The sequence below is a fragment of the Pogonomyrmex barbatus genome, unplaced genomic scaffold, assembly GCF_055798465.1.
Source record: "Pogonomyrmex barbatus isolate J1 unplaced genomic scaffold, ASM5579846v1 scaffold6, whole genome shotgun sequence".
NCBI classification, from domain to species: Eukaryota; Metazoa; Arthropoda; class Insecta; order Hymenoptera; family Formicidae; genus Pogonomyrmex; species Pogonomyrmex barbatus.
The window spans coordinates 6,664,881-6,772,464 of record NW_028297160.1 but is presented as its reverse complement, the minus strand read 5'-3'; the positions used below and the strand labels follow the sequence as shown (position 1 = coordinate 6,772,464).

Here is a 107,584-nt window from a genome sequence, read left to right as displayed (position 1 = left end):
CTCTCTCTCTCACACGGCCCACCTTACGGGATAACGCGGGTGCTCGCGTTCGAGGAACCGATGCATTCTTCGGGAATGCTTCGTCGCCTGGTACGCAGCGGAGCTCCCAGGTAGGAGCGAGGGAATGGGCTCTTTCATGCTCCTTCGGTTACTCAATCCTTTGTTTGCGATTGCATTAAAGCGGAAAAATACGCTTCGCCGTATCCTGTGCTCGCGACGTGCCACTTTATCGTTGTCCCGTCGCTGTTGTGTAGACGATACGTCTCAAGAATATGCGTAACAAAGATCTGACGGGACTTTGATGACTGAACTCTTCGCGTAAGGTTTGCATCGATACTGGTAAACAGACGAGCGAATCATTATTAAAAAAAAAAAAAATAGGAATGCTACAAGAGACCAAACTGAAAGATACCCTGTGTAGGAGATTTCTCTTTCTTTCCCTTTTATCATTTTATTTACTCGCTTACCACTCAACTAAATTAACATTAACGTGGCAGCTCTGGTATTTATAAATTTCACGCTTCGTCGTCGCAAATGGCCGAGTCGTTCGTTATAAAGCGCTTCTGGAAGTATTGTAACGGTACACGTCAGCCATGTGCCTCAGAAATGGCCGAGATATTTGTGTGAGTCTTTCTTTTTCACATTTTTATAGAGGGTAAAATTTAAAATGCGAAACGGATTCCCGCCGTGAAGGCAATTAAATTAAAAGTCCAACGTATCAAGAGAAGTAATTTCTGCTTTTACGACACATTCAGGCGGACCCGCGTATCAGTTTACGGAACAATGCAGTCGCGGAAGGGATAAAAGTACCCTCTACTTTGAAATTTCGGCATTAACAAAGTTATTTATCGTGTCAGGCGCAAATGCCAATTTAAGACGTAACCGCTATAATGATGCTAAAGTCAAACCGGTGAGCTGATAAGATTTAACTTGTTGAGCTCGGCGACAGACATTGGGCATACCTTGCTAGCGAGAAAATACATCTCCGCGCAACAAGAAACTTTAACTCTGGAAACGATTCAAAGCATTTCTAGATGTCAGCGAGAGACGTTAATTCCGACATTTATATTTACGCTATTTTCAATCGGTGAGAGAAATGACCATTTTCTGACAATGACAAATTTAATAATAAAAATACATCTTTTTGCACGATATAAATTTTAATCTCGTAGATTAAAAAAAAATTGCAAAGTAATGAAAATTAAACTACTTGAATTCAATATCATAACGTTCCAGTTAAGAATTGTTAATTCTTTAAATAGTTTTCTGGTTTGCAATTAAATATACAACATATTGATGATTGTAATAGTATGCGATAATAAAGATTTAAATAATTCAAATGCACAAACGAATGAAAATAGCATTATTATGCGATCATTAAGCTTTTATTATTATATCTATATTTCAAACTTTCTCTATTGTTATTTATTTAATAAAATTTTTCTATTTTTCATAAAAAGTATCAATAATGTTTAATACAAATACAGAAGAAGAATTGAAATATCATGTAAATTAATTTAAATACATATTTTTTTAAGAAGAATAAAGTTGAATTTTCTTTATCAAAATGTTATAATTGTTGAATTTCTTTAAATTTTAACGTTTCAATGTGACGAATGAACAACAATATATGATAACTGATGTTACATTACACTGTCTTTTACGACGAGACATATACTTGTACGACACGTGTTGTCGCTCTGGAAGATTGCGATCCTGAGTAAAGTCGACACGCATCGCAGTAGAATACCCATAAAACCCTTATCTACTTAATACGTAGAAGATGAAGATAAGTGTTATACTATGTTAAAAGTAACACAAAGTGTTCTTTGCAACATACATTCATTTAGATAATGTATTATATTACTTAGCCGTAGACAAATATTTTGAATTGATGTATTCGTTGAAAATAAATTGATTACTATTTACCTTAAAAATAGAATTCTATTGTTAATCTACATTTTTTATGGATACTACCTGTATCTATCATTCTGACACGAACGTATTTTCGACCGTCGGCATCATTAATTTATCCATCGTAGGGACATGCGGTATATCCAAGCTCATTAGGGAGAAAAAACTAAGGGTCAGAGCTCAAAGAAGTATTTCTTTCGAGGGTTAGGCTTTTTCGTTTGTGACATGACCCTAACTATGTCTGTCAAGCGACCAATTGGTTATCCAGTTACGCTTCAGCCTAGACATCTTCGTCACGCTTTCTTCTAATGAAATGTGACGAATTAATTTAATGCAAAAGCTTTGAGCAAAGAAGAGAGATGTTATATTAAGATTACATTTTAATGACATAATAATTAGAACGTTAAACTCGTAATTTCGGAAAAAATGTGTAAAAAGAAGACTTACAAAATATAAAATGTTCACACAAAGAATTCTCTTTAATAATTCTTTAATGCGTTCTAACTTGTAATATCATAAAACAATATTTGCCGAAAGCTCCACTTAGTGGAGATGACTCGCCTAATACTTTGTCCAATCCTGTTTCCAAGGATTTAGCGAGGATCTTATTTTTGGATGGAACGTATACGAGGTGATATGTATACCAAGGAAAAATAAACCCCAACATATGTTTCCGCCTCATTGGTGAGGAAAAAGATCGTGCAAGGTTGAACCCTTAAAAAGCTGTCTTTTCGACGATCCATGAGACAGCCCTTCAGTTTCCAGCTGAAAGGATAATATCCGAGCCTGTGACCATTTCTAAGGATGTGGAGCGAAATTCAACAACACTAATACGAAATATCTTGTTTATTCGCCAACAGTTTCGCCTTCTCCGGCGTGGAAGTTATTGTACAAAAATTATTAAGTTTTGTTATACACGTGACACAACATTGGTAACTATTTACAGCTTTCTCGAATATATATTAGAATTCTTATAAAACATCAGTAAATTTAAACAATCCGCGAATAACCATAGAATGATTCTATAATCAGTCGAAGCGCGATATTTATACAACGCAAAGTTTAGCATTTAAGGCACATTTATATTATTGAATTTGTAGGTGGACGTCACACAGTTGAACGACAAGACGATAACTCGAAAAATTTCTTCACGCTCGCAAATATAAGCCGGAAGTTACGTGAATTCGCGATCGATAAAAACAACGATTTCGCGGAAAAACCGATAAACCGATCGCGAGTTTCTCCTCGAGGAAATTCCTCCACTTTTGCATTTTCATTCTTTTTAGCTTTTTTAGACTACGGAATAGTCCTCGATCAGAGTCTCGCCAAAATGAGTTACAACGTAATCGTGATAATACATCATTATACAAAGTGGTTGCCCGATGATGAGACTCGCCCATACAACGATGTTGCCCCATCTGGCGCCAGCGTATCGTTCCACCATCTTGCTCAGCACCGACAGTGGTATCTAGAATGAACAATTAGCGTTTCACGACCGGAATTTCTGTACTTAGAAACAGGGGATAGGGCATATCTTGTATGCGCGTATAAGATGTAGTGCACCACATAATTTCATGTAAAGCATAGCAAATAATGCAACATCTGAAATTCCAGAATATAATAATTTCTTTACCGAATACATTAATTGATATCTATTAAAAATAGTTAAACATCGCGCTTTATTCTTTCTTCGATTATTTAGATTTGTAAATCTGGATTAAATCCTTTGTTTTATTTCACGGGATTCACTGCAATCTTGAGCAATCTAGAATATTATTGGACTGTCTAAAGCCGTATAGTCTTTGAGAGATCAACAGGAATTTCCTGATACTAGAATCAATATTTGTACAGTCAACATTATATACGAAGCAAACGCGAGAAACTCTTACCTGTCCCATCATACCCATAAACGCCCATATCTTGAATGTCTTCAAAGGTACACTGACGAGATATTCATGGAAGAAAGCGCTAATAAAGAAGACGGTCACGGACGCTGTGTTTTTACTATAACCCATCTCTACTATCGGAATATAGAGATGTCTGCAACATAAACATATCGTATCGTTATAATAATAAAATTCTGTGTACACATATAATTAAACTTTAATTTCAGGAAAAAAAATATTTTTTCTTTTTATTTTTTAAATAAAATCCAGAAATTAAAATTGAATTATATATGTATGCAGAATTTTATTAATTAGTTTAGTTAGTTTATTGAGTATTTGTTCATATTAAAACAATATTTGGTTTCCCTCTATTTTATAATATTTTTATACAAAAAAATCGGTCACGTAGTATTCTGATAAAATTGCATATTTAATCTAATAGAAAACGCTGTAAAACGGCTCAATCTGATTTTAAACATGACGAGTCTGAAAGGAGTATATTTAGATCACATTCGCCTATTATGCCGACAATGTCATTATCGGACAACACAAAGGAACAGGCGTTTCTGTAGTACTCCGTGTTCTTACACGGTGGTTATCCCGAGGAATACACGCCAAAGCTGTTAGGCCGATAAAACGTAAAAACTACGATGGCACGAAGTCGCTCCAAAAAATTAAAGCAATATTCAGGAAAGTTTCGCAACATTCCGGTTTGGCAACACTTCGCCATTACTGTTTTTGTTTGTATGGCTGAACAAGCAGAGCCGGGCAACTCGGGAAAGAATCGTTAGTCGCTTGGCTATCGGAGGAGATGCATCGGAAAGAGAGAAAGATGTGGAAGAACGTTCCACCGAGAGAGCGAACGGAAAAAGGAATGCGAGAGAAGAAAGCGGTTGTGGAAGAAGAGAAAATTCAAAGGTAGAACGACGACAGTTTCTAAGGATTTCGGGCCGTGCACGTTTCGCCGCGTCCTCGGGACTCCTGCTCTTGCCAGATCCTTCCTCCGCATCCCACCGTGTGTTTCTTTTCCCTCGACCGAAGCGAGGAAGGCGCTCGGAGGAATATCTCCAGTTATAAGGATATTATAAGTGCCGCGGGGAATAAACAGCCTTAAGTGCGTCATCGCGATGCGTATCGGCTTTTCCCATTACAAACCTGAAAAGCCGTCGATGGTGGCCTCGAACGTTCTCGTCAACAACGACACAACTCTATGCGCCTATGTCGTACCTTCGCGTAGTCTGGGGAGCATTTCCATTTTCACCTCGACCGCGCCCCACGTATCCCCGCGCGTACTATGGCCGCATGCCAGTCGCAGCTTGCAAATGCAGCTGCGTATCTCGGTCGTGGCGAGAAAAAAAAGGAACCGGCGACCGTAAGCGGGCAGGTGCGTCGCCGAGGTAAAAAGAAGCGCGAGCGCCAGGGTGAGACTTTGAAATTCGCGTCGTGAAAACTCGCGCGACATCTCTTTAGCGAACCTCTTATTTTCCTCCATTTTTGTGTCATTTAAAAAGAGGACATGGCCAGTCATTCTCACGGTACGTGTCGCGTTTTATAAGGGTACGTTATAAGACAATCCCGCACCGGTTATGCAACTGTGACTACTGTTCTATATTACGTCACGTCTGTTGGAATTAATTCGAGTAACGCGGTTTTTTTTTAGCGCGATAAAATTAAATTTCTTCACATCTCTTATTACACAAGTAATATTACTCGTATTTAATAACGATAAAGATAACGAGATATCGAAAAGAAAAATGTAAAGGACTCTGATAGACATCTCAAAATGGTCCATGTCGCGAAGTATCTAAAATTCGACACGGAAAGCGGTAAACTGAACTCTTTATACGATATTCATGGTAAACCTCGCGCAGTTTGTACGTGGCAATTCCGGTTCTCTTTTTTTCTCGGTCACATAATAAGAACTTCCTACGGCCACTTTTACAGGGATTTAAACTTTCTTTTGGGCTACTTTCGAAGTACAAAGAACCGGCGCGGGCTCTTGAAAAGGAGGTCGTCACTATGGGCTCGAATTGTTAGGTGCACGTGCGATGGGTAACCGTGGAAGATGGAAGGCCCGCCGGAAAAGTCTTTCGGAAGTTCGCTGATTGTATTGAGCGGAGGATGTATAATCTAATGTGGCGGCGACAGCCGAGATGTATGAGTTGAAGGAGACATTTTAGGCGGAATAAAAGGTTTTTACAAGAAAACTCATTTTTATAAGACGGAATGTTGTCTCTTGTAACGTCTTACATAATGATCCGCCTCTCTATACATGTACATATAATTTTTCAAAATTTTATATACACATAAAAGTTCGACTGGTCTCTTTTAGCATATTATAATTCGAATAAATATAATAAAAAATAAATACAATAACATATACATTAATTAACATGAAACATTTTCATTTAATATAATTTAATTAAGCTTACTAGGTTAAAAGAGTTGTTTTAATTGTATAAAGTTGATCGTACGCTAAAATGTTAGAGACAACTAGCATTGTGATATCATTTTCGTTGTCTGTTTGTACGTAATTGGCAAGGCGTGTCAGCGTTACTGAGGTGATATATGAGCGTTCCACGTCGAAATGGCGGTCATAGTTGCGAAATAATCTCAGCGAGACGCATATTGCATTATTATATTAATCGTGTTATCCATATAGCCGAGTCAAAGGTGCAAAGTAAAGCACCGGAAGAGTTTTTCCTTCTATAGCGCGGAAGGTACACCGAGTATTACGGAAGAAAGAGATGACGGGGGTAAATAGCATAAGAGAACGGTGTGTGAGAGGAAAAGAGAGAAAGAGACAAAAACGTGGAAGAGACAGAAAAGTGGAAGAAACGAGGCTATCACTACAAGCTGGACCTTCGATCGACTTTCTCTGTTCAATCTAACCAAGGTTAAACTTCGTTAACAAGTATGCGCCTCTTTAAGAAGATTCAATTACATTTTTCGCAAATAACGATAATGTCATCTAACGTTTAATCCAGAAAGAAAGGAGAATTTTCTTGCATAAAAAATATCTAGTTTTCTTTTATTTTCTGCGCATCTGATTACTTTGCGACTAAAACTTAATTTGATAATAAACATAATAAATCATGATCTATGTATTGCTCATAATAGTTATTATTTCATAATATCCCTTTTTAATGAGCTTTTTAATGATTTATATCAAATTACTTTATTACAAATTGCTAACAACAATTTGCTTAATGTATCATATGTATCATATGTAATATCATAAAAGTATAATTATGTTATCGTGCCAAAAAACAGGATGCTAATGAATGCTTCCCAGATAACTAATGATAATAAATAATTCGAATAAGAAACATAAATTATTTGTCATTTAATCATAAATATTTTAAAGATAATCATTATTATCAACTTATAAAATATTATAAAATATTATAAAATATATATCAGCTATTAAAATATAATCAAAACTTAAAAATTTTATATTTGTCACTCGACATTCTCGATTATTTAAATATGTGACAATTTTAGCGTAATCGGAGAATTATTTTAAACTGCTCTTATAAAAGTGTGTGGAGAAGTTCTTGAGATCAAATATTGCTATGAATGGAAATCGATTTACTCACCGCACAGCCCAGCGATGCACCAGCATGTTCCAAGTTCTCCAGAACGTATCAATGTTGTTGGCGTTCCACCAGTCGCAATAAAAATTCCGGTCTGCAAAGTGTAGCAACTCGCCTAACAGATTGAGGAAAGAGTGAAATATCAAATAGAAGAAGCAAAGCCATATCAGATGATTTGGTATCTGAAACAAAAATTCAAGATGTTAGTGTAAGCGGTTACAAGAATCGTCAAAGTGTCGCATAATAATAATAATATTATTTGTAATATATAAAAAGAAAGAGTTCGCTGCAAAGTCAATCCACGTGTCAAGAATAAGACTATTAATTAAACAAAAATTACTCCATCTAATTAGACATTGTAAAATAAAATTTTTTTTTTTAAGAAATATTTAAATCTTGAGAATTACTCAAAAATAGATGATATATTAGTTGAGAAAAAAAGGTACAAAAGATTTCTTTATATGTATATTACTGTTGTGAGAAATTTGTGCGTTATTTTTCATAAAATTCATGAATGAAAAACACGTGTAAAAGTGGTAAAGTACGTCCGAAACAACAAGAAAAAGCAAACAGCAAGGAAAAGAGTCACAATTATAAAAACATAAAAAAACTCATCAAAGCTCACGCACACATGTGATATATCATGTTTTTAATGGACTAAATAAAATACAACGCTTCATAATGATGCCAGAAAAAGTTAACGAAAATGAGGATAATCAGGGCGTAGAGACGGGCATATTACAGTATTATTTACGCACCTGCAGATGAAAGTGAAGCGACTTTATAACGAACTTATAAATTATCCCGTCTGTTCCTTTAATTATGCTTTAATGGAAGTAACTTAGACAGAGCCTTTGATCATTTATCGCGTACATAACACGATGCCACGCTAAAAGTTCTTATTTACTTTCTTATTTACTGCAACTATATTTCCTTTTTTAACACTGTCAAAAAATTAGAGGAAAAATGATATGTCGTGATCATATTATGATTTTTATCATTATATTCTCATATATTATTATCAATTCATTCTTTACATTTTTCTATTTTTTTATCTCAACTTTAAGACCGATTGTTTTTCTTCTATGTTGCAAGGTTCATGTCCCTCGTGGCGCAATGACAACCAAAATAAATGTTTCCGCATCAAAGGAGTAACGCCGAAAGGAAAAAGGAAAGGGAAAAACCGGGTATGGGCTCGTCCCTAGCTTCAGACAAATACTTTCGCGAAAATTTCTCGACGAACCGCTCGCTTTTATGGCGAAGAATTTCGAAGTTATTTCGTTTCGGATGCCATTTCGGGACCGTCGAGTCGCGGTATCATCCGCGTGCTTCCACCGAGCTCTCTCACGCGAGGCAAAGGACTTAATAATGTTGCCAGGCACAAAGGTCAAGTCTCTTGCCGCCAGGCATTCGTAGCACTTTCGCGAAAAAAGGACAGAGAGCCCTTCAGCACTTCCTCTCGGTTCCGAGCAGCCTCTTCCGGCATCCACATAGTCCGGGAAAACTTACCTCGGCGTTTTAATTTCGTTTACTCGGGGATACTACCGAGGGAGGAAGAAAAAGACAGAGAATTGAGATCTACGATGAGGGGAGAGTAGATGATGGGATGGGGTCCTGTGCTGGAGCAGAAGCCAGTGAATCGTTTGAGACACTTCGACGATACCACAAAGGGAAAAGCGGTAAACTTTAAGCTTTTTTGACCAGAGGCTATCTCGAAAGAAACCGCTTTCTCTCCAAGTAGTTATATGAGAAATGTAAAATCTTGTCGATCAAGTTCGCTCAAAGGATACATATGTACATATGGCGTTTTGCCAATGGTGAGAATTTTTAAAGACGGAAAAATATTGATTTTTCAGACGAAGATGTTCTTTAAAATCGCGTTTGTACACATTATCTGTATATCTTTAAATTATACGAATTTTATCTTTTGATAATTTGTAAATATTTATATATCTTGATAAATATTTGGACATATATTCACGTGGAATCTTGAAATGTTATATTATCATAAATGCAAATGTACGTAATTGCTGTAATCAATCTCTTTTTCGTTTAAAATATTTCCCATTATTTTGAAGAATCCCAAAGGATCATTTCATTTCTCTTGAGTTAACTGTATACAGATTATTGGTTACATATGCAAAGAAGAAATATAATACTGGATCTAGCAGAGTCCTATAAAACATCATTTACGAGTCGCAACAGTCGAACAGGAGAGCGTTCATTCATATTGATGCGTAGCTCAAACATCGATTCCCGTGCAAGAAAGCACTAATACTGTTCGATTCGTGCTTGATCCCATCGGCGGCCGCATAACATTAATGCGTGCTTGGCTTACGTGCACCATCCGGCAGTCGATTTTCATCGATAATGCAGGAATATCGGATTACGAGGCGCGGCACGGCGCAGCGGATGATCCGCGAGATTTTCTACATGCGCGTAGTACAGATCGACGTATCCGCGTCATTAGTAATCGTTGTGGAAAAAAAAATAAGTCGATCTGCCTAAGCGCGTGCATCGCATTACCGTTAGCAATCGATATTTTCCATTTTCTTCCCGATCGCTGACGGTACCCTTCCTCTCGACTGCCATTCTCTCTCTCTCTCTCTGTGTCCCGAGGGTGCACCACGTGTACCTGTCTATCGGAGACGTTTACGCTTACTAGGTCTAGAAGGACATTAACATGTGAAAGGTATAGGCCAGTAATAACGGTCGGGATAGGGAATGCAAATAAGGGCGGATTGAATTTTTTAACTTTATCGAGAGTCAGCTATTGGCTTGCTAGGAGAAGAGTGGGGCTATATTCTACAAAGTATGCAAATGTTGCTCATAATCCGGAGTTATCGTTCAAGACTGTTCGGAAAGAATCGTCTATCGAAGATAGATACTGATTATCTGTAAATATTTGATTACTCCTATTCTATCGCCTAAAAATATTTTAGGAATAACAGTATTAATAATTCGATAAATTTGTGCCGCTGTCTAGCGATCGACAGAAATCAGCACATACTATATTTACCGAGACGTGAACATATTTTATATCGTCGGGATTTTACACGTCAAAAATTAGATTCTCCGTCCATCACCGCGTTGCAATCCTGATGATCGATAGATAAAAGCGGCGACGACGGCGCCATTATAATCGCCGTTTTACACTTTGGATGATTTTCAAAGTCAAAGGGATTTCGGAATGAGGCACCGACACGCGCGGGGGTGTGCAAAAGGCGAGTTCGAGCCGAGAGAGGGCGAAAGAGAGAAAGAAGGGCCTCATTGGCGAAGCGGACTGTGGGAAAATTGCGTTTCCCCATTACGACGAGATTAAAGTCCCGTCCCGGATTGCAGTTCCGCCCTGTTTCTTCCGGTGCCATCCTCGTACATAAGAACCGCAATTAACCCACGACGGTCACACTGATCCCAGGGTCCACGGTTCCCCGCGGCTATTTGCGGTGTAAACGAAAAATAAGGGTGCACGAAAGATCGAGGGATGGAGTCGGTCCGACGATCGGCAAACAATTATTTTTCCTCCGCGCACGCAAGGACAAACAAAATGTCGCGGCTGGCGTAAATGAGCAACCCTTTGCCCAGCCCCGACGGAAAGAAATCTTTCTTCGACACGACCAAATTTATTTTGCCCCCAGGTTGGTGTTTCCCCTCTCCCCAACGTACGTTATTAAAGAAAGCGCCGTGGGACTCTTTTTTCCGTTTCAATAGCCCTTTATTGCCTTGTCTTTGGTCTGAGCCAAAAAGAATTCTGGAATTGAAGCGTAATCTTCTTTTAGACACAACTTTTTTTCCCTTACGCTTAAATTTATTTTGGTGTCGTATCTGACCTAGTATCTAAATTCGTCGTATTTTATTGATTCGCTTCTGATTCGTTGAAATATCACAGATCACACTGGATAAAATGGATGAATCAACAAACAGAATCAGACTTTTACTACATGTTAAAATAATGTTGTTTATATATTGTATTTTTTTTCTATATTGGATGTGTATGTAAAAAAATATAAAAAATATATATATATATATATATGTTCAAATTTAAAACTTTTATAGGTACAACGCGTTTATTTCGCATCGCGATAATCCGTGACGCGCGTCGAGACACCTCCGCGAAAAATGTCGGTGGCGCGAGTCGACGAGCGGACCGATAATTAATAGTAGAGCACAGTCATGTCAATTAACGCGGAGTAAACGAAAGTTCCATAACAAAACTCGGTCATGCACGACCGTTGGTCTGCTATTTTAATCGCGAATAATCGACGTCTGCCGAACGGCCGGACGGGTTAGTTCACCGCGCGCCGTTATACACGCTCCCGAGGACAGTCGCTTTGGGACGAATTTATATAATTGAATTCGGTTCACTAGACTCCGCCCAGCACTCGAAACACTACGGCCGGCTAGTTCTGATCCGGAGCAGCCGAATGGGCTAACGAGAGAATAACAAGCAACGGCGAGCGAACGGACGCGGAATCGCCCGAATCGGCCTGAATGTCGAAGAGTAGCGGAGCGTGTTGGCGGCCAGCAATGCAAGAAGAACAAAAATTAAAAATAAAAGGACACGATGAGCGCCTATGACGCTCGCATGAACAAACTATCGCATCGCACATATCGGTTCAGAGTTTTTCCTTCTTTTCTTTTTTCCCCCTTTCTCTTTTTTGCTTACTTCGCCGATATTCAGAGACACAGGAAGCAATCATATATTTCTTCGATCGCCGATATAAGATACTAGATATTAAAATAGTAAGAATAACTACGTAACTTAAATATCTGAAGAAATTAATCTTTCGTGATGTCGAGTTAATTTCGGATAAGATTTATTTCTGAGACATTCGTAAAAACTCATTACTGAAAAATTTCTTTTCAAGATTTTCAGTATTTTAAAGATTAAAGCTGCTGTCAAAATAGTGACCTGTCAAAATCCAACAAAAAAATTTTTTTTTAAATTTTTCAAAAAAAGCTTCCTTATTGATTTTGCGCATGATTGGTTACTCCAAAAAGATTATGTTCTTTTAAATAAATTTACTGCTTCGATATTCACTTTTCCGAGCGCTTTTATAGCGGAAGAAAAAACAGACGAATCGGAAATCAAAACAACATCTTCGGCATATCGCTGTGCATCGATCTCCCTGCGGACTTGGCAACAAACGACCTTTTTCCATCGTCGAGCGTGCATATTTCACTCGGAAGCGTCACGGGAATACGGCCGACGCACGACGAAACTTAAATCAGGAATTCATAGATTCCGGCGTACTTTCTGCGAGAGCCCCGAAGCTCTTACAGAATCCTCTCTGTACCCCTTCCAAGAGTCGTTCTTCCTTGAAGAAACACAACATTTCTATTTCACGTTCCCGCGGATAGCTTATTTTATTTTCCGACGTGCAACAGATCCAACTTATCGTAAAGTAAAGATCTCTAACTGGGAACATTGAAGTTAACCGTCTCTCGTGCATTCTATTCTTTCAGATGAAAAGAAAATGGCACGAAAAGTAAGTGAATAAGTTAAGCGGAATAAAGCGGAATCAGCGCGATACGAATAGCTTAAGATTGTGCTAAATAGTCTTGATTAAGGATTCTAAAGATTATACATTACTGTCGTGAAAATTCTATCTCAGATATCCCGGATTATGTTCCTGAACGTTCGCACAAGAAAGTTGGCGCCAGCTTGCGGACTTATGCGCGGAATGGATTTACAACGCATTGAATTAAGCCCAGCATTTATCGACGACACGTAGTTCGATACTGAGTTTTCTCTGTCCCGCGTTCTGTCGAACGAGCTCGTACTCGTGGCAAAACTCAGACGGAAATTGCGTTTTATTGCGGGAGGGGAGAGATTGAATTCGCAAATATTGCCTCGAGACTTTCCTCGTAAGAGGTGTGCCCGGGAAAAAGGGAGAAAATCTAACACGGAAAAGTTGGAGGTGTCTACGTATGTTGTTTTTCTTGTTTTCTTCACGAATAAAAGATATAAACGCAATCAATATAACGCGATAAATCTAAATTATTAGCTAAGATTTCAGTTACGAAAATTAGAAAAACTTTTATACATCTCACATCACTTATATACATATCTCATTTAAGAAAATACGTATTAAAATAATATAAATAATTTTACGTGATGTATTATATATATTGATGGACAATAATTCTCAATGATATTTATATTATTAAAGAAATATTTAATACTTGTGAGGATACTTTTATAAGCTCATCTCGCGATAAAGCTTTGAAAAATATTGACAGCGTATTTCGGACACACTCGGTACACGCTAAATTTACACGCGAATACATAGATACATGTGCATACTCACCGCCAGCTTAAGAAGACGCTCGGAGGCCTTGGCTACGTCCATATTCTGCAACGCAAACGAGAGAGGTACGAGATTATTAATGTAGAAGGTAAATACGTGGGGAACGTGTACGGGGAAGGAGTGCGTTAAGAGAAAGAGGGACAGGAATGAAGCAGATATGCCCTAAAGCAAAGCTGAACGCAAAACAAATGTAAGTTAGGACGGCAGGTGTGAGAGGGCGAAACATGTTACCAACTATAAAATGTAACTTTCTAATTGGATTTAAGATCGTAAATATAATAAACCATAAGATCGTAGGGAGCTGAATTAGTTCGCGCGTCGCACTCGGCTTGTACAACTCAAAATTTGCAAAAAAACATTGCGATCAAACATTGCGTCACGATAGAAATTTTGAGCTATGCGTTACGGTTAAATCGAATCAATAAATCGTCAATTCTTCTAAATTGAAAGGCTGCAGCATTTATACGCATCTCTATACAAAACGTGCTATGCTCTGCTGCAACACAATTAAAGGTTTACTTACGGATGAACGCCCACGCGAAATTAGATTAACGTCACTATCGAGGAAGCAAACCGCAAAATTTAATCCGCGTGTCGAAATGCGGTTATATGATATCGTTTGCATTGTTATTATTTGAGAAATATCGTTTTATAAAGCGGATTGATATCTCCAAGAATTGCATCAATCATGACCTAGGACGTGATGCATATTAACAGCGGATGTTACACTAATATAGATAAAATGTATAAAAATTATATAAAACTTTACAAAGATAATTGGATAATTTTATTACAATATTCTAAATGCTAGATCTAATTAATGTAATATTTGATTATATCTCAAAAATTAATCCTTACTCTTTGAAATATCATACATTATCATTTTAAATCATTTTAATTCAATTGCATTGACTTTTTAAATGTACAGAAACATATTTCTGTACATTTAAAAAGTCAATGCAATTGAATTAAAATATATCTTTATATGTATACATATAAAGATTTAAAGTGATATATCACTTAAAATATATCATTTATCTTTTTATACATTTGTCATCTGTAACATAGAAAATTGCACATAATGTCATTAATTATTTGTGCCTCCCCCCCCCCCCACTATTTGTATTATATTAAATTCTGGAATTATAATACTTTAAAGAGAATTATTAACGAAAAATTCTTCGAATTCATTTACGTCGTAATATATAAATGATGAATAATAATATCTACCTATTCTATTTAAGCATTGGTATCCCAATTGGGATGACATACATTTACCGGAAACAGAATTTCATATATCGGACATAATTAAATTTAATATGCGGATTCAATTGAATAATAGAATTAATCAGTAAAATTCAACACCCACCACACATCATACTTATGGCACATTATTAGATTAAATAACGAACTTTTAACTCAATTTAACAATAGCTTCTCCATTAGGCGAGGATACCAAGAAGCATCCTTTCCTTAATATAGATTTACACTCGGTCTATGTCGAATGAGGAGCTTTCCGCCGATGGAATTGATATTTCGTGCACAGCGCTAATTGAACACGGGGGAAGGAAGCCGTCCCTCCGGCGTTTCGCTTAAGTGGCGGTTGTTGAGAGGTCCCTCCGAATGCTACAACAGCCAGCCACTCGCGCTTATATACCAGGTTTGCAAATAAATACCTTTAGAGCTTCCCTGCAACTTCAACACGTCATTACTATGTGTGTACGCGCGTGCCAAATTCCTCTTTAAATAGCAATATCTTTTTATAACAGAAAGTAACGGAAAGTCGTGAGTCTTCAAACACTTGTTTAAACAAACTGTATATCTTAACGTTTAATGAAAATTCCTTTTGATACATCTAAATTTAAATAAAATTATTTCCCAATAGGATTTTTTAAAGAATAACGCTAATTAATATTTGTTAAAATAAATATATTTAGCATTGTCATCTAGCTTTGGCACGAACAGTTCTTTTTTCACTTTTTTGACTAATTAATGTTTTTTTATTTACTTTTCTAAATAGAATTTCGTTTCAACTTTTCAAATTAATATAATATAATATGCAAAAGTAATTATTTGAAAGTTAATTAAATATTTAATAAATTAAAAGTCGAGACAAATGTATTTCATTTCCTAATTTAGCAGCAAATAACACATTTAATACGACAATGGAATATACGCAACTGGATCACACTAATTGCAATTATCGTGACGTATTGCCGTTATTACAGTTAATATTCTGCAGCACACGTCCCGTGACAATATCACGATGTTAATTAAATTACTCGCGTTTATCGCTGTTGCGAAGAATTGTTTAATAGAAAAATGACAAAAGCAAAATAGAGAATGATTACTATTATCTAGTAATCCACGCAAGTTAATATGTACCATATCAAACGATGAACATATTCGCACATTCTATCTGCTTGTACACTACACGTTGATGAGATACGTTCAACAGTGTCGTGTGATGGTTTTATTGTCATAACTACAAATTAATTATGGCGAATTACCGACTTAAAAAGACGAAGTTCCAGCGAGAGGTATTAAAGTTTTTAAAGACTATATCGTAAACAAACGCTTAAGTCTCAAAGAAAATGATTTTTTTACGACGGCAACAAGTTGTCCCAACGAGGATTTCATGTTTCCTTAGCGCCAACTTTACAGCTCGGTTTAATGAGGCACGATACGTTACGCGGCCTGATAATTACGACCTGGGGCAAGTGGCGAGCTCGGCTTGCCTTGTGCATCTGCTGTAAAACGCTACCTTCCTACGTGTAATTGAACGATTAAAAGTAGCTCTTTATAAAAATAGCGAAAAAGTTCTAGTGGACGTAAAAATAAAAAAAGCAATCGTTCAAAAAAAAAATCTAAGGACACCGTGTTATTCGTCATATTAATCGCTTACGTAAGCGCACTTTGACAAGAGGAGCAAACTAGTTGAATTTGTATACTCATGAAATCACGACATCCTGAATGATTGCATTCCGACCGAAGTTGCGAGGATGCTTGGTGGTTCGTGAGAGCCTTCACGAATGAATAGCAGCACTCGAGATGCAGACGAAAGAAGGGGAAAGTGAAGGGTATCCAAAGGATCGAAAATAAAAGCAGAATGGATTTCCCTCCGGACGATCACGTCCGAAACGTCTCTCGTAGATAGCCTCGGGCCATTTCTCTCTTTTCTTTCTCTTATTTCTACTCCGCCCGCTCTATCTGTCCTATTTCCGTTGCGTTTGTGGAACGCGAATGATTGAATCACGCATTGATTTTTGAATGAAGAGTAAAATATATGAAAAGAGAGCAAAATATTTCTTAACTGTCGTAAGAAATAAGAAAAATACCTTTGTCAAGATATTCGTGTAAATATATAATATAGTTGAATATATAATAATTACAAAAATAAATTAAAATTAATAAAATACACGGTTAAATATCGCTATGAGGAGATGTCTGCTGATATATTTGTACAGAATTGCATGCGAAATTGAACAGCTACAGTGCGGTTTAATGCAGTTTAAAAATTTCTTCTTTCGCAACCTCTCCCTTCCGTCATCTTTATTCGACGGTGATACAGTCGAGCGTTGTCATCCTTTTCGCGGCGGTATAAAAGCGCGAATGCTGTTCGTGGCACTTGAACGAATATATACGTTGCAAAACTCCGAATGCGAGAGAAGATGAGAAAAAGGAGAAATAAATGTGGGAATAGAAGGGAGAAGTAAGAAAAAAATTTCCTTGCCATCGTACCGTTGAGGAAACGCAGCGACCCTATCTGATCCCCTCGTCGCCGCCGGTCGTTTCCTTCGCGCGCCGTCGTTTCAATTAGCGCCGAGAGATTTACGGCTTTGCATCCGCGAACATCTTGTCCTGCCGCCAGGAAGAGTCCTCGAGATACCAGGAATTCGCTCCAGTCGGATTGAATCTCGGCCGGCCGACAATGGCGCGGCGAACGAGAGGTACTTATGTAGACATCGCACCAACCCTTTCGTCCTTCGACCGAAGGACCGATCTTTCATCGCGCATGCACGTCGGTAGATGCTTAAGGGAGATTTTACGAGCGAAGCAGATGCGATCCTATCTGTCGATAGGAGGATTCGTGGAAGTTTTTCTAAACCAACGAGTTCTCCGAGTGAAGCTTTTATAGAAGCTTGGTAAAAATCGTGACGATCAAAATGACGTAAGGGATGATCCAATTATTACATGAGCTACATTTCGCGATCGTAAAAATAAAATATGATAATTATAAAAATAATAATTAAATCAGGTATGATTAAAGTAAAGCGCTTATTTGTAGAGACATTAATATTTTTTCTCTTCAAGAAATAAAATTTTCTATGTTTGCCATGATTATATTTAACATCAAATACACATCCAGAGTGTCTACTAAAGACATAAAGAATAGTTTAAATGATCCTTTTAGTACTGTTAAACAAATTTTCGCCAAGTTCCTGCGCCCATTACGCGAGAAGCCTGTTTTTCGGCGAATTAACGTTATGCCCAGAATTCAACTCAACTCCTTTCCCGAGGCAACCAAAATATTTACTTCGATCTGACAACTTCCAGAATCGCACTTTCAGACTACGCTACTGGAGCGCAGCGGAAGACAAATAGGATTAAAAGGCACTCGACGTGGTCTTAAGTGTTTCGTGCCGGAGCGCCAGCAAAAAGGGGGTTCCGCGCGCGGACAACTACCCTCGCTGTTCTCTACTCACCAACGTCTTCTAGTACCAGTTAGCAATCGAATAAATACTGCCTCTCTTCTCTGTGTCCTCTTTTTCTTCTTCTCTCTCCCTCTCTCTCTCTCTCTCTCTCTCTCTCTCTCTTTCTCTCTTTCTCTGACGCGACAAACAGACCGAGAAAAAATGGAACAATAACTCGCTCATGGGGCCGCGAATGATTCTCGCAAAAGTCCAAGACGATTGAGTCTCTTCCTTACAAAGATTTTATCTCAGTTCTTCCGTACTCTTTTTGATATCACGAATGCTGCAAGATTGAAATGTTTCTGCAAGATATTCGCAGTCCGCTTTCCGCCGTCGGTTAAAAGTCGAAGAAATACCGCTCGAAATTCTTCGTCTCGACAAAGATACGCTGCCAATAAAACTTCACCTCGCCTTTCGGTTCTTTAGCGAGCACGTTCTGCCGCTCGTCGTTATACATTAAGCGGCCGATTGTAATAACGTCCAGCGAGCGGATTTCCAAACTACTTTGGAACAACATTGAAGTCTCTAACATTGTAGTTAGTCGAAAATGGATTTTACAGCATCAAAATTCAGAAGTTTCTATGTAGATATAAATTTTAAGGGAGATGCAAGAAAAATATTAGTCGAAGAGATATAAAATTCATATAGAATTTGATATAGCAAAATATTATAAGACAAAAAAGATCAAAAACAAAACGCGCTCGCACAAATTTATCTCTTCGAATCTTAATTGAAAGAAGATTGGAAAAATATACGTGTTCTCAAAAAAATGATTTCTTGAGTCACGTATAGTTTTATCCTCAATTTTACCTGTTAGCTGTAGCTTTTTCCTTTTACTCCGCCTATCGTGGCGTGTCGGAAGAATTTTTGCAGCGTCATAACTCAGGACGGAACTTCCGTCCGGCCGACAGCATATCGACGACTTCGATACAAGAAAGTGCGACCGGCTTCTGATATTCCTCGAATTCTATCTCGACAACGTTGGTCAAGTATCTGGAATTTTGCCGACGGGAGGAAAAACGAGCAATAGATGAATATCATGCGTACTATGCAACTTTTTCCGAATCGTCGTTCCTTAACTTTCGCATCTTTGAGAGGTACGCGAAGAAAATAGAAAGATAAAAAAACATTAAATCGGCATAAATATTATTTTTTTTAAATTAACGGTCTATTAAACATTGTCTTTAAAAATATTTTTGATAAAAAATTTTTTTTTATAAATTAAATTCCTTGAGGAATCTTTCTTCTTTTTATATATATATATATATATATATATATATATAAAGAAGAAAGATTTCTCAAGGAACGTAATTTATAAAAAAAAATTATATATATATATATATATATATATGTTACAAAAATAATAAATGAAAATAATAATAATTTTAAAAAATAATTATCATATGATTATACGCGTATATAAAAGAACATGTTGCGTGCTGGAAAATCGATACGACATTTCGTACGTTCCATATGTTCCGCTGTAACCATTATAAAGCCGCATGCTTCTCGAGGCAGTAACCACTTGCGACGCACTCCCGAAAATCCTTTAAACGTTCATCCCTTTAAGCTGCAGTATGCTGTGAGCCGATAAGCTAAAGCACGATGCACCTTCTCTACGACTCCTCTATTGCTCGATTGATCTGCAAGCCGCATAATTCTGTGAGACGAAATTCACAAAGAAACCACTTTATTTGTACTTTCGTGACATGAAAATCATTCATGACGTTTAGCACCGTCGTTGAATTACACGACAGATTGCATTTACAGTACTAAAAAAAATTTACAAGACAAAATAAGAGAATAAAGAAACTTAGGGAAACGGAGTTAAGTAAAACTAAATAAAAGAGGCAGACAGTTACATCTAGCACGATTGAAACGAACGATATTATTCGCGCGTGAAAAATTGTTCCGTGTAGAAGCACGAACTGTCACTAGGCAAGCGCGGCACGATGGATTTCTCAACGCTGGAGGAGTTAATCGCTCACTTGCCAGAGGAAATCGCGAGGATTTCCGGTCGCGCGCGGTCGGTCTGTGCCGACCTTTTTATCCATTCATTCCGCCCTGTAAGAATAACGAGGCCTGGAGCACGCCAGTAAAAAGTGATTACCCTCCGAGCAAGCATCATCCGCAGTTATCAATTTTCTTTCCCCTCGCGACTCGCGATCCGACGGAAGCAATATCCTCGTAGATTTCTTAATCTCACGACCTCTCTCCCGTCTCGTTCTTCGCCTCTGCCAACATCCGGGCGTCGGGCGACAGTGATAGACCACGTCGAGTTAAATCGAGGAAGGCGAAAGTCGTCTCTCAGCGCCAGCTGGACGCTCGATCGACGTGACTGTCGTAATCGCGACTCGCAATTATCAGATCCAATTTGTCGTCGAACGGAGAAAGAATAGCGCGCCGAAGGCGATCGAAGTGAAAGAGGATCGAAACGGTCGAAGAAATAGTTTGCCGTCCAACCCCCATTCCGAGTATTAACTTCTCTGCAACTAGCAGTGGCAATTACTTTGCGTTCGGTCGATACCGCGATCTCGAATGCCACCATTTCGCGGGGGAGAGGGTAGGGGGACGAGGAGATGGAGAAACGCGGCCGTCGCCTCGGTATTTCCACGCGGTATTTCCAGCATGCGTCCGGGCGAAACGTTTCCTTCGAGTCTCTTTGGGAAATGGAAGGAGGATGAGGGTGAACGGGAATGGCAGAGGGGGTGCCGAACGATTTGCAGACGCAATTTGTCCGCAGCGCGAAATCATGCGGCCGGGTTCCCAGGCTCAGGTTCCCTGCCGAGTAGTTCGCGTCGATCCCGATTCTCGAGGCGATGGAAACGCTTAATAATCCTGCGCAAGATAGCCCCCGAACACGATGAAGGGACGTCAAGGAGGAAACGTACGTCGGACTGCCTAATCGTGAATACGGAGATACCGACTAGCATCGTTGTGAAAGAAAGGTGCAGCTATCATTCTTGCAAAATTTCGCAATGTATTCGATTGTGAACAATATACGTGAATATGTCAACCGATAGTAAACCCTTCAAAGAGAATATCCCGAATATTCGGTAATCACACGAACGTGTTACTTAAAAAAAAAAATATATAATAATGTTTAATTATTAATTACACATGTACGAACTTAACAAACGGAAACATTATTGATGCATTACTGGCGTATGTTTATTTTATTATAATTATTTTAATTATACGAAATGTACGTAAAACATCTTAATTAATTTTTAATCACGCTGAAAGCTGAAATTGAAATTTTTGATCGGAATACGCTTTAAACATTATATTTGCGATGCGTACTTTGTTAATTTGTTTTGTTGTATTTGCACAAATGATTGCAAATCAGAAAGAGCCCTGGATTGATTAAATTTAATCAAAAATTAATTGTCTTTTCATTTGTGCTTTCAATTTCTACATATCAAATGAATCAACTCCCGATAAAAGAAATGTAGTGAATATACAGCAAACATCTCATTTCATTGAACAGGCCGTGTTTGCACGCGTAGGGAAGAATTTTTACCAAAATCTACTGCAGTTGGCATTAGCACAAGTGGCTGAATTATTAGCAGCTCTAGCGGATCAATGGCAAGATCTGGATTGCCGATAGCATTATGTACGAAATATAGGCGTAGCTGGTGAACCGCGGATCAGTTGCGGTTAAGTCTGCATCAGCCGCGCAAAAGATCCCATTTAAATCCATGAAACTTTCACACAATACAAATTTCCCGTCATTCGATAAGTATTGGCGCCACCTCTCGTTAGCGTGCGATCAAACGAAATAAACGAGATTAAAAAGTACCATATAACAAATATCAAATCACGAGCTCTTCGTACTCCACTAATTAAGCGCTTTAATTTGCCTCTTTCCTGTAATTCTCATTCTACCAACAGTGCAGCTTATTTAATTAAGCGGTTCGTTTATTACACCTCATTGGCAACGATTGATAATTGGCTAATTAACTGCATTTCATGCGCGTGAATTTTTTTAAAATTAATTTGATACATGGTCACATGTTTCTTCTGTCTCTCTCATTACGTGATTTTATAGAAAAATATAATAAAAATCATATCAAAAAGAAGAAAAAAGAGAGAGAGAACGAAAGAGATTTCCTTTCAATGTGATGTGACATATATTAAAGCATTCACTGTAACGTATTATAAAATATATAGAAAAAGAAATAGGGTACACATTTACCCGTGATTTCTTCTTCGATCTGTATTGAGATGAAAATAATTACTAAGCTCGCGGATGTAGTCAATTTCACGCACAAATATTGGAGAGTTAAAGATATTTGAGGAATAATCTCAGATATTTGAGGAAAATTAGGACGTCGTTGAAAAGTGACGAAAATCGCAATAAATAAACCGGTGATAATTGTAGATTCAGTGAACGTATTTAACCTTTATCACACCGACGGGACATGGCTGTAGGAGAATGCGCAGGATATTTGCAGCGAAAATATCGCTTCCACGTCATCCTCTCGGGGCATTAAATATAACTGCCAAATCAAGGCGGCGGGTTTTAACTCCATGTGAGATAAAAACTGATGGCATGCCTCGAGCATTATTGCGACGCAAACGGGTAAAACGACATGCTGCTGACGCGTTCTTCGTTTCTTCTCACTTTTGCTTATTTTTATCGAGACTACCATCGTATCGTCGCGAAAATAAATTGGCTATATACTGTTTCCGCTGTAAATGTTTCGTTGCCACGACGAATGGAGGCACCGCGAGTTCTCGCGACGAAGTTATTAGCATCGTGAAATATATAACCTGCGCGACACCTTTCGAGCGAATATAAGCGATAAAAAAATACACTTTGTACGTGTCGCTGAAACCCTTAGTTTCCCTCTTTTCGCATCTGTTTAGCATTTTAAGAAATACAATTTACATCGTACTCGTGATATTATGCAACGTTATGTCACAGACGGATATATCGCCTACAGGTGTAACTTGCAACAATATTACTGCAACTGCGGCGCATGCAGCAGCTTCCTTTTTCCTACTGTATTTTATAGTTATACAGTATTTTAGTGAGAGAATTCGGTAGCGCGGGGAATACCGGTTTGTTCGGGATAGTGCAGAATTTGCCATATATTTGTGTGTATCGAATTTCCAGGCGGGAGCATTACTCGAAAGATTGATTGTACCTATTTGGCGAAACCAAATTACACTTCTGCTCGTCTCCCGGCTCCTATCTTACCAGCTGTTCCGCTCTCGTGGTTAGCCCGACTTATTTATGATCGGCATGATAAATAATTAGCTTTCATAATAAAGCAAGGAGTATCGTCTGAGACATCAATAGATCATATTATTCATATTGTTCAAGAATAAAGAAGATTGGGAATAAGGCAAGCGTTGGAAAGCTTGGGGCAAAATTGATTTATCGCAAAAATTTTCTAAATATGTTATGTTATGTTCATTTTGCAGCTCTAAGCGGTTATCTTTGAAATTTAGGAATTGAAATATTCCTTTAAAATATCGCGATGGTACAATACTCACGCTAAAAGGGATTAATGAATTTTTCACGGAAGGTATCATCCATTGTTGGAAAAGTGACATCACAACTTGGCATCCTACGACGACTTCCAATATTCGTTTTATTAGGAACCTGTAAATTATATATTAAATAAATTAAACAAGCGAATAGATATATAATGTAAATCCTATTGTAATATTAAAAAAAATTTTTTAAATCGTGAATAATGTCATTTAATTTTAGTGTCGTTTAAAATTCAAGCAAAAATCATATATAAAATTCTAAACTGTATTTTAACAATGATATATATATATGGCTTTAATTAAAAAACGGAGTAACATTTTTGTCCCTTGACATCTAAATGTATATTCCTGCCATGTATATTACGGACGCATAGATTTATCTTTTATCGGATTTATCGGCCGTCCAACCTAATTCACTTCCACGTGATTCTATTACATTGATCATTACATTGGTACACATCTATTTGCTCTCAGAGATTTTATCGATGGCGCAAACCGATTTCCGACTAGCCCCATGAATTTCCATCCCCGTTCTCGTTATCCTCCCACAGCCGCTCTCTCCGACCATAAACCGCTTCTCGAAAAATCGGAAATACGACTTTTGAGTGCTATCGCGTGAAACGACGTTCCTATTCGACGGTACGTCGTCCGCGCGAGTTTCGTTTTCGGCAAACTGCCGGCGACAAGTAAAGTCTTTTCGACGAAAGTAGAAGCCGCACGAAAGACGATGCAGAAAAGGAGAAAGCGTGCGATGAAGACGATAAAAATGCGGCGATATAACTAAAGAAACGAACTTGGAGAAAGATACATCAAGTGTAATGACTCAGTTTGTTAAGTTTGATTCAATTACATATCACATATAGTCTTTTAGAATATTTAGAATGAGTAATCAATATTAAATTTAATATGCATTAAACCGTTATTTGTAAAAATATTTATAAATAATAATTTAATGTTAAATTTCTTAAAATATACTATAATAATTCTTTTTGTTAATTTCCATCTATATTACTTGTAATAATGTACATTATTGTTCAATTTATGCATTAAGACTAGATGTTAGCAAAGCGTCCTTCTAAGAAAATTTATTATCTGCATTTCTGTAATAAAATTATAATTATTCATGAATGTGTCACGTCAATAAATAAATTCGAATTCAGACTTGTCAAACGAGTAGTTCTGAAATAGAATTCCAAGAAAGCTTTGTCTAATTTCAACTCGCACGAATAATTCACGTTGTCGATAAAATCGGACACAGAGCAAGAGTTCGCTTCCTCCTCAAAATTTTTCTTCTTAGAACAGAATTCATTCGCTCGGATCCGAGTTTCGTAAACCGGCGACTTCGACATTTGTTGACATTCTTTACAAAAAGAAAATAAGTCGTGAGAGGGAATTGCGGGGATATGCCATGGCGAAATCTATACGAGAAATCTAAGAGCAAACACGGATTTATACATCTCACGCAATGTATGCGCTCGCGCGATCAAACTCAGACAATATCAAGTTTCCACTTGACTCGTTTTCCGATCGAAGTAAACTTGGTGGTAGTCTTGACATGTGTAAACCGAAACAAAGCTATATTACGCTTCGAAGAAGTATCATATGTAATAAATTTTAAATTTAAGAATACCGAAAAAGATTTTTGCATAATTACTACAAACAACGTCCGTTCAAAATGGATATCAATTTTCAATCGAAATTGATAAGTTTTCGACATATCGCAGTCAATTTCGATATTGCGGTCAACCAGAATGAAGTAATGATTAAAGAAGATATTTCCGTTTCTGGTTCATGATACCAGTACCAATTCCAAAATACATTCATTATTGACAATCTTGTCGCGAAAAGCATGCCAGTTTCCAATAAGAATTGCAAATGTTTCCGTAAATTAAAATATAAAAATCGCGTCTCTCATTCACTCACCTCTTTCGAATCCGTTGCGTTCGAGGAAAATTCAATTCGTAGCATAAAGTAGGCGCCAATATATAGTAATAAAGATCGGCAACATTTAAATTGTCAGGATATTGTACCAACGCGCTCCCGCGATCATTTATGTCGTGTTCCATATCGGTGACATCACTCGCACTCTGTTGAGTGCCGGAAGCTGTAACAGAATGATTACATTTTATTAGGTCGCGTCAATTATATATTATTATTATAATCCTTTCAATAAAAAATTACATAATTTAGAATGTCGAAAATAAAAATATTTTTCAATGTAATATTTTTTACTTTTATTTATTAAGAGAAAATTGCCTTCCATAAATAAATATTCCACAGTTAGCAAAATATAGATGTAGCAAACAGGTGACATAAAAATTTATTTAGAGAAGCTTCTGCTTCCATAAAAATCGCGACATAAGACATAGTATTTTACAAAAATAAATGTTCGCCATATTTGATGAAAACGTCTACTTGACACACAATCTGTAAAATTAAAGTAAGAATTTTTAGAAAATTTCTAAGAGTTTTATAATTATATTTTTCTCTTCGTACAATCGGCCTTTTCAAGTCTCTCAAGCTTACTCCTTGAGCAACGAAACTGATTCGCTCGCGCGATCCGCGTTCGGCCGGAACCTCGGAATTTCTCAGCGTTGCGCTAGGCACGCGGATTCTCATCTGCGCGTCTAATCCCACCCCGACGCGAACCAGTAACTGATAGAATCCCCTCAATTATCCAAATCCGATGAATAATCCAATCTGGAATTCAAATAAGCCCCGGTTGCGCCGGGTGCCGCGTTGCATTGCTGCTCGAACTCGATAGCGCCCTGGACTGGCGTCGCGACGTCCAAGGATTGTGCCGCTAGTCGCAGCCCGCTCTTGTGACGCCGATCGACGTTCATGTCGACGAGCGATCTTTGGCGTCCTTCTGCGAGTCTCGTAATAAATGTAGAAGAATTCGACCAAATTAAATTCCTCGCGCCCTTTTTTACTTTGTCGCGTCTTCCTCTTTCCTCTTTTTCTGAATAGTGAAATAAAGCGTAGATTATTCTTTTTATCCCCCTTTTTTTTATCTTTTGGATCGTTCGGGATCCGTCATCACGCGGAAAGACCGAGTTTCTGTTACGGCAAAATCGTCCGTAAGACATCCGTGATGCACGTCAATTTACGCAATTGTTTACAGAAAACGATAAATTCTTCTCGGGCAATATGAAAGCTCCAAGACGGAGAAGAATTGTAATCGCCGAACAATATATTTCTATATTTCTATATTTATATTATTTGATAATAATTATATATTTATATTTTTACATAAAAATAATTATGAAGCGAGAAAATTACAAGCAACTGTTGAGTGGAGAAAAAAAGCATCTTGAACAAAATATATTGCGAATCGCGTACATTTTAAAAATAACGAAATTGCGATGTAATTTTGATGAACCGTCAAATACGTAAAATTAACGAGTGCTCGATCACACGAAAGCACTCGGAAACGCTTTAATGATTCGTTAATATTCCATGTAAATTCGTTTGATCGAGCTTGTGATCTTTAGACCCTCCGCCGGCGGATTATTAATTAAAAACTATTCCCTGCAGCTCGGTTTGCACGAACTGCTTGTATTTATTCGGAGCATTTCCAGTTGATCAATTACTCAGACAATCTGCAATCTGTAATACTCCCGAATCTTTTATCAATTTTCGCATACCCGAAATTACAAATTCTATTAATATTGATTTCTAATTGTGCTAAGTAACAATTATTTAAAAAAAAAAACTGTACGTTTGAAATCGTTGGAAATAAAAAAATTACAGTTTAAAGTTAAATTTGATTAAATGTTCAATCAATTAAATTCTAGTTTATGTTTTAACCGTATTTTCAAAGTAAATAATCGAGTTTATCTCATTCTTCTCTAGCACCATCTGATTCGTTTGGTTCAGTAATTATGTTAAGAATAGTCAGAATAGTCGACGGGATATTCCAGTCTTGAGAAAATGTTCCTTTGTTTATGTCGAAGCAGATTTCGTCTCGACGTTCGTTGACATATTCTTGACGGAGCATGACATTCTCTTACAATGCGACTGGCAGGTGACTCAGCTGCATCATAAGGTAACGTCCTTATATTATACGTCCTTATATATTAGAGCCATACCATTAGTAACAATATATAATACATAGCAGTAATTATACATACATATATAAATTAGAATATGAATTGAATAATCGAACATCTTCAATTACTAATCGGATGACTATCCTCTCTTTCATTTACATTTATTCTTTCGCTACTATAAATATCTTTCATTGCAAGTATAAACATAATAAATAATAAAATATCATATCTGTATTTTTAAATCTCGTTTTAAATTTCTTTTCGATATTTCTCCTCATTTTCTCGTCATTTCTCGTCATTAAAGCTATAAAAGATAATATCAATCAAGAAAGATAAAGAATGTGCAGGAATTTTTTACGTTAACCGAGGGTCAACCTCGCGTTCCGCGATTACCTAAGATTCGTCTATCTACGCTCTCGGGAGCTCCTTAGTGGCTCCTATCACGTTCGTGGATGGCCACAAAGGGATGGAAAGATCTTAGCCGTCGGAGGGGGTTAAATCTCATGGGGACGCAGCAGGATCGAGCGGGCTTTCGTTCGCGACGGGTGTAATTTCTATTTTTTTCAATCTCGACCCGAGGGCGTCTCGAGGGCCGACGTAATTTCGTCTTTGTGCCAAGGGATGCCTTGCGCTTAAGCCCACTCTCGTTCATATATCTCGAAACTGGCGCGGTGAGCGAAAAAAGGGATCGATATCGAACGGCAGAGAAGTAGTACAAGGACGAAAGAGGCAGCATCCTTACGAGAATGCCGTTCGAACGAGAAGTCTCACAAATTAAGCACCGACACCAAAGAAGAAGAAGAAGAAGAAGAAGAAGCTTTCGCCAATCGATGCGATTGCCTGCGATCTTTGGTCACGCAATCCTACAGACTCGTAAATTGTCTCGTACCCTCGACATACGTTGATCTAAATCGACATCGCGACACTTATCTTTACTTCCAATTAAGTACACACTTAAATTAACTATCGATTTTTTTCATTTACTTCAGCTTAAACATTTTCCAAAGATAATACTTACTTAATCAGCCATCATATTAAATATGAAAGTTTAATCATTTAATTATTAAAAGTTTCTACTCAATATATTACTATCAAAACACAAAGATACATTAAAAAAAAATTATTCGTTATTGTAAATGAGCTGTATTTATAACAGTGTGATATGTGTTAAGTAAGATTTAAAGAGAGAGCTCAATCTTTATATAGATGTTACTAAAAAAGGTGTTCTTTGGGGGCAGGCGACAGCCCATGAAAAGCTCCATTTCTTGCATGATCGATCGAGCCGTGATGAACAAAAACGCGAGGGGTGCTCCACCTTCGCGATACATATACGAGGCTACGTTACAGGCTCCGCGATTGGTTCTACGTCGTCATTACGGGACGTAATAATACGACGTGCCATAGGAGTCCGGGTTAGGTGGAGAGGGCGAAAATTACACGGCGTCCGTGCGCGCTAGATTACACGAGCTCGTGGTCGTAATAACGAAGTCCCGAGGCGGGCTTTTGTCGATTGCATTTGTCTATCGATCGATCGGCAGGTCGCCGTCACGTCGCTTCGCGATGAACCTACGAGCGAGTCCGAAGTGTCGCGCGCGAACACGGGCTCTCGATAATTATATCAAACTACATCTACTTTTTATACCGTAATTAGGACGCCCTCTCCCCGGCGAAAGGATGGGGCGGGTCGGTCGGGTGGATAACGGGCTAATTAGCTACGAACGAAACGCTGAACGTGAATACACCGATGTCCACATCGGAAAATATCCATCTTAATTTTCGGTACGAAACGTAGCGTGAGGTATCCCTGGACGCGCCGGCGAGAATCAAATTTAGAGAGAAGTTGAAAATTGCTCGCAGAAAATTCTCGCTTCGATGAAGCGTGAATACCTTGCTTATCGCATACTCGTACTTTTGTAATTGGTAGCATGAGCACATGCACACGCGAGGCCATCCAGAATCGCCCTTTCTCACGTTCAAAAAAGTCTAGTAAACCAATTTTTATTTTTTAAAATGGCTTATAATGAAGTAAGTAAAGAAACAAGAAACACATTTCAAATAATTCCTATGTTAATAATTTAATTATGTTTGATGATTCCCTTTCAGAGAGATATGTTCGTGCAAAACAAATTTAATTGTATAAATCACCGTGCATTCGTATTCTTGAATGCGATCGGAATCCATAGCGATCGGCGTACGTACCAATCAACTCCGTCACGTCACGGCGCGTAGAACGATTGCGCAATCACGATTAAAAGTGCAAACGCACCGGGCTCGACGCTTTACCCGTCGCTATAGCTGCAGAGGGAGAACGGGAAAAAGGGTTAATATTCCGCATGGTGAGTGAGTTTATTGGGAGAAAGACCGCGCTCTCGTGTAATTTGACTTTGCCGGTCAGGTCTGAATAATCGATATACCACGGCGCGTCCGACACCGGAAACATAGGCACGCCCGATCGGTGGAGTTTAAATTGGGTGAAAATTATTTTCCCCTCTCCTCCATCATGTGCGTACATACTATTATATATACGTATATAGGTACATGCATGCTTTTACAATGAGACACACACACACACGCGGAAACGGATCGCACACACGGTATGCGGTACGCCACGACGCTATGTACGCGCCTTCAGGAGCGGGCAAATACCGCGAGTGCAGGATTACCGATTCGTAGGACGTGTTTGCACTATTTGGATGTGTGCATTACCCGCGCGCATATGCACATCGACGCACGCAACGATGAAGATTTACACCGGTCGGCTTTCCATCCGAAGCGGAAATCCATTTGGTATGACTTCGGCGGCGTCGATGAGACGTATTATAGCGTCGTAAAAAAAAATAAAAAGGGAACAATGGCACGCGGCGCGCTACGTAAAAGATCGTCATTCTCGTATACGTCGGAAATGATATATTTTCGTACTCGGTATTTTTAGTTTTAATAGAGTCATTGCGCGTGCGGATGGTACACATAAAGCAAATCATAAACTGTGAAAATAAACGATGAAAATATCATTCCGTTTATTTCTTCTTCGGGTTTAATATAAAAATAGAATCGCGTATGGCACGTCACGTCGCGTGTGTGCTGCATATTAAATATTGTATTGGTTATTATTTATTACGTGAGACGGATACAGGCAGAAAGTTAAGGTGGAACGTTAATATCGTGCTAATAATAAAACATTATTATAAAGAGGATACACGTGTGCATTGTTTTATACTTACATTGAAGATTATTATAAGACAGCTGACGTCTCATTCTGCCTTGCGTGGTCTTCTTTCGACTGCTCAAACGGCACCACATGTTCACTTGTACGTACGACCATAACTTCAAGAAGAGTATGGCGTACAGCATACACACATACATTGCGCCAACTGAAACAACATAACATAAAATAGTTAGTATTAAAAGTAAAATATTTTTGGGATCTCGTAAAGTTAATATTTTTTTATATCTTTTCCTGTTTATATCTTTTCTTGTTTCACGCGTGTATGCGCATTTGTTACAAATCTCGCTTAAATTTCAGCGTAATGGTCTCCTTTTTTTTTTTCTTGCGGAGATACATGCGGTACCATATAGTCGTCACGATCGATCGCCGACGAGATTTCACACTTCCGCATGCACACGACTGCGTGTATAGTAATCGTAGGTTTCTTCCGCAAAGTCTGCACAAACGGCAGGCGGCGACTTAATTATCGACGAATGTTCTCGCTGCGATCCTGGGAATGCCCGTATTATTATGCGATGCCAGTAACCGCGCCGTTGGAAAACTGCAGACGCCGTGACGAAGGCAACGCCGGCACGATCCTCATATTTTCCGATATTTCCATCGAGAGTGCCGGCGGCCTCCTTCGCGTTCCGGATTGTTCGTATCTTAATTAAATCGCGCCTGCTACCAAGCTATCCCCCGATCCCGCCGACAAGGCGGCGAGATTCCGCACCGGCAAAAGGATATAATTTTAACGGAACGAAACCGTTTCCATCTACCCCTTTCTTGCTCTCTTGCGGCGCGCCCGCGTCCTACCTGCGTCCTAACTTTTACCTGCGCCAACGCGCACCGGGATGTCATGGAAAATTTATTATCCGTACTCGCGCTATTAATTCCTTGGGACGCCGGCAGGAAGGTAGATTCGATAAATACACCGCGAGAGAAAATAAAACGTCACGATGACAGATCGACGAGGAGAGAAGTGCACCGTTTCCATTCATTCTGCTGGAATTAGTTTGCGGACTATCGAGCAGGAAAATAACAGATAAACAGCTCGTTGGTTACGTGCACATAACAGTCAGCGGCGATAATGGCGGTGGCGGTGGCAGCGATGGCGCAAATCACAATCGTTGAAGCCATCGAAAGCGACAGACCCCCGCCACAATGTCGACGGCGATAATGGGGAAACGAGAAAGCTCGAAGCAAATATTACATGGCGATGGTATCGTACGTTAATGTATACATGCTCGTCGGCAACGCACGAAAGCGCCAAAGCGTTTCCGCGAAATATGCGCCGATGCGTGTATTTGCCGTCCCCGCAGGGCCATGTGCAGTAACATGCTAGCTAAACAGCTCAGGCATACCGTAAGGCGGTGAAAAGGGGGGTTGAAATTATCCTCCGGGTATATTCTGACAACGCGAGCGGGTCCTCGCCATTTATAGTTCTTTCCGCTTTTCTCTTTGACGCTTCCCATTGCCCGTCAAAGCTAACATGTCCTCGTAAAGCTTCCGAAAAAAAAAAAAATGAAAAACTAAAAACGATAATATAGCAAGTATCCGATTATTATCCGAGTAAAATTATAGGCATCGATATCCGTAAAGTGGGAAACCTTCTAATATGTTAAAGTGTACGCGAACCCTCCGGAGTCCGCCTCGATACTGCTCGACAACTCCTGATGCATTAGATGTTCAACAGTCGAAACGCGTCCCAGGACGCGTTTTAGTGCGCCGCTCGTTGCCGCTTATACCGTTTATGGCTTGTCCTCGCACGAGTATTCGCCCGGGCAAACCGGCGACATCATACACCGCGTATCGATGCTCATACATGCCGAGGTAATTGCCAAATGTCGTGACGTGCATATTCCTCGCATATACGCTCTCTTGCAAAATGACACGAGAGTTTCATCGCATGAGAGACTACAAGCTGACTTAAATAATTCGTAAGAAAATGGTCCATTATTTATAACCGCACGAAAGGTTAGCGATCGATAAATTTATTCAAGTTTGAAGAGAAATGCTTCCTGAATTTTTAAAAATTATGAATCTTCCTAACAAGAATACAAAAGTTAAAAAAAAAAATTAAATCGCTAGATTAATTTTTTAAAGTAAAATTGCTCTATTTAATTTAAAAGGCGATGGACAGTCAGATTGAAGTTGTTCAAAGATTCACCGCTATTCGTTCTGTTTTCGACAGGAGGACATGCTTCTTCGTCCAAAGTGCCGGAATTAAAGTCAGACTCATACAACGGGCCGTTCCACAAAGTTATTTAGTGCAAACGCGACAGATATCCTTCGAGTGTCTCCCGAAAGTTCGATGGAAACGGCAAAAAATTACTTCTCACTCTCCGCGAGGTTATTAAATTCACGTATGTTCCACAAAGTATCGAGGCTGTATTTCACTGGGTGCAAAAAAAATCGACAAAATGTCCTGCCTCGATAACGGCGGACGAAGCTATCGCACCGATACATCCTGCACGGTCGAGGGCGAACCGACGTAGTCGACGTGTATTGTGCTACCATCGGTGCGCGATAGGGGTGGCGGTACCACGCGTGAAAATAGTTCCTCAATTTTCTGCGACAGTTCGTCGAACTGAGAAATTGCCAGTTCTCACCGATGGACCACTGCTGTACTTGGAAACTTACAACTTTCGATCCTGCTCCATCTCATTTTCAATCTTTTTATTCTTCATGAGTATCGTCTCGAGAAGACGTGAAGTAGAAAATTTCAAATTTGACAATTATAAGAATTACAAGAATATATCTAATATGTATACAAGATCCAGAAAAACTTTATTGAAAAAACTTTAATGTATATTCCGGAGAGACAGTTTTGAAACTCGAAAATATTAAAATTTTAAAGAATAAAATAAAAACGTATGCTTATACTCATTTCATTATTTTGTATTTCATTATTTTTGACGTTTAAGTTAATATAACAAGATTTATAAAATTATTTTACAAGAATTTTATATTCGATATTCGTTCGTCATGCAAATTTTTAACATTTTTATTTGACACTTGTATTATTTCTCTCTCAACGTACCCCCGCACGTTATGAAATGTTATAGTGAGGTAAGAATTCAGTTCTACAAACGTCATCTGTCTTTGTTTCGCGCTCGCGTTGGCGGAACTTTTTAGACATACCTCGTACGAGGTTAAATTAATGTCAGCTCCCGAACGGACGGAAGAACAAACAGCGAAACACAATTTCCAGCGAGACCGCGCTTGGTATAACATTCCCCGGCGAATTTCATCGTGCACGCTTCCGTGCGCTATCCTGGGCAAGTATAAAAGAAGGAACCAGATCAATGATCAAGACTTCCTTTCACAGAGGAAACACTCGACGACACATTTTCTCGTCTGCCAAGTTCAAGTATCTCGGAGTCCTTCGTTCCGAAGCGCACGTGAAAATAGTTTCTAATCAAAATGCATCGATTTTCCGCATTTTTCGCGTCGTATATATTAAGACGAATCAAGAGAAGAAATAGAAATATAACAGAACAAATTTTTAGATATTTGAAAGTAAAACGTTATCTCAATGATAAACTTGTTATTTCAGCATAAAATTATTGTGACAATACACAGAATGTGGTTAGAAATATGAAAAAGCAGAAAGATACTAGAAATATTCCAAAAGGAACGAAAGTTCATTCAAGTATCGGAACGTAAATCGTACCACATTCTTAACACAAAGCGGAAAATGTAAAAATTCCAGATACAAGCATTTTCCGTAAAAGATTTTTACAAATAAAAACCTTTGAGATATTCATTCAAAGTGAATATATTTCAGTTGCTCAGATATAAAATGGAATAAGTTCAAATTTTACAATGTTACAATTTAATATTGCAAAATTAAAACTAAGTTACCCACATAACCAATAAATATTATATAAATATTAAATATTAAATATTAAATTGAAATTTCAATCAGATATATTAGTATTTACATAAATCAATTGTATACAAATATTAATTGTAAAATTTATATTGCTTTCTCTATTCTCCCTCCTTCGTTCTCACATTACTTTTGTCTCTTAATACTGCCTGATAATTCCGTCATATTTTAAACGCTACCATACCATATATCCTGAAAGAGAAACCATTCGATTAAGATCCACTTTTACGTGTCAGTTGAAACGAAGCAATCAACTGGATTGTTTGGCGAATGTGAAAGCGTATGTCATAGACTACGTTCTTCTTGAGGTACATTTGTGATCGTCGATCTGGTTTTCATTCTTTATAGAATCGCGCGTGTATGCCGTGAGCGAGCACAATGGAAACTACGTGTGAATTTTGGACGCGCGCGCGGTATCAATCTACAGTGAAACTCACCGAAGAATCTTATCGGACCAGATAACTCGCCCTTATCGAGAAATTGTATTTCGTTCTTCGTTTTTCCACGTAATACATTGATTCCCAATTTGGCCACTATTGCTTCTTAAGGGAAGCTTCTCTTTTACTTTCCTACCCTGGTTTTTCACTCTTCCCCTCCTTTTTCTGAGTCGTATAAAAATATACGAAACCAGAAGACATAAAAATTAATATAAAATTAAAAAAAGTTGTCGATATATTTGCATATTCTCACATGATATAACAATTATGACCGAAGTAATTGCCATTGAATCTTTTCCATAAGATGTTGAAAAAAACCTGAAGACTGATCCGATATCTCGGCAAAATTAATTTTCGCTGTTCGTGCATCGACTGCGCGCTGCTAAATAATACAGCTCCCGACTGTTTCTGCAATAAAAAATTGTCTGCGGGAATTCGTAGTATCTGATACGCGATGGGAACGCGGCAGATGAACGAAGACTAGAATTCATTTCCGTGCGACTGCGTATTTTGTGTCGTGGCGCGGAAACCTGTACACGTGAGCGCGCGCGCATCCCATTTCAGAAGCCGATATTCTTTCTCCCATCGATGTAATTCGATTAATTCCTTTGTCAGGCAGTATCGAAGCCCGCGTCGAGACGAACAATGTTACGGCTGCCGCGCGTTTCTGCATCGCGTGCGCGCATTGCACTTGGCGTGACAACACGTGGATGCGGAACTACATAGCGCCCGATACATTTCCGTGCCGGCGCCGGCGTATAAATCGATGCTCTCGGAAAAAAGGAGGCGGGAAGGGGAATGTAAAAAAGAGGATCGAGTCGTCTGCCATGGCGAAACGGTATATTTCTGACGCGATCGTAATCGGAGACCGTCGCGCTGCATTTCCGATTCTGCGCGCTTTTCCGCGCCGCACACCGGCGCGGAAAAATTTGAGTGCTCGCGAAAAGCATTGCGTTTCAAATTATATGATTCAATGTTAGATTCGATTTCGCACATAAAACATTCGATTTTACGTACATTAATAACAGCACAACTCCTGATACATTTAGAAGACATCAGAGAGAAAAATTGTGTTGACTGTTGTAAAAAGATACATACTAAAAATATAAAAAAATGTAATAAAAATGTAATAAAAATATAATTTGGGCGATTATTAAACGAGTATCTCGAATAACAGTATGCGACGATTATGAGTTTCTACACTTTTCACCAATTTACCGAATGATATTGTCGCGTATCGACACATGTTCTCCGTACTCATTATCACCCGTATATCGTTTTTTCCGCGCTGTCCGATAATTGCTAGGCTCGAGCCATTGTCAAAGAAGTCTAATTTAATGCGGCGGCATGAGTTATCTCGTGCATTAATTTAATAAAACAATATGCAATTAACGTAGGCGCTCAACTTCCGTGAATGGAGGCCGAAATCAGTTTGCCGAGTGAAGTTGCGTGTTACAAAATTTCGGCACGTCGAAACTTCGCAATGTTTGGCAGGCGTATAATTATACCGGTAAACGGCGGAGCGTATAATTCTGCGCAATGCGTTACCGGGAGCGAGATGTGTCACGGGCATGGCTCGAAGCCATCTCGATGGAAACGAGAAAGCAACATGATAACGGTACTTACAGCTATATCTTGCACTGCGCGAAACTACTTCGCACACACCTCGCGCAATTTCGATTCTTGACTATCGCAACTAACACGTTGTTGGGAAGCCAATAAATAGGACCGAGAGACTCGCGCCGAATCTATTTTAGGTAGATAATAAACGATATATGTTTGCACGTATAATTTGTTATTTTAAATAATAAATTTATTTTGACAAATCAGCAAATTATTCATCACCGATGAGTATCTCAAAGAGAAAGATATTTCGTACACAGCTGTTTATAAATAATTACCTTTTTTATCACAATTTAATCAAGACCACATTGTGAATGATTGCAACCATGCATTTTCAGCAAATTTAACCAACATGCCAAAATTAATCCAGAAATGCATTACGTGTAAAATGTCCATGTTTACAGTAGTTTGTTTGCGAACGTAACTACGTGGAGATTGAAAATGTGATATCGCATATCAGTCAAATATTCTTTACGTCTGAAATGTTAATTCTCCATGATTTATTTCAACCGATTTTTCACTGATTTTAAATAAAACGCCGACGAATTATCCAGTCGAATGTTTATACGCGGCAATTTGGAAGAGTTCCCGCAACCACTTCGATCTCGGCGGAAATAGCTCTTACGGGAAACTTTGGATCTCAAATGAATATCCTCTCATCTTTCCCCTTTTACTCGCATTATAAGTTACGTAAGTTATAATGAATAGCGCTTCTATTGTCACTTAAAAATATTATTCCAAGTGCATATCGATTATAAGACAATCTATCATCGGCACGAGCACCGTTTTGTGTTACGCCCGCAAAGAAGTCACAAACAATTCGCGACGCAACGTAAGTTTCTCACTCTCGAGCGCTGCCATGCGGGCAGTAAAGCGCGAACTCTTTATTTTCGACGATATCCGACCGGATGCAAGCGATAAATTCTGCTCCCCGATTTGCCGTCTCGGGGGCCTTACCTTTTACACAGGCAACGTATATTTCAGGATCGATCGTCGCTCGTAATTCACCCGGCACGCGTAATTCCCTACTTATGTCCTGACGATTTCTTCGCCCGTTCCATCCTACTTCTCGATCCTTCAGGGCCATTCCTGATTCTGGCACGATATCCAGTTGGCACGGGGATGTAATCACCTCGCCGGGCCGCCGTGCGTGAAGAAGGATCTTGGCAAACGGGGCACGCATTCGTTTCACGCATGTGCGCGCGAAGTCCTTTGCCATCGAGACTTTCGATCGATTGCTCCACAAAATTTTTCGATTGCATAATGTTTCAGAATAACGTTCGATATCTCAAATAATTGCGGATATGCGAATATTATAACCGAATATGTATCAAAATATCATCAAAACACGAATATAATTATTAATTTTATTGTAAAGATCAATCGTTATCAAATCCAATTCTTATTATGCATTCCTAATAAGTTTAATTTAAACATATGAATAAAACAGTACGTATGTTATTATTCGACCATTACATAATTTAGCGAACATTGCATTTCGAGTAACTGTGTTGCTGAAATAACATGAAACTGATTCGAGAGGAAGAGAGAGAGATTCTATGATATCGATAATAACCGAAATTTAATCGTGATATATTAATGGGATCACGCTCTTTTTTTTGCAGGCAGTTGTTGCAAATATTAATTTTATCAACAAACTCATACGTGCATTATCAGAAAAGAATGTAATATCTTTCGTCGAGAAGTCAATAAATAACTGCAGAATGTTAAACCGATTGTGTCCTTTTGCAAGGCAAAAGGAAGGCTGTTTCTCCTTCGGCAAAGTTGGCGTGAACGAAAGTCTCCTTGAACAACTAACACGAGCGCATCGAACTCGTTTTTCGATCTCTCCCCTCCTCCCTTCCCTATTCTGTATTTTCAATTTCCGGTTGAAAATGTTATTTTTCTATGATTTCTCGGCATACTGCAACGCGCTTTTAGTCTTGCGCAAACAAAACGTATAACATAATATAAAATGCCATCCATTTCGCGCGTTTACAAACGTAATGCTATTTCCATTTTCAAAGCGCATCTCAAATATTACAACTAATCGACTGAAAATATCACAAAATATATCATTATTGCTCAAACTTATAATTTCTATGTAAATCGAATTATAATAATACCAGTTTATAAGAGGGTGTACGTAAATTAAATAAATCTTTATTGGTTATTTTTTAAGATTGCACTTGTCATCATTGCAATACGTTTAACGTAACGGAACGTATGTATGTGACATTGAGGCATTAATTGGAGCAAACGACAATGAAAAGACATGAGAATGTACGTCAGAATCGCTGGACTGACCGCACTTGTGCATTGTTCACGCGACGAATCGTGTCACGGCTTGTCTGCTATCCACAAGATCAGAGACACCATTCGCTTCCGCAGCGCGAAACACTCACGGTACGACGTTCTTGGCCTGACCCGAAACCCTGCGGAAATGCGGGCTATTCTCGCGCGAGACGCTCTCGAGACATCCTCACTATGCTATTGCCCGCCTGGATGTTTGCGGCGGAAAAGAATCCTGTAGAATTCGCGAGGACAGACGAGCGGCATCCGGCCGCAACTCGCGGGGCACGCCAATGCAACGTCGAAACAATCCGCACGAGATCCTAATTAAACTTCTCCGAGTTACGGAGCGATTTCGAAGTTCTCGAAGATGGATTTCGAAATAACAACAAGAAGTGCAAAATAACTACTGAATTTGTAACGCGATGGTAATAAACATAATTCAGATGTTACTTCATATTTACAACTAGACTCTCTTCGCTCATCCATTAAATCATCCCTCTCGTAATTTTATCGGACTTCATACATTTCTTCCGCATTCTTAATATATTGTGCAAACAAGTTATGTGACTTATTGAATGAATAGAGCGACTTAAGAATATCGGATTCCATCTATGTTAATATCCCGGAAGAGAGATCGTCGAATTAAAATTCTCTATCCCTGTGTGAAATATCGGTGTAATATCAAATAGTAATGTAATTCGAAAGTACGCAATGTCGTAGCTGTCGGTATTAATATTCCAGGATTATCGCGGGCTACGTGTACTGGAATTTCGACGTGCCTCTCTGCGACATCGCGTCGCAAAAGCGGATTCTCCTCGGCAAACTCGAACCCACGAAATCCAACAGCGACTCGTTCATTTCCACAGAATTCCCCACGACATCGAAGTCCCCGCTATAACGTGCGCAAGCATGCTGCTCTCTCCGTTCGCATTATCCGTGCGCGAACCAATTTTGTAGCCTAATTTTAGCCGGATTATTCCACAATAGCATCAGTGTATCTTACACACTATATTCCATTGTAATTTTTATGCTGGAAAAGCAAAACTTAATAAGTTGAAAAGATTATTTCATTTCTTTTTCTTCACTGTGAAAAAGCTCTTCATACATTAAATTATATTATTTACTTTAAATTATTTATATAATATCATTTGCATAAACAAAATTATTTTGCAATTTTTACTAATAATTAAAATAAAACTATAATTACTAATGATTAAAATAAAACATCAATGTCTGTTGAATACATAATTTCAATTGGTCCTTACGAATATAGACGGAGATCGTCATTCTGGTTTACGACAGGTGTTGTACGCACATGCGTATGATATCATCTTCGTATCACCCCGCGACATTTCACGCTACGTCGAACCTGCTGCTCGTTTGAAGTCTACGAAATTGGTTGCGCATCCCCGTTAACGTGTTCCGCCGCAAGAGACGGCAGAATGAATTCTTGCACTCCCTGTTCGCCACTTTTTCTTCTTCCATCTGTCTATATGTATATGTATATGTGTGTGTGTGTGTGTGTGTGTGTGTGTGTGTGTGTGTGTGTGTGTGTGTGTGTGTGTGTGTGTGTGTGTGTGTGTGTGTGTGTGTGTGTGTGTGTAGGGAGGGAGAGAGTACGAGAACCCTTCTTTTTTTAATTTTCTTGTCAAAGACGATACCGCGCTTCGTGCACAGATATACGGATCAATATTTGAGACAGATTTTTTTCTTCTTCGTTGAGCTACTTTTTTCGACGATTCGTCTGATCGCTAGTAAATTTTACGACGAGCTTTCCAGTGACGTTTAACAGTGACGTTCGAACAAATTAATGGCGTAACGAACGAACTCGATGTTCCTTTGAAGATGGAGAATATGACTACCGTGTCCATACCGCGTGATAAAATAAAAAGAGACTTGAATTAATAGACCCTCGTTTGCGGCTTTTATGTCGCATCTTTCTCTTTACCTTTTGCTTTCATATTCATGTAACCGTATGTCTTTGATAATTTTCGATGAGCAAAAATTAAAAAGGCTTGACGTTTTTGATTTTGTAATATAATCATTGATTTCAATCTTCAATAAATAAGAGAATTTTATTTAAAACTGATAAAAAGATTCTTTCTAATGTAAGTGACCAAATCGTTCAGTTCTTTTTTGTACAAACTAAACTTATTTTGTACAATTTATTAAAATATTTATATCATTATTACATTACCTTCTCAGAAATCGTTCTCCATTTAAACTTTTATTATTTAAAAAATTAATTTAAGAAATTATATCAAATTACAATCGATATTTTTAAGAGCAATTCAATAATTTAGTTCTTAATTACAAATATGTAATTAAATAAATTGCAAAATAAATATTATTAGATTTATTAGATTAATTATATTAATCGATAATTTCTTATACTCTTTATAATTATTTGCTTTATTGGCGTATTAATTAAAAATAATTTTCAAAAAATTATTTTATTATCCAAGAAAAATCACGAGGCAAACAAGAAAAATTATTTAACGTATTACTGATTTCAGTAATTCTCTCATTATCTTAACTATTTGGAAGAATATTTCTTAAAATGTTGTTTTTGGAGATAAAATCTATATTTATCTATGCAGCATTATTTCCTTTTTCTCCCTAAAGATAATTTCCCGAGATTTGTGGTTTCTCCAAGACTACAATTATCGCAGACAAAGATCTCAAATTCCGGACAATCTCCATAAAATTTGCCGGAAACAAACAACGCCATCCGTGAAATTTCGTTTGCCTTCGTTTTTAATGCCACGTGTCGTCAACTATTTCTGTTCTTTCAATTATATTTATGTACCAACCCCTCGCAACTTCCCGTAGAGATGTACAAACATTCTGATGAGCAATCTTCCCATGTTGAGCCTCCGACGTCGATCGTACGAACGACGGGGAGTCTGGGAGAAACCCGAATCTGATTCACCCTTGCGCTCCTTTGTCCCAACCTGTCCCACTCAACGCTGCCTAAACCAACAGTATCCTTCAGCGCCTCCGCGCGACCCTTCTGTACACAGAGCCGAGTGTCTGGACGTGCAATTTGTAATTCCGGTGGAACTCATCGGAGGAGAACTGGCTTGCCGAAGAACTGCCGCTGCATAATTTGTAATTCCAAAGAGCACCGAAATCTACGGAAGCGCTCGTAGATGATGCGGTAAGGAAAGGCAACCCGACGACGGGAGATTATTGACGAAAGGACAAGGAATAAGAGTTCGTCCTTTCCGTAATTTCGCACACAAATCACGTAATTGTATTTTTTAAATTCCCACGTTTACCGACAAATGTATTTAAGGACAATTACTAAGCATAATGACTAAGCATCGCCGAACGGTATTCTCCTTTTCGAAAAAGATGACGAGCAAAATATAAGATATTTACTGCATGCATGACAGAAATTAATCTCAGACTCCTCGCGTTATTCACTGGCGGAAGTTCTCATTTACTGAAGTAGACGCCGGTAGATTAAAGCATAATAACGAAGTAGTTATTCCACGCGACCCGTCCTCTCTGGGGAGCCGGACGGAGAAGACGGAGGGGGTCTCGTCAAATTAGGTAGCGGACCCAGATTTGTTATTCAAAATTCGCAGAAAGGCGTCCGCCTGCTCGTGCTTCCGGCTATGTTCGAACGTAATTTCCGTTTCACGTAAAGCTTTTACCTGCGCGTAGCCTTCGTGTTTGTCAGGGGAGCGCGACAACTTCATCTGATCTTCCTCCTCCATCCTCCAGAAACGCATTGCGCATGCATAAAGTGACGCTTGCAAAAATGCGTGTTACGATTTATCATGTAACAAGCTCGTAGCATAAATTTAACAAGCTGAAAAATTGAATTGACTTCATTTACTATTGAAGAATTGAATTGGCTACTATTGTACTATTGCTATCAAATAAAAAAGAGAAATCTCATTTATTTTGTTTGAAAAACACTCGACTCTATTTCACGCCTGTCTGCCTGGCGTTAAGTTTACTCTCTTTTGAATATAAGCACTTCTAATGTACGTGAAGATATAATCGTTTAAAAAAGTCACGGAAACTTAAATGAAACGTCAAAATTTTACTTTTATTACCATCTAGCGCAATCTCTACTTCTTATTCCGCAGCAGAATCCTCCTCGTCTAATTACTTATTCATGTTAGGATTAACGTTGGCAACGAATGCCGCGGCGACTGGTGGAAAGCGCGCGGGGAATATCGCGGCATTTGCGTCAGGAGACCGTAATAATATACGGCGAAGACATTTCCGTTCGCGGACATCGTAACGCGGACACGTTAACGCGAACATCGCGTCCGCGTAAGCGAGAAGCGCGGATAATACACACCCGCCTGCCTTAATTCGCGAAAGAGTTTCAACCGCGGCCTTTGTTTCGCCGGATGCGATATTGCATTTCCATCTGGCGGTTGCCACCGCGCTGAGATTTTACGTGCCCTGTTAGCGGCACATCCGAAAGGATGGCTCGCTCTCTCTCTCTCTTTCTCTCTCTCTCTCTCTCTCTCTCTCTCTCTCTCTTCGGTAAATGCAAACTTAAGGTTCACGCATATAAATGCATACTCAGTGTCTGCCACAGATGTACGCTGCGACCGATGTCGAACAACGCCTATGTTTTTTTCCGCCTGTGTCCTCTCGTGTTTATCGCGTATATAACAAAATTGCAAGGATAGATATTAAACTCGCGTCGACTCTCGTCGACCTATATCAATATTAGTTGCATCGAATCGTATCCATCGTGTTTGCGAATCGACCTTTATGGCTGCAAAATGCCCGCGCGAAGTACGCACTTGGGGGACAAATTTATGGATCGGCTGCGAAATTGAAAGCGCGGGGCCAGAGAATTATTAGAACGCCCGGGTTATATGTGCGCTCGAGTATGTCCGCTTGCTCGTGACAGCTCGCCGCGAAGAGTGTGCAGCAAGAATTTGCAAATACCACGAGGGCGGGCCGGTAATTTCGAGTGACTGGATTCGCGCTCGCGCGCGATGTACAGAGATTATTGCGCTGAGCCAGATAGTCGTCGACGGTCGAAAGCCGGGAAAAGCAAATATTCCGAACTTGGGAAAAGCGCACTTAAAATTATAACGAAACACCATAAAAGGACATGTAATAGGTATCACAAGTGTAACGAAAAATAAATAGATATGTTGTCAAGTGAATACAATAATTTGATCAGAAGTCCGAGTGAAATAAACGTAAATTAACATCAGTCAGGACAAATAGAAGAGAATCCTTCTCCTCGTTAAAATGTATACAAAATTTAATTAAAATGTATTATATCCCGATAATGGAATATAATTTGTAATATGAATTACATAACATGCCGCTAAGCTTTTCATTTTCATCAAGCTAATTTCGGAAAGCCACATCTAGGTCAATTTAATAACAACTTTGTCGAATATTCGATCAACAAACGTATAAGCCAAAACTGTTTATTTTACAAGCCACGAGAGATGCAAGATTAATTAGAAGTACTATACTATAAAGCCTCTGTTTTTGTCTGACCAATAAACGATTTTTCTACTGAATCAATCTCGACCGACAAAAGCTTCATAACATTTTGAAGTCAGAATATAAATATATTCTTCGCGTATGTGTATTATCTGTAAAAAAAAAAATATATATATATATATGCGTTATTGATGCAAAATATATCTTTGATGAATTCAACAGAATAATCTCGCCACTGACAATTGTTGTCATACGATCTTTCATTTTCGATGAACTGGGCTTTCAACGGATGCGATTGTGTTTACATCGACACGTGCCCAATTGTCAAACCAAAGGCGAGAACCCTCTCTATACGACAATATGGTACCACTTAACTGTGCGGCAAACACTCGACGCCTTTTACTGCGTTTGCGGCTATCTGCTGCGCGAGGAAGCGACAACGGGACGCGTACAAACGGATCGTGGGAGCGAGAAAGAGCGTTAGTGAAAAGGGCTATGGGACGTCCGTCGCGTTTCTATTGGGTGTCACGTTTCGCAATATCAACAGAAAAAAAAAAACACGGCACGCTCGTCTGTCGATGTAGGAGCACTTCCGAATGAGCGAAATTCGACGTCCGATAGTCGACGATGCTTTCGCATCGACCATCGTGATTACGGCGGTCGACGGCAATGTGCTACGTGTCACGCACCCCTCCGCGCTCTCTCACTGTAGTTTTTTTGCGTATTTTAACCCCGCCGTTCGACCGGACGAGGAGCCCGACTGGGAGAATTAAATCGTTCAGTGCTCGCATTTGAAAAAAAAAAAAAAAAAAAAAAAAAAACAATCACTACGTGTGCACGAAGTAACAACGATTATCGAGATAGATATGCAAAAACGTTACGTTTCGATAGAATAAACGAGTAGAATCAAAAAGATTAAATAATTCATTTAACAATAAATTTACCGAAAGTTGTTGCAAAATTAATTTTTTGCTTGTAATAAAATTCTAATAGAAATGATTACAGGATTGACACGATTATTATTATAAATAGATAAAAAATGAATTGACTATAGTGATAGTCAATAGATAAAAATAAAACTATTATAATATACGATTAACTAAAAAGATTCTCCAATATAAATAGGACAATGTATACGTTTGGCCTTTAAGAAAAATTCACTGCAGCTAGATCCTTTTAGCTAGATAATATGAGAGCGCAAGCGGAAGCTGGAAGCCACAGCGGCGCGAAAGGCAAAGATTCGCACGAGTTTGGACTGTCTAAGCGCTTCTTAAAACTTCTCGTAGCCTCCGAGTACGCTTTGCGAGCGGGAGTGCAGTGGCTTTGATTCAAGCGTTCGGACGACCCGGGCTCTTTCATGGAAAGCCTCTCTCTCTCTCTCTCTCTCTCTCTCGCTCTCTCTCTCTCTCTCTCTCTCTCTCTCGCTCTCTTTCTCTCTCGCTTCTCTTTCTTTGCGTCGCCGATAGTATTCCTCTGTCGCTCCTTTGCTCGAGATGCCCGACCCTTCAACATGCGAGACGACGTATACGAGAGTGTGCACTCAAAAGTGTATTCACTCACGTAGACACCGGGATCTTGATGTCTTTACGCGAGGTGGAACGTAAAGACGCATTCGCGCCAACGAGGATTCTCCTGGGATGCCCGTCCGCGACGATTTACGGACGAAAATAAAAAGGGAGAATAAGGCTTTTAAGGATTTCTTGGACACTCGTCAAAGATTCTTAGATTTTTGTCGAGAATGCTTCCTTCCTAAGTATTACATCCTATACGTCTGGCGAAACAGTAATGTCTTTCTCCTTTTCTCTCTTATTAAACGGTACCTTTTATATATTCAGCTTACTCGTATGCAAACGTACATAAATTAATTTGATTAAACATACGTAAATTAATCTAATTTAAAACGCCACTTTGCTCTGGATCTCGGTTTTTTTCTTAATAAATTTTTAGAATTGATCACATAGAGAATACTGTTATACGATTGCTATACTTTGTAATAATCAATTTACGATAAGTGACCTATAATAATTATTCAAATAATGAGTTTTCAAACATTCCAATATTCGAACAGTAACACTTCCAGTTTCGTAGTAGCGAAGTAAATCTCGCGAGTTCGAAGCATGACGATCCTTCACTTTCGACTACACTGCATCCCCGATGATAGGAGGTCATATGTTCTCCTGTCAAAGTTCAAAAGCTTCGATCCAACTTTGAAGTTTCATTGTCATCCATTACCGTTCAATCTGGAAGTTCTCTGGTGTGAAATCGTGGCCGCAAAGAAACGGCTAAGAAAACTTTCTACGATCGCGAACTTATTATTCGCAATTTAATGTCTTCAAACGCAGATATTTCCGCATTTATTTATATATAATAACAATTGAACTCGACATTTATCTATCTCGCATTTATATGAAGAACTTTAAAAATAAAATCAACATTAACGACAAAGAGGAATAAAGAATATTGATATTTTCAACATGCGAGACGACGTATACGTCGTTCCGTATAAGAGAGAGAAAAAAAACTACCGTTTTTAATTCCGTTTATTTCCTTTTTCGTCTTTAAATACTTCCTATCGGTAATCTATTAAAAGCTAACGCGCGCACAAAGCATCTAATTCAACCTCGTCGCGCACGTATACAATTAACTCTACCACAAGATGAATGTATCTTCCGTAAAGCGGAAAGATCTTTCTTTGTCAATGCTTCGAAGTTTGACAATTCCATTCTCCGCAAGCTTCTTCCGTTTTATCCAAACTGCGATCAAATCGGCAAATCTTTTCTCCCATTCTGCTGTCGACTATATCGGAGACTGACGGCCGAATATCGCGACAGAATCAAAAGCTTCTTTAACTTTAACCGAAATGAAGCGTCGTAAAAGACGAATGACGGAGATACTGCTGGGTAACGGTATAAAGTTGGCAATACACATACAAGATATTTTTTTCTTTCTTCGAGTGCTCTAACGAATAGAAGAGACGCACGTCGATTCATCTGGAGCTTGAAAAATCAATGAAAACTTTCATGTGAATTCACCTGTTTTCTACATCAAATTTCTACATGAAATATGTAAATGACAGAGAATATTAAAAAATGCAGTGCCGATGCGAAGGGGATTACCGGAAGAACATTGGCTTATTACGCTCGGCACCTCCCGCCGACTCCGATTAAAGATCTTTTAATTAAAGTCCAGACAATTTTCCATAAAGTTCCGACTTTTTCCTTGCGATTATTCGTCATTCAGATTGAAAAACTAAATTAAATCGCCGCGCGCGACAATACACCTATCGAATCGATCGCTCGCTTACAGAGTGCGTCTGCACCATAAGAATTAATTTAAATTCTTTTAATTAGACAAGCGCGCTGTTTTAACGCTCGCGCAAACGTAGTTACGTTTTAATTACTTTTCTTCGAACAAAAAGACGCCATGACACGCAATCCCGAAGAATCAGGTTGCGATTAGATCTCTGATTTAATTGATGACGCGCGCTGTAATGAGATTACACAAAATTCGATATTTCGCACTCTCGATTCAGAAATTAAAACTGAGAATTAAAACATCTAAATACTGCCGTTTATCTTAATATGCAAGTTAACGCGAGACGAATGGTTCGGGTTCACTCATGAAGTTGTAGATAAAAGAGAGTATGAAGTAATTGCATTTGCATGTGAACTCTACCCATTCTCCCAATGCCCCTCGATGCATCGATCTGCGCGGATGACCATACATATTGCATTTAAATAGAATTTTTGATGGATCTCTCCTCCGAGAATAAATGTGGCGCCACATAATAAACATAAAAATGACAAACATATTAAAAGCAAATTATTTCATAATTCTACGATATGTAGCTTAATCTTTCACATAATAGAAATATGTGTATAATTCATTAGAAATAACGATGTTTTAGGACGTTGCGACACACAACATAATTAAAAAAAAATATGTTTTGAAAAAAAAAACTGTACGCACTTTGTTGTATAAGGATTTACTCACGTCAACACTTTTATGAATGATGATTCCGTATATATTCGTGAAACCATAAAAATGATGTGCGCGCACCAGTAAAGGAACATGACGTGCACAAGCGGGTCACGAATTAATCGTATGTCATGGAAAAAAAAAACGGATTATCGCGTGATAAGCGAGGCTCGGGAATACATAAATGGTTTCGAGAATTGCGATAAACGACTACATAAACTTGCACCTCATCGTATATATAGCAACCGTATATATATATATATATATATATATATATTATTTTAACTATACGATACAAGGGTAATTCGAAGGCATTATTTATGTACGTTTGCAAATTACTCCAATCGATTCTTGGCATGTAAGTATTGTAATATGCGTGTGGATGCGAGTGCACAAAATTCGTGAATGAAACGATACGTAAAATGGTGCTTACCCAAGCTGATTCCGGAATCCTTCACGTGGATGACCACCATCGGCATCAGTACCATCACGACGAGGTTTATGACGTGGAACACCATTCCCGTGCTGTGAGCTATGATATCCTGCGACAGAAAATAAAGAGATACAAGTTACGACAGGAAGTGGCTTGAACACAGCGCGTGGCATACATCACGGACGAGAAGTGACGGCGGAGGAGCTAAAATGATGGACAGTAATACGAGAACAATTCCGTATATGTATTCTTTATAGCAAAATTATTTAGTAGATAGATTAATAAAAGTGAGAACTAATAGCTTAAATTTGAAGAATAAAGCTCATTTTAATCAAAATATAATAATTAATTTGTTAATATAATTTGTTCCAAACTTTTATATTTGGAGTAAAGTAAAATTATATAATTTTAATAAATTAAGCAAATGCGTTGTGATATTTTTACGACGTTTTACTTTTTTGACTTATTAAAATCATAAACTTTTTAATTACAAAAGCGTAATAATAACAGGTTCATTTCTAAATTAATTTAATTAACTATACAATCATAACAAAGATAAACTTTATTTATTAAATAAATATTTAATTTTATATATGTAATAATAACCTATTTGTCAGAAGTAATTTAAAATTATAAGATATTTAACATAAATTTATTAAAATATATTAAATATATTTCCCAATAAATTAACTGGTAAATGAAAAGAATAAGCGGGTTCAATTTATTTGCTTTGATAAAGTCGTCTTGATATATTTAAATTCATGAAACATTTTTGTCTTTTATATTTTAAATTAAACTATATATATTCGAAATATCATCAAATACAATGATTACTATTTTAAATGTTGAAATAAAATATTAATAATTAACTTTTTAACTTACACATTCTTTATCTTAAGAATTGTGTTTTAATTGTATTTTAAATAAATAAATTGTGCGAAACATGTATCTGTGTCAATGAATCGCTCTCATATAAACAAATAATTATAGGAATTGATTGATCGTCTACGTAAGAAAGAATCATTAAAAGCTTAAAAAGAATAATCGCGTTGAACGTATCTGCCGCAATACGAGAAATAACATGAAACACAAAGCGGCTCATGCCACTACCTGACTATTGGAACATCATCGTACGACTGATAATACGGCGGTCGTATGTAAACACAACGCTCCGAGTACGATTAGTAGTCCTGCGAACTAAAAGAATTTCAATTCCAAAACATTCTAGCGTCGCGCGCGAGCAACGACATACAGCGATTGTATGTATACACTGGATTTGGTGTATGTTTTAATCCGGTTTAACGTTAAACTTTTTCGAAGAATTGCTCGATTCAACATTTTGTATTTGCTTTGACGACACATAGCGCAGTGCTGCGTACCCCTCCCCCCCTCCCCTCCTGTCAAAGAGTATCTATAAGGCTATCAATCGTATTGCTGTCTCGAGACATTGATCGAACAGTGCCGCGAATTGTTCCAATGTCGTATCACCTCTCGATGCTACGAAATGATTTCAATAGATAATTAATTATTAATCATCTACACACAAATATTTAACTCTCATTATTGACAATTCGTAAACACATTAGTGCGGCTGCTTAAAGCCGGCAGCTTTAAAGAAATATATTTGTATTTATTTATTCGCAGAATCAAAACGATAAAAGATGAAAATCGTAATTTAAAAAATTATAATTTAAAATTATAAATAATATATTTCGAGATAATTACTTCTTTAACGCGATTGAATCGAATGTATTTCGCACTTTTCATCGATACATAATTTGCTTAATCTGACAGATTGAGAAAATTTTAAAATATTTTCTAACGTGCTGGATACAAAATAATTTTGATACAGATAATATATGAGTATGATTTAAAAGCATATATTTACGTTTCAAAATATGAAATATATCATTGGATCTTATGTCATTCATAATAAATATCTAATGTTGATTGTTTCCAGAATGAAATTAAAATAACACTCGAAGATTAAAGCGTAATCAGATAGATGGATAAATACGAAACAGATAAATATTCTGTCAGTTTGTGCTAACAAAACTCGTTTATTAGTTTCTAAATGTTCATGATTTTATATTCATATTATATAAAGTGCAATTGCATCTTGCAACAGGACTTATTAATGTATCGGTCTAAAAAATATAATCAGAATAATTAATCATGTTGAATAGTACAAGAATTTTCCTCTTTCATTTTTTTCTACTTTAATTTATAATTAGAAAAGAATTAATCAATCCAGTTATTAGAATCACTTTAGTTCAATTCTGAGAAATCATGCATTTTGATAAACACGAAATTTATTTTATTCTAATAATTAATCGTTACAATATTTATTATAACTTTTTCGATGTTTTTGCGTATAATTTTGAGTAGAAAAATTACGTAAGCAGATTATACTAATAAATCACGCGACTATATCACGCAAATGTGTAAATCACGCAAGTAAATTTATTCAATTAAAATGTTAATAATCGTTATAGCTTATTATCGCGTGAACTACTTCAATGACGCGTTCTACAAACGTTCTAAAACAAGCGTGACAATATTTAAATCTATCTAGTGATAATGAGCCAGCAATTAAAAGAATTTTTCTCTTTTTTCGACCTCTGACTGAAATTTGCCAAAAGCAATGAAATAAGTAGTAGGTCCAACATGGCAAGAAGAATTGACTTTAATAGTATATAACAAAGAGAAAGAAATAAAAAATTGCTAGTGAGTTCGTGAATTAAATCATATTTAAGATGCATTTTTCAAATTTCGGATGATTGCGGGTTAGAAATTTCACTTGATTAGCAAATAGAACCCATTGCAAGTTGTAAATTAAAAATTCCGCTGAATTAGTTAACAAGTAGAACCTTGTAAAACATAGATTAGAAATCTCGTTAGATCAGTCAGCATTGTAGATCATTATAGAACCTATTGTAGATCATGAAAGGAAATTCCACTGACTTAACTAACAAGTAGATTCCATAGTAAATTATGCGTCATACTCAGAGAGATTGTTAGGATTGCTGAATACTAAGAATACAAATAACGACTAGAAATAGGATGATATTTAAAAGCAAAAAAGTTCAATTAATATTTTTAAAGACGATATAATAAATGTGATGTAATTAATTCATCGGAATCGAATTCGAAAATTAGGACAACATTGCAAAAAGTCTCACAAAAATAATTTAAAATAATTTTGACAGTGATCGTCAATCACATCAGTCATATAATACTGATGAAAGACTATTTATTTACGTATCTATACAAATAACAATACGATGCAAAAAAATGTAAATGTTACCAAACACGCAAAGATAGCGGAAAATTATTATGGTTAAGTGAACTTTGCGGTAAAATATCAATAATTTTGTATTTCGCTAACCAAACAATCATTTTTCTCTGTTTGAACTTTCAACGTGCTCGGTTGGAAATGTACAGGATTCTGATACGTGTAAATCATTGATATGTTGGTCTACGTGATATATCAGAAGCGAGATATATAATCTGTTTCTACGATGAATTTTATAGAAACTTAAACAATGTAATAATGACAATGATTTATTTAAACTCGCATATCCTATTACGATACGACAGACGATAAATTAATGAAATTTAAATATTTCCACATGTTATTACTAATAGATTTTCATAATATTATATTCAAAAAAATCTAAGTAAATTCTCAATTTTGTAAAAAATTAAAATAATCAAAAATAAAACAAAATTTCCAGTGAAATGTCATTAGGAGATATTTATTTTTAGCAGAGATTTATTTTCATTGAAGATTACCTTCGAATCCAATCAAAACGTACACAGCATTTAAAAAGGTACCTCACTACCTCAGTAAAGGATAGAATCATAAAGAGCGAGAGTCTCTGAATGAAATTAGTGTGAATATGCAAAACACGAGATTACTACGAGATTAATTATCAGAACAAAGTGCGTTATAAAAGAGGATATAAATCACGGTCGTTGTCACAACGCTCACAATATTGAATCACGGTATTTCATTCGCGCGATAGCGCAGTTGGCCGCTGTTATAGGATTCAATAAAAAATTACACACCCATCCGGGACAAAAGGTTAATTATTTAAACGCGCTGTCGGACGCGTTTGACAAAGTATCGCATAAGCGTGATTTATCACCGGCAAGTTATTATGGCACGGAAACAAACGCCGACGCTCGCGGTGAGAAACATTTCGCCCGTCCGGAAAATATTTCGCTTCCGCATCGCGCACCGTTGCTCCAGCTGCAAAAACTCCTCGCTTTACACTCTCGCACTTCGTGAAGTTTTGTATCTGAAGTAATTACCCTTAAAGACTAAGGGTACATTTCATAAAGAATGCAGTTTTACAGTTCGCTCGGAACTCAAGTCGTTGAAGAATGCAGGAAAGATCCCCAGAAGATCGTTAAGAAGAAATTCCTTCGTCGGAAGCATGTTGTCTGTCGAATGTAGTAATTAATGAGCCTCTTGGGAAAAGGAAGGGTTAAAAAAATGTACAATTTATAATATTCAAATCAGTTATAATATATAAATTGTAGTCTTTTAAATTATTTAAAACTAGCTTAAAATTCTAAAATTTAATAATTAAAAATGATAGAAAACAAAACACTCAACTACAAACACATGTATCCAGAATAATAAAACTCGAAAAATATGTAACGAGTAAACGCGGTTGAAAATTAAACTCCACTTGCGATTCAGAGATCACCTAGCATCCGAATGCAAGCATGGAAAACAGAAAACACGTTTTCTGTCGGATCAAATATTTATGGAACGCTTGAGCCAATTATGCCGCACAAAAGAATATAATAAATTTGATACGGAACGTATTGATGCTTAAAAATTTATATGATACGATTCCGACATTCCTGCACAAAAATACAACACATACTCAAAGCAAATTTAATATCGCATTGTTGGAATTTTTTAATTAATAATAAGAATTTGTCAACGTATATCATTCAAATAGAATTAATAAAATATAAAAAAATTTAAAAATATTGCTAAGATTTAAAATGTAATCCAATTGATTGTGAAGAAATATATAAATTATTAAAATTATTTCTAAAACACTAATGTTATCGTATTCTGTGACTGTTAAATTGATAAAAAGGTTTTTTTCTTCACAGAAAAATGAATATTTATTTACATAAAATTAAGTGCAAATCATGAATGTTAAAAAAGTCAGAATTCTGTGCTCCGAAAATGGATACATTTTTTATGAAAGTCATCATCGCATCTTCTCTACGAGCGCGCTACATATCGGTTGACATGACGGTTAAAAAATGTAATGTCGCAAATGAAACGTGGCTGATAAGTTTTCTGTACCATCAGATAGTCTAACGTTTAAATTATTAAATGATATGAATTGTACGAGCGGGTCACATAATAAAACCCGACAATTTCACCTGAATAAGCACGATCACGTAAATGCTCGCGAAACATATGCGAAAACGGGAGCATAACTTATCCGCGCGCGATATGTTAGTTCTGAGTATTAATTTGCTACATATTATTCATACGGGATTCTGCGCGACTCGCTCTGGCGAGAATTATTCATACAACGTTGTAATTATGCGTTCGTCATTAGCCGAATTATTAGTCGATTAGCGGCCAGCGATTAATCAGTGAGTGGTAATTATTGCGTGCGCCGTCGAGGCAGCGTTTGTATGTCATTGGCGGGATTTCATTTCAGAAAAGGAGATCGGCAAATCGAGTTCGACAGACATTGAAAATTATATCGAACTGATTATACATCACGTTAAATAATTGCGTATGCACGAAGACATCTAAATATCATCGTACTACACACGCGAAATGGAAATACTGATATGAAATACGATACTCATACATTTTTAATAAAATTAATTATTTCTAACTTGAATTATTTCTAGCTTGTCATTTCTGACATTATAATTTTACTGACTTTCATGCGGAACAATCGAAATGTATTCCTCCATTCGTGTACTTTAATCCGCGGAAACTTTTCGATTCACGCTCAATCGCCGCGGAATTGCCGTTGGCGATGCAATGTAATTAGTGGAACATTTACATTACAGTTTGAACATATGGCACAAAGGTAATTGGCGAACACGTAAAGGATTACGTAATGATTGCACAATGGAAGGTCCGACGTTAATTCGCACAATGACTGGAATTGACGACTTCACGCTGCGACGATGATCGAGCGCGTTCTGTCGACCAACGATCACCTTTACGACGACGGCGATAAGGAAACAGTGCGAGAGATATAATGTTAAAACCGAGTCATCGACGCAGATAAAGCACTATATATGACACTGTCGATTTTTACGGTCGGCATCTAAAAAATTATCACTGCATTTATCTGCTGGTCAAATCTGGATCGGCAAATCAATTGATGTGCCCGTAAACTTTGGTCAAACCTACGATCAATGATCCGCACTACACTGACTTTAATAGTATTCTTAGTAGATATTAATAGTTGTTCAAAGAGATAGTAAAAACGTCATTGAGATGCTTGATGACGTAGTTATTGCGAAAAAGTACCGTTTTAAGATTCTTTCTATCTTTAACAGAAAAATAAGTAATATTTTATATAATTTTATAACTCGAATAAATTATTTTTATATCGTATTTTTATTGACACGATTTATTAATAATAAATTATAGAATTATACAAAAAAAGTTCGTAAAAGAATGTCCAAACTGAAAAGTACAGTTTGAATATAGTGTAATAAAATATATGGCTAAAACAAATACATACACACATGTAAAATATAAAAGCGTATTCTCTTTACCGTTTGGTAAGATTAAAATACATTCGTGAAATGAAGTCTTTTTTTGAAAATGTACTCTTCCTATCGCGGACAGCAACATTTCAGGATATTTCACAGAGGTGGACCCGACAGTTCATCGATATAAAGAACCGAGCGAGAGCTCGAGAAAGGGTAAAATGCAATAAATGTCTCCCCTGATAGTGTTGCAGTACTTTTCCTCGGAAGTTGTAGAAAGTTACCTGTCGCGAGTTCCCCATATCATTATTATTTAGTTCTTCGTTCTATAAAAAAAAAAAAAAAGAAAAAAAATAGTCAGTGGAGGTGAAAAGTGTGCAATGTGTCTCTCGGTTCCTCGTGTTTATTTCTCTTTGACTTTGTCTTTCCCTTTATTTCTGATTGTTCCTCGATGCTCGCCGCGGGTGCTGCAAGAAACGAAAGCGCACAGGCGTGGATAACTTTCCTTCAAGGCAAGAATTCTCTCCCTCGCTCTTGATCATCTAGGATTTCATATAACAAAACTTGAACGCGTTTATTTCCGAAGAACGCGAACGACTTCAACAGAGTGCAATTGCTTGTTTATTACCCAAGTCTTCGCTCTGACTTTATAAGTCTGTGCCAAATAAAAAAAAATAAACAATCGTATCTCCTGAAAATACTATAAATTTTTTTACGGTCGTTGAGTATAATTAAAACGTATAAAATTTATTAACAAAAAGTATAATAGGAACGAACAATATTTCCTCCTAGTTAAAAACATTTCATTGTTAATATCATTTTCTGTTTATATCCATCTATAAATACTCTTTGAAATATACGTTTACGTATTCGCATAGATTTGAATATAATACCGGTATAAATTAATAAAAATCTGCGAATGATTACAGTTTATATTTCGCCGACTATTGTGTAAAGAATAAACAAATTAATCGCACGCGAAATTTCACAAAGCTGTTGCTACTGATGTAACATCGCCGATTTTTTTTTTATTTCCAATCGATACAATGTAAAAGCGTCGACGCTATTAGGGGCAATAAATTACAATGTAACGCCTCCCTTGTCGAACGAGCTGCGGTATCGCGCGATACTATCGTTCAGTCGATTACCCGGATATTGGATTTGCTCACTTTCCGCTCGCACAACCCTTATACATATGTATACCAAAATATTTGGAAGAAAAATTCACTCACCACAGACAGTCCTTTCTCGATCACCAGACAAAAGCTCACTGGCAAGGTGGAATCTGCAAAACAAACAAACGAAAGAGGTCGTTTATCGATCATATGGCTTTATGTCGTTTTCTCCCTTCGCGAATTTGTCGTTCCCTTGTATTTTCTCGCTCTTATTATCTTCCTCTCACTTTTTCCCTTTCTTCTCTCTTTTTAAAACTGACCGAATGTCGAAATGTGCAGTCGACTGGTCCTAGTCGAAGGGAGGAAGTGACAAGGGCTTGTCACTCGGCGTGATGATATAGAAGCGAGTGAGAGAAAAGCAAACAGAAAGAGGAAGAAGGGAGAAGCGTGTGTGTGTGTGTGTGTGTGTGTGTGTGTGTGTGTGTGTGGGGGGGGGCAAAGGCTGTGCAGCGAGGATAAACGCTGCCGGTGATCGAGAGCATCGCTCTCGATGCATTCGGTAGGGAGGACATAAAAAAAGGGAGGAAGAACCGATATCGAGCTAGCGACGAAAGCGTCTCGTCGATAAATCATCCAAAATAGCACTCGATATAAAGCGGAAGTACGATTGGGCGACGCGTACGTGTAACCCGACTTGCATCCGTAGCTCCGTGGAAAACAATATCGTCTTCTCCCTTTGCAAAATAAGAACATAAGTCACATGATCGTTTATTCGTCTAAATTTTTATCACAGAATCATCTATTTTTGCTGTAATCTTGCATTGCAGAGTTGTATTCCGAAAATTTCAAGATGCAAGCTATAAATTCACCTACACTTTTAACACTTTGAAAAAATTTTATCTATTTTATTTTTTTCGTTTTTCTATAGTAACTATACATTAATAATTAAATAATTTAAGTAAAAATAATTCCTTGAAGTTGTTAAAAAAATTATTATTTATTATCTTTCTTAAAATCTTTCTAATTTCAAATTTTTTTATTTCTATTTCTCTTTTTTTATTTCTATTAAGATTTTTTTTCTATTTTTATTAAGTCTAATGTAGAATAAATGAGAGAATTTGTGATATTCAAATATTTTTAGAAAGCGCCGGTATATTCTTCGCGTGATGAACATAACTTCGAGCAAATTAAAATTGTATTAAAATCAAGAAGATGGAACAAAATAATCCTAATCTCTATATGAAAAAGAATCATAGTAGAGAGAAGAGTGTATTAATAGATCGTAATAACTATGGAGATGATATCCGATTATATATTTCGCACTTGTAAGCCAACGTTCGATATTAAATCGGATTCGCGTCGTATACGAAATTACGCTCGAGCGGGATTATTCGGAGATCGATCCTAACAGCGGGATTTGACGAAACACAAAATTTCTCTTTTATTTCACGCTGTTCTTCTTATCGTTTCCCGCAATCGTTCCCAGAATCGAGAGCGCTTGGACGCTTTCGAAGATAAGTTTTCGTGGATGGTCCACGGGATAGCCGGTAAGATTTTACCGCGAGAGTGGTTCGTCGTATTCTTCGAAGTATCGTCCGCTCCGGGATAAAATATGGGCGGAACTTAAATAAGTTTAAGAGATGCAACCGGATGATAGGCAAACTCACAGAATTGGGAACCGCGAAAGCATCACGTCGAGAAGATCCCGCGCGAAGAAATTCAGAAATGTATTTGCCTGCGGCATCAAAGATTTTGATAGCACAAGTTATGATGTCTTAATGAAAACATGGGCTTTGTGCGCTATTTTCATCCAAAATACCTAATCCTTTCTCGAGATGCTAAGAAAATACAATATTAATATACATTGTAATTACAATTCTTATTTCAATAAAACAACAAAATTTTTATTAAAGTAAAAAGAGATATATTAGATATATATAGATATATAGAGTATATAGAGAGATATATTACGTAGATATATATAGAGATATATATAGAGTTTTAATAATAGAGTTTAAAAATAAAAATTGGTTTTAATATAAAAGCATAAAGATATTTTTGTTTTAATAAAATCGTAATCTTCTTTTTAAATATTATTAGAACATTATAAAACGCGTATTTCGCGCGCGCCATTTATTTTTTAATATATTTTTATATAAAATATTTACATTGTATATTATATAATCTCGCCACTAAAAACCTGGTTAACTTAACAAATGTTATTTCGAATTTTCATTTCCAAAATTTAATATTTATTCATGTTCCTAATATTTCCTCCATTGCGCAAGGCCTAACAGAAAGATATCACCTTATAATATTTAATTTTATTACACGTATTGAAACGTTTATATTTCAGCTAGCGAGAATGGCACGCGACCTTGGTACTTTGTTGATAATCAACGGATGTCGTGTACGCGCGCACAGCGCGCTATCATTCAGTCATTCAACTCTCGTACGGGAAGGTAGTGTTATGAGTCGCTCCGCGTATCTTCGCATTTCCTTTTTGAAAAATCGTAACAAGTTCTAGATGACAAAATCTAGAATGTCAATTCATCCATTTTACGATACATGATGCAATAAACGTTGTTAGCTCGCGCAATTATTAGTATTATTCGGATTTATATGTAATTAAAAGACGACTTGTTTCATTGAATATTCCGGGTAGCGGAATTTACTCATATTCATTAATCAACGCTTTTATAAAGCATAATGATAATATTATAATCATTTTTGCAAATGATACGCGTATTGTCTTAACGGCGGAAGGACTGCGTATTCGTGGCTTTTTTTAATGAATATCTTTAACATCGAGCATGAATTCTTTTGGAATTCGTTTCGCTTTGAAATTCTCACCGATTTAAATGTACTTTGTATTTTGTAATACATATAGGTAGTTTTTTTCTAACAATGGTTTACTATAAGATATATCGATTTCAAATAAATTGTAACGAGTCTTAAATTAAAAATACGTTTTACGATGCTCATACGCTATAAACATCATTTTATTTTTACTCATTAGTACGTCAAAGGAAAATAGAATAATAATACAACGCATGAGCGCCCAAATGGAATACGATAACAGAAGATTAAGAAGATAAAACAATTACATTATTTAACGTTCCATCATCGAAAGATGTTATAAAGCTTCACGGAAATTAAATTTGATTTGTAATATTGTTAAAGATTATTTCGTCGTAGCCAGATTATTGTTACTATAGCCTTGAGTTACCTGCGCGTCGCGAGTAGTACACGTGTTTACAAGTAGCGCGTCACGTGTTTACGAGCGCTCCACGCACGGTCATTCAATCACTGGTATTCGTACTGGTAGATAGCAAAACATACTGCTCCGCATTTCTTTACATTTCTTCGATACTGAATGATATCAAATATTGCTCTATCTTACGAATGCGTAATAATTGTTTATTATTAATCGGGATGATTAATAATTCGTAAACGTATCGAAGTCACAACTTTTTAACAAGTATGTATATATTTCGCGCAATTTAATTTCTCTGAAATGACCTTTTATAAATTTTAACCCCCCTCTAATGGGTACGGCCTTGACGTGGCAGAGGGGCTTAGTATTCCGAGAGATTCCGTTGGAGAACCCAACGGAATCCCAAAGACGAAGAAGCTAACAGTACCCGTTGCACCGTTATTAGTAACATTAATATTTCCATTGGGTAATATTACTGTTATTAATAATGTATTAACACAGCATAGCCACGAGTTGTGAAATGGCTCTTATGTGGCAAAATTAATTAATGCGTGAAACGCATTAATTGTCGGTTTTGAACCGACATTCCGCCGCCGATTTAATCGTGAATGAACGAACTGCAGCCAGTTCGTCGCGTCGCGCGTTTGCTTCGGGAGTGCCGTAAGTGATTGGACTAAAAGACTCGTCTTGCGAGGGCTCGTTCGAAAGATATCATAGTTCGTGCCGGGAGTCGCACTGTCAAGGGGTGCAGGGAGCACGGGATCTCATTGAGGCGTAGTCGGCTACGTCCTCACGCCACGTGCGCCGCGGCACTGGTGATGCCGGCTGTGAATGTTACACGCACTCGCTACCGCTTGATGTGTTGTGTTTCGCACAGTTGCAAACTGCATTAAACGGTTGATTGAGAACACGCTCTGTCTTCGACAAGTGGTTCGGTCCCAATCGGCAGGATTTCAATCGGCTGACTTGTTTCCGTCGTTTCTCTTGATTTCTTATTTTCAACACAGCATTGCCACGAGTCGTGAAAGGGCTCCTATGTGGCGCGTGCGTTTCACGCACTGATTTACGCGATTATTTAAAAGCGCGTATTAGTCTGGCGCTCAGACTATTTTTCATTTTTGACACAGCATTGCCACGAGTCGTGAAAGGGCTCCTATGTGGCGCGTGCGATTATTTAATCGCCAACGACCTTTATTTTCCCTTCCTTAATACCTTATCCTTCTCCTTCCTAAACAAATCGCGTTTAATCTGACTTGATCAGAGCTTAGTTCGGGCGGTTATTGCGTGTGCCGAGAGGCTGGATCCCAGTTGTCCGATTGTCTAAATTGTTAGGCATCGGCAGTGGGTACCTTCTCTCTCGTCACATCTACCAGTCTTCTCGATAGCCCGGGTGACTTTTGATATCACGTGTATGGTATCCGCCCTGGTGATTCGACCTGAACCGTTGGCTATGTAATGGTTGAGTCAATTTTAGACGTGATTTCTAAGAAACAAGAGACATCGGATTCAAGTCAGTCGATTCGTCTTCTTCCGTTTCGGTCCTAGCCTTTGCTTGAGGAGTTATCGTGTGTCCCGAAAAGCTCACCGACTCGGGTGCTGACTGAACCGACGGAACTTGATATTTTCACGGGCAGCTAAACGTGGAGTGCCGCGCGAAAGACTTTTATTTAAAGTTAGTCCGCGCGCGATTATAATAATTCGCGAGTGTTTTTCGCGAGTGTCCTGTGCTGCGAGGACATCCGACGATCCGACACCTTGAGAGGAGGAAGAGGCTTAGGAGAGGCATCGGGCATCAATGGAGCAACCTTGCGGTAAGTATATTTTTCTTGTCAATATTAAATTAATTGTTCTCAGTTATTTGGATCCTTAAATTTCAATTAAAGATATATATTAAAATAATTATATAATTAAAAAGAATCTAATAGATCTTTAGAAAATAAATTCATATCAAATTTTAAATTGTTTTTCTTTCCCGAATTATAATTTAAATTTTATCTCGTTATAATTTGCATGTTCTATTTGTGTGTTACAGAATCATCGTAGCTACGTTGCAGATTAACTCCGTTGTTGCGCTTCGGATTGGTAAGTGATAAATTTTTTATATTTGGGTAACAAATCTGTGAAACTTATGTTAAATTATTTTTATGTATTTATTATAAAAGTATAAGTTGAATATATCTTCACAGATTTGTCGCCCTAAAATGGATAGATTTAAACAGTTTGGGATATATATTTAATCCTGGTATGACATCATTTATTGATTTATTATATTGTAATGCATCTGTGCAGACATATAGAGCTCATGAAAGAGTTCATTGTATCAATGTTTATTTTATGTCTTTCGCATTTTAATTGCGAGACGTATTAATTTGCTTAAATGTTATCAAACAATCGCGAAAAAGTATAAGTAAAATAATTTAATTATCTTAAGAAATTAAATATGTACGTATGTAATATATAAAGTAACAGTAGATAATTTAGAATTTAAAATTTAATAATAAAATTTAATTAAATATTTTGTTGGAAATTAATATATGAAATTTATTAAATTCATTAAAGTTTCGAGTTTCTTAAGTAGTTAAATATTTAACTTAAATAAAAATAGCAGGAAACCGCATAAAAGAAATCCAATTAAGTAATTAATATTTGTTAAAAAGATAAGTTCATTTAGACATTTTTATAACATGTATTTCTCAATATAAAAGCAGAAATAGAGATTACGAAATGATATTTATATTTTATATTTATATATAATAAGAATATAAATGAATATATTATGTATTTTCTTTATTCACTTGTCTTTCCTCTTCCTATATTTTACCAGGATTAAATATCTAAATCGGTGCAAAAGAAATATACACTCCCCCCCCCCACACACACACATATATATATATATATATATATATATATATATATATAATTTATAAAGATTTTTTAGTAGCATATATCACAAACAATAATAAGTAAACAATTAATAACAGTAAAATTATATAATTGTGCCGATTTGATCCTAATTATGTATCATCTATCCATCTATAATAACTTGGCTTTACATAAGTTAAAACAATTTAATATGACGTGAGATTTAATAAATGTTTCATCGCGGAATACAATCAAATATAAAGTAAATAATTTACTTTAATTTAAAATACATTCATTTTATATTGAAATTTTTGAAAGTTTACTTTTAATTTAAATTCTGACTTAATAATAAACTTGCAGTAAGTATTGTTAACATATCACTTTTTGATTTTCTTATTTATATTGTTTAATAAATTTATTTTTGCTCATATTATTGTATTATGTAGATGCATATACAACATCTGATATTTAGATTTTGTATTGGTATAATTTATAAAATTATATATTGTATAATATTGGTATGCGATTGATTATGCGAGAAATTTATTATCTCGCTCGAATCTCACGTCATTCATTCTTTTATGTCGTTCTCACTTAATGATGAGATTTAATGGTTTTGATCACACGCGAATAATGGGCCTCAGATTTTTTTTCGATTAAGTGTATATTATTTATATCTGTTTAAGTGTATATTATATAAATTACAATTGTTGTATTTTCTCGTTTGTATTTTCATTTTTCTATTTTTATATAATGTTTTTAACTTATTCAATTTCTTTAAATTCTATTCATAATATATAATCAAATTCATTTATTTTGATTCAAAGATTAATCATTCATATTTGCGAGAAAATGCGACATTATTATTAAATTAACTTTTTAATAATCATTATTATAAATTTTATATCTTATTAATGTTTGAATGAATCTCGCGAGCGATACGACTTTATAGTCTATGTACACATGTAAAAATCGAATAAAATATCTGTCGACATTAATAATTAGCCAGTAATTGAAGGAATATACTTCCTTCCTATCATTTCTGGCTATATGTGGCCAGGAGCAATCAAAGGTAGGTCCAATCTGGCCTGAAAAATCAACTAAAAGATCAGTCAGTCAATATACTCATTAAAATGAATAAAAATGTTTTATCAACAATGATTTATAAAAATATTTAAACATATGTGCAATTGTATGGGAGGAAATGATAAAATGATAAAATGCCATACGTTTTTGAAATCTGTTAGTTAAGTTCCTTTTTCGGATACGCGCGCGCGTTTCTCATTCAATGATCGCCGGTTAGAAACCTCGCTGGATTAGCCAGCACAAAATAGGGATTCGATTAGATAGGAGGATTATAAGAAAATGCACGGGTAGATAGAAGTACTGTTAAAATTTGCGGATGCGAATAGATACCACTACAAAAATTCGGGTGGGTATGAATACTAAAAGAATTGAGGTACACAAATAGGGAAATGTTATAACTTGAAACTTTTTATAATTATATGATAAATCTATTTAAAATATTAATTATAAAACGTTAATTAGGAAATAATAGCTAATACGGATAGATAAGGATATTATAAAAATTTAAATAAATAATTTATAATTATAAACATTATTATAATTTCCGTATTAAAAATTTTGATGAATTTTCGATCGGATAGATAGGGTTATTAAAAAATTCAGACAAAAAATATTTTAATTTAAGAATTAAGAATTGGTAACTAATTTAACACCTTTTTTAGAAAAATAGATTATGAAATAATATGAATGCAGATGTTTCAGTTTTATATAACTGCTACTTGTCATCTCAAAATTAGATATCTATTGCAAAATTATCTTTATATAAATTATATATCGTTTAAAAATTTTTATAAAAAGAAGGTTATTATAAGATATAGGTCGGACATAATGTTTTGCATAATTAAGTCGTATACACACAAGTATCATGTGTTACAATAGCAATCATATACGAGTATTTTTGCCCCTGTGGCTGTTATTAAGTACGTGAACGTTGCTGAATCCTGGTATGCTAATTCCAAATTAATTTTAGCTAACAAAGAAAAAAAGTTGCACGCTAACGCGTGCAAAATGTAAAACAGGTAATTAAGAACACATTAGTCACAATTAAAGGCTCTGCAGTAATTTCTCTGTCAACTTCTCTCTCTCTGTCAATCTACGAGAAAGTCAAGTCACTCTCACGATTGGTAGAACTCTCAGCTAATGAGATGAATATTTCAACGCACGTGGTATTCACTATAAAATGAATTGTAAAATTAATTGCAAACATATTACGCACGTGTTACGATGTTGATCGAGTACAATATTTGTATTCTTTCGATCAGTCGAATAACTGAGTGGAAACTCATTCGAAACTTTACTATTTTGTGAAATATTTCGATATGGCGCTATTATAACTTTACAACTCAATAAATGTTTTCACATTTTCCCGACAAATTTCTAGGTTAATATGATTTATGACAACAAATGTTGTGCAAGAAAATTATCAAACCCGTTTACTTGTTGCCTACATACGTGCGTTGAAATTTATATCAGTGTCAATATATTCAGTTGTTATATTACTACGTGATAATGTGTTATGTAAAATGATCAATTGGAAAAAGTATATTACTAAAAAACAACTAATGTAAAATATTAATATTACTTTCGATATACTATATATATATATATATATATATATATATATATATATATATATATGCATGTATGTATGTATGTATGTATGTATGTATGTATGTATTGATCATTATAGCGTGCAATTATTTTTCAAGCTTTTATTTATTATGCCAATGTTTATTTTCTTCATCAGACTTTTCGGATAAAAGGAAATTTAGGACCAGCCCGTTTCGAAATGGGGAAGAGTTAAATGACAATTGTTATGCTCGTCTCGACTAATTACGAGCCCTTTGAATTCGAATACGCTTCACCGCTGCTTTTTGGTCTCAATAGGGGTGATTCGTAGGACCGCTTTTTCGGGTAAATTACGAGCGCCTGGCCATGCAGGAGAAAAAACACGAAGGCGTTTATTCGATGAATTAAACGCATCGTTTAAAGTGCATGAAAGCGCCCGGAAAATTGGAAGCATAACCGCTTTGATAAGAAGATTGAAAAATAAAGCGACGAAAACAATTCTTTTTCAACCGATAAATAAGACACAACAACAAAAATACTTAATATTCTCCATATTTAGGCGCCGTGTAAAACATGTCAGATAAAAAAAATTGAACAAGTTAAAAATCTGTGTACGAGCTGCAAGTTCATTCCTTAATAATTTCGACACTGGAATTCATTTCGCAAATCAAATTGTATATAATATTATATAATGTATTTATAAAAATCTATATATAATGTATTTATAAAAATGTATATATAATGTATTTATAAAAAAAAATTATATAGAATATCTTCTATAAAATTCAAAATAACTTCTATAAAATTCAAAATAAACTCACAACTATAAACAAATTTATTTTTCATCATTTTTAATTCAAAACGTTCTTCAATTTAAAAACCTTTGATGAAATATCATTACATTATTTCCAAATATAACTATGTAGAATTTCAAATAATCGACTAAAGTTCAAATAGAAACCGAAAAACGCTGTAAGGAAATAAAATTCTGTTCTTCTTTCTCGTAAGATATTTACACGAAAGTGAAAACTGATGGCGAACACGAGGGATCACGCTGTTGTTAGAATATTGATAAAACGGAAAACGTATCAGTTTCGGTATCTGACACTAACGTTGACGTTAATTAATGAAAACAAATGATGTTTCATATTTCGAAATATTCCTGAATATTTTCCTCTTTTCTCGTATCTTTTTTTTTTTCTTCGGCGATACGCCGGCGAATAGAAGATTCGAAGAGAAATTTGAAGTCAGAGAGGATGACGAGGGGAACGATGGGGGATGTATAAATCCGGCTGATGTCGAGCACGGCTCGCTAATAGATATTAATGGAACCCTTTTCGTCGTGGAAATTCGCCCGGTTTTTCACGCCGACCGCGGGGCATGATCGCGAAAGCTCTCAGAGAGCGCGCTTCGTCCGAGAGAAATTATACAAGAAAAAAAAATGGCTTTGACGGAGAGGGAAGGGAGGGAAGGGTACGAGAGAGCGGGGGTTAATGGTCGACAGACAAATTGCGCATAGCAAACCGAGCCACGGCGATTGTGTCGCGTAATTTTGTCAGGGATATATGCATTTTTTCTTTGATCTCCTTAAACTTCATTTGATACTTCGAAAACAATGTTTCATGTGTGATAAATTTGTTTCGCGACGGATACGGGCTGGATTCACGAGTGATGGACGATCAAATGATACCGTTAAAATGATACGCCGATTCCGAAGCTGCAAACGGTATTTGCACAACGGACCTTCGAGTGCATTTTATTGCACAAAGAACCTTAGCGTCGGAAAATCGATGAAATATTTCGGTCCGTTTGGTTTGTTTATTCTTAATGTTTGCCATGCGATACGTTATAAGATTCAGTGTGAAACACTAAACGAGAGTTTATCAAAGCGACAAAAGATTTTTTGACGAGGCAAAAAAATCTTTTTATTACGCGTCAGAAGAGAAAAAGAAAGAGAAAAATGAAATATTAGAAAACTGATTTTCATATTTATTACAATCTCTTAGCTACTCTACGTTCAAAATAGAAATCCCGCCATGCTGAAAGTTTTATTACGATCGAATTTGTATATTAATTGAAAACAAAGTTGCCTTTTACTTTATTCCTCGCCTTTTCATTTTAATTCAGATCACCATCTGAATATTTGCAGAGTAAATATGAACTTTTCGTATTATATAAAAGCGGTAGATTCTAATGACTTAACAAATAAATATTATCATTAAAAACATTATACATCATATCTGTGGTAGTTAAATATTTCAAATATATCTCAATTATAAATAGAAATTAAGGTAATTGCAGGCAAATAATAGAGAGAATGGAGAATAATAGAAAAAAGGAATATTACAAAACTGACTATTGATCCAGAGAATCTGCCTTACTTGAAACCAATTTATCCGAAGGTGCATTAAGGTGCAAATATCTCTCGCGTCTACAGATCCTCCCATGTCAAGAGTATGAATATAAACGTAAGAAAGTACCTTTGCGACACATATTTCGCGCGGAGCAAGGGTGGTGTCTTAACGGATTGCGGTAATCTGCCACATAACGACGAAGCCATCGCGTTAACGGGATGAAATTTTTCCGAGGTCTCATCGGGGAGAGGAGGAAAAGAGAGTAAAAATGAAAAAAGGAAAAAGGAGGAGCGTGGAGGAGCATAGGATGCGAGCGAATGTCAGTATGAGATGGACAATGATGGCGAGCGTGCACCGGCATCCACCGGGCTCGAAGGTAATCGACCTCCACCCTCGAGCACTTCTCCGATCTCAGCCGCTAATTAAGACTTTTATTTTTTCCACGGTGAGTCTTTCCTATCTCTCCTGAAGCTCTCTCGGACGGCTGCGAGCTGCCGCGTCGGACGAGAGGACGCCCAGTTACACGGCGCAGCTCGCGAGAGCTCGTCGCTTGAGATGGCGAAGATGGGAAAGAAAGAGAGAATCAAATCCCGCTGGGGCGGATCTTAATTAGATTCTGACATCGAGTTGGCGACATTCTTTCGACGCGTTTCATGAAAGTTTGATAAACGCCGGACACCGGCGGAGTGATGCGTCTTATTTTGCAGCGTCCTCCTCAACCCTCCTCGCTAATACAGTAATTAAAGTTAACGCGAAGATTGTCGCGAGATGTACTTCTTTCAATAAGTCAGTATTATTTCCGCTTTATTTACGTTCAATTACTGGCTATATTCTATCGCTAGAAATTCGAGCGCGAGTAAAAGTTCAATTAAAAAAAAAAAAAAAAAAAAAAATGATACGTTGACTTGGCATTATACAAATCATGTCTACTTTAATTACGCGAAAAGTGGAGCGGCTATTATATCGCTTGCAAAATGTTCAATATAATCTTGAATGGGTTTTTTTTAGCGATTTTTAAAGCAATCATTTTTATGACACTTCAGGCGTTAAAAAACGGGTTTTATATTGGGTATAAAACTGCGCGCGTGTGTCGCACGTTGACGCGTAACTGTGCGCCAAGACGACAAAGGAGAGCCTTAATTAGCACTCATAATTATTCGTAATTAGCACTCGACGTGCGAGGTTGAGGCCACTCGCGACGATGCCTCCGGGTGGCGATGGTAACCGGCAGCACCGACTAAAGATGAGTGATCTTGAATCGATCTTTCGAAGAATCGATTCTTTTGTATTCGATTCTCGATTTTTTAGATCGATCTTACAGTTTCAATTCTTACAGATTAATCCAGTGAATCGATTCTATAAAAATATAAGATTCCACACGCGTTAATTGACTTTTCGTATATGTGTATAGCATCTATACAAATTTAATTTTGAATAGGCTTTAAGCTTTAATATATTTATCGATTGTAGGCATCGACAACAATAGAATATCATATTCAGATTTTATTTTTATTTTAGTTCTTAACAGAATGGATAACTTATAATTAAGATAACGTTTGATGACCTAAGTCTTTGTCTTTGGTAACGCAATACTATCTTATGTCGCAAACCTTTATATAGATTTTCAGTACTGGCAGTGAATTTCGAAACGCAGCCTTTGTAAAATTAGATAAAAAGATCGATCTTCGATTTCTTTGATGAATCGATTTTTAAGTGTCCGATCTAAATCGATCCAAAAAATCGATATTTTTGAAAAAAATCATCCATCCCTACTACCGACTGATAATAAAAAGGTAACATAAGTCGTGGACGGAAAATCGCCTCTTTTCATACCCCGTCTTCCGATTTTAGCTGGCTTTCTATATAGATATACGTATACACCGCGCCGTCTTTCTTTCACTCTTTCTTTTCACTCTCCGGCCTCCACTTCCCACCCCCTTGCCATCGAGTCCTTTTTCCACTCTATCTTTCTTTATATCTCCTTAATCCAGGAGTGGGCTCGCGCCGCCACCCAAACGGCTTCCGCGAGCTTTAACCGACGCTACCCTGTTTTCGTCTTCAGGCAACACACAGAAGAGATTTATAAACGCAATTCTAAAACGATTGCGGCACAGAATGACGTTTCGGAGCCTTTTATCTCTAAATCTCATAATCGTCATAAAAAAAAAACTTATAATATTCTGACTTATTCTATGCAGTTTAATTTAAGCGAGATCATGAAACGATTTATATTCGTTACGTAAGACATAATCAACGTAACAAATGTTTCAAACACAAGTAATTTCAATATTTATTTTTATTTCTGCCTTTTAAACTCTTCTTTTACAAAATTACTGCGGAAGAAAATCTCATCCGGAATTGTGTAGAAATTACGGAATTCTATCTACTTTTCGCTGTCCGGAGTTTCTCTGTGATTTCCGAGAAGCTGAATTTTTCATATTCCAACTACCTCTGTGTTGCCAATGGTCAAAATAATCTTTCAATATCATCCAAAAATGATTAATTATTTATACAATCAATAATAGAGTTCTACGAATCCTTGCTCGATTCCTTTTAGTAAATCAATAAATTATAAATGTATATTTCTCTTAATAAAGTACGTAAAATTATAATTTTTAATCTTAACCAAATTCCAGCGAAATACGCTAATGATACCATTATATTCTATGTTGATGCTCTTTTTCTGCCTGCAATTTTTGTAACGAGAATAAAATCATGCGGAAAGATGGTAATGGTATGCGAAGTGGCTAAGGTCTCTAATTAGAAGCGCACGAGTACAAAGAGTAAAAAAAAGAACCCATAATGGTTCGGTCCATGCACATTTGTAATAAATCTGCGTTTAGCTAGGCCGAGCGCATAGGCAATAAACGGAGGAATGCGCAAATAGGAAATGCGTGCGAAGGGATTTCACGAGAGCAATCTTGCATTTGATTCGATTACTTGCGCCCCGTGCTGCTCGTGCGCGGATTAAGTAATTCATACGACGACCCATTCCTCCATTTTCCATTCTGCGCTTTAATGACCATCGCGAACGGCAAAACATACAACATCACACCCAGCGTGAAAACTTGGCCCGGATACTCGCCTTTCGAAATTAACGCGAAAGCGATCCCTATCGCATGAATTCTCTCATTCTGGCCAGCACTCGTTTCAGTCGCGTAAGTCCTTTTAAAATTTCACATCTCATGAAACTTTTTCACTGTGCTTGTATAATTTTGATAACGGTTTGGATAAAAGACGATAAAAGAAGAGATAATTGTTTTGAATATTACCCGTTGAATGTAAACCCGTTTAAAACGACCTACGTGAAACGATATGAATTATTCTGTGTGAATTTAGAAAGGAAATTAAAGAAAAAAAGATAAATTATCAAAATATTTACATGTAATATAATTACTAAATAACATTTTCGAGTAATTTAACGTAGTAATTATGAAAAATTATTAAATATGAGGAATATAATATCTATTCTAGTCATAATATAAAGCAATATAATACGGATATATAAATGATTTAAAATAAACTTTCTCGCAACGGAAATCATTCCGCATATTTCAGTAATAGACTCTTTCGCGAAATGCCATTACAACAAATGGTACAGGAGGATTGACAGTTACAGTGGACATCGTTAATTGCTTTACCACAACGTAGTTGTTTCTAGCGCTTGGCGCGCGAAATCCACAGACACGACATGCAAATCTCGCTGGATTTAACATTCGGCGAACCGAGAGTAAGATATATACTACGGCGTGGTGCCGACAATGTTGCAGACGTTAGGAGAACAAACCCTCTCTCGCGGGTGAACTATCACGGCGGTTAGCTAGATGGTCGGAGGTGGCTAGTCGGCATATCCTTTCACATTTAGTCCTAGACTCGTTATGCAACGTGGGGGCTACGAGTATTGAGTTACAGTTAACTTTAAGTTACCCTGGAACTTCCCGTCTCGGAACTTCCGGAAAACCGCTGAACGGACGTCCCTATGCGTACACCGGAAAGGTCCCATTTCCTCACCTTGGAAACCCTCCCAGGGACAAAAATTCGAAGAACGGAAGATGAACCTGATATATTTATTACGCTATTTTTTCTTTTCTTATTCTATATTCTTGTGTCGCATTTACCGCAACGTTATTTTTAAATCAGCGTGTTTCTATTTCGAATAAATGCAGCAGACCTGCATTTGTCATCCTCAATCGTCACGAAATTGAACTGAAATTTTCCCGGTGATGATTTATTCAATTTAGAAAATAAATCATCAGCGTGGAAATCTATTTTTATAAATCTGAAAAGACTTGGCTTAATCAAGTCCATTCAAATTCCAATAATTTATTTCATTGAAAGTAGATAGTCTATCTCTAATCTAATAAATTAATAGTTCCGACAGTGTGAATAATGATTTGAAGTATCATCTTTAGCTTTATTTATTTTTACAAATAAATGTATTTTTACAAATAAATGTATTTTAAAATAAATGTATAAATGTAAAAATGTATATTTTTACAAATAAATGTATATTTACAATAAATGTATATACAAATAAATGTATGTTGTAAAAAGCCTCAAATATGTAAAAAGCCTCTAATATTATCACTAAATATTTATCAAATAGATATAATACTATATTTAATATACCTGTTTATATCACCTGTACATAGAAGCGTGTAAATTAATATAGAGATATTCTGATTCGTAATCAACTGCTCAGCTTTATTAGTTTGGTGTTCCTGCATGTTGTACATGTAACCGAAATCAGCCGTAATAGTTGATGTCGTCATTTTGGTTGATAAATGATGTGCATATGTAATGAAAAGTTTTAATGATGCTAAAATAAAGAGCATAGATTCTCGTTATATGTATGTATGAATGAAGCAAGAATACATCCTTTTTCTGCATAATAAATCTAATTCAGTAAATGTCCGACGCAAAATAATTAATCGCGAAACGATCGCCATGAGACATCTCGTGTTTAAAAAGTAATTTCAACTCGTTCGCTATAAAAATTATTATGCGAAGGGTCGCGCCGAGAATAGGTGGGACGCAACATTCCCAACCGAAACCCTATCTGCCGCGTGCAGGGTAGGCAGAAATAAGACCGTGGGGTTGTAAAAAGAAAACGAGTTTAGCATCCCGTTGGAAGGAGCGACGGCGCAGATTCTAAAATACGGGAGCTATTAGCCGTAGTTTCCCATGAGCATTACGTTCCCTTATGTGTAAATGATGCAACCTTCCATGGCGGCTTGGCCGACACAAGCCTCCCAACGTTCAATTTGCAACGGGGATTGAAACTGTTTGGAAAATAACAGCTTAGAAATTATACAAGAATTCTTTCTTAGAATTAAAAACAAAAATAATATCCCTTCAAACACAATGTTCTTAATAATGAAAAGAAAAACAGTGGATGATGCTTTATTTTTCCGTCATAAAAGCGAAAATAAAGATATAAAAAATCAAATATTATGTTTCTAATAATATTACAGCAAAATAATATTAAATATTGTATGATATGTAAAACGACTCTTTAAATCTTTTAAAATTTTATTGGTTTTTAATCAATAGAAAAAGAAAATTGGGTTATTAATTATATATCTTTCTACTCTTATGTTATTAATATTTTGAAATTTTTCACGGTCCTTCAGTTAAAATGCCTGATTTGCAACCATCGTGCGTGCAACCCGCACTTAAAATTGCACATGTACGTAAGTGTCGCACATATGTAAGTTATGGCGTTGCAATCTCGGATGAAAACGCAACAAGCGAGCGCACTGCACGGCACTAAGGGGACAATACGCGAAGAATATGTTCGCTGTTTAAAGGACGATGTCTTGTATGCCTCGGAATTTATATTTCACGCGAGACCCATTGAGTTTCAACCCACTTTAAAAGTCTAGACTAAAAACGTTGCATCTAACGAGCTAGAATTCTACCGGATGTTGCGTGACATTATCATAGGTTACATGAAACATTATTATGTAAATTGTAAAATTTAAGTATCAGCATAAATATATTATTCTCGAATAAACTTTTATATTCCATATATTTACATTTGTTTAACTTAATTAAACAAAAGCTTGCTATTGTTTGCTATGTGGTAGTATATATATGACAAAATAGAAATTATAAATATTGGCACTTATAAAATAAAATAATAATTCTAGTAGCAAGCATACTATAAATTAAACCAAATTAAATTACGGAAAAGATAAAATTCGTCTCTTAATTCCAGCATCAGAGATGTAGAAGCAAATTATACTGCATTGCAAAAATGCTCGCAATAATTGCCGTTCCTGTAATAAACACCTAGAGAATATTCAGAATCGATGAATTGTTGGGAGATGGGGAATTACTCCGCCAAATTGTTTCTACCTTTTTGTAATTTTGCAATGCGCGGACCGTAACGAGATAACTAAAATAAAAGCTGGGTAGCCAAACAGAAACAGACTTCATTTTTCCTCCCATCTCATATCAGCGCCACCGACGTTACCCCGTGCACTCCTCACTTCATTTCGCCACAAACCCTCTTAATGCATTTCCCTCCGATTTTTTTATTTTTTTATTAATTTCTATCTTCTGCTCGGGCGTTATCTGTAGTTGACTGCCAAGAGAAGATAGAGTTCGACTTTGAATTCTCCGAGCGTTATTTATTATCTTCACGATGTTTCTGACAGACGTACGTTCCGTTCCTGTCTCTTTCGTCCATTATCCTCCAGGGATAAAATAGTATGCGTCATTATAGCTATTCTCAGGAGCACAGATACTAGATGGATATTCACATTATGTACAGAGTGAATAAAAAAAGCGTAACCGTCTGGGAAACAGCGAAATTGAATTACCGCGGATACTAGAGAATTCAACCAGGACCGCGATTCGCGACAATAAAAGTAGAATTTAGAACCTGGCATATATAGCTATCCTTTTCTCGCAGATGCAGCTCGATTTTATAGGTCTTTCTATAGCAAAAAACAATTTTGAGCTCATGAACGTTTCATTTTAAATTCTCGCGAGTAGATCCATCTCGCGAGTAGATCCTCTCTAGTATTCATACTCGTATAATTACATACGCACAGGAATTTAGTATATTATATACATGTACATATGTATATTATATATACATATAAAATAATCTCTTTTAAACAATACAAATTTACTTATTGAGTAATTTAATAATTTTCTTATTGTATTTAAATAATTTCTTGTTTCTGTGTTATATTGTTGCTTATATTGTTGCAACTTAATAAAGTCCATTTACATTGTTAGTTCTTAATATTTTTATTCAAAAATAACTTTATTATTGTAAAAACTTCAAAAAGATATAAAGACGTCAAGCTTTTAAATAATAAAAAGAGCTATCAATAATTTTCCAATTGACACACTTCCGTTATCAAGAAAATGAAAGAGTCTTATAATAAATGTCGATCACTTTGTAATCGAGGCCACGAGCATTGACAGCTTCGTTTCCGCCGAACAAATGTAAAATGACATATCGGCAATTTCACTTACAGCAGATCAGCAACAATGAAGGATATTCTTCGCCGCCATCGTTCTTGCCACTAAGAAAAAGGAACCACTGCCAAGGATCCACTCTGATTCCATATCTGCAATATAAAACAAGAAATACTAAACATTACTTTTATTTACTTTTTCTTAATGAATTTTAAATATATAAATTTTTCAAGATATCTTTCACAAGCAGTAAAAATATATCATGTAATAATTTGCATTTAAATAATAAGAAGAAACGATTAAGAAGAAACGATAACAAAGCTAATATAATATTAACTATGACAAATAATATACAAATAATATACACGTGGAAAGAGATAAACATATTAAAATTAAATGCGTAAAATAAAATAGACATTAATAGATTTATTTATATTTAACAAGCTGCATAATATGCAGCTGCATAATGCTTGTTAAATATATCTCATCGCATTATATAACAGAAATAAAATAAATAGCACAAAGAGAGGATAAATATAAGATAAAATGCGGCACGTTTTCCATTATGATCTTTAGTTTTTCATCACTGGTGTATTAAGCGTGACGCAAACCGAGGAGCAAATGCTTCATTATTATAGTCTGTCTCTGGTAAGATCTCTTCTTCAGAGATGGTTGAGAAAGGAACAAAAGAAAATAAAGGGAACAGGTCCGCGTTCTTTGTTCTTGAAATAAATAATAACTGTCGCATCGCACCACGTAAAAGGGAAGCTCATGCTAGGAAATAAAACGATTTCTCTGAAAAGTCGACTCAATGGAAATGCAGAAAACGTCTGTCCCGTGATTGACTGCGATCTTGATGTGAATCTGTGATTTATTTTGATGGCCGCACGTCGGAAAATATTAAAAACGGTGCTCCCCCTAACTAAATTGTGCCGGATTATTTATTGGCAATTTCGTAAAATGGCACTTTCTGCGCGCACACGAATCATTAATTTCTGCACGTAAATCAAACGGAGTTATGCAGAAACAGGACGCGTCTGATAACGTAATAAACAAATGGGATATGCTAAACTCGATTAAGTTATGTTTGTCTGTTCTATAAAAAGCGATATTGATTACAAAAGCAGTATATAATATGTAAATAGGATTTACATAAATTTAATATGCTCCATCCATAAATATCATTGCGATAAAGTCGAAATTATAGCGAGTGAAGATAATTTGTATAACATATGATAATTTGTAACATGTGGCTGGGAAATTACCTTCCCATTTATTTCGAAATAGACAAATGTATTCGACGGCTATTATCAATGTCGTGTTCATAAAAATACGTCCAATACATCTGATCGTTATATTAGACTAAAAATACAATTCGCGATGATATCGATCTAAGCCATCGAGAACATTATTTTTTCGCGAGATACACAAAAGTAGGCGTATCGGCCAAAAAAAAGGTGGTACTGTGCATATAATGACTTCAGGTCGTACAAGCTCGTTAACGATGATAAACGAGGCTTATGGATCGAATAATTAAAGTATTCCAAGTGGGCGTGGTTGTTACAGATAGACAATATTTATTAGAACGCAATCACCGACCTAGTTCTCTGCGGAAATGCTATCGGTCATGTTGACGCAGTTACGGTAATTGGACAGTAGCGTGGAAAAAAATACGATTCTCGTTCATAATTAATAGGTATAATGCGATGTGTGACAAGTCGATCGGTGATAATTCATGAAAATAACTTCACATATGTCAGATACACATATATATAATGCAAAACCCAGTTTCGGGTAGTTTCGGTTTCGGTTACTTCGGTTTCGAAGTAGTAACATTTATGTCAATCATGGCTTATTGTCTTACGTAATGGTCGTTAAATAATATAAAAAATTATTTTAATTATAGAGAATCAATCAATTTTAATCATTTTATTCAATTTTATTATCAAACAAGTCTATCAAAGTCAAATCAAATGCAGTGAAATATTTGAAAAGTTAAAGCTTTGAAATTTTTATTACGTTCTAACAGCAAATATAAAAGTCAGAGCCGACGGAAAAACAAAATGGTAATCCATTCGTGCTCAAATATTCATTTTAGCGAGATGAAAAGATTCAACGATGAGAAAGAAAACAATCGTTCGGTACCGATGATTAAACCGATCCCGTTTCGATACGCGTATACATACAATCGGGATGAGTCTCATAAAACATTTTTCGAGTACTCGAAAGTTAAAGGGATATCGCACTTATCGAAACTCATCGCTTCGCGACGTGAACAGAAACGATATTAAATTTCTTCCCCAACGGGAATAGCCGTCTTGATCCGCCCGTTAAATCCACGCTCGTTCTTCGCCCGCCGGAGTTCGTTAATACAGCGTCACGATAAAATCCCCAATTTCACGTCGAACGTGGTGAGAGGGAACGTCGGGTCCTGGGAGGGTGACTCTCGATGGGCGCGAGAGTGCGCAGAGGTCCAGATTGGAAGAGTTATGGCGCCAATATGGGACGGGCCTGGATGAAAATGTGAGCGGGCGAACGATTCGCATTAAATATTAATAAAATCGCGCGAAACGAGACGTCTTTTTCGCTTTTATGATTGTAAAGAACGCCGAGGATGATTCTTCTTTGAAATTAATGGCAAAGGCTGAAGGCTCGTTTCAAGTGTCGGATTGGCCCAGCGAAACGAGATGGATTGTTCTCAAGGAGCACTGGAGGGATCGTGGACGTGGGTTGGTTAAAATTTATTTTGATATTTATCTGGATATAAAATGTAGCACGGCTTATTAACAATCTCAGAGTTCATTATATAAGGTCGATTTATTTAATCTGTAACAAATTTTAATTATAGGTAAAATATAATATTTCTAATTATTTTAATATTGACATACGTTTAAATTCCATTATCACAATTCCATTATCATTTATGTAACATTTATATAATTTTCCTACATTATGATATTGATTTGCGTTTTGCTATTTTCTGTTTAATAGCAAGCTATTTAGAAAATACATATATGATTTATAAAGAGACATTAATATATCCAATGAAGAAGTATTAAATTATCAATCGACATATACATTAGTTCTAATTTCATTCTATTATATGAAATGGAATCCATAATTTTGATTAATATGATTAAGTTTTACGTTCTAATGTGATGCATGAATCTTTGCGAAAATTATTCATAAAATCGGATGATGAAAAAGTGATTGTTAGAACGATGCTATATTTGAAACATTGATTTTTAATGTATCTTAAATATGAATGAAATTTAACAATATTACTACGAATTGACTATCACATAGACTTGTTATTTGAACATAAATAATGATTCCTAAAAATGTCAGTATTTTTAAATATTTGTTTAAAATAAAAAATCTTTTCTAACAATGCATCTAAAAACAATGTATTAAAAATTTATGATAGGAAGAAATTAATTATTCTACTTTTCTTTACTTCCTTCAATTTTATCACTAATTCACATAACTCCGAAACAATAACTTTTCAAATATCATAAGTTACAATTTCTGCAATTATTTATGTTAAAAAATGAGTCATATAAATAGAACAGGATGTAAATCCTGTAAGGGTAGTTGATGAAATCGTACTATACAATAAATGCGCATTCATATTTAGATTCTAAATGCATAAATTACGATTGCATGGTGGATCTTTAAAAAAAGTTCTACGAACAATCCGCATAGATACGAAAGACAAGAGAGGAGAAACTTCACTAACTTCCTTTACTCATCTTCACGGACTTTTATCGATAGCGAGGAAGTCTTTCGTCGAGAGTTCGATTAATTGAGCTCTCTCGCTGCCTTTTTTCACTTCGCAGAGAAGCATCTACCCGTTTTCTTACCGACGTGCTTTTTTTCAGTCGCCAATCTACTCTTTTCCCTTTCCCACCTTCGTCTCATCGATTAATCTCGATCGCAGCAAAATCGTGTCGACAGCCTCATCCTCGAGATTCAGCCGCCGCTTGTTCTTGTTCTTCGCGAATCAAGTCTAGAAAGGTCTTTTTACAGGCTAGAACGAATCAGTCGAACGCAGACTGCATTAAATAGTTACGATTCCTTCGAAGTGTTCATTCGGAAACGCCGATAAGTTAATTAAGCGGTGATGCAATTGTACGCGAAATTATCTGGCCGATTAAACGTTACATCATACAGAGCGCATTGAAACGCCAGAGACATATCTGTATTAATCGGAAACGTGTCACGCTAATCTCTTGAATATCTATAGCTCTGAAGATGTCTGTCTAAACTATGAATCTAAATTTCACGTCAAAATAATGGTTGGCGAAAATCTTATTAAAATCGTTAAGTTTATCAAAATAAATAATATTTTTTAATACAGATAATATTAAACTAATCATATAAAAAATATTTTATTTATATTTTTGTGTAAATAAAATATTTTAGCGTTATCTATTTTAAAATCGAATAGATAGCAAATTGAAAATATCAATTGAATGCTTTCAATTCGAATATAATCGCTTACGTCTTTGGCCGTTCATAACTACGCCTGTTTCAAGCTCGTATGAAGCGTGTCGGGGCTACGTCGAGCAATTACGTCGCAAAAGTTCGCTCGAAAGTTTTTCCACGCTTAACGAGCGTGATAAATTTTTGTTACGCGCTCCCGAGAGCGACCGGACGAGGCCGAGAGTTTACAACAGCGATAAAAATCTCGTTGAAATTATTCATGGACAACGTTTACCCTTCTCTCTTGTCCTCAGAAGAAGAAGGCAGCTAACTTACTTCTCTGAGGACAATATCCTGCAAGAAGGAAGCGTAGCGCGGCTAGTAATAGCGTCAATACGCATAAGAAAATGATTAGCTCTGACAATGCGATCTCGATTCAATCTACTTATTATCGTAGAATACTTATTATCGTAGAATCATTATTATTTTAATATAAAATTTAGACACGCACGTATATTTTGTGCATATTTATGCAGCATTACAATTAAAATATATAACAATTTTTTAAATTTCAGTTGTTTGAACATTCTAGAGTACCATCGTTCGTGGCCATCGCTGCAGACAGCGGCTAATTCGATTGGGAAAGGCAAGGAACGGTCAGTTCCGCTCCATCCTGCCATCCATAAATTAATTTGCTATTACTCGTACTCCCCTTCCTTCCTTTCACCGGCAGCGCATCGCGAAAGTAACGACCTGTGACCTGATAAGTCAATTGAATGATCCATATTAGAAGGTACATAAATTTACAAGAGCGCTGAAATAAATCAAATTATCAGAATGATAATCATAAATTATCTCGTCCAATAAGTGACAGAATAATTTAAATCAAATTTAAACTCGTTCACGAGACGAGCTTGCTCTAACTATTTTGCAAATGAGACATTCAATATTATGTACGCGTACCATGTTATATTAAGCTAAAATGTAATTTTCTCTCGTCGCAAGTTTAACAGATTGTCTGACAATATTTTGATCATCCGCTGTGTCATTTCTTTTCTTATTATCTTTCTTTTATTTATTAACCTTATTAAATCCAATATCGAATGACATGCTCGTATATGCACTATCGTAACAATGACAGTTCTCGCTTTCCAAAGGTATCAAATTTGTTTTCTGCAACGTGTTCTTGATGAAATATGAGCGCATCAAAACAGATCATGCAACCTTACCGGTTGACAACCTGTCTCATGCTGTCTCAACAAACGTTATCGAGCAGACTACAAATAACATCTACTTACACGATCGATCCGTGGCCATCCCTAAAGAACAGCTCGAGTAATCGCGTTATAGCGGTTACACCTACAAACTCAATTTTGTCAGCTTGCCGGCAATCGATTCTTTTTGTACTACGCCGTCAATCGCTATGGTAGCACATCCATCAAACCGATAGAGGCACTTCTGATCGCCTTTTGTTCCCCTATCGTATTCCCATCGTTTGCCACCCCATGCAAAGACACCATCTTCTAACTCTGGCCTCTAAAGCCAGTAACAACTTCTTGATGACGCTATTGCTTGTCAGAACTCTCTTTTTTCATTCTCGCAAGAATGACTGATCTACGCAGCCATTTAGGCTTATTGCTATAAAACAAAACTACGAACTCGAATTAAATGTATCTTGACCACTCACATTTTTTTGGCTGTACATAATTAAATATACATCCATACATTTTTGCAAATAATTTGAAAAAGACTTGAAGAAAATTAATTTACAAAAAATAAAAAAATAAGAATAAAAACTAAATCATATATTTAATATAGATGCTTGTTAGTAAAAATTAAAGTTTATTTTCTTATTTATATTCTTTGATTAAAAAAAAACTCAAGATGTTATTAAAGTAATCGTAAAATCCGATTCAATTAGACTTAGCGTGTAATTCCTCAAATCTTTTTTTTTTCTCGAAATCCATTTGATTTGAACGATTAAAAATTTTCTACTGAAGTATTTTAGATAACATATCTTATAAAAACTCAAAACATTTCACGTTATCTCGTTATATAACAAAATAATTTTTTATTTATAAATGTTTGTATTTTATTTAATTTAAGAAATGAAATACATATATTTATCAGTTTTCAAATATAATTCCAAAAATCTAGATAAATCCAGAATTTTATTACATTATTAATAAAAATAAAAATAAAAGCTTAACAAATTTTCGTTAGTTGATTTCATTATCAACATTATATCGCGCATAAAAATTTTTATATAGATCGAGACATTACTGACAGATTCATCGGGATATGACCCGATGAAATCTGCCGCGTCCGTTCGATAAGAGAGAAGTATTATCGACAATTCGAGGTACTCACTTTATGAAATTTTCAAGTAGTAACCGGATACCACCAATACCTAGCAGTAGGAAGCCCCAGTTGACGAATCCTGTGAAGTTATCGAAGCCGGAGCTCCACGAAAAGAGACTGTCTCTTGGACGGTGACATCTGCAAAAGAAATGAAAGAAACTTCAATAGTCCATTTTTTCATTACTTAGACATTATTATTAACAAACTTAAATAAGATAATTTTTCAACGCAGTCATTTTATAAAGCATATTACGCAATAATTATTACGTTCCTCAAAGGATTCCTAAATTATAAGTAATGCCTTCCATGTATATATTTTGTATTCACTTCTTTACGATCTCTTTATGAATAGCGAGTTCGTTATTATACGCACGGAAATTCGATAATAGACCAAGCACCGAGTCGCTGAAGGGGAAGAAGGTATTAAGGAGAATATTCTCGTTTTGGCGCCATACTAGCAAAATGCTCCTTGTGCACAGGCGGTATGAAGAAAGACGTATGAACGTCATAGGGATGAGAATGGAGCAATAAAGGGGCTTTCATATCGCACGGTTATACATGTCCTTATATCAATTTACGGACTGACGTATAGTTCACACGTGACGACGCGGTAAATGATATGAGTCAGTTTTATCGCAATAAAAGATGTTCGTTATGTGACGAACGTTAGAGCAAGCAGCTTTGTTTCGGGGATGCGATTCTCGCGTTTTTCCATACGAGTCTCGTGGCAAAATATAATTTATAGTAGACAATTGTGTAGCAAAATTATTACTATCCATATACAACTCTTTCACTTTGTACTCTCGACGGACGTTGCTTTGCATTCGGCAGGCATTCCGGACATCGTAAATTTCATTTACGAACTCTACTCCGCTGTGGCATCAAAGTGGGCAGTAACAATACATTCCAATCCCGCAAAAGTACATGGAATGTGTATTTTATTTTCAGAGCACTTATCTTAATTCTCCACTTATCTCTCTCCAAAACGCTGAAATTTCTTAAGAAATTTCTTAAGAAAAAACTTAGACGCATAATTATTAGAAAAAGAATTGTAAAATTAAAAAAGGAAAAATATTATCCTGACAAATAACAAAATAACGATAAAAAAAGAAAGCTTTTAAGACCACATTTTTAAAATATTATTAAATTTCATGTAAAATTTTAAGATTAAAATAATCTCGTCATGCAATTTTTTTAAGTGATAACTTTAACGAATATCTTCTATCTCGCGATGATTCATTTCTTTAATTTCCTCGCCATTCTCTTACTTATATGACACAGTGGTGGTCCATTCAATACAGTCAACCGCTATCATGAATTACAAGCGCGCCTTATCGATCAAAGATACAAGAGCCACTTGAATGTTTTGTGCGCCGCAAGACAAAACCCTTTCGAAAAGTTTATACGATGGTCCTCGTCGACCCTTGTCGTGAGCGCGCAACCAATGACAGACGTGTATCGTGGAAGCCGATTACGGAGACGCATCCGGTGTATAATCCGCCCTAGAGACACCAAAGACAAGAGAGTTTTGTATTACGATCCTCCATCCATATGCTATAGATATCACTCAGATTTTATGCACGGAGTATTATTGACGATGTGCACTTTTCAGTCGCGAGAGAGAGAGAGAGAGAGAGAGAGAGAGAGAGAGAGAGAGACTCACCATACGGAATCTCCGATATCTGAGTGCTTATATAGAGTGCTTATTGGATGTACATGACGATGCGAAAGAAGTACATACTAAAAGGATCTCGAACAGTACCACGGTGAGTCGATTACACAGCAAAGAAGAAAAGAATAATGATCATAAGGCGGGACTTGTACTCTAGCCTCTTGCACTCGAACTTGCTTTTATCACACTTAATATTCTTATCGTATCGTAACGTTCTTTCGTGCAAACTCACTGAAAAATATTTTGCTTTAAATAAGAAGAATATTTTTTAACGGCACATCGAAGGTAAAAAAATATTCTAAGCGCTATATTTAAAGACATCGTATTTAAGCAATCGCTCTAATATGACATACGTAAGTAAACTAATCCGTTTATAAATCATTACATCTCAAATTCAATCTGTGTGAAGATAGCCCCCAACATTGAAAAACATAAAGTTTCTATAGCTCATTCGATTGCTCATCGTTTGCACATGTATGCACATTTCGAATTTTCATTTGCACACTTCTAGTAAAAAAGTTATTAACAAAACAAATTTCGGGGGATCATCTTCACGCTAGCACCCCAACTATGAGTAAATTAAATAAAAAATAGCTCAATTGATAGATATTCGTTTGCACATTGCCAAACAGGTCGATTTTTCGTTTGTACTTGGGCTATCTTCACACAGGTGGAAGTATATGGGAAAAACTATGTGGGAAGTATATGGGAAAAACTATGTGGGAAATATGTGGGAAAAACTATGCGGGAAGTATATGGGAAAATTATGTGGGAAGTATGTGGGAAGTATATGGGAAAAACTATGTGGGAAGTATGTGGGAAAAACTATGTGGAAGTATGTGGGAAAAACTATGTGGGAAGCATATGGGAAAAACTACGTGGCAATGTGCAAACGAATATCTATCAATTGGTTCTATTTTGAATCGCGTATCTTCGGAATTCATCCTGAAAACGAATTTTTTTATGTAGAACTGCCGTTCCCCAAAACTTTGTTTGTTAATAACTTTTTAACTAGAGGTGTGCAAACGAAAAATCGACCTGTTTGGCACTGTACAAACGAATATCTATCAATTAAGCTATTTTTTATTTAATTTACTCATAGTGGGGGACTAGTGTGAAAATGGCCCCCCGAAATTTGTTTTGTTAATAATTTGTTTTGTTAATAACTTTTTTACTAGAAGTGTGCAAACGAAAATTCGAAATGTGCATACATGTGCAAACGATGAGCAATCGAATGAGCTATAGAAACTTTATGTTTTTAATGTTGAGGGGGCTATCTTCACACAGGTTCAAATTCATAAGTTTCTCCATTATTAATTTTTACAATCGCAATGCTAAAAAATTATTTTTTAAATAAATCACGAATTACTATCACGTTGGAAATAACGTTACGATATATCCACAATCAATATCCAAGAAAAATAAATCACATATCGAGTGATTCAATTTTGCCGATTTTTCGATTGCCTCTTACTTCGTGACCGCTAGTATTATATCGTTATCGAGATAATCTCGTGAAACATCTATATTACTTCCATAGAGAGAAGAACCTCTCGTCTTAAGTATTTACATGAAAGATCCTGGCGAAAACTCGGGGTGTGAGCGATGTATTCTTGAGACTTCTTGTGTCTCCTTGGAACTTCGAAGAACCAGAGGCTCGCAATCGGAAAGCCATGAAATTGAATTTATATCCTTCAAGATATTACAATTTAACTTCTCTAAATCGTATAAATATCTTGAGCAATATGATGCAAACGCAAATCCCCATTTAAGTTCTCTTTAAATCAAAATGCAAATTATGATTTTAACTGAAAAAGTAAGTCATTTCCGTAGAGTCATAGATGTATTACGACCGTTCATTATTTCAGTCTGTAATTATTCGAAATTATAACTTAAGCGCTAAAGTTTTAACTAATGTCAAGCCACTCAAAGGGCATATAAGACAATACTCATATTTCATCGTTGCCCATTTTTCGCCATGTTAATTGGCTTTCACTATGCGCTGTGCTTATTTCGTACCATAATTATCGTCGCAGAGATTGTACTCGACAGTTTAAAAGTACTAAAGCTTTATAACTATATGAATAATTTTAATAACTTTCAACAATAAAGATAAATATAATATTGATTCAGCAGAGATAACACGATACTATGTGCAATTCAATTATTCTTTTTCTTATTATTTTCGTCATAGATATTCCGCTGTCGCTATATTTTACATTTTCAATGATATTCTCATATGTATAATCAGAGTTCACAAAGATCTTAACTTTTTTATCATTAAAATAATTAAAATACATGAATACAAATTAAAAATTTAATCTAATGATGTGATAATCATACTTTAGATATCATCTACATATAAAACAATAAAATTACTTGTCACTATCACAAGTTATCTAATTAAAAAAAATTAATTAGTTAAGCTTTAAAGATTTATAATAATTTATAATAATTATTATATCTGCATGTATATATAAGTAGTTAATAAATTAAAAATTCAGTTTTTATTCGAATTTATATTAATAAATTTATAAAGTACTAGTTTATGAGCCAAAAAATAAAAGAAGAAAAAGTAATTAAAAATCTGTTACCTGAGTGAAAATTAATAATAGAACTGTAATCAATATGCATTATTTAAAAATTTATGTAAAAGTTGATGAAAATGTAATATCAACTATACATTTTGTGTACGTAATTCAATGGAAAATTCAACTCGATTAAAAATATATAGCATAATGTATAAAATATTATCTTTTTTTTTTTAATATTATTATAACAAAAACCTGAATAAATAGCGTGCGCGTAATGCGAGCATAATTATTTTTTGGCATTATAAATTTTCATAACGATGACTTCACAGCGATGACGATGCAATTTGTCTGGCGAAGAATTCCGTTGGTTTTGCGTAACAAAATGTAACAGGCGAACGTTATATATTGCCCCGTCGTAATTACCCGCAGCTACCCTCAGCGCCGTGGTTTCTGCGTGCATTCAGCAGCATCGTCGCGCGTCCCCTCGCTGCCCCGCACACAACGATCCCCCTAATAAACCCTCTCGACCTGTGCGCCGTAACTATTACTCAGAATTTATGGCAGATCGCGATAATTAATAGAGCCGCGATAGAAACGGCAGTTTGCGCACGAAGAGCTATCTCTCGCGCTTCTGGTATTGGAGCAGCATGGCGAACAGGACGCAGACGTGTCGCTCGGAAATTCCATATGCATGAGAACAACGATGCACTGGATATGTCCGAAATGTCGCGTCCAGCGTCTTCGGGAAACGTGAGATACGGCCGTGAACGCGTTCACGACCTTTCGACTTTTGTCATCCGGTTTGCAAAACGACGCGATGAGTCATCTCGGGCGCGAGATAAACGTCGGTCCACGATATGCGATATCAGAAAAATCGCTTCGTCACACTTCGATCGATGAAAATACAGACGTATTTTTTTAGCTTTATTCTTATCTACATTACTCTCCTTAATAATCCGTTAATAGCAACGTTATATTTTATATCGATGATTTAAAGCCAGCGCGGCTTGTCGTCTTGTCAAGTTGATAAAACCATGCTGGAAACCAGACATGTGCTCCCAGATGATTTATTGCGATTGTTGGCAGTACTTTTTAGACAAAGTCCGAGCAGCATCCGCTCGTGATAAGTTGCAATATCATACTTCAGTCCACTTTCTGAACAAACCACGGCCATAGAAGAGCAAAAAAGGATCAACTAAGTTGTCGTTGTTCTTCCGGGGCCCGGAACTAAGAGACGCGCTCCCCGAGCGCGCGCCACTTTCTTGTCGCTACGAGGCAAATCGCTTCCGCTTTCTTGCGGTGGACATATTACGGGTCGCGGAAAAAGTTCCTCTTAAGCGAAACTTGCGCTAACGCGACGAGTTTTCGGCACGTAGTCGCCGCGGCGTCCCTTGATCATCGACACCGTGTTCGCGTGCGTAACTTTGGCGTCGAGTTTTTGCTCGTAACGTCCAATGAGGGCCCGTTTTTCTTCGTCGATGTGACGACGAACGTGACTTCGGACCGATCCGCGGATTTAATTGAACTCTGAGTTATGATCGCTGACACATCCGAATGGCGATTACGCTATTTTGACGTTGTCTGCGCGATGAGTTTTCAGCCTCTGTCGTTTTTGAATCTACTAATAAATATTTAAGTAAATGGTCTTCCATCTAAACTATTTTATCATTACATTTCTATTCGCAAACGAATATTTTATTAAAAAACAATAACTTATCTTTCATGTAAAACTTATGAAAGCCCGAGACTCGTTGAAACAAATAACCAGCAATGATTTCGTTTCATTTTTCCACCAAGACAATATCACCCAGTCATTATCATCTTGTGTTATTACATCTCAGTTACAAATCTCCGTTAGAAATGGTACTCGCGTCTCTTTTTTTTTTTTTCGTCGAGAGACGAAAAGATTTTAATGGGCATACATGAGCAGCGCTATTAAACGCAAATTACTTTGGAAGTTTGTCCGTGTCCAAAAATAGCGAGAAAAAAAGCAAACGAGTAAACGCGGGTCATGACCGATAAAATCGTGACAATTTTCAAAAAAATTATTTACAGTGCCTAAAACAAAAAGCGTGTTTATTCAAAACTCGCGTCCTATTGAAAAATGCAAACCCACGCTCGCGGGTAGATTTTAAACAAAATAAAAAGAGCCATGCACAAAAAAATCTCATCGGCATCCTCGTCGCTTTAATTTAAAAATATAACGATTATTATTTCTCTGCCTGGAAAAAATTTACACTCACCAAGTTGTCGGATGAAAAAAATCCCTTCGCAGTGGACACAAAAATGATGAAAGAAGATAGAGGAGGAAGAGAAATGAGGATAATCGACATATGATGGGCGTGCGAAATGAAATAAAGAGAGAAACGCGTTTTCACATCGGAAAATGTCCAAAACGCGGACGATGTTTCCGAATAATTATTCAGACGTATTGTAGCGGTCATGAAACATAATTCAATCAGGATAAATTTTCGCGCCAATACTTGACTGTCCATCACCAGCATTTTCACAATCCAACCAACGTTTTTCCCAACAATTTTATATATTACTTCACTTTTCGAGAGAACTTTATTGGAAATTAAATAAAACGATGAGTACATAAATTAAACTGTAGATTTTTCTCTTCAGCATAGAAAATTATTAGCGTTGGAGAAATATGTGAAAATGTTTAATAGCTAAGGATTCCACCATATTACGTTAAATTTTCATTTTCCTTATTTTTTTTTACTAAAATACAACACAGCTTGTTGATTTAGTAGCGGTTTATCTAATTACTTGCTTGTTATTGGAACTGTTACGCAAACGATGTACCTCGCATTGTATAATAACGATGTGTCTGACGGCATATCTGTCTGTGTAATAATTATTCATCGTGTATCACGGATGACTAATGTCCTATGTCATACTGAGTTGCATGAATTATTCCGAGATTTGGGGACTTATATTCAGCATCAGCAACGTGATTTTCCTGCCAAAGTCATAAAATAATATAGTAGAGACCAAGATTATATATACCAAGATTAAAAGAGTATTATTTTGTCATTATTGCAAACAGCCAGCACGTAGTTCGTACGTCACGTACAAAATACTATTTTTTCGTCGTGCAACATATTTTGTTAATTTGTTCGACATTTTCTAATAATACTCGTATTTCATCTGCATATTTTTCTATAGCATAATAAAATAACCATTATATTTAAAATAAATGTAACAAATGAAAAAAATGAAGTACGAAATATTAAATTACATTTATTATTACATATTAAATAATTCTTGTTATAAAATAATTAAAAACTTATGTATGTGTACAAAATACATAAAAAATCATGAATAGAATTCTGACAAAAAGCTACATACATATCGGATTCATAATATTTTTCTCGATAGAGAAAAAAATAATCCAACTTCATTGTTAGTCTTTTTCATCTAAATGAAATACCTCGTCATTTATTTCATTTTATTAAAAGAGAATGTATTGTTTAGTATCTAGTTCTCGCTATAGATCTTAAGATTTTAACAATCCAGTTGCGAAATGGTATCGGCTTATTTCCGTTTAAAACCGCGTACTTCACGAGCTGTTCGCTGAAACGTCAAATCCGCGAAAGATAAAGGTGTCAAATCCTTTGTTTCCGACTCAATTCAAGAGCCACTCCAACAAACCACCCGTGACATTTTCTCTATCTTCTCTTTTTGTCTCTCTTTCTTTTTCGATCCTCCATAGAGAAACAGTAAAGGGCAGACGCGACGAATTGAGGGATAAAGGAGCATCCAACAAGAAGGGTGAAATGGAAGAATAACATCGTGCTAAGATCTTCCTCATCGGATAGTATTCTCTGCGAAAGTCTTCTTAATACCAGAAGGCCTCGTGAATATTTAAACGATAGACGGATATACATATATTAGCCGTGTAATGAGGGAAGAATCCTTCCATGACAACGTCCGGCTGAATCGGAAGGCTGAACGAAAGAGAATAAGAAACGGCGTTGGTGGAAGAATATTCTAAATGATTCATGAAGGGAAATTAAACGACGCTTTAAACAGGCCTTTCTTCCCTCAATTTCATTCACCTCGACCCTACACATCTCCTCTTCCGCACCTCTGACGACCTCTAGAATCGATTACCCATCGTCGTCTTCTGCCCGACTTCCAATTCATTTCTCGCTACTGCTCGCTCCGCCTTTATATATTGCAAGTTGTTTTCCTCTCTTTCTCTCTCTCTCTCTCTCTCTCTCTCTCTCTCTTTCTCTGCATCTGTCTAACTGTCTATTTTATTTATTTCACTTGCTTACCCGTCTATCTTCCATCTTGTTTGTCTTGTCATCTCTCCTCTTTCTTGACAAACTATTTTATCGCCACTTCTCTTACTGACGACATTTCCAATCTTGGTAATGCATTTTGAAGATTCATAAAAATTTTCTCACCTGTCTCGGTAAACGGCAAACAAAATTCGCGTAAACTCGACAAGCGTTAAAGAAGTTAATTTAAAGCTGGTCGTGGCATGACCATCATATTTTCTTTTTCCCCTTTTGCGAAACCACGTGGCAGCTTCGTCGTCTGCAACCCGCAAGAGCGGTTAGACTAAATTGCGTTTCTTTTGACTCGGTGATTACTAGCCGCACCAGTATAATTGCAATCTCGACACTATATACATAGATATATCACTAAATATCAATTCATTATCCATAGATTTTCGCGTAAAAATATTTGTTTCTCCGGCTCTAGCCTATCGTGATAACATAAGAAAAGAAAAACAAAACATAAAAAGAAAAAGAGCGGTTTTAACATATATATGATTTATGTTTGCAGCATCAAGCATTCAAAACGGAAGAGTTACACGTGTTATTTTTAATTCAAATTCAAGAGTAACCATAAATTTACAATATAACGCAACATACATTTTTAATTTCTCAGTATTAATTTGAATTATTTCAAATTATTTCGAATAGCGTAACTTTAGAGCTTCTAAAATATAAATCTGGAAAATATCATCTGGCACGTCATCTCCGTGACGATTCAACAGAGCAAGAGCTCCAAGCCAAGCGGCGTCGAGTTACTGCGAAAAAACCGCAACCCTTCCTAATCCGGACACTCGTTCCGTCCCTTCCGCCGGCGTAATCGCCGCCATTGTTCTTCTGCCTGATTTCGCGCGCAAAATTCGCCACTGCCGCCTACAATCTTACCGTGGAAACGAGGCGCGAGACAGAGGAAAAAGAAAGGACAATAAAAATTGCGAGGTAGCAGCAGCGCCGGGTGGAAAGGGTTGCGGGATTGACAGCACAATACCGTTAATCCTCATCCGTTTTGAAGGCGCTACGCGAGACAGTCCTCTGTGCCGAGTTCGCGAGAGATTAAAAGTTTTTGCCGAACTCGACGAAATGCAAAAAAGTAGCGACGGAGAAAGGAGGAGACGGCTGGTGGATGGGAAGCAAAAATTTGCCGCGGCACGCTGAACGTCGGAGCGAAAATTTGCCGCCCGCCGCGGGGATAACGTGTGGTTTCAGGGTTTATTAAGGGGCTTTTTGCCAGAGAACGCGCCACTCGGTTGGAATATAGGGCGCACGTAGAGCTGACTCTGGAGTTAGTATCGGTGCACGCGATAATAACGCTGCTAACAGCCTGACGTAAATTAAAATCTTGAAGCGAGATTTACCTCAACGCCTCGCTAATCATTAGAAAATGATTTATCAAAAGGTTTACATCGAAGGAATCTAGAAAAATTCTCGTTGGAATCTAGAAAAATTAGATAGCTAGAGGAATTTTAGCATTTTAATTTATGATAATATAACCCATTAATAAACATTAATTTCTTTCGATAACTTCTCGAAACATTTCGTAGAAGCTGCAGTAGTTACATGAAAACTAGTTTGCGCAAACTCTTCGGACATACCATTTGAGTTTAGCTAATCCTCTCTACCAGCACGCAAAGCGGAAGATCCCAATTTGTATCTTGTCTTTGGCGGTAATCGATTGTTGCTCCGCTGAGTGAGCGTTACAATACAGTTGCAACAATGCAATACAGTGAACTTAGCAATTCTCTTTAATGGCAAGACGCGAAGCGAAGGCAAGCCGCGTCGAATCAGATGGGCAAACACGTCCCGGGTACTCCCGCGCCGAAATCGAGAACACGGGAGAGATCGGAAACTCCGAAGTCGATCCCGAGCATTCCGGAAATACGTTGGAAAGCAACCGGTCCCCCCCCCGCCTCCCCCCTCGTCCCTCCGCAACGCTCGTCGCTCACGCGCGGAAAGAAGAGGACGAGAATCCGATATTGCCCATCCCGTCTGCAGGCTTGTACCCATCGCGCGTCTAATTGCAAACTCGTGAAAACAAGAGAAACGCTCGACAAACACCGCCGCGAGTAAATATAAGGATCGTTTGTTCGAGGATGGATTCGCCGGTATAAGGAGCAGGGAAGAATAAAGGAGGCGCGCGCGCCAGATGGAAAAGAAGCTGCGATGCGGCAAGGTGAAAGAGACTCGCCATTTTCGAGAACAAGAAACTCTTGTTTGCAAGTCATTATACCGTGTTGGAGGGGTAGTTTTTACTCTTTGTGTCTTTCCCTCCCTTCCCCCCCTCCCCCTCCCGAGCAATGAACGAAATGTCCGTGAAAGACATACATACGCGTGACGCGAGACGAGACAGGTAAAAGGTAGCGCATAACAAAGCATCCGATATTTTTAGAAGGTAAAAATAACATTGAATGTGTAATAGCTAATTTCAATACGCTTTTATTTCCACGAGAAATATTCTTTTCTCATCCATCAAAAAAACCTCCGATTAAAGTCAATATTAGAATAATACGTATATTGGTTTTATACATTCATTTTAATTACTCTCATATTTTATTAGTTAAATCTCTTCGTAATTCTCCAATAATATATTTTTCTACGCTTTCAATAATTAATAGAACAAAATTATAACATAATAATAACATCTCATATAAACATATTTATTTTTATATTAGAGACATATTATATTAAAAAATTATTTCGCCGAATTATCACAGTTTTGCATTTAATCGAAAAAACGTATATTATAATACGTCGAATATAATAATTAATTAAACACGTGTACAATAAATCTTTTGGTCTACATGTACGGATATACCATAATACATCATACACAATGCATTTTACATGCATTCTCCGTACCATAATACATACAAATCCAATTCTTTCACACTCGTAACTCAATATTGATAATTAAATCAAATAATATGTAACACATTCTTTCAATAGAATTTTATAAAAAAAAGGAAATATAAAAAGATATACATATTTTGATCATTGCGCGATATATTTTAACTTTCATTCCGCATAATTCGTCAATAGTGTTCTATTAATATGCGTTGAGCAAACGGTTTTATGTCAATACAAAATCAGAATATTCTGATTAGTGATTTCGATTATTAAAGCGCGTACTCTCTACTTCCAATTAAATCATGAATATCCCATCAATTTGTTAGGTTCCATTGCCAATAGAATGCTCAACCAAGCGGTAAATACACTTTATAATAGAATAGTTGCAATCCTGAATCTATATGAATAAAAAATTTGCAATACAAACATCTGTTTGTAATAAAATGTATTATCAAAAATAGAAAAATTAATAACAAATTGTTACTGTTAATCATATTTTAATATTACAACATCATTAATCAAGAAAAGATATTGCTTTTAAAAATAAAAGGCAAGCGATATAAAAATTTTGATCAACATCAAAATTAAAACATCAGAAATAAATGCAGACGTTACATTAAAATTTATAAATAAAAATCGAAGAAATAAAAGTTTTTATTTAGTATTTCATAAATATATAATTTAATTCAAGAATAAGCTAAGCTCGCATTTAATGAAGTTTCTTCTTGGAAACTATTCTTGTTATACAAGAAGTCGATAATCTACAGAAATAACAAGAAACAAGTGCTCATTTGAAAACCAATAAACGTGCAATTATATTTTTATTTCATAAGAAAATTGTTAATGCATGGCGTGAAGTGGATCGTTGCGGGAAATCTTAGCGACAATGTCGCATCAAAACGATTTTGCTGCGTCACTCAAATTAACATTTTAATTAACGGCACAGGAAGACGGTGTTCCAGCGCACGTACTTTGCCACGCATTCCACTCTATGGAACATCAGCGGTTCCGGAAGCCACTGAAGAGTGACGACTATCTTGCGAAGAGGTTGCCGAGGAGCAACCTTTTGTTGAAGCAAAACCTCGGTACGACCCAGAGCTTAATTACGCACGCAGGCGTTTAAACTGCTTGTGCATTCGCGTGAAGCTCATGAAACTCCGTAACCTTGACCTTTGATTTTGCCATATCTAATTGACGAAAACAATTTCCGAATCCTAGTAAACTGATATTAATTCACTGATAGAATCGTGACCTAAAGCCATTAGATTATTCAAATGATTTCTATTATATATAGCACACATAAATTTGTACTGCTCTAAATTCTCTGATATCGTTAAAGTATATCGTTCGTTAGACCTATCCACAAAATTAGTTATCAAAAATATTCAGTTTTAAATATATAGAAAAATATAACGTGATTATTTAAAAAATATGTTCAGATTGCAAATATAAACCTTTCGTATTGTTCTTTACGACATTGTTGTACATTTTATGGGTATTATTTGAGTAAAATATTTTACAGAATGACAACTTTATTTATTTGCGTTCTATCGATATGCATTCAAGTTTATTTTATCTGATTTCAATTTGTTGAAAATAAATATTTCGCTGCAACGCACAACAAAAAAAAAAAAACATTTATCTGTATTCAAGAGAAAAGTAATTAATCGTACTAATACTTCCATAGTACGATTCAATTGCATATATCTTTCCATACTTATCTTATTCAATTACATGTAATAGACACGTGATAATTGATAGATTAAAGATTAATTAATGGAAAACTAGAGATTAAGAATAATGAATATAGAATGATATGTGAATGGGATTCTCTTAAATTATTCAACAAATACATCATATATACGTAGATATATAATTACAGAGATCATCTCTGATTTCAATTTTAAAAAATATTTCATTCTTTAGTAAAGTCCATCAGAGATTATATTCAACTCGATATCCTTCAACTTTGTACATATTACCGGGGGCTCATAAATACCGGGGGCTGGCTATTATCATATAATGCTGGGTATTATGAGTCTTTATCTTGCCGATGCAAAATATCAAAGACCGATTCTTTATCAATTTCAAATCTCGCAGTTACGCATTTTAATGGATAGTATAGTGAATAAAGCAAAATAGCGAAACGAAGTAAACTGATTCACATACACGTAAAATACATAATAATATATAGAAAAAAAATTAAAATCTTTCTTTTTTTATTAATATGATATATAATCAGTATTATGAAAGTTGTCTAGTTTATATGAATCTATATGAATAAATACAATCTGATCAATGTAGAATTTTCTCAGTCAAAATAAGATACCTCCTATTATAATTTATCTGATATTTTACATATTTTACATAATTGTTCCTTACAAATATCATGACAGTCAAAAGTCAAATCAGAAATGCCTCGTGAAGATGAATTTTGCACTTCTCACAAGATTATTCCCCAAGTCATCGAATTCGATGGCACGTTAAAGATTGATTTACATTCGAAGTTGTAAGCATAATGCAGTCAAAGTCTAACCCGACTTCGTTGATAGACACTTCGACAGAATAGAATAGATCATTTCAATGTGAAGCTCTGAAATAACAAGGAGCGCGTATTAATTATATGCAATCGTGAAGAAACTTATCCCAGTTTGACGAATGAGATTTGTCCAGTTGGACAAGTGTCTAAAACTTTAGAACAATCGCTTGAAACTGAAAATGATCGATATCCCTCGATGCGGACATCTAATTTTGCACGCTGTAGATCCAACGAGCTGTCACAACAATTCAATACGACGCTATTTCTTGCAGCGTTGAGGTCGATTGATTGATGAACAACTATTACTTACGAAGTCACGATTAATCGACACTCGCACACACATAAGATAAAATTGTAAATGTATCAAAATTATATATATATATATATATATATATATATATATATCTAGTTTACGTAATACGATTTTGCCTAGAGCAAAGATTAATGATTATGCAAATTTCATATTGCAAGAAAGCAGGTTGTTGTTGCATGTATCGAGCATTTGATTCGATATAAGTATTTCATTTATACATACTTTTATATTTTAATAAACTCCTTATTTATTTCGTACAAATTATATCATTTTGAAACATCTATGTTAATGAATCTAAATTTTGATCTAAATTTCAAAACTGTACGTTTCTGTATGTTTCTGAATTTACGGAATTAATGTTATGATGTTATGATGAGGGCCTTCAGAAAACGGCCATGGAGAGTAGCCACTCAGAAAATAAAACTCAATCAGTGTATTATTAATACGCATAAAAAACGAACAAATAGTCTCCATGTGTAATAAGCTGCCAGTGATGTTGCATTTTATAAAACACAAACAATTATGATGAAATATTTTTTGCTTTTCAACTGAATATTTCCTCAAGGAAAATTTTAAATATTCAATATCCCATGTTAAGCAATATTCATTGATGTTATATTAATTATGATTATGGTATATTAATGATGTAATATACTACATCAAACATACCATTTGTTAATACTTTATGATTCTTTATTACATCATTCAACATATATTTACATGACTACTAATAATAACAAATGTACTATAAAAATTTATAAGTCTAAAAAATATAAGTCAGATTCGGTATAACTTTTGATACAGCCTAATCAACTTTACGTTACTAGAACGGAACCGTGCGCTGAGAATGTAAAAATCACAAAGCGAGGAAAAATGAATTTTTGCGGCAGACGGCTACTTTTTTTTCCTCGCATTGACATGCACCTATTCAGAGTTCATTATTTCACGATTAGAGCCCGGTCGAGGGCACGATGACGCCTGCGTTGCTGTGAAACGAGCTGTAGACCCGAGCGCACGCAGGATACTGGATGGCTGACCTCCGCATCGATTACAACACATCGGAGTAGGACGTGAAACGCAGGACGGAGCGAGACGGAGCGATACTCGCCAAGAATGGGGCATCCCCTCTCGTGGCTCTTCGCCAGAGACGATACGAACGGGCATGCGCACGTTGAATGAAACGCGTCTGTTACGTCGTGCGTTTCTCGAGGCTGACGAAAAATCTCGCGTCGCTGCGTACTTGGCGAACGCCGTCGTTGTCGCTGGGATAGTGCGTAAACCTCCATAAACGTCGTCGCTGTGCTCGTCCATACCCGTCCGGTAATGACACATTGTCAAGACGACGGGCAGACATCATGCGGCGCGATAACGACGAGAGACGCGGAGCCCGAGGCGGGCGTAGCGCGGAATCAGTCGGTGACAGTGCGTACTCACGGCTTGTCAGGCTGCGATCTGCGGACCTTCTGCTCCGCTTTCTGGATCTCCTCCGCCCTCGTGACGCTCTTCGTTCTGCGCGATCGCATCCGAAAGTCGCTGTGCTCGTGCTCGACCGTCATGTCGTTGTATCCCGCGCGACGACGTAGAGCATAGAAGCACGCGTGTTTGGGGACCTTTCGTACACACGGCGCACCACGAGTAACGGCTCACGTGGTGCGATGAAAAAGAAAAGGGAGGAAGGAAAGAGAAAGAGAGAGGGAAAGAGAAAGAGAGAGAGAGAGGGAACTCGCGCACGAAAGCGAGAGTCGGCACACGGACCTGGAGTTAGTGAGATTTGTGCACGCGGCAACAGCGTGCAGCGACAGCAGCGACGACTGATATCGATAACGAGAAAACCTCCTCCCTATATCCGAGAAATGTACATACACGAGGAATGACGTGCACAGCGCCGTGAAGTTATCTTTGTACGGCCTTCGGTCTTTTCACGCGCACGTCGCGCCTCACGACGTGGTCGCGACGATACTACTATCGGAGAAGCGACGCCAGTTCACTCTTTTTCTCTCTCTCTCTCTCACTCTCTGACTCTCTCACTCTCCTTCTGTAGATGACAACTGTTTATCTATTCTTCGTTTTCCGACAGATAACGCTCATCGTCGATCATATCGGATTAGTTGATCTTCGGAGCTGGTTGATCCGTCTGAGTCTTATGAAACACGCACGAATCACGTGACACACACACTTGCCCTTTGAAGTTATTCAAAGTTGGCAGCCAGCAACACAAACTAGCAATTGATGTGTTGCGAACTAAATGATAAATGATGTAAAGAATTATTGCGATTCTATATAATAATTTTAATTGTCATCATTTTAAAAATAATTAGTTAACTATTATTACGTTTACACGATGACGTTAATCCGGCTTAGTAACCGTAGTTAGTGAAATCTTGCGTTAGATTGACACATTCGTTTAAATCTATACTTGTGATCCAATTAAATGCAAGAAATTATTAATTACGGTTGTTACTAAACCGGTTTAACATTGTGTAAACCGTGTAAACGTAGTATATGGTCAATTTATGAGCTTATAATTGATTATATGATATAGTGAATATAAACTTGTGAATATAAACAGTGAATATAAACTTCTTCCTTCTTCCTTTTCTTTGTTTTCCATGCTGGAAATGTAGAATCAATTCAATGTGATTTCCTCTAGTTTTAATGTCTTTTAGATAATATCTGCAATTAAAATAGGTAATTACAGTTTATTGTAGTTTGTAACTTTACGACTCAACTCAACGTATTTTTCAATTGTAGTTGTACATTTTAATAGCTCTTTCGCCCTGGTTTAACGTTGATAAAAAGTTGTTACGCGACTTTAGTAAGAGGTTGACACATTCTCGTTCAAGATATAAAAAAACGATATGATCGTCATATTTACGATCATTAAACGAGTATATTTTTGTATAAACATATGTCTCCTTTATAATTTTTCATATATTACACATGTCTCTATAAATTATTATTTTACAGAAAAGAAAAAAGTAGTTAATAATACTTTAATAAAAACTTTAATAAACTCTTAATTGTAAATCAGATATTCAAGCTCATTTATTATGTACGATGCGATTCTTCAAAAACAACGCGGATTCTTATTTCATCGTATTATTCTCTCTCTCTCTCTCTCTCTCTCTCTCTCTTTCTCTCTCTCTCTCTCTCTCTCTCGACGCCGGTTTCATATTACGATCCAATTACGACGAAAGTAGGTGGCGGATCGTCGGTCATTCCTAAATCAAACATTTGATAGTGACACATCCCACGTGATAAGGTCCCAACGACGACGAGGTAATCACCGTGTCGTCACTTCCATTAAGATTTCAGATAGCGTAGTGCCGTCACTTCGCCGTGAAACTTCGATTTCAACTAACTTCTAGCTCGGGATCTACCAAAGTTCGCGGCAAATAAAGCTCGAGCCTGGGCGCGTGAGACAATTTCGCAAATGTTCGCTAGAATCGGTCGCCGAAGGAAGGTTGAAGGGTACCGTCAAGCCAAACGAGACGAGGTACCTCGAGCTAATTAAAGTACACATGACGCAGGGCGCTGAGAGCCGTAAAGATCCTTGGAAAATGTATGAGGGATCTACCCTCGTAGATTGCGGGCTTACGAAGCGGTGACGCGTATGAGTTTCCACAATCCGTTATTATATGGGGACGTGATGTGCTGCGAACTGTTTAGGCCGATTTCCCCCCGAAGCAAATCGAAATCCTTCGTCCTTCATGGATGCGTACACATGGGCTTAAGGAATTAATTCTTACCTGTTCGTTGGGTTTCAACGACTTTGGTGCAAAATTTTTATCATTTATTAACCTTACCACCACAAGCCTGTGCAATGAGTAATAATTAAAGAGAACAATAGAATGTATATATTAACAGTATTAACAAAATTTTAAAGAAATTTTATTGTTACCCCAAGGGATTTTTCAATCTATTATGTAATATACAAAGTTTCGTTCTACAAATTGATCAATGTATTTAATTCAGTTTATCTTGTGTACGTTCAATTTCAATTGACTTTATATTTTCGTATTTTCTGGTTTGTTAGTTCCAATCTAGAGAGTTGCAGAAACAAATACTAATCTTGCAGAGAACTTTAGTATTCCATCGACCGCGGGCTAACAAGCAAACATTGCCCGATGGTAAACTACTTGAGGTAATTCTCATGTAGTCACGGAAAAACAGAATAGTCGCATATTTATCCGTACACCTTTGGCAAATTTACTCACTGACTCACAGTTGAAAATCGCATTTGTATAAAACCTCGAGAGAGCGGATTGGCACGTACCGGCAGTACAATCTAGCTTTCCATTTCGTACGGTCATAAGCGGTCATCAAAGTTCAAGATTATTGTAAAATCTAAACTATTGTAAATGCGAGAGTCATTTTCCTTTTCGCAAACGTTCGCCGTATCCAAAAGACCGTTTCCATTACAAGTTGACTAAATTTCACCCTTTATTATCGATATTGTTTCTATTATCGCTTTGTTATTACGGCCTGATAAAGATAAAGCGCGTATTTATTCAATTTAATTGAAATATCTGAATTTACTTACTCGTACTTTTATCGCAATATTTAATCTCTTTTCAAATAAGTATAAGTTAAATTTTAGACTGTAGAATACCAACGAATTTTGATTGTCGAATAAAAGATCAATAAAGATATGCAACGTGGAATAACAATAAATAAATTGCATCGTCCTTTACAACAGCAGATTTAAATATTTCTGTCGACTGTAGTATAAATTCGCGTTGTTTATCCAGATATAAGCACGCTAATCCTTTCGCTAGTAATATAGCTTCACGAATTAAATCTCGCGAAATTGGACAACGTGTGTTTAGCGACGCATTTCGTAGAAATTTCACAAACAGTCTTACGCTCTTGTCCTGAGAAACCGGAAGCGGGCACGTAGCAATGTTGCACATCCTAGAGCGAACTCGCGCATTCCGCGCGCGCGCGCGCGCGGTCGTTGGAATCGCGGTAGGGAAAATGCGATGGGAGGAAAAGCGTGCAGGTCGTTTGTGAACTCCCTTTACGGCCAACCACAGGTATTACCTAATCCTATGGCGAGCACACGTTATGCTGCATACGCAGTTACGTGTCGCTTTGTAGACGTCTGTCGACCCAACGCCGGAAGTTTTAGCAGGATTTGGGAGCATCGCTCTATCTTTCTCACTTACCGCTCCGCACGCCCTTTTAACAGATGTTTTAGAACGTGATGTTCCGCTGGCGTTGATATCCGAGGTCCCATCGGAACTCATCATTCGTGGCAAAATTTTCGAGTACTGTAAGTTCATTTCACTGCGTGCTGCTTTACGTATTGCACAAAACTGTCAGAAGTTTTATCATCCGGCGACGAAGCTCTTCCGGTGGTGGCTTTATCCGCTTTCGAATGTTAGGAAGAGAGAGAGAGAGAGAGAGAGAGAGAGAGAGAGAGAGAGAGAGAGAGAGAACACAAAGGAAGTAAATCCATTATTAATAGAATCCGCTTTAAAGATGAAATATTTAAAGCGGATAATTTATGAATCAACATAATTTATGAATCAACTTTAGTTCTGAACTTCTCACGTCAGATTACTTACATCCCTACGAATTACTTTTTACAATTTAAATAATATCTGTGAGCGATAATTCCGTAATTCCATTTAATTACACTTTAAACATTACAAAAGGTAACAATTATTAGTATTTTAAACATTACAAAAGGTAACAATTATTAGTTTTAAAACACAATGAATCTTTCTCTCTCTCCTTTTAATTTTCGATTTATTAATTCTCATCGTTTCAATATTTATGCATAATTTAAAAAAAAGTTCAAGTTTTATAATACTGTATAGTAACATAAAAAATTCGTACAGTTTGCAGAATTATTTACTTCTTTGTTTTATCCGATGATAAATACGACTTGAACACGGAACATTTAATAATATATACATGATTGTTGTCTGGCGACGGACAAACGGGGCGGGAAATGCACTTGGCTCTTAAAATAATATAATGTAATATATTCCAAGGAAAAAATGACGGGTATCCGTCAATGTCTAGCGACTTTTGCAGAACATCGAGTCGCATTCCTTATTGTCTTGCGGCCGTGTGTCAGCCGCCTCCGGAAGGAACGACCGACTGAACTTTAACAGTCGGCTCCAAGAGCAAGCGCGGAAACTTTCGCAATATTGGTCGAACCGCCGCCATCCCCGGGATTATTGCCCCCTTGTCCTGTAAACCACCCCCGAGGCGGATTCAGTCACTGCGGGATCCGCACTTCGTATTCAGGCGCCGTACACTCGAACGACGTGGTATCATCACCGCTTGCCGCAGTAGGGACATTCTCGAGATCACGAGTTGCGATTAGTACGCCAACGATTAAACTATCATAATCACGTAGGAAATATCGTACTTTTCGCTAAACATCCGCGATCCCGCGATCCGTTATAGCCTCGTTGTAATCCCTTTCTGGCTTTTATTGTAAATCCAAAATAGTCTGATTGTCCTTTTTTCCCCGCGATTGTTTTTTCATATCCGCGATCCGTTATGGCCTCATTGTATGGTGGGTATGTGTGTATATGTGGTCTCTTTCTTCCTTTATATTCAAAATATTCAAAATAATCTCTGATTGTTTTTTTTTCTACAATTTGTTTTTTATTTACGGACAGATTTATTACCAAGGAACATAAAATAATGTTTCATATTTATACGTACAATAATTCAACAGCTTTCTCGACGATATCGACGTACCAAACAGATAAAAAAATGGTAATTGTCAGACGTTAGCACCTCGAAATTATACAACAAACGTACAATACATGCTTCTTCGCGAAAAACGTGAGATGTGAAAAACCGCTCGATCACGATTGGGCGTTACCTCTCTACTGGCTAATTTATTTAGTAGTCTAAAAGACAAGTTTCGACGTCGCCATTGTATCGGCAGATTTTCACCGCTTTGAAATATTACTGGCATGCTGATGGGCCATCCGGCCCTTCTGGCGAGCTCCCGCGGGCTTGAATTAATTTCAACGGAGAAACGAACGGCGGCATATACGTTCGAGTTAGGACGACCCAGATGTCCCAGTTCATCGCGACACGTCGCCGACTGTCCCATTATTTACCGCCGTTCGGATACTTCGCCTACTTAAACGGGATTTAATTAATGAATGGCACGTCGAGGACCGGCGAACTCGAATTCCCCGTGGATTTGTTTACGTGTGTCCTATCGGCTTTTTGTCGTCAGTCGAGGAGACCGTCCCATTTTCGTTGATAAAGCCTCGCATAGGTGTTGCACATTGCCACTATAAATTTCACGATGCACCGGTTCTTTAATGTCCGCCGAGAGATAATGACGTTATATTGTTCCCGCCGGGAGTTTGCGAAACTGTCGCAATGTCTCTGCCGAACTTTTCGCATCGATACGCGAATTGCGATCGCCGATATGCCGGCGAATAAATTCCGCATGCCCTCGGTTTATTATGCGCCGGGCGCATCATTCCCGTCCAATGAATTCTTTTGTCGCTTCACGCGGAAATTTTTATAAAGATCTCGCCATTGCGAAATTATTGATGAATTCGATGCATATGCACCAGTGTTATTAACGCTTTAAGAAACTTGCTTTAAACGCCCATGAAGGTTATTGCTTTTAAAATGTCGCGTGCATCGCGCATAAAAGGCGAGTCCAACGAGAGTTCGCGTATGTTGGTGCACACCTACTTTCAAGAGGATCGGTACATCGGGCGCATTCTTTATTAATGCTCTACTTCAAACTTTTTGATAGCTGAATTCAGAAAAGACCTCACAAGAATGCTTTAGATACTTCGAAATACACTATTACATGCTTTTTGCAACTCTTTGCTTCCCGAATAATTTTTATCAAGTTTGCCGCTTTTTATAACATAACTTTTATGCACAAAGTATGACAGAAAGGACCATGCTTTCATACGTTGTTTGCCTGCTCAGAAAGCACGCGATGTGCCCTTTTATTTTATTACTTTAATATTATTCACATTTTTTTCATTTAAATTTATTTAGTGATAAAATTGAAAAAATATTTTGTAATATACCATAGGAACATGTTTTTCCGATCCAATGCAACGTATTTCCAATGTAATCCAAATTCAACTTGCAAACTAAATCGGTAAATATGTACAGCTTTGCTCGAAATCCACTCTCATTGGATCCGCGCGATCTATATTCAGGTCAAGAGCTAAAAATCAGTCAATGACGCGAGCTAATCTATCGTCAGACGGAAATCGGCCGTTTGCAAACCTGGTGCAAGCTTACGGATCGCATCCAGGGTTAAGGGGCTTGCTCCAGAGTCTGTGAGCCAAGGAGGGTGCGGTCGCTTGCAGCATGATCCTCCCTAAGCCGAGGCTAAGAGGCTATTAGTTAGCTCTGCTAGCTGCGACATAACCCGTAAGACTAACACGGTACTTACACCTTCCTGCCTCGTCGGGATCGTAGGATATTCAGCCAGCCAGGCTCTTCGCGTATGTTTGCATGGCGGTTGTCTACGCTGATGGTGACTCCTGAACACGATTAATAGTAAGGAATGAATATCAAACAAGCTAACCGCATCCTCGCATTCGCGTTCCATCCGGTGCATGAAATTCCATTTAACCAGGATAATAAAATGTGCACAGTGCAGTGTAAATAATAAATGTATGCTGATTGCGTGAATTATATAAAGTAGAATAAATATGGAATAACGTATGACGCTAATGATAAAAAATAATATGTACAAGATTAAACTTAACCGTGATATGTATAAACGTACGTAATTCTTTATATCACGTTTTATAACGTTACACAAATGTCACATTAAGAGAAAATTATATTTTTGTCAAAATATTTAATGACTTATAAAACTCTACACATCTTTCACAAAATTTCTCTAAAATTTCTAAAAGGAGAACTAGTTTCTAAAGATCAAAAGTTTTGTTTTATCTTGCAAAATTATTTCATTTTATTTATAATTATTAAAAAAAAATGTATATTCTCTGGAAAGACAAAACAAAAGTTTACCATAATGGTATACTAGAATATTCTGAATGCATAATTTATTTAGCTACGTCTAACGAAGAATATATTATTATAGGCATCCATTAGTTTAATGGCAGCCGCCTGTGGCCGAACATTTTATTTTCTAATCCTCGACGGTGAAAAATTTTGCGAGGTCGGCGCAGTGTGTTGTGGACACGCATATGTATGTTTTGCAAATTTAGTCTGTCGTTTCGTCAAGGAAAAATTTTCACGATTCGAAATAAAGAGCGGAAAATGGGTCGCCTGTGTGCGCAAATGGTTGCGTATTAATTAAATTAATGGATAGTCGTAGCCGGTGGCAATGGTGGGTCATTGGGAATATGGTCGTAGTCGTAGACCATGTGGAACAATACGCGCACTGTCCAGGTAACGCGAATACACGCCTTTTTGTTATTGTATTTTACTGTTTCGATCCTTCCCTTTTACCATTCCGAAAATGAAAAGTCACACGATGTCGTAAAGTGTATATATATGTCGTCAACTGTATATATATATCAAAAATCATCAGAATATTGAATACTACTTTTATTGTTTTTCACTCGTATCGTATTGCTAAATTTTAACATATTATAGCACAAAAATTAAATAAAACACATAATTTTAATAAAAGGATATAAAGCGAGAAGTAAAAAAAACCACATTGTGTAGAAAACACAGCAAAATATTTTATTTGAAAATTATTTTCATATTTTACATTATATTTTCTATTATATTTTAATATTTTACATTTTAGTGTTATCAAAATTTGTCGCCGTTCGTTTAATCTCAAGGCTCGCCGATCACGTTGACGTGACAAAGCAAACATAATCGACGCATTTGTCGACTATGTTCGCACGTATGGCAATAAATTTTCGTGCACCGCATGTTCTAGGAAGTACTTTCCGGGGCACGTTTAACAGGGGTGCAAGCGAATCATGGTAGGCCCGATAACAGGCAAGCATGGGGTACGTTAAGTTTCGAAACAAGTACGACCGTAAAAGTTTGCCAACTTCGAGCCAGTTTCGACGCTGGATGATGGTGATGGTGATAGTAGTGGTGGTGGTGGTGGTGGTGGTGGTGGTGGTGGTGGTGGTGGTGGTGATGGTGGTGGTGGTGGTGGAGATTCGTGGTAATGGTGGCGGCGAAACTGGCATTAAATATGAATCATAAAAGAAGCATAAAGATAATTGTATGCTAATAGGGCAAGCGTATGCACCGCGTCGTCCACGACGGCTCAACGTCTCCCGTTATTACTTATGTATCTGCTTTACAGTGAATACCTATGTGCTCGTGTAGCTGCGACGCGAGACAATGTCGACGTTAGCCAATTTCGTACGATCAATTTTGCCGCAACTTATCTACCGGTGTGCCCGGGAAATGCATATACTACTTAAATTAAAGATCACTCGTTCGTTCTTCGTGGCCGCCGTTCGCCGATGTTCGTCACGTTTAGCAATTATTTGTAGTCGCATCGCCGTTATCTTCGTGGTTTTACGATGAGGAGAGACTTGAACGCCCAGAACGTAAAATAGGGAAATCCGATTTTAATAGTTGTACCGTCTGTGTGTTTTCACGGAATGACCTTTTTACTGGCACCTAAAGTATCGTCCGATTATTGCGCATGTTTAAATTTCGCGTTTCTTTGTGGCAACCTTAAACTTTTGTTGCGTAGACGATAAACGATCGGAGGAAAGTCCGAGTAAAAAATTACTTCTTGATATTAAAAAGATTCGTGTAATCTTGTTAGATATTCCAAGGTTTCCCTTTCTTCCCTCTCGTTTGCAGTATGCATTTCTCTTTGAGTTTCTTTTTGATAGGGAACAGTAGCGAGGAACTAATATACAGAGGCAATTTTTACGATGTAATATCGCAGACGTTCTGTAATAATGCTTCGCCTTGCCTGTAATACTTTAGAGAAGCATGGCACGATCTCTTTGAAGCTCGCAAAACTTTAAATCTTTAAACAGTGTACGCG

General features: G+C 36.7%; 1 protein-coding gene and 2 long non-coding RNA genes across 3 annotated transcripts; 1 reads left to right on the top strand and 2 right to left on the bottom strand.

The window, feature by feature from the left end:
* Positions 1-2,745: 2,745 nt before the first annotated feature.
* mdy (diacylglycerol O-acyltransferase) lies at positions 2,746-98,184 on the bottom strand. Its single transcript, XM_011632441.3, has 12 exons — positions 98,047-98,184; positions 82,425-82,553; positions 75,687-75,781; positions 57,222-57,274; positions 49,267-49,375; positions 31,180-31,329; positions 25,830-26,010; positions 23,907-24,015; positions 13,708-13,752; positions 7,400-7,578; positions 3,804-3,954; positions 2,746-3,382 (listed from the first exon to the last, which is right to left on the bottom strand). Exons 1-12 carry the CDS (start codon positions 98,166-98,168, stop codon positions 3,206-3,208), a joined length of 1,500 nt encoding a protein of 499 aa, XP_011630743.1. The 5' UTR covers positions 98,169-98,184; the 3' UTR covers positions 2,746-3,205.
* LOC112552288 (uncharacterized) lies at positions 80,517-82,406 on the bottom strand. Its single transcript, XR_003096547.2, has 3 exons — positions 81,353-82,406; positions 81,018-81,227; positions 80,517-80,814 (listed from the first exon to the last, which is right to left on the bottom strand). It is a non-coding gene; the product is annotated as an uncharacterized LOC112552288 (long non-coding RNA).
* On the top strand, positions 98,122-99,191 carry LOC105422882 (uncharacterized). The gene is made up of 2 exons (XR_967321.3): positions 98,122-98,262; positions 98,690-99,191. It is a non-coding gene; the product is annotated as an uncharacterized LOC105422882 (long non-coding RNA).
* Positions 99,192-107,584: the final 8,393 nt, after the last annotated feature.

Excerpts from the sequence above, each read along its gene's own strand:
- mdy (XM_011632441.3), bottom strand. The coding sequence starts at position 98,168 with ATGACGGTCGAGCACGAGCACAGCGACTTTCGGATGCGATCGCGCAGA. Across the intron at positions 49,376-57,221 it reads TCGAGAAAGGACTGTCTGTG|GATATCATAGCTCACAGCAC; the intron begins GTGAGTGAATTT and ends TTTCTGTCGCAG. Across the intron at positions 26,011-31,179 it reads GTCTTATAATAATCTTCAAT|CTTCCGGCACTCAACAGAGT; the intron begins GTAAGTATAAAA and ends ATTCTGTTACAG.